Below are 127174 nucleotides of genomic sequence, written 5' to 3' on the forward strand. Positions count from 1 at the left end.
TTTTACCCCTTAAAATTGAAATTGGACAGAAACAAAAAAGTATGTATTGCATTACTTTGGCCTCTCTACATGCCTGCCGAGATTCATCAAGCTCGTTTATTGACGCTTGGGAATGTTCCATTGTTAGTAACACACAGTATGACTTCTGTGTACTTAAATAACATAACAATCACATAGCACTACGAGTTTTTGTGCCCAGCACGTTGTTGATACAGCACAAGACAGCTACTGACTTTCACCACTTCTCGCTGACGTCACAACTTCGAATTCTTGCAGTTGTTCACCCTTTCCATCTAGGTAGTGTTAATTCAAAATGGGAAACAGACACGAAAAAAATAAGATCAAAACTATAATCACCCTTGCAACTCCTCGGTTGCTACATTCACTGTTTCTTTAGTAAGAGTGTAAAATACAAAAGGTTGGTGAATACAGGTACTGCATCTTTCAGAGTGAATGTGTCTGCCATTTAAGCCATGCATGTAATCTTTTACCGTTACAACTTGTAGCAGCAAGTGATATTGATCAGCGTACATAGATGGCAATGATATGCTTCAGTGTGTTTTATCCTTATGTACATTCAACTTTGTTCTGTTGTCCTGGTGCTCGCTCTTGATATGTTTTGGAGCTAGCTCACCCTGTTTGTAATTTGTGCTTTAGTGTAAACATAGTAAGCTATCTTGTAAGTGTGGAGCTTATTCTTTCACACCATCAGTTCTGCTCACTTTAGGTAGATCGCTAAAGTGATGACTCTACCGAAAAACTAGAATCATGATTAACAATACTGAAAGCGTTACAATCAAGTTGGAGCAACAACCTTAACATGTAGCTATACACGACACCACAGTAGAGACAAGCTCCTCAAATGAAGCTACAGTCTCAAGGTAGGAATTTCGGAAATGTTAAAATTACCATCTTCTGGACGAAACGCCCGCATCTATAGTTCAGGCATGTAAGGAGCATATATTCGCGATACGGCGTCCTAGCTCCACTTTATAAGTTTTATTGTGTAGTGGCACATTTCGATGAGGCACACGTTACGTAAGCAAAGCACTTTTTACGTTCACGGAATTAATGAGATTCTAAAAGCCAGTTTAGTCAAACCCCGGAGAGCGGAGTGCATGAACTATTACAGGCGACACCAACTGGTGACATGTCACCGAAAAAAAAGAAATGTTGGAACAACTAAAACTGAAGAATGCTCAGTATTGTAGAACACTCAGTATAATGTCGCTTATATAAAATGAACTACACTTCTCAAACAATCACTATATACACACAAAGAAAACAAATAACATGTAGACGACTATTCATCAAGAGTGTCAGTGAGGTCCGTCGGAGCTGGTTCTAGCTCGGCGAGGAACTGGCTGTACTGCTGCTGCGCTGGCCTTATAAAGCCGATGGAGGTCGGCGGAGTACTTCAACTTTCCCTGTGTCTGTGAGGTGACCTCTGCAGAAAAAGGTTCGCATTAGTATCTAGCAAGTTCTGTTTATTTTGAAGAATTATTTTCCTCTTGGTTGCGCCTGCAAGTGCTTGTGTATGTTATACGGTACACAGGGGTGTCTTGGGTGTAGTCTGCCTGGCAGGGGCCGTCGGTGGCAGACGTAACAAAAACCACTAGCTGACAATGACTTGTTGCCTGAGGCTTCCCTTCGGTTATTGTGGTTTAGGCAGCTACCACCAACAATCAGCCCCATCTCAGAAGCACACAGCGAATTGCCCTTGTCAGTCTTGATCGACAAATCCGAGAAGATGGCTGATTATTCAGAGCATAAAGGCTGCTGTCAAACAAATTGGCATGGTTTCAGGCCCAGAACTAAGCTTTTGGGTAAGGTGGCCTCAACTCAGGTACAATGCCAGCCACACCCCCAAGCAAAGTACAACAACTGACGAAATGTGTGAGGGAATTACAAGTCATGGTGGCGGTTCTGAAATGCGAGAGAATAGCCACTCCAGAAACAAAACTAAACACAGATAAACAAAAACATTAGTCCAAACTCCGTGGTATTGGTTCCGGCGTGCATCAGACCATGCAATTTTTCAAACTAGTTTGACGACCCTGGGAGGGCGCAGGTGGTCGTCGACAAGAAATCGCCCAACTACATCTACATCGATACTCCTCAGGCCACCGTACGGTGCGTCGTGGAGGGTACCCTGTACCACTACTAGTCACTTCTTTTCTTGTTCCACTCGCAAACAGAGCGAGGGAAAAACGACTGTATATGCCTCTGTATGAGCCCTAATTTCTCGTATCTTATCTTTATGGTCCTTACGCACAATGTACGTTGGCGACAGTAGAATCGTTCGGCAGTTAGTTTCAAATGCTGGTTCTCTAAATTTTTTCAATAGTGTTTCTCGAAAAGAACGCCACCTTCCCTCTAAGGATTCCTATTTGAGTTCCTAAAGCATTTCCGTAACACTTACGTGTTGTTTGAACCTACCGGTAACAAATCTAACAGCCCGCCTCTAAATTGCTTCGGTGTCTTCCGATCTGGTACAGATCCCAAGCACTCGAGCAGTACTCAAGAATAGATCGCATCAACGTCCTATATTGCGGTCACCAAGTCGACCATTCGCCCCCCCCCCCTCCGCCCCCCCTCCCCACCCACCATTACCACGCTTCTCACATGCTCGTTCCATTTCATATCGCTTTGCAACGTTACGCCCAGATATTTAGACGACTTTACTGTGTCAAGCAATACACTAGTAATACTTTATCCGAACATTACAGGTTTGGTCTTCCAACTCATCCATATCAACGTACATTTTTCCACATTTAGAGCTAGCTGTCATTCATCACACCAACTGGAATTTTTGTGTAAGTCGTCTTGTATCTTCCTGCTGTCATTCAGCTTCGACACCTTACCGTACATCACGGTATTATCAGCAAACAACCGCAAATTGCTGTCCCCATGTCCGCCAGATCATTTATGTACACTCCTGGAAATTGAAATAAGAACACCGTGAATTCATTGTCCCAGGAAGGGGGAACTTTATTGACACATTCCTGGGGTCAGATACATCACATGATCACACTGACAGAACCACAGGCACATAGACACAGGCAACAGAGCATGCACAATGTCGGCACTAGTACAGTGTATATCCAACTTTCGCAGCAATGCAGGCTGCTATTCTCCCATGGAGACGATCGTAGAGATGCTGGATGTAGTCCTGTGGAACGGCTTGCCATGCCATTTCCTCCTGGCGCCTCAGTTGGACCAGCGTTCGTGCTGGACGTGCAGACCGCGTGAGACGACGCTTCATCCAGTCCCAAACATGCTCAATGGGGGACAGATCCGGAGATCTTGCTGGCCAGGGTAGTTGACTTACACCTTCTAGAGCACGTTGGGTGGCACGGGATACATGCGGACGTGCATTGTCCTGTTGGAACAGCAAGTTCCCTTGCCGGTATAGGAATGGTAGAACGATGGGTTCGATGACGGTTTGGATGTACCGTGCACTATTCAGTGTCCCCTCGACGATCACCAGTGGTGTACGGCCAGTGTAGGAGATCGCTCCCCACACCATGATGCCGGGTGTTGGCCCTGTGTGCCTCGGTCGTATGCAGTCCTGATTGTGGCGCTCACCTGCACGGCGCCAAACACGCATACGACCATCATTGGCACCAAGGCAGAAGCGACTCTCATCGCTGAAGACGACACGTCTCCATTCGTCCCTCCATTCACGCCTGTCGCGACACCACTGGAGGCGGGCTGCACGATGTTGGGGCGTGAGCGGAAGACGGCCTAACGGTGTGCGGGACCGTAGCTCAGCTTCATGGAGACGGTTGCGAATGGTCCTCGCCGATACCGCAGGAGCAACAGTGTCCCTAATTTGCTGGGAAGTGGCGGTGCGGTCCCCTACGGCACTGCGTAGGATCCTACGGTCTTGGCGTGCATCCGTGCGTCGCTGCGGTCCGGTCCCAGGTCGACGGGCACGTGCACCTTCCGCCGACCACTGGCGACAACATCGATGTACTGTGGAGACCTCACGCCCCACGTGTTGAGCAATTCGGCGGTACGTCCACCCGGCCTCCCGCATGCCCACTATACGCCCTCGCTCAAAGTCCGTCAACTGCACATACGGTTCACGTCCACGCTGTCGCGGCATGCTACCAGTGTTAAAGACTGCGATGGAGCTCCGTATGCCACGGCAAACTGGCTGACACTGACGGCGGCGGTGCACAAATGCTGCGCAGCTAGCGCCATTCGACGGCCAACACTGCGGTTCCTGGTGTGTCCGCTGTGCCGTGCGTGTGATCATTGCTTGTACAGCCCTCTCGCAGTGTCCGGAGCAAGTATGGTGGGTCTGACACACCGGTGTCAATGTGTTCTTTTTTCCATTTCCAGGAGTGTATATAGAGAACAACAGAGGTCCTATCACACTTCCCTGGGGCAATCCTGATGATACCCCTGTCTCTGATGAGCACTCACTGTCGAGTACAACATACTAGGTTCTTTTATGTAAGAAGTATCCGAGCCACTCACATATCTACGAACTTATTCCATATTCTTGTACCTTTGTTAACAGCGTGCAGTGGAGCACCGTGTCAAATGCATTCCAGAAATCTAAAAAGATTATTGAAATCGCTAGAAGCAGTTAAAAATTGTTAATTCAGAGGTTCATTGATTAATTCTTTAATTACTGTGAAATATTAACTTCTATTGTCTTAAAGATATTGACATGTTGTTGTGTCATACGATGTGCCTCATTTTCCTGAAATTGCAGGTGTATTCAGATTCGTTTTTATGTGTAACTGCGACTTATTGTCGAAGTTCGGAGAGCTGTAACTCAGCCATCCTTAAGATTGACACTCTGCCATTTCCTGGAGCATTACCTGTTGTACAAAGGCTATACGAGCAACAACCATCCAAATTCCCAGCGTTGGGATTTACCCATTTCCAGTGATGCTGATCGTCTCTCCAGGTAGCTGGCCAGAAACCGTCAACTAGCCATTCTGGCCACAGCGTGCCCTGTGCCCTGGGCCTGCCAGCATTCAGCCATGCAACAATTCATTTCTCCTCAATGCCATACCTAGGTGGATGTATAACTCGCCCACACACTCGTAACTTCACAAACGATACCAAACTGGTAATCATGGTAGACACCAACCAGATGGAAGTTGGTGTGACATTACAAAACGGGATAAATGATGACTGACAACCTTTGTCGTTTTTTCTCGCCTCTTGACAGAAGCATAGCATAAATGGAACGCTACAGACGGTGAATTACTAGCCATTGATAAAGCGGTAAGTTCTTCAAAGAATACCTGTATGGCAAGCACTTCACAATCTATACAGATGATGCACCTCTTACAGTGTTCTTTTCTAAAACAACAGACCTAGCATCGGCCTGTCAATGTCGCATAGCGAACTTCATAGCACAGTACCCCACAGACGTTAAACACATAAGCTGCATGAATAATGTTGCAGCTGATTATTCATCACATAGTTGTGCCAGCGTCAAGGCAGTCTGCTGGGAGAAAATAGCTGTTGATAAAAAGGAAGACTCTGAGTTGGCTCAGTTGTTCGCTAATCAATCTCATTATTGTTAGGCCTTCGATCAGGAAGGAAGACTTAGGTTGTTCACTGGTAGAGGTGATGTCTGGCGAGCAAGTATGCCTACCTGCCGATATAGTGACCGACAAACCTACAATCTTACCGTCTGAGGAACACACGCCCAGTTTTGGTAGACAGTTGAAAGAGAGAATGTCACGGACCAACACAAGTCCTCCACAACATCAAGGCAACAAAGCAGTTTTCATACACAAGAATCTGGTCATATCAATGCACGTCTGGCTATGGGATGACACCATACATCCCCCTCTCTGTCAACCATAAACAGATCCATTCCGACTGCAGCACAAATTGCCAAATGACTTCATGATAGACTGGAACAGAAATCATGAAAGAGAGCAGCTGAACCCTCTCACCTCAACCCACAGAACAACGGGACTGTAAGTGTGGCCACTAAAAAACACCACCATCGGGGATCACACAGACCTCGGGCTACAGACCACACCATACCACATACAGATCCTCGACCTATTGCTCCAGTGATCACATGGGCCGGAAGAACCATTCGCCACCAGTACCTGGACATAGACTGCAGTAATACACTCCTGGAAATTGAAATAAGAACACCGGGAATTCATTGTCCCAGGAAGGGGACTTTATTGACACATTCCTGGGGTCAGATACATCACATGAACACAATGACAGAACCACAGGCACATAGACACAGGCAACAGAGCATGCACAATGTCGGCACTAGTACAGTGTATATCCAACTTTCGCAGCAATGCAGGCTGCTATTCTCCCATGGAGACGATCGTAGAGATGCTGGATGTAGTCCTGTGGAACGGCTTGCCATGCCATTTCCACCTGGCGCCTCAGTTGGACCAGCGTTCGTGCTGGACGTGCAGACCGCGTGAGACGACGCTTCATCCAGTCCCAAACATGCTCAATGGGGGACAGATCCGGAGATCTTGCTGGCCAGGGTAGTTGACTTACACCTTCTAGAGCACGTTGGGTGGCACGGGATACATGCGGACGTGCATTGTCCTGTTGGAACAGCAAGTTCCCTTGCCGGTATAGGAATGGTAGAACGATGGGTTCGATGACGGTTTGGATGTACCGTGCACTATTCAGTGTCCCCTCGACGATCACCAGTGGTGTACGGCCAGTGTAGGAGATCGCTCCCCACACCATGATGCCGGGTGTTGGCCCTGTGTGCCTCGGTCGTATGCAGTCCTGATTGTGGCGCTCACCTACACGGCGCCAAACACGCATACGACCATCATTGGCACCAAGGCAGAAGCGACTCTCATCGCTGAAGACGACACGTCTCCATTCGTCCCTCCATTCACGCCTGTCGCGACACCACTGGAGGCGGGCTGCACGATGTTGGGGCGTGAGCGGAAGACGGCCTAACGGTGTGCGGGACCGTAGCCCAGCTTCATGGAGACGGTTGCGAATGGTCCTCGCCGATACCGCAGGAGCAACAGTGTCCCTAATTTGCTGGGAAGTGGCGGTGCGGTACCCTACGGCACTGCGTAGGATCCTACGGTCTTGGCGTGCATCCGTGCGTCACTGCGGTCCGGTCCCAGGTCGACGGGCACGTGCACCTTCCACCGACCACTGGCGACAACATCGATGTACTGTGGAGACCTCACGCCCCACGTGTTGAGCAATTCGGCGGTACGTCCACCCGGCCTCCCGCATGCCCACTATACGCCCTTGCTCAAAGTCCGTCAACTGCACATACGGTTCACGTCCACGCTGTCGCGGCATGCTACCAGTGTTAAAGACTGCGATGGAGCTCCGTACGCCACGGCAAACTGGCTGACACTGACGGCGGCGGTGCACAAATGCTGCGCAGCTAGCGCCATTCGACGGCCAACACCGCGGTTCCTGGTGTGTCCGCTGTGCCGTGCGTGTGATCATTGCTTGTACAGCCCTCTCGCAGTGTCCGGAGCAAGTATGGTGGGTCTGACACACCGGTGTCAATGTGTTCTTTTTTCCATTTCCAGGAGTGTATGTCTCAGTGTGTTTTATCTTTTGTATATACTTCTTTGTTTTATTGTGCTGGTGCTTGCTCTCAATATGTTTTGGCACTAACCCACCATGTTTGTAATTTGTGCTTTAGTTAAAGACTAATAGACTAGTAGAAAATGCAGATGAATGAACGAGTGCAGAGCTTCCTCTGGCTTCGAAAATTTTGGAGCTCTTCTGTATATCACTCCCTCAAGCTAGGTTCACACACGCAACCAGTGTGATGCTACAGCTTGTGGCTTTCTGTAGTGACATCGTCAGCTACCGTTCACATAGGACGCCACCAATTCTACATAGTTGTACAGCTTTCAACATCGTGTCGACTGAGAACAAGTGAATAGGTATTAATGTTATAGTGCAGATTACAGCATTACAGCTGTGACAAGAGTTAAATACAAGGAAGACGAAACCCAAATGTTATACCCAACAATATATTTCGCACAGTAATAAATCAGGGACCACAAGCACATTTACAAAGAAATAACATTCAAAGAAGTAAGTGCTGTCTGCTATGGCAAACTAACCAACAGCTGGCACGTAAATATCATCTGTCGGCACATAACTCTTCTTAGAATCTCATTGTAATCGTTAATGTAGGTCTCACAGATCACGAAGTTCCTACGACTCTTTTTCTTTCGTAACTTATTAAGTTTATTTGGGTAGGCCTACATCGTCGGTTTACAAAAATTCACACACACACACACACACACACACACACACACACACACAGCTACAGAAAAATAAACATATATTTTGTTAGTTCCAGAAGCTGCGAAAGTGTACCTGCCGACCACTCTTTCAGCTGGTTGGTTGATTTTAGGAAGGGGACCAAACACTGAGGTCACTGGTCCCATCGGTTTAGGGAAGGAAGTCGGCCATGCCCTTTCAAATTAACCATTCCGGCATTTGCCTGAAGCGATTTAGGGATATCACGGTAAGCCTAAATCAGGATGGCTGTATGCGGTTTGAACTGTCGTCTTCCCGAATGCGAGTCCAGTTTGCTAACCACTGCGCTACCTCGCTCGGTGCCACTCTTTTGACTTTTTTCGGTAATAAGACGAAACCACACCGAACTGTGACAGAATGCCCATATTTCGAAATACAGCCACCAGGGAGGCGTGGTGGAAGGAAAGTGGCGTAACAAAGTACAACCAAGTCGAACATTTTGTGTCATGACAAAAGATGCATTTCGTAAGTTGCGCCACTAAAAACTGAAAGATCGCGTATGCAACTGCTGTATGCCAGTAGCTGTGCGACACTTTTGTTGCGTTTGTGAACCCGGCTTTACGTTATTTCTTTAAAGTAATTTATATTATCAACAAAAGATCGATATAAACCCTACAGCTCGAGATTCTGGTCGTTGTTCACGATTGTTTGTTTCTATTGGTTGTTCTGCTATTTCTCTCTGACTCAAAACTCAATATGTCGGTATACATGATGGGAGTAGTCAGGTGTCGGATAGGTGGGTAGTGTACTGGTTGTGGGACTTTCTTATAAGGGTTCAGGTGGTGGTAACTATTTGTTGATAAATAAAGTGTGCACATTACAAAGAATGGCAAACAAACTAAGCGGTGATGTCAAAGGTTAGTGTTCTAACTCTAACAGCTATGTGTTTTGTATATTGGCGGGCTGGCCCCTCAGAAAATACACATTTAATATGTCAAAAACCATAGCACAAGTCCGTGTATAGCCAGTGTACAAAAAACTGTCATCTTGTGCCTGGAATTCGTTAGTTCAGAGTATTTACTTGTACAAATTCTGCTGGTTTACGTGATTAGCATAGAGGTAATGACATTTGTCAGTGACGTTTACGGTATAGTTTGAAGACTTCTGTTTACCAGCGGAACGTGTTTGCTATTTTATATTTATTTACATTTTGTGAAACCACATCAGAGATACAAGATGAGAGTCGGTACATAATTTTACCGAAAATTTACATTACTTAGCTGCATGTATCAGGAAAACGCGTAAATTGATACAAATCTTTTTTTATATCGCAAACGATAATCGTGAATGAGAAACGTCCAAGAGTAAATGTATTGAGATTTTGATGTTAGTGTGCATGGCTGCCTCCCAGGGTGTGCCTATGTTTTGCCTACGTATTATTATCTCCGTAATCAAACGTTAGGTATAAGTTTCAGCAGTATGAAATCGAATAATAAAAAAGTGCATAATACATGTCTGTAAAGACTTCATTTATTTATTCCTTTATCCAGTCGTATAAATTCTCCATTGTATTTATGTGGCCAAAACAAACACTATTTCTTTAATATTTATACGTAATTTCACGAAAACCCATAAAAATACAAATTAAACTCAGTAACTTGTAGAATGTATACACAAAATCAATCCAAAATTTTGCACGCATCCTTATTGAGATCGAAACATGTTTAAATCCACTTTTGCAGTTTCAGTTCTGCAGCTGTGCACAGAACCATACTGATAAGGGTTGGGGGGGGGGGGGTGTTCAAAGTGATAGTCTTCATCATGGGGCATGGGACTGGATTCAGGATATGCTGGCCCCCCCCCCCCCCCCCCCCACTCTCCCCCTCCTCCCCACGCCCGTACTTTAGTAAGAATAATCAAGAGCAGTGTATTAACCACTAGGCATCTGTGACACAGTAAATGTAAATGTGACAGTAAGTTGCATCTGGGGGAAGGGGCAATACAGTAAAATACTGTGAATCATGGAATCCCTGGTTCCATGCCTGTCTGCAGCGTTATGGTGCCTGGAACATATTAGAAAGAGCAACACCAGGACATTCCATTCTTTCTTTCATTGACTAGAAAGTGTACAGTTCTTGTTTTATGGATGCCCAGATATCATAATTTCTCCCGCTGTCTAGTTTGCATGCAGGCATAGTCTTTTAACGTATATATAGAAAGTGAAACTAAGTAACCTCTAAATTTATTTCTTAATGTGGATGCCTTTTCTGTGCAGCCTTTTCCTTGTGGTCTTTAATTAGATAAAACCCACCAAACTATTAAGGGTACTTATTGCTTAATTTAAGCACTGGAAACATGTATATGGTTATTTAACTGAGCAGTACAGTTTGTTTTCAGATGTATGATTTTTCAGTTTTGCAGTTGTGTGTATATGGTGTAAGGCAAATATATTAATTTGTACAGTTTTATTTGTATGTACGGATGTTGTCTTATTTGCATTTACAAACAAGAGACAAGCTATTCTCACTGAAATATTTGTTCAGAGGTTGTTGTTCCAATTATACTTCAGTGTCTCCTTTTTGCTATGAATGAAGCATTATCTACATGCATTACTGAATTGTCATTTATGTTGGCATTCCATTGTAATGATTATTACATTTGCAAGCATAAAAAGCTCAAAACTATCACATTTATTTATTTATAACGTCATGGATCCAACTGTGAGAATTTCACATGGATGTAGTGTGTGTCAATTTTTACTTTGTCAATGACAAGTACTTATACACTGTGTTTACAAGTAAAGATTAGAAAGTTATGTAACTACTACAATGATCCATAACACAATATGATGAAATGAGAAACCTTAGGCCTACAGATTACAAGGTATAAAACATGTTGTTGTTGTTGTTGTTGTGGTCTTCAGTCCTGAGACTGGTTTGCTGCAACTCTCCATGCTACTCTATCCTGTGCAAGCTTCTTCATCTCCCAGTACTTACTGCAACCTACATCCTTCTGAATCTGCTTAGTGTATTCATCTTTTGGTCTCCCTCTAAGATTTTTACCCTCCATGCTGCCCTCCAGTGCTAAATTTGTGATCCCTTGATGCTTCAGAACATGTCCTACCAACCGGTCCTTTCTTCTTGTCAAGTTGTGCCACAAACTCCTCTTCTCCCCAATTCTATTTAATACCTCCTCATTAGTTATGTGATCTACCCATCTAATCTTTAGCATTCTTCTGTAGCACCACATTTCGAAAGCTTCTGTTCTCTTCTTGTCCAAACTATTTATCGTCCATGTTTCACTTCCATACATGGCTACACTCCATACAAATACTTTCAGAATCAACTTGCTGACAGTTAAAGCTTTACTCGATGTTAACAAATTTCTCTTCTTCATAAATGCTTTCCTTGCCATTGTCAGTATACATTTTATATCCTCTCTACTTCCACCATCATCAGTTATTTTGCTCCCCAAATAGCAAAACTCCTTTACTACTTTAAGTGTCTCATTTCCTAATCTAATTCCCTCAGCATCACCCGACATAATTCGACTACATTCCATTATCCTTGTTTTGCTTTTGTTGATGTTCATCTTATATCCTCCTTTCAAGACACTGTCCATTCCATTCAACTGCTCTTCCAGGTCTTTTGCTGTCTCTGACAGAATTACAATGTCATCGGCGAACCTCAAAGTTTTTATTTCTTCTCCATGGATTTTAATACCTACTCCGAATTTTTCCTTTGTTTCCTTTAGTTCTTGCTCTATATACAGATTGAATAACATTGGGCAGAGTCTACAACCCTGTCTCACTCCCTTCCCAACCACTGCTTCCCTTTCATGCCCCATAGTAAATTAAATATGAAAAGGTCATATAACCCAGAGAGTTAAATATAAGCAGTTAACACTATGTGACATGCATGTACAGCTTAATGTTCAGTTTATATGATAATACATCTTATTTTATTTTAAGACAGTTTCTCACTGTGTTTCATAAACTCTTCCAAACTGACATGGCTAAAAGAAATTGCTTCATAAGCTCTTTAAATGTACATTTGTTGGCTATTTCACATTTGGTATCTGGAGGAAGAGCATTAAATATCTTTATACCAGAGTACTGTACACCCATCTGCACAACCTTCAATTTTTTACCTTCAGTTTCCTCCTTGTGTTGTACTGATGGTATTCACTGTTACATTTGTATAAATCAGTGTTTTTACTTATGAAACACATAAGTTAATATATGTGTTGAGAAGTAGTTGTAAGAATTCCCAGATTCCGGAATAGGCTTCTGCAACTGCATCTGCACCACACATCACTCTTACAACACGCTTCTGAGCATTGAATATTTTCTTTGCAAGAGGTTGATTTCCCCAGAAAATAATTCCATATGCTATCAAAGAATGGAAGTAACCATAGTAAGCTGCTTTTTTAATGCTTAAGTTTGCACTGTCAGAGATGATTCGCATTGCAAACATGGAAAAGCTGAGTTTCTTGTAAAGAAATAAATTTAAAATAAAGTGATTGATAGGAATTGCCTGTGTAAGCAGACTGGCTTCTGTTATTGAGTTTTGATGAGAAAAGTGCATAATCTTGTGAAAATAATGTTTCTTTTTTTTCGTGAAGAAAGTAGTGTAACACGTGTTAATTAAAATGCACTTCTAAAACCACATCAGGGTAAGGGAGTTAAGATCTTCAACCTTGATGATAAAATTCTGAGGTACAAGTAAAAAATGGATTTACTATTTATTGCAGAGCAAGTAATTTTAATATTTAACAAAATGTTTAAAAGGTAAATATAGTGTATCGGGTATTGCACAGATTGTAACGGGTGTTAATGAACATCATTGTTATCAATTCCAGACTTGTTCTGTTCTACACTGTAACTCAGAATCTTTTTGACATTAACATTATTAATTCAGTTTTCTAGAAGAAACAAAGTTACATTTTTCAAGGTTCTGAGAGCAGTTTAGTTGTATTAAGCCTATGTTTCTGAAACATCAGTATTTTTGCACGATTCATAAAAAACCTTCTTCCTTTTATTGTAATATTTGGCATAGGTAACAAAGCCATAATATTATTTAATTTTAGATAAGAAACATCATTTTCTTTTGATTTAAATAATGTTTTAATGCTTTTGCAAGATTGTGAAAACATCTTCACGTCACAGTCTTCATCCACAGCACTTTGTCATACACCAACATATTTATATTAGTTTAGATTCCTTAAATTCTCTTTGCAGCTTGCAGCAGCAACTTAAACTAAAACAGTCTGCATTCACTTCCTCCACTTTTACGTTGCCAAACTCTTCTTCACAATCCACAATCAGAGGAGACTTGAGTTGTAGTGAAGCCTTGTACTTGCACTTAGTTCCTCAACTTCCAGGGCACAAATACCAACTTTCTTTACTTCTTACAGAGATACTTTAGATATTGAGATACTCTTCACATGCTTCTTAAGGTAAGCATGGGAATCTTCTGCTGATGAAAAAATAATTCTTCTACATTTCACAGCCATCCAAACACTATGCTTTACATTGCCACCAATCCTATCCACAGCAGTATGTGTCATTGTTTCAGTTTGCTGATGTGTGTTTGGTTGCTTGCACCATGTGAAGCAGTCAACCAGCCATGTACCCACAAACTGCCACAATGACACAGAATTAAAATGCAATAGAATTTCCTATTCTTTATCGTGCTTACCCCTTAGACTTCAGCAATACAACTTGTACTGTGTTAATGTTGCTCATTGTATAAAAATGTAATTTACAATGTGCATTTGCACAGCATAAGTTATTAATGCTCAATTACATAGCTCTCAACCATTGTCTCATCCACACAAACCTATGCCATCATAACCATATTACCTTTAATACTGTAAGATTGTGTAATTTAATTATTGTGTATAATACTGCCCTTTGCCTAAAATTCAGTTACAATGTTAAAAAATGTTTGTTGCCCAACATAAATGAAGAGTGCTCAGTTTAACAGTTTCTCAGCCAATGTCAAGACCTCACTAAATTTAGCATTACAACAATTTAAACTGTAATATCGCGTAGTTTAATTATTTATTGTACTTAACATTGTCCATTGTGCAAAGCGTAATTTCAACATTAAGAGACAAGTTTGGTGCACAAAACACTATGAAAATGGATTGTATCTTTGCTTTACAGTTCAGTTACCTTAGAACTAGTGTCCCATTCAGACACTAGGCATTTGTTTCCCGAAGATGGCTCAGTAAGTCAAAAACTATTTTGAAATAAACGAAAACAATGTACTTGTTATTCAATCTTAAAAATAACTCTTCTGCACATTGGCTCTTTTTCCAGATAAGAGATTTTTGACTAACTTAACATCCTGTCTGCCAGGTGTGTGCCCACTAATTTCATCACTGCAGAACAACTCCTGAATGGCTAATTTGACATTATCCATCAAAGTTGATAATTTGCTGGTTTTCCTAGGGGCTGAAGGCATTGAAGGTCCAACAAAGTCAACTACAGAGTTTTTTTTTTTTTTTTTTTTTTTTTTTTTTTTTTTTTTAAGAAAGCTGGTTACTTACTGGGACTAATTGTAAAACATTTTTAGCTTTATACACTGCTCTTCCAAAAGACTGAGCAGAAGTCCTAATAGATGAGGCAGTAGTATGTGCAGTTCAAACTGCACCTTTTTTCTTTTTCTGCCTATGTAGTCTTTCTCTTTCTTGAATCTACCTATGCAGCCTTACTCTTTCTTGAATCTGTCTTCTATTTTCTTCTTCAAGCTTACCTACATTTTCCTTCGCTTTCAGTCTTCTAGCTTTTTCACATTCCTTTTCTTTTTCTGAATATTACCTCCACTTCACTGGATCAGATTTCGGCTTTCCCTGATACTACACCATTTGGTCAGACTTAACAGCTATTGTTGAAGGCTCCATTTTATTAAAATGTAATGTAGCAGAGCATTAAAATAAAAAAAAATGCACAATGAATTATTCAGTTATTAAAATTTTAATTAAAATTTAAACTAATTAAATTATTATGTAATTCAGCATAATATTTTTAGGTTATGTAATATTTTATCTGGAAACCACACATAAATGCTATGTGATTATCAGTACAAAATTTTCTCCCACAAGCAACTCTTCTCTGACTTCCTGTTGCTGTGAAATAAGCACTGTTACAGCTAGTTTGGGTACAGGGCAGACAACATTGTGGTATGTTTACTGTTTGAAATTATTTTTAAAGTTAGTCGGAAGTCAGTAAGTGTTCTTAGTATCTAACACTATGAGTATAGTCTCGGTAATTTGCACTCAGTTTTAAGGAAAGGCTATTTTTCCGTGCCTCTCAATGTTTATGATGAAATATCTACTAAACTACCTAACAACGAAAACAGCAAATTGTTGACAAAATTATTTAATTGGATAGATAAAAAAATCTACTCACCAAGCGGCGGCAGAATACACAATTAAAAAACGGTTGTAATTACCAAGCTTTCGGAGCCAGTGGCTCCTTCTTCAGGCAGAAGGGTTGAAGGGGAAGGAAGAGGGGTGAAATAAAAGGACTGGAGATGTCTAGGAAAAGGTGTAGATTTTGGGAAAGTCCCCCAGAACTGTGGGTCAGGGGAAAATTACCATTCAAGATGAGAAGGAAGTTTCCTTCCAGATGATGCTGTAATTTATCATGTAGTAAAGTCATGAGAAGATCAAAACAAATTGCAAATAGATTTAGAAAAGGTATCTGTATGGTGCGAAAATTGGCAATTGACCCCAAATAATGAAATGTGAGAGTGCTAAAAGGGATACATTAAACTACGGTTACATGGTAAGTCACCCAGATGTAAAGACCAGAAATTCAACTAAATATCCAAGAATTACAATTACGAACAACATAAATTGGAAAGAACACAGAAGATGATATCGGGAAGGCAAACCAAAGACTGTGTTTTGTTGTCAGAACGCTTAGAAGAGGCAACAGATTTACTAAAGAGACTGCCTACACAACACTTCCCCATTCTCTTTTTGGCCTACTGCTGTGCAGTGTGGGATGCTTACCATACATGTTTAACGGAATACATTGAGAAAGTTGAAATAAGGGCAGTATATTTTGTATTATCGAGAAATAAAGAAGTGTGTGTCACAGACATAATACAGGATTTGGGGTTTACATCATTAAAACAAAGATGTTTCCAATTGCAGTGTGATCTTCTCATAAAATTTCAATCACCAACTTTCTCCTCTGAATGCAAAAATATTTTTTTATGCCGATCTACATAGAGAGAAATAATCATCATAATAAAATAAGGGAATCAGAACTTGCATGGCAGAATATAGGTGTTCAGTTTTTCCCACATGCTGTTCTTGTGTGAATTAATAGAGAATTACTGTGAAGGTGGTTGGATGAACCCTGAGCCTGGCATCTCAGTGTTATTTGCGGAATAGCTATCTAGGTGTTACAGTTACATATTTTGTTGAAATCTGACCAAAAAAGATATATTTTTAGTATTTAAAATACTACATGTTTTTAAAAACAAAGCTTATTTGGAAGAAGTACAGTCTTTAAGCTATTTATGAACAGCATTTGTAATTATGTAAGTCAGTTTAAAAAAACCACTCATGAAGGTTCACTTTGAGGTGGATTGGCTATATGGGTGAAGAGGATAAAGAGAAATGTTCAACAAGTCATCAGCTTTGGCCAGTGATGTAATGTTGATGGCTGGTGTCACATAACCTTTTGGATTATGTATTCAGTTTTGTTTTTAGTTTGTGAGGCCAACAAATGTGATAGTAAAAAACCTGATTGTGGCGTCAGACTGATCTGTTGCTTAACCCACTTGAAAATTCGCCAGCAACATCACATTGTAGCTACCATATTGTTTACAGTATATGTCTTGTGTTTCTTATGTCACTGGTTGAAGCCGACGACTCGTATCAGACATTCCCTCTGTATACACTGAAGGTATATTGTTGACATATAGAAAGAGGGAAAGGTTCATGGAATTGATCGCTGAGGTACACCATACTCCACTAGCTGTAAACAAGAGTGTACATTTACAGTAATGTCATTCATTTTGCATCCACTTGCTCTCAGTCACATAGATGATTTTATGCTGTCAGCTGTTTTGCCCATGATGCCGTAACAGTTTATTTTGTGTATTGTGTATTGCAACATACGCAACAGAATATGATTCAAAGGTTATGGAAAACTTGAGTGACTTCTTCTTCTTTGGCGCTACAGCCCTTTGTGGGCCTTGGCCTCCTCAACAATCATCCTCCATGTCTCTCTGTTCTCAGCTATTTTCCTCTATCCATGGATCCCCATGTTGGCAAGGCCAGCCAGCACATTGTCCATCCATCAAGCTCTTTGTCTGCCCTTCCTTCTGGTGGAATACAGTCTGGCACTCATTTTTGTTTTAAGTTGGTGAAGCCAACAAATGTGATCGCAAAAAACATGATTGTAGCGTCAGACTGATCTGTTGCTTAGCCCACTTGAAAACTTGCCAGTAACATCACATTGTAGCTGCCATATTGTTTACAGTATGTATCTCATGTTTCTTATGTCACTGGTTGAAGCTGACAACTCTTATCAGACATTCCTCTGTATACACTGAAGGCATGTAGTTGACATATAGAAAGAAGGAAAGGTGTCATGGAGTTGATCACTGAGGTACACCACACTTCACTAGCTATAAACGAGAGCGCACAATTAAAGTAATGTCATTCATTTTGCATCCACTTGCTCTTAGTCACATAGATGATTTTATGCTGTCAGCCTCTTTGCCCATGATGCAGTAAAAGTTTATTTTGTTTATTTGATATTGTAACATACACGACAGAATACTATTGAAAGGTTAGGGAAAACTTGAGAGACTCTTCTTACCTTATTTAATGCACCAGTTACCTTAGCTATAAAGTTAGCTGTTGTGGTTATTGTAGATGTATATTTCCTTAGGTCATGCTGTGCCTTATAGAGTAGACCAATGTTATTTCATGTAAAATGCAACGTACTATCATTCAAGACATTTCCCACAATAGACAAGGTAGATGTAATAGTAATTGGCCTGTAAGTTTCCAGATTATTATCATTGGCCGTGTACAATGAGGTGATAAAAATTGTGGTTTACGTCTTATTATAGTGTCGGACTTCCTTCTTCCGGCGCCGTGCAGTGTCTTGACGTGGCCTGGACTCGACAAGTCGTTGAAGTACCCTGCGAAAATATTGAGCTGTGGTGCCTCTATAGCTGTCTGTCATTGTAAATGTGTTGCCGGTGCAGGATTTTGTGCACAAACTGACCTCTCAGTTATGTCCCGTAAATATTTGATGGCATTCATGTTGGGGGATGTGGGTGGCCAAAACATTTTCTGGCCTGTTCTTCATACCAATCGCAAACATTTGTGGCCTGGTGACATGGCACATTGTCATCCATAAAAATTCCATCCTTGTTTTGGAACATGAAATGCTACAAATGGTCTCCAAGTTGCCAAACATAACCATCTCCAGACAGTGATCAGTTCACTTGGACCAGAGGACCCAGTCCATTACACTTAAACATGGTCCACACCATTATGGCGCCACCACCAGCTTCTGCAGAGCCTTGTTGACAATTTGGGTCCATGGCTTCATGGGGTCTCCCCCTAACACTCAAATCCTACAATCAGCTCTTATCAACTGAAGTCAGGATTCACCTAATTAGGCCACAGTTATCTAGGGTCCAACTCGTACAGCCACAAGCCCAGGGGAACCATTGTAGGCAATGTTATGCTGTTAGCAAAGGCCTTGGGTTGGTCGTCCACTACCATAGCCCATCAACACCAAATTTCACTGCACTGTCCTAATGGATACATTTGTCGTGTGTCCCACATTGATTTCTGTGGTTATTTTTAGCAGTGTTACTTGTCTTTTAGCATTCACAACTCTACACAAATGCCACTGCTCTCGGTCATTAAATGAAGGCCACCGACCACGGTGTTGTCCATGGTGAGGGGTAATGCCTGTAATTTGGCATTCTCAGCCCACTCTTGACACTGTGGATCTCAGAATATTGAATTCCCTAACAATTTCTGAAACGGAGTGTGCCATGCATCTAGCACCAGCTACAATTCGATGTTCAAAGTCTGTTTACTTCTTTCGAGTGCCAATAATCGTGTTGGAAGCATTTCCACATGAATCACCTGAGTACAAATGACAGGTCCACCAATGCAATGCCCTTTTAGCCCTTGTGTATGCAATGCTACCGCCATCTGTATTTGTGCATATTGCTATCCCTTGACTTTTTGTCACCTCAGTGTAAATAGGCACAACCTTATTATTTTTCGGTTATTTAAGAAATATCCCATTTTCCATTGTTCAGTTTATTATATCTCGAAATGTGTCTGACCATTGAGCACAACTACATTAGTAGGTTTTCCACAAAAATCCTGAGTGTTTTTGGGCATCTGTGTGTGTTTTATGTTTGATACTGGTGATTCATTTGTTGGCCACAGAAAAATGTATTCTCTGACAACGAAAATGTTCATATTCTTTGATTTGTGGAAGCTACTGGTATCTTTTATGAATTTTTGTTCTACTTCAGCATTGTGTTGATTAAAAATATTCCTGTCATTTGGATTCCTGCCTGCCTGTCTCTGGTATTCAGTTGCTGCCCCCTTTCAAATCAGAACATTTTCTGTACGCATTTATGGGACCCCATACAGTCTTGGAGATGTTACTCGGACCTGAAATTTCATTTTGGTAAAAACTGAATTGGGTTTCTCTTACTAGCCAACAGTAAGCTTTCTTGTTGTTACAAGTGGGCCATTCCAGACTGAATGTCCTTGTGATCGCCGCCTGACCATCTCTTGTCTGAATAAGATTTAGCATTGATGTTTCTTACAGAATAAAACTAGGCTGTGGACAACTTAAGCTCAAGATAAACATAATCCTAGCTTTATGAGGATTTCAGTAGGGGGCTGCAAAATGTGGTATGAGCTCCACAACTACTATGGGCACATTAAACCCAGCTTAAAATTAAAACTTTATGTGTCCATTGCACTGTTAAAATTTCATTGTTGTATTTTACATCATTTTTATGGTACATGGGATCAATTTTTATTTATTTATTCATTTTTTTTGGGGGGGGGGGGGGAGATCAGTTGCAATTTTTCAGCCATTTTATAACTGCAATAACTTTTTTTATAAAAAAGGAATACTAGGTCCCCTTTAGTAGTCTCCAGAGGATTTACCTTGGAAAAGGTTTTATATAGATAAGTTGCACTTCCTGCCATTTCCGCACATCAAACTGTATTACAAATGACGTGTCGTGGAGAGATGTTCAATGCAGTCTATCGCTGAAACTGCATAGTTTTGTAATACACAAGTATAAAAACAAAAAGCTCCAAATATGGCACATTAGTGTCATCACTGAATTCAAGATGGCAGCTGCTAGATTTGCGTTTGTCAACCCATCACAACACAGGAAACATGGTCCCATCAGCCAGTCATAGTCTACATTTATATTATTGCTTGTCATGAAAATTTTGGCATCAGATTATGCATTTTAGTGGTACATGTCATATTGCTAAATATTATCACCTCATTTTTCACTAAATAGCTCCAGTATACAAACACAGCATATATAAGTACATTTTAGGGTAGGTCAGGTGGTCAGCAGTGTCCCGTAGAAGGAATCATAACCCCATACTTCCAAGTAAGAAGGTAGTGTCTTTACAACTACACTGGTTGGTTGGTACATAAAGTAGTGTTTTCTCTTGATTGTGGGCAAATTGCACCATGGTGCCTTCAGGACCATAGAACATCCACATCTCTATGTTCACCCTTGAGTCCATCCAAAAAACAGTGTCAACAAAACACACACACCCTCCCTCCCTCCCTCCCTCCCTCCCTCCCTCCCTCCCTCCCTCCCTCCCTCTCTGAGTGAGTGAGTAAGATGTTGAGCTCAGGAGAATGTCACTACATTACTGTCATGCACTGTTGATCATGGCATATTTGCTTTTTATGTGACAGTGTGTTATATTTGTCCTCTTTCATTATAAAACCCTAATCTGAGACCCATAAGCAATCTTTGATTGTGTAATATGCATTACTTATTAAGCATGTTTAGTTGCCTTTTTGAACATATGTATGTTAATCTTACTCATCTCCCAGGGCAATTTATTAAACAGTTTCACTCCCTTATTTAATGCCGTTTTGAGTATTTTTGTTTGTTTTTCTTGATAAATGCAAGTCTAATATGGCTCTTGTTCTTTGATCATGTATAGAAGTGCTAGTGCATTACTAAGTAATGCTTTCCCTGATATGCAACCAGGACTGATAGATGTACTAATCTGGTGCAGTAAGTATACCAAGTCTTTTGAACAGTGTTTACAATGAGCCCAACTACTGCTTTCGGTTATTATTCTGATGTTGCTTTTCTATGATTTGAAAACTGTGTCCATAGTTTGCACCTTTGATCCACAGAAAATAATCCTTAGCAAAGAACTGAATGCATGGCAGAATGGTACCTCAGGTAAAAATGCACTTAATGGTGTCAGCAGCTTTTCTGTTGTTTGCTGCTGTTGGTAGCAGTTTGTGGGATAACTCGTGGGAAGTTAACATGACAAATCGAGTCAAATGTAGGAAGTGAATCCCACTCATAATTTCCTATGGTTCATAAGTGGTTAGCTGGTATTTTGTTCTATCCAGGTAGTATGAACCACATTGTCAGAATTTTCAGCAAAAGTGGAAATAAGGCCTAAAAGTAGAGTATTGCAATGACAGATGTACATATCAGGCTGTGCTTTTATGGCAAGCATGTTTTCACATTGAGATTCACTGGCTTCATCAGTTCACAGCCATATTGCCCCATCCCATCCTAATTTAGGAATCAGGCCTCGCTACAGGTCAGTCTGTCAGAACATCTACTTCTTTTGTAGTCGCCAAAGAAATACAAAAATATGTAAGCAATCTTAAAATTCATAACCAGACCAGTAAAAGTTATTGTGGCATACACTATATCAAAAGGAAATGTAATCAATTCATGTATTCTGCCAAAAGAAAACACTAGATTCAGTGATTCTCACCAGTTGGCTGTGACCAACCTGAACAATTTGCCAGCATCAGCACACAACACAATTTTCAAAACTGTAAGTGAACTTTAGCCAGATGTCACCACGTGACAGTAGGTCTTACAAACTGCTGCTGGAACACCAAGCTAAATAGTATGCTGATGACAATTTAACTGAAAACTAAAAACTTTTTCTGTGTTATATTATCTAGAGGTATGTCATCTATGCTTGTTCCTACAGTTCTTTTCCTTCTTTGTGCTGTGAAGCTTGCAATTTGTTTCCTTGATGTTCGCTGTTAATTTTTTATATACTGGCCACTTGTAAGCATCCTTGGGCATTTGATTTAAGTTCTCTATTAGGAGCTACAGTGTTTCAGCATTGATTATGGTGTTACTGTCATCAGCGAAAAGAACTTTCTCTCCATATGTTATACTGTCTGGAAAGTCATTGACATACGCTGAAGTGCCAAAGAAATTGGTATATGCATGCATATTCAAATACAGAGAGATGTAAAGAGGCAGAATACAGTGCTGCGGTTGACAACGCCTATGTAAGACAACAATTGTCTGGCGCAGTTGTTAGATCAGTTACTGCTTCTACAATCGCAGGTTATCAAGATTTAAGTTAGTTTGAATGTGGTGTTACAGTCCCTGCATGAGCGCTTTGACACAGCATCTCTGAGGTAGCGATGAAGTGGGGATTTTCCCATATGACCATTTCACAAGTGTACCGTGAACATCAGGAAGCTGGTAAAACATCAAATCTATGACATGGCTGCAGCTGGAAAAAGATTCTACAAGAATGTGACCAACAACAACTGAAGAGAATTGTTCAATGTAACAAAAGTGCAACCCTTCCATAAATTGCAGCAGAGTTCAATGCTTGGCCATCAGCAAGTGTCAGCGTGCAAACCATTCAACAAAACATCATCAACATGGGCTTTTGGAGCTGAAGGCCTACCTGTGTACCCATGATGACTGCACAACACAAAGCGCTACGCCTGGCTGGGCCTGTCCACACTGACATTGGACTGTTGATTACTGGAAACATGTTGCCTGATCTGACGAGTTTCGTTTCAAATTGTATCAAGCAGATGGATGTGTATGGGTATGGAGACAAGCTGATGAATCCATGGACCCTGCATGTCAGCAGGGGACTGTTCAAGCTGATGGGCCGGCCGGAGTGGCAGAGCGGTTAAAGGCGCTACAGTCTGGAACCGCACGACCGCTACGGTCACAGGTTCGAATCCTGCCTCAGGCATGGATGTGTGTGATGTCCTTAGGTTAGTTAGGTTTAAGTAGTTCTAAGTTCTAGGGGACTTATGACCACAGCAGTTGAGTCCCATAGTGCTCAGAGCCATTTGAACCATATTTCAAGCTGATGGAAGCTCTGTAATGGTGTGGGGCATGTGCAGTTGGAATGATATGGGACCCCTGATACATCTATATATGACTCTTGACAAGTGACACGTGTTTATTTATCCTCTCTGATTACCTGCATGCAATGATGTCCATTGTGAATTCCGACACACTTTGACAATTCCAGCAGGACAATGGAACACCCCACATGTCTAGACTTGCTACAGAGTGGCTTCAGGAACACTCATCTGAGATTAAACACTTCTGCTGGCCACCAAACTCCCCAGACATGAACATCATTTAGCATATTTGGGATTCCTTGTAATGTGCTGTTGAGAAGAGATCTTCACCCCCTCGTACTCTTACGGATTTATGGACAGCCTTGCAGGATTCATGGTGTCAGTTCCCTCCAGCACTACTTTAGACATTAGTTGAGTCCATGCCACATCATGTTGTGGCACTCCTGTGTACTCGCGGGGCACCTACATGATATTAGGCAGGTGTACCAGTTTCTTTGGCTCCTCAGTGTATAGTAAGAACAGAATTGGACCCAATAAACTACTTGAACACATGTGTTTGTATGTTTCTTGTCTGACAATTGGCTCACTAAACATTTTATCATTATCAGATGGGTGAACAAGCTCTATATTTTACATCCTGTTTTCCAGGTAAGACTGGAACTACTCATTTGTTATTGCTCTTATACTGAATCCTTCTAGTTTGTTTAATAGTATTTTATTTTCAATAACGTGTGAAGTCTTGGACCAGTCTAAGAATACACCTGTTACAGTTCTGGTTGTCAAGTGCTTAAAGTACCACTTCTGTAAACTCCATAACGGGTGATAATGTACCATGCTTGATTAGAAAGGTGATGTTTATTCATGTAACTAATTATTCAGTATATGACTGATTTTGTTATTTTTGAGAACGCAGGCAGTAGTGAAACTGGCCAGTAGTTGTCAGTATTTCTGCACTAGCATACATTTCTTTAGTAAGGACCCAACTGGTGTGTGCTTTAGTTACCCTGGAAAAATATCTGAGCTGAAGGGGTCATTTATTACCTTAGTTAAGGGAGTGTGTATGCTGCCTAACCACAACTTCAGAATGGAGACAGCAACCTTATCTACATCTGTTGACGTTTTTAAAATAATTTCTGTATTGTCTCTCTTTTCTGAGAAACGTCATTGTGCTTCCAGTTTAATTCATTGTGGGTCCCTCATGCAGTTTAGAAATATTTTGGTGCAGCTTCTCTGCAATACCACAGAAATAGTCATTTACGAAATTTGCTAATTCCATGAGAATTTTGTGTTACACTATTCCATTTTTGATTAGCATGTTTGTTAGAAAAGTTACAAATAATACCAACAATAATGAAACTCTAACATTCCACAACACTTTCTCACTATATATTTTACTTCTTTTTTTCCTTTTCTGGGAAAAGCTACTCCCAAAGCTATGCAGTGTATACTACTAACACCTTATCCTGTTTCTGAGCTTATCCTCTTTCTGAGCTCATTATAGAGGGGTACTGACTCAGTAGAAAATGGAAAGTTACAATGTACAATATTATAGTCTGTTTACTGTTACAAAATAATGTGTGTAGTGTGTACTTTGACTGGGGGGTGAGAAATGAATGAAGAGTGTAGCATTATCCTGTTATCATTATTACATAACTTATTTATAAAACAGTATTGTACACTATGGTAGCACTGTTTTAAACAGTGTGTCCTTGTATTTGGGAGGATGGAGATGCCAATCTTCATCCAGCCATCCTGATATAGGTTAGCCACAATTTCCCTAAACTATTCCAGACAAATGCAGGCATTGTTCCTGTTATAAAGCCACAGATGACTACGTGTCCCATCCTTGTCATTGTAGCTTGTAAATCTATATATGTGAATCACTTTATTGTTGTTTTTAAATTGTAATACCAAGGAATGTTCAATATCCTTGTAAAAGAGAACTACAGATAAATAAAACTACAACTACTACTACTACTACTACTACTACTACTACTTCTACTACTACTACTATTATTACTATTACTACACTTGTCTACATTTACCAGATTCTCATTTTCTGACATACCATACAGCCTTGCTTTTATTTTCCGTGTTGTGTATTATTTTGTAATTTAATGATTTTTTTTTTTTGCATCAAGCAGTACCCTTTTTGTACCTATGATAGTGACTTATGAACTGTGGAGTACTGTAGTGCTTTTGCAAGGAACTGAGAAATTTTGAGTGTGTGGGAGGACTTTTTAATACTCACAGGTATCCATCTATTGTCCTTAATCACTGCTGTCAAAGTGGCTACTTTTAGAAATACTTCCTCAAAAATAAATATAAACAGTGCGCATAATTCAGAGAACTTAACATCTACATTGTTTTCTATATACAGTGCATCTCAGATTTGTTTCCAAGTGCCTAGAAAAGTATGTAACTTGCACTCTGAGAAATCCTTTTGCAGTCTTGCTGTTTTGCAGGTTTTACCAAGCCTTTCTTTAGCCTTATTGTCTGGCAGTAATGATCAGAAATGCCATCATCTTTTATAAATACTATACAATTTTTCCTATCAGTATCTGTAAGTACATGGTCTAAGATTGATGCTGAACTTTTTGATGGCCTAGAAGCAGTGTTTCCATTTGTACCATGCTAAAAGTATTCAGGAAGTTATTACTAATGTCAACCTCAACACCTGTATAGTCATTTCTCAACACAATATTATGTTATTTAATGTTTTCATCAATTGAGAACCCTACATCTTCTACCGGTTTCGGTCATAAACTCTCATCACTGGATGTATGGTAAAACATATCAGTTAAAAACAAATCCCATTTTCCTTTTAAGCTGGAGAAACATAAAGAATGTCACAGGAAACCACCCAAACAACTATTGTAACCTGTTCTTGAAATGAACATTCTACATCTTTATTCTTCAGGTCTACTTATGTATTTCTCAACTTAGTCACCCCAGTGACACACACATTTCTCCCAACAAAAGACCAGTTTGCCAATACCTTTAACTTTATGTGTATGTATTGAGTTAATCAGCTGCTTAGAATTGGTATGAGTTGATGTGAATTTGTTTGTGCTGTGGAGTGCTAGCCAGAGGGCCCAAGGTGTACCACAGCCAATCCAGCAAAGCATCTGGTATCTTCTGGCACAGATACAAAGGCAGTTAACATGGCCGGAAATGTGAAAATTGCCAATGCATTCAATTTGGATGGTCATTGCTTGTTTAGCTGAAGAACAGATGATGCACCAAAAAAGGTGGACTGTCAGACCATCTAAAATATGGCTACTTACAACTCTTAGAAGTACTACAATAAATCACAGTTACATATTAAAGCAACCCAGATAATTACCGTGGTATCTCTCTCTTAGACTGCACATACAAGATTTTCTCCAGAATCTATACAAGAGGATCAAAGAGCAACTAGAGGAAGAATTAGGTGAATACCAAGGAGGCCTCAGACCTTGGAGAAACTGTGCAGAACAGATCATCACTTTAAAATTAGCCATAGCATATTACAAGAAACGAAATAAACCTCTTCTAATAACCTTCGTGGACTTTTAAAAAAGTGTATGACTGCATCCATAGACCTTCAGTGTTAAAAATCTTAAGAAATTTCGGGCTCCAACCAAAATTAATCAGATTGATAGAAATCACCTTAACCAACACTGTATCAAAAGTCAAGTTCACGGGTGAACTCTCTGAACCATTCATCGTAAAAACAGGTTTAAGACAGAGAGATTGCTTGGCATGCCTGCTGTTCAACTGTGCTTTAGAATACATAATGAGGGAATGGTACAAGACTAACCCAAAGAACATCCAAATTGGAAGACCCAAAGACAACATAAGTTTAAATTGTCTGGGATTTGCTGATGACCATCTCTCTTGTCCAACAGTATTCAGGAAACCAAACAAGTTATCTCACTACAAGAAATAGCACAGAAAATTGGTCTTGGCTTATTCTTTGGAAAAACAGTCATCATGTTAACTGACCCACCACTCATAAACAAAATTGCCATAGGAAACCAAGAAATCAAAATTGTAGATAAATTTAAATATCTGGGAGAAATCATAACATATAACCTCAATGAAAAGACAACATGGCGTAACAGAATAAACAAATTGACTAGAGCACAATATATCACCAGGAACACCTTCAACAAAAATTTTATTTGTGAATGGTCTAATTGTGGACAAACGTGTATAACATTTCTTTTATTTTAATATTGTTGTAATGTATAAGTTTAATGCAGAAAGTGGTCATGTTGAGTCAGAATAATGTCTGTAGAACTTTCAAACTATGTATTTTGGTGGGGATGGCCTGCAGCCAATGAGAATTAGGCATTGGCAGAACACAACTGGAGTAAAGTGGAGACAGACACTGTTAGAGTGATTGAGGACACTTTATATCAAGTTCTTAAGGAAGGTAGACCTGCCTGTGGATGTAGTGTGATATTCGGTCATGTGGGTGATAGATTCTGGGCAGTGCACAGCTGCTACAATACTTTTAATTTTTGAAGGGACCCTAACTTTTGTGAGGTCGTGGTGTGCTCCAGTGCAGAACCCTTTAACTTATCAGCTTGCATTATGGAATTGAGAATAGACAGAGTATGAGTTTTTACTTGTTATCTCTTGTGTGTTATTGTGTAAATTGTCATATTGAACTCTGAATTATTTTGAGCTTGCAAATATTTCATTTATTGTGATCATGAAATGGATTTAGTTTTTTGGCTGTCTTCGATGAAAATTTAGCTTGGGAATTTTGCTACCATACTCATAACACTCTCAATACAAATTTTCTCCATCTGGTAAGATTATTTTTTGTTTGTATTATAACTGGTTATTTTAAGACCACTTTCCGTGTATTTGTGGTTCCGTGTATTTGTGATTTACTTTCTTAATAAACATTATTCAACAGAATTCTCTGATGATGTCTACATCAGTTACTGATGTTAGAATAGAACTCTTTTTTTATTAAGTTATTCACTTATCTTTTATTTAATATTCTGTTTATTTTGTTAATTTGCAATTCTAGTCAAAGCATAGACTTATTGACTGCAGGACCACAGCTACAGTTTTTTATTTGTTAGGAGTTAGCTGTTGAGAATGGAAGCAGACGTGTAGCTCGACCCTATCATGTTATTGAACTACTAATTTTAAACAGAGATGTGCATAACCTAGTTACCGTAAGGCTTGAACAGAATCGGGTAAAGTCGCAGTTGGTTTGCCCGTATGGGCTGCTGATTAGGAAAGCTATCCAATGAAGCAGCCACCATGCAACGCCGCATACCACCAGTGTAGAGTGTTTTACTTTGTTGATAGAACCACAAACTGGTGTTCAGAAAGATGGTGGTTCAAACTCGCATCCAGCCATCCTGATTTAGGTTTTCCATGATTTCCCTAAATTGCTTTAGGCAAATGCCGGGATGGTTCCTTTGAAAGGGCATGGCCGAATTCCTTCCCCATACTTCCCTAATCCGACAGGACTGATGTCATCGCTGTTTGGTCCCATCACCCCAAATCAACCAACCAACTAAATTTTCTGTTAGTGCATGACAGGCTGTAACAATAATATCAAAAAGGAAACACATTTTGATATTATGCAACTATTTAAATTTAATCACATACCAGTTTCCTGCTTTTTAATCCAACATGTGAAGTGAAGTGGAAAACTAGTATTTCCTTTAATGTATTAATTAAGATAATGTTTAACAGAGATATAATGAAAGTTATTCCTTGCTTTTTCAGGTACTTCAGATTTACAGAAGGAAATGTGCATGAGTTCACTGAAAAGAGCATTAGATGATGTAGAATATAATTCTTGTGGAGCCGAACCATTGAGAAAGAAGACCCGGTTACCTATTTTAAAAAGGCACATACGGAGCAGCACAAATGGTAAAAAAGCCAAAGTAGGTGCCCGTACTCACTGCAGATTACAGAGTAATAAGAAACATTTTCAAAAAGCTCCTCCAAATCATTCATCAAATGGATTGTCATGTACTGCAACCTCACAAGGTTCTGATAATGAACATAAAACAGATGAATCTAGTAGTGATCTTGCCATGAAAAAGAAGCGAGCAAAGCGTTCAGCAGATTCAGATTCCTTGCCAAATCACACAACAGAGGAATCAGATATAAAAAAGCGTAAGGTTGACCAAACAGCCACAGAAACAGAATCAGAAAATTGTCAGGATTCCGCCAAACCATCTAATGAACAGAATACATCAGAGGCAACATGCAGTACATCACAGCGCACAGAATCTCCAAAATTGGTTGCGCGTTTGTGTGGAATTGCAGATTATATGAGAGTACAGCAGAATTACACTTTTCGGAAGAATGTTGCTTTTGCAAGAAAAATTTTCGTGTATTCAAGTGATGGATCTGAATATGATTATGATAACAATGGTACTGGTGATAATGATGATGATGACGGTGATCTGTATGATGACGATGATGGGGATCTGTATGATGACGACGATGATGATGATGATGTTGACAATGATGATGATGACGATGATGATTATGAAGATGTTGATCCTGATGCAGAAGTTGTTTCAAAACGACTTAATTTACAGATTGCCGATTTCTTCAAACTGCACCGAAACCGTAAGTGCAAATGTTTTCATTGAATTTTTGTTTTCTGCTCTTGTAGTCATGTTCCGTTTTGGATGTTCAAGTGTGTGTGTGTGTGTGTGTGTGTGTGTGTGTGTGTGTAGGGTGGGAGTAAACAAAAAGTTCACCATAGATAAAACTTTCCTCTTACACTGGATTATGAAAATATCCTTCTTAAAAGTACTTCATATGATTTACACCATGTATTGAACTTCCTTGTTAGCTATTTAGACTGCAGTTTTACATCTGTGGAGAGAAATTATTTGCACATCAGTAATGATTGATTGCTGTATTACTATGCATTTTATGGATTCCCGAGGCAAAAAACAGCCAAATTGTATCTGATGTTTCAGACTTCCATCCCTACTTTAGAAGCAGTTACTAATTATGAACTTTTCAGGTTAATTTTATGGTACTTCAGTATGACCGAAAATATGTCTCTTCAAAATGACAGGTCTCTCGAACAGCAGTATTTTTCTCACAAGCACATTGGTATAACTTTACAAATGTCCTTTGGCATACATAGGACCAACATGAAAGAAATGGAACATTTTTATAAAGATGTAAAATGTTTAAACATTGCTAGTGTTAGCTAGGACAGTTGGTAGAAAAGCACAAGGTTGATGGTTCCCTTCCCCATTCTTATCCAAGCCCAGAATATGCTCTATTTCTAACAAACTCATATTCAACAGAGTATTAAGCTCTTATCTTCCTTCTCTCCAATTTCGTTAAAATAGGTGTTAGTGCTACTGCAATATTGTGCTTGCTTGATACTCATTTGCTAGCAATGTAACACATCAAGAAAAGAAGACACTTCAATTGGAGAAAATAGAACATTCATTTGTGAAGTATATTTGATACATATATGTGTAAAAATTGATTTTGAAGTGTGAGTGAAGGATATGGTTGCCATATTCTTCAGGAAAAGGAAATGACCATTGTGTTTAAGAAGTAATATGTGGCAAATTTACTGAAATAAAACTTGTCTCACAGACCATATCTAGTAAAAAAATTTTGAAGACTATCAGAAATATAAATTTAGCTGTAAGTCAGTAATATTTTCTCTTACATTACACACACCTGCTTAATAGTGTGTAACACTCCTTTCAACCAGATTGATGAGGACAGTGATACACGAAACAAAAACAGATGCAAAGCCATCCTGATCCATGATAGGTCAGCCACAGCCAATAACTCAAGAGACTTTCACATTTTGCTTGAAGCTGTCTGTAGGACTGATGTTTTGAATAGACATTACATCCCTGGAGTGTTCCTCAGAACACTTTCATATAATGCAGGAGAGAGGGGCTAGTACAGTGGGTTTCTTAGGGTACAGGTGGAGGGAAAATATGATCAAATAGTAGATTCTTGAATTATCTGCTGCTGAGGGATGATACCAGATGTATCAAAAGACATGTTTCATCCTCTGTAATCACTTCTGTTTGAGTATACCACTACCATCTGTCAAGATAGTGCCATTCCAACAAATCGAGTTCTTTCTGCCAATGTGTGCCTTGGGTGACATACATGGGAAGGTTTCTTCCACACTCCGTAGTAAGGATATGGTGTTGATGGTACGGCTCTTCACCAGTTGTAGGGCATTAAGTTTATAAGTGATCTGCTGAACTGTGACTCAGCTATGTGCTGTTACAGTACATAGTATTTGATGCTGACTCTGGTCGTGAACATATTGCCCACAGCTATTGATGCTATCTGAGGGGTTTTTCTGTGAATATGGGTACTGATTGTGACATATAAGATGATTAGTGGCTGCAAGACATTGGTAGTGCAGTATCCCGTGCATAAGCCATCCATCATACGACACAATCCAATGCGCTGATATTCTGTGTCCTGTCCATCCCATGCTAGACTGTCACCATGACAATCAGTGCTAGGTCCAACAGCATCTCGGTCACGTGACACACACAACTATTCTGTTCACCATGAAGACAAGAGTTAACCCTCTCAGCAGCTATCTCGAACTTGATTATTTGTGAGTGTATAGTGTAGTTTCATGGTACACTGACTGGGAAAATTAGTTCTGTAAGTGAGACACAGATGTATGTCAACAGAAAAAGAAATACCAAATAGTAGAGCAGCCATTTGCCTGGGCAATGGCATATCTGGAAATAACCATCAACCTGGTGTGACAAGAAACATGATTCATCCAGTCAGGCAACGTGTTTCCACTGATTCATGGTCCAATCACAATGATTCCAAGGCCACTGCAATTGAAATTATTGGAGTCCTTGGGTCAACATGGAACACGTAGGGGTCATCTGTTGTGGAGCCCGATGTTCTCCATTTGCAGCCCATATCATCATTAGAATTCCGTTTCATCCGTACTCAACTTACATACTTTCCTTTTTGTGTCATGGGCCCCCAGTGCCATGAGGTGGCGATTAGTCTCTCAGTGGGCAATGGGCATAATGTTTCGGCTCATCAGTGCATACCACAAGCAATAACAAACCCATCTCTATAGTCCTGTAGAGGTGCACCTAAAACATCATCCATACCTGAAGATTTCTTTCTATTGAGAGTGACAAGCTGATTTCTGTTTGAAAACCTACTGTTTAGTCACAAGGCAGTTCCAACATTTCATTGTCTCATTCTTTTTTTCCCACAGAACAACAGTGTATTTAACGTTTTTTTAAGTCAAGGAATGCAATATTTCAAATGGTTCAAATGGATCTGAGCACTATGGGACTTAACATCTGTGGTCATCAGTCCCCTAGCACTTAGAACTTCTTAAACCTAACTAACCTAAGGACATCACACACATCCATGCCCGAAGCAGGATTCGAACCTGTGACCGTAGCGGTCACGCGGTTCCAGACTGAAAATGCAGTATTTACTGGATAGTACTTACTCATATTTCCTTCTTCATCCTTGTCACATCTGAACATGTGATCAATCTCCTCAATAGGATGTAAAACCCTAACCTTTCTCATTCCCTTACTTTTTCATTCCCCTACTCCTAACCCTTCTCCTCCCCCTAACCTCATATAGCTTTTAATTCATTGACTTCTAGTCTTTCTCTTCTTACTCCCATTTTAACTTCATTCAGATTATGTTTTTTAACAAAACTCTATCTTTGTTTAAATATTGGGTAAAACTATCTGCTTTTGTAGTAACTTTCTAATGTGGCTGTTGAAACATGGGTCTTTCCGTCTCTCACAACCTTGCTTGCCACCTGTCTTTTTGTAGCATCCTTCACAATGCTTTATAATGATTGCCATTGGTCTCCCACATTTTCAACTCCAGATATGAATTTTCATGTAGGCTCTGCAGATAATCAGCAGTCAGTTTCTAATAGCACTATAATGTTTTCCTAGATTCCTGAACATCTCTGTCAACAGCCATTGCCATTGGCTCACACTACCTTACAGCCACTATTCCCTTCTCTACAGTAACTGATGTGAAGAGACCAGGTCAGTTTGTTACTTGTAGATATGTTGCCAGCCTGATTCACAAAATATTCAAGGTATTTTTCAGATGAGCCAATACAGGGTTATTACAAATGGTTGAAGCGATTTCACAGCTCTACAATAACTTTATTATTTGAGATATTTTCACAATGCTTTGCACACACATACAAAAACTCAAAAAGTTTTTTTAGGCACTCACAAATGTTCGATATGTGCCCCTTTAGTGATTTGGCAGACATCAAGCCGATAATCAAGTTCTTCTCACACTCGGCGCAGCATGTCCCCATCAGTGAGTTCGAAAGCATTGTTGATGCGAGCTCGTAGTTCTGGCACGTTTCTTGGTAGAAGAGGTTTAAACACTGAATCTTTCACATCACTATGCGTGAAACTTGCCCACACGCGTTCAACCATTTCTTCGCTCACTGCAGGCCGACCCGTTGATTTCCCCTTACAGAGGCATCCAGAAGCTTTAAACTGCGCATACCATCGCCGAATGGAGTTAGCAGTTGGTGGATCTTTGTTGAACTTCATCCTGAAGTGTCATTGCACTGTTATGACTGACTGATGTGAGTGCACTTCAAGCACGACATACGCTTTCTCGGCTCCTGTTGCCATTTTGTCTCACTGTGCTCTCGAGCGCTCTGGCGGCAGAAACCTGAAGTGCAGCTTCAGTCGAACAAAACTTTATGAGTTTTTCTATGTATCTGTAGTGTGTTCTGACCATATGTCAATGAATGGAGCTACAGTGAATTTATGAAATCGATTCAATCATTTGTAATAGCCCTGTATTATGTGATGCTCATCTTTATTTTCCACAGCCCCAAAGATTAAAATAAAAATACTATGAATGGTGTGAATGCTTTTTCTCAGATTCAGGTGAATGACTAGACAGTAACTGAGTTTTGGAGTTAAAGTTAGTTCTTGTTTTTATTCTTTTAATCATGACTTACATATATTAAATAAAAGAGAGCTTCTTATTATGTTGACATGTTGAATAATCAGGTCTTAGGCTTGTTGTAGGCATCAGGTGTTTGTATGGCATGAGCCACTGTCTTCTTCAGGTGCTCCCTGAGACAGGTCCTTGGGTGGATGAAGTCCAGTATTAATGCCTGGATGGTGCTAGGTGCTCAGTTTTTGCTTCTCATCACATCAGGTGCTCCGTCTGTGGTCTGTGCCTGGCAGGGGCAGCTCTAGCACTGTCCGCATCCATCTCAGCTGTCCTCTGGTGCCGTGTCCATGGTCTGACCCTTGCTTGTAAAATATTTTTTATGCTGGTGTCAGTAATTTAGATATCTAAGGATCATTTTACAAATATATGGTATATGTCAGCTTAATACACTCCTGGAAATGGAAAAAAGAACACATTGACACCGGTGTGTCAGACCCACCAACTTGCTCCGGACACTGCGAGAGGGCTGTACAAGCAATGATCACACGCACGGCACAGCGGACACACCAGGAACCGCGGTGTTGGCCGTCGAATGGCGCTAGCTGCGCAGCATTTGTGCAGCGCCGCCGTCAGTGTCAGCCAGTTTGCCGTGGCATACGGAGCTCCATCGCAGTCTTTAACACTGGTAGCATGTCGCGACAGTGTGGACGTGAACCGTATGTGCAGTTGACGGACTTTGAGCGAGGGCGTATAGTGGGCATGCGGGAGGCCGGGTGGATGTACTGCCGAATTGCTCAACACGTGGGGCGTGAGGTCTCCACAGTACATCGATGTTGTCGCCAGTGGTCGGCGGAATGTGCACATGCCCGTCGACCTGGGACCGGACCGCAGCGACGCACGGATGCACGCCAAGACCGTAGGATCCTACGCAGTGCCGTAGGGGACCGCACCGCCACTTCCCAGCAAATTAGGGACACTGTTGCTCCTGGGGTATTGGCGAGGACCATTCACAACCGTCTCCATGAAGCTGGGCTACGGTCCCGCACACCGTTAGGCCGTCTTCCGCTCACGCCCCAACATCGTGCAGCCCGCCTCCAGTGGTGTCGCGACAGGCGTGAATGGAGGGACGAATGGAGACGTGTCGTCTTCAGCGATGAGAGTCGCTTCTGCCTTGGTGCCAATGATGGTCGTACGCGTGTTTGGCGCCGTGCAGGTGAGCACCACAATCAGGACTGCATACGACCGAGGCACACAGGGCCAACACCCGGCATCATGGTGTGGGGAGCGATCTCCTACACTGGCCGTACACCACTGGTGATCGTCGAGGGGACACTGAATAGTGCACGGTACATCCAAACCGTCATCGAACCCATTGTTCTACCATTCCTAGACCGTCAAGGGAACTTGCTGTTCCAACAGGACAATGCACGTCCGCATGTATCCCGTGCCACCCAACGTGCTCTAGAAGGTGTAAGTCAACTACCCTGGCCAGCAAGATCTCCGGATCTGTCCCCCATTGAGCATGTTTGGGACTGGATGAAGCGTCGTCTCACGTGGTCTGCACGTCCAGCACGAACGCTGGTCCAACTGAGGCGCCAGGTGGAAATGGCATGGCAAGCCGTTCCACAGGACTACATCCAGCATCTCTACGATCGTCTCCATGGGAGAATAGCAGCCTGCATTGCTGCGAAAGGTGGATATACACTGTACTAGTGCCGACATTGTGCATGCTCTGTTGCCTGTGTCTATGTGCCTGTGGTTCTGTCAGTGTGATCATGTGATGTATCTGACCCCAGGAATGTGTCAGTAAAGTTTCCCCTTCCTGGGACAATGAATTCACGGTGTTCTTATTTCAATTTCCAGGAGTGTACAAAGAAAACATATGTCATATATACAGTGATGAAAATACACACTTGTTTAATGAGAAGAGGACAAGAAAAATATTTGGCCACAGTTTAGTTGAAAGAATCATAATGGCATTTGTCTGAAGTGGTTTAGGAAAACATAAATCGGTATGGTGACAGCACGAGCCACCATCTTCCTTATTCTGAGATTGTGTCTTAACAAATGAACTACCATATCTCATTGAGTTATATAAAACATACAGTTCTCTTGTATTTGCACGTATTTGAAACAACTTAGTTTAATGTAAAGGATTATACACTGTTAATGTAGTCTCTTCATGGTTTTCACTGCCCACAACCCCACACACATGCAGATGACTTAAGACCATGACCATGCTGCCACGTCTCTGTTACATCTCCATGTCTTCCTTTCTGCCTTTCTGAAAAACCAAGTGAACATCCATTCATGGAAAGCAAGATGTTGAGTGGCGAGACATAGGGGTTATGCACTAGCGATCACCCTTTTTATTACTAATTCATACTCTTGAGGTCTCTTATGTTTAATTATGTTGTATCCAAAATTTAAGAGATAGGATTTGGCTGCATTTAAAAATAAATGTATTTTAGTTATCCCTTTCATCTTTTGGGACATACTATTTTAAAATTTTAATCTGTGATAGAAAATGCTTGAGTTATTATATAGATATTTTTAATACACACGACAGAAACTACCATATATCTTAACTGTTTTAATGCATGTAGTTAAATCTATGTTGTAGCTGCATTTGTTTCAAGAGTGGTTAAAGTATGTTCTGCTTTGTTTGTAGCTGCAGATTTTTATTAAATTACCATATATTTTTGTGTTGTTTCGGTATTGATATGAAATAAACACTGTAAGTAAACTAACATTTCTGAAAAACACTTATTTGGTCAGAAATATATTCAACCCCCCAGAAATGAATTATTTGGCTCTTGGGGGCAGTTTAAGGTGTTCCTGGTATTACATTGTGTGCAAATAAATTCTAGTCTGTTTTGCAGTTTTGCTGGAACTGTAACAATCTAAAACTTGGCATGGAATGAGATTGTCTTATGTCCCAGAGTAATCATTATTTTTAAGATGTCCAGCATAAGTGGTCATGGAATTGGACATCATTAATAATAATAATAATACAAATTCTGTACATTCTTTGATAGGACAGAGCTACTGATCACAGAAAAGCATATTACTGTGACTGTTCCTGTAGCATTTTTATAAAATATTGTTTTTATGTAACAAAGGATTTAGAAACAAATATATATAATGAACTTGAGTATGAAATGTCTTTCAGACAGTATCCATGTCCTGTTAAAATTAGTATTAAGTAATGGAGAAACTAAGACCATTAATAGTATTTGATACAGAAATGGGACAGCTACTTCCAAATCTCTGAAATATAATGCTGTGCTGAATCATTTATAAGAAACTACTTATCTACATGTCTCCGAGTGAATACACTATACATATCAGATCATTCCAAGGAGATAAAATAACAAATTACATAAACACCATACAGGTTTTGCAGTTACAGGAAACAATTGCGAAAATGGCTGAAGGGGCCTTGAATCCTGTCCTTCATTGAGTATCTTTTTAGGAGCCATGATATAAATGAATTTATTGTGCTAGTAGCTCAAAGTCCTCTGTCCCTGTCCCCCCCCCCCTCCCGCCCCCTACACGGAGTCTTGTGGGGTTATTGTAACACATGGTGTATGCCCCATGCCATACATGTGGTATGCAGTGTTCTAGAACATGTAGAAGTAATTCAACTACCTGTTCTCAAAGTTTGTATTTTTATGTCAATGCTGAATGCTACAGTAGACTTGCTCGTAGAACATAATTCACATCATGCTAGCTTGCAAGGGAGGAAGGTAAACCGAACCAAGATCAAATCCGCATGGCACGGTAACGATCAAGGATGTTGCACTGGCCAGCCTGAGTGCGGCTGTTATGCAAGTTGCCACACTCCTCCATTTACCCCTTTGAATCTGCCAGTTGATAGTATTGCTTCAGTGCACTGGACACTTATTGCTTAGGTTCAGCTGCTGAGAGAGATTTTCAGCAATGTCGCATTATTTCACGTCCCTGTGTACCGTTTGTTTTAAAACTACCTCTGTTTCTGGGAAATTTCACTTTTGCGTGTTTTTGATAACAGTAAATAGCAGAGGCATGAACTCTTTCAATTGTTCATAATTGTATGCATGCAGTAATTTGCAAAGCACTCACTTGATATTGGTTTTTCTGATGTCACTGTTTTAACTGCTCCTCTATTTTCTTACGTCTGCCATGTGCAGTTTCTTTATCCCATATGTGACTGGATTTAAATTGGCTGTCCACTTAATATATTGTTACACAACAAAATACATGCTCAATTTGATGCTGTGTTTACTTTCAAACACCCTAACTGGAAGTTTGAAGTCCCCTGGTCAGATACACAATGGATATTTAGCTTTACAAATTGCTAATATGACATTCTTTTTTCACAAAACTTTCTATGTTATCAGTTCATTCTCTGTAATTACAAAATTGGGATGTTGTTATAACCTTACTGCACAAAATTTTAGACACCATTTCAAATGAGCGCACTCGTCACATTGGATTGCTGTGGATCTTGTAGAACTGGTACCAGGTGGTCATATGACCCTCCACTCCTGACTTAAATCATGGGAGTGAATTATTGTGTATGTGCCATTTGGTTGTATGAAATCAGCTCAGAAAGATGGGTCAACACATATGCGTGACAACTGCAGAAGGGAGCTATTATGTTCGGACTTGCCCATGGCAACAACGGGAGTCAAATTGCCAGATTTTTTGGTGTATCTAGGGAGACAGTCCAACTTAGAGCAATCGTGAACCTCTTGTAGCCATGCAATACAGTGTAAGAATAGTGGTCTTAAAAAGGTATGAACTGATGAAGACTGTAGAGATGAATGACACATCAGTTACAAACCCGACAGGAATTGCTACTGTAAGTGAATGCAGGTCCACCTCAACCAGTTTGTGAGTGAATGTTGCAAAGGTAACTGCATGTGATGGACATTTGGAGTCAGATACCTTGCATGAGGCCATTGCATTACCGAAAGTAGGTAGTATCTGGCTGGAGGCATGTGGTGTGGTCTGACAGTTGTGATATTGGCTCTTTTTGTATGATATGAGGTGTCAAGTGCATTGACAGTCCAAGAAGGTGTTTTATCTGCAGTACGTGGAGGGTGTAGTTCAGAGCAGAGTTAGTTCTTTGATATTTTGGGGGTATTTTAAAAGTACTGTGACTTGGGCACACTCAGTCCACACTCCCTCTCTCCCTCTCTCTCCTGGGCTGATGAACACTTGGCCTTTGTTGCACTTCGACTGGCTCCCTACATCACGCGATCATAATCCCATGTAATATAACTGCTGCTGTTTTGAACAACAGGTAAAATGTAGCAAGCGACAGTCTCACAGTTAGGGTGCTGAGGGAGCTGATCATTGATGAATGGTTTCAGCTGGATATTGCCACACCTGAAGAAATTCGCGAACTCTCCTGTTCTCTGAATTGAGGACATTATCAAGACTGGAGGCAGAGTTGCACAGTATTAATGTGTTTCCTTGGGATGATCAATTGTTTGTTTAGTTTGCTTATTAGTGCTATTAACATCACATGCACTGAATGTACTTTTATAGAATTTTCTGGGATTATTCATTGGAACTCTCGGTAATGCTAAGTAGGAGTGTGATTAGTCACAGAAAAATTATGTATGATTATTTGAATTTGATATGGGCTAGTTTGGTACCGCATGTATTTCAGTATGTGAGTGACAGATACAGGATGCTCCTCACCTTTAGGGTGAAAGTTGTGTATATGGTTGAGTATGCTACACTGAGTATTTTGAGACCAGATACCAAAGTTTAGGAATGAATATTTCAGGCAGTATAGCTCTTGGGTGAGCAGTGTGTGTAAGCTGCTTATATTTCATAACAAACAATTGCCTGCCATATTGACATCAGTGATGCTACCATGAAAAATAATACACAGTTGTAAGTGATATGTCTATGATGGAGTGAACCACTGAGAGTATCAATTGTTGCAGGAACTCATAGATATGCTTTCAGTGTTTGGTACAGCACGGTATAGTGCCCAGAATAATGAACAAATGCACAGGTCAATTTTCACAACAGTGTGAAACGGGCACACTCCCAGTTGCAAGAAATTAATTGCTGTTTGTAGACACTTATTAGAAACTGTGTCATTCAACATTAAGACGAGGGCATAAACTTCGTGTCAAATGTAGTAAAACACTGTGGTGTTCCGACCAACCTCTGAACTGATGACTGTTTCACTTAGTTACTAGTTGCCATCGCTGCGAATTACATTGGTTCAGAATTATATATTTGATTTCAGGCTTTGCTGACAACCTATGACAATGTGAGGTTTATGACCAACATTTTGTTTTTCCTTTCAAATAGTGCCTTGTAGGGATGAATCGAACATTCTTCAGTTATTAAGAAATTCTAAAAGTGTGGAGGAATTTTGAGACCAAGAATGTGAGGACAACTGTGAATGCTTGAATTGAGTAGAATAATCCAAAATGACATTTTGGCTGAGCAGTGCAGCCGTGTGCAATATTTGCTTATTTGTCACAGTATTAATACTGATTATGAGTAAAATGCCTTTCCTGCATGCACCCAGTGTTAAAGGAAAAACTTTTCTCATTAAAGTAATACTGTCACATCTAAGCAGCCAATGCAAATTAGCACTCTGTGATCTAATAGGGGATAGTAGCTGTGGTAAAATTATGCATTGATTTGTGATTCCTGAATCAGATAATATAAAGTGCATCAGCAGTGTTACAAAACGAGAGATATCCACAGTTATTTTCGTAAATTGTGTGTGATGAGTGCATTATTGTACAAAGCAAGACAATAGATTACAGAAGTTAACAGACAGTGCTCACATATATTATTTATTGGTTAAACTGATCTCAACCCTTAAGTCATTCTCAATAGCCCATATTACTTCTGAGCTGGTGACTGCATCAGTATGTAGTGGAAGTGTGCATCTCCTCAGGTATCCTTCTAGAGTCCTCTCTGAAACTGGAGTAGATGAACACTATTGATAATTACATAAGTAGTGGAGCTGGTTTAGCTAATGAACAATATATGTGTACATTGACTGTTAATCTCTGCAGTCATTTAGTATGCTCACTGGTGCTCTATGCCACCAACATGGCAAATATGAGAAAGGCAATCATCATACAAAATTTTCTGCCCACAGTGTTATTAGAATGACTTTTTAAGATTCAGTACCTCAGTTGGTAAAAAACACAACTGTTACAGTATCACTTTGTTCTCCGGGCTGTCAGTCTGACTGTTAAGTTCCCTTTTTGTCAGTAATGCATAGAGGTATCAAGTTGAAATTCATGTCAAATAGTCGGGCCTGTGAGCTCTTGGTGATTTTAACAATTTAAGCTTTTAAAGTCATTGCAATAAAAAACACGGCCATATGTGTCACATATTTTGATACTCACAAACTCACTTACCAAAATCTATAGATGAGCTATCTATATACACATCAGGCCTGGTCATCTAGCAGTATTGTGTGTGCCTGGAAACAGAGAAGCCAAAGAATCGAATCTCAGTTGAACTTCGAATTTTTCATTCTTTGTTTTTCTTGTCAACAATGTGAGGATTTACCTGAAACAACATGTGGTTCAGATTCCAAGTGAAACTGACGGTTCCTTTTTCCTGGTTGAGTAACTGAGGTACATTAGTGGCATGCAAGTCACGAAAGGGCATCCAATACAAAGACATGCACCAGGCCATAGAGCCACATGAAAATATTATTATTATTATTATTATCATCATCATCATCATCATCATCATCATCATCATCATCATCATCATCTATATACACAACTAAGTTTTTAGGGAACCCTCAGGGTGTGAGTCCTACTCGCACTTTTCCAGTTTTTTTATAGTAATTTCAGGCTAGCATCACTAAATTCATGAGGAACAAGAATTTGTGAGTGGATTTTGCTATGAAATTTTTGCTAGACTATCATGTATAAGTGGTGGCAAGTAGAATACCATAATAATGGTGGTTTTTGTTGTGTTGCCAATGCCTTGCTTTTATTTTGGCATGTATTCTTCATCTGTTTAAAGATTTTAAAATTTCTGAAATTGGTTTCCCTAGATGGTCAGTCAATCAGGTATTGGTCAGAATTCTAAAAGCAGCAGCCAACAAGTTGCAAAGTGTTTGGATAGAAAATTGTCATTAGGATTGCTCTCAATTAGCTATGCAGTCCATTATTGATGATCATGATCAAGCTGTAGTTGGACTCTTCTCTTTTAAAGTGAGATGAAGTTTATCGGCTCCACAATGTTGCATGATGGCTCATTGCGAGGGATCGGACTTCGAGTATCTGTAATTTTCACCAAACTTCCATGAGATGAGCAAGGAAAAGACATATGTAGAATTTTTAAGCTAAGTGGACAATACTGTTACACTCTGGAAGAGAAAGTGCAATAGCTACACTGTTATAGCCTAGCATTCTTGTCAGCCTGTCAAAAGGAACAGTTTTATGTGTCACATGTTTGGAGTGTGATTATACTTTTTCCTGGCAATTAGTGTGATAGTCAAGTGCAGTGTGATCAAAACATGATGTCAAGTGTGTGGTCACGGACAGATTATAGGTGCCCAGTGCAAAGAACACTTGATCTCCTAGGTCACGCAAGAATTGGGTTTTTCATCTGATACTATGGCAAGGGTGTGAGGAGCTTGAGCAGCAGCAAACCACTGCCATCAGTTGACTGTTGCAAATTTTAATTGGGGATAAACAATCCACAATGGAGCTGATGACTAAGGGTGCATTTATGCTTCTCACTGCTCACTGTTTGGCCCACTGCATCTTACCAGTCCATTTAACATGCACCATTGCTGCTCGCTACGATCCTTGCCAGACGATAATATCGAGCTGGTTTGTGTTTTGCGCTGTCACCATTGCCGAATGCCCTGAAGCTTGAGCTGCCATTGGCTGCTTCAGGATCACTCCAGCAGCACTACATTTGACTCTTCTAGTGCTGTGCTTGATATGTGAACAGCTGCAGGGGGATTACTCCTGGTGGCAGGGAACAGTGTGGTCGCAATGTAAATGTAACAATGATACCAGCTGGCAGTGACATGATGTGCCGGAAGTGTATAGGAAGGTGCCAGCAGCATGGGTGCAGCGTAAATGTACCCTAACAGATTCAGTGGTGGAAGATCACCATCAGTGAGCAATTGTACAATCCAGAACCACAATCCCACTGTGTGGTTTAGAATTCATCACACTCAAAGTGTTTCATTACACTTGCAGGGCACAGTGTTCATTATCAGTACAGAAACACTGCCAGTGGATGATCAAAGCATGAAAAAATGGTGCCTGTACCAGCAGTCAATAGAACTGATGATACATGCTGATGGCTTGGTATTAGTACCAAGCAAGGTGGCGCAGTGATTATCACACTGGACAGGCATTCGGGAGGACAAAGGTTCAAATCTGGATCTACTCATCCTGGTTTAGATTTTCCGTGATGTCCCTAAATCAGTGCAGGCGAATGCCGGGATGGTTTCATCAAAAGAGTATGGCGAGTTTCCTTCTCCATCCTTGAAACCATCTGTGCTTGTGCTCCAGCTCTAATGACCTTGATATCGACAGTGTGTTAAACCATCATCTTCCTTTGTAGATATCAGTACATTGAAAACCATTTGAATTGATGTATATTTCTTGGCAGTAGGATACTGTTAAGGCAGATAGTGGAAGTGTTCTTATGTGAGGGATATGTACATGTGGTGAAGTAGCGAACCAATAAATTCAACAACAGTGTGCATAAGCCCATCACTCCTGAATTGTCATAATGATTTGAGGAACACACAACACCTATGTGGGTGTTTGCATACATCCTCCCCACTCGACCACCCTCTCTCCGTGAAGCACTGTGTGTCAATCCTAGTGACCGTACACGGTACACACAATCAAGAGATATGTATTCACTGTAGAGCCTGCTCCAACCAACTTCCTTGACTCTTGGATAGTAGTTGACTTGTAGATCAGTATGGCTGTCGGTGCTTTCATTGTCTGATGGAGACTGTATATTGCCACTGTCATCAGGTGAAAATAGGTTGCTGCATTATGTGATATTATGTGTTTCATGAGTGTAAATGGTAAATCATAAGTTTTCTCCAAGACAGAGCTTATCTTCAGGAAGTATAGCTTTAAAAAGATATGTAAGAAACATAATATACAATGTTCAAGAGGGGAACTTAGATTAAGGGACATGATTGAAATATTTCATCTGTTCAGAATATATCACCAAATTAAATTAGTTTCTATTTTCAATAAGGGGACTGAAGCACTAACTAAAGGTATCCATTAAAAACACTGGGTTTAATTCTAAAGTGCCTCATAGGACATAACCGATGTTGTATCCACATTTGCAACGAGTCTTGTGTGGTAGGTAAGGGTGAGACTTAGCTGTCCACTATTGATTTATTACTCAGTTAGTCTGGTTCAGACATTGCTAGCAGTTTATACGTTATCATACAACCCAGTCTTTTCACAACATTTTTTAAGCAGGTTGACATAGTCCCAAAAGCCTATACTGTAACACAAGAGAGAGATTCCACATGCCAGTCTTATAGTGCATGCAGAATACCATGGCCGGTAGATGCGCAGATATCAGGTCCTGCATAGGAAGAGTGGTAGTGATGGGAGTTACGGACAGGCGCTGTAGGGGAAATGTCGAGTGCTGGAGAGGAACTGCCATTCTAAACTGAAGCCTATGCTCGCATTAATATTTAAGTGGTGCCCCTCCACACTCACACTTGCATGGTGACCATTCAAAAAGATCTACTGTCACCTCTGCTTTGGTTAATATCTAAAAAGAATTTCGCCAAAAATGTAGTGATTTATTTTTGCTTGGCTTGATAACCATTTGTAACTTTCAGAGAAGCATCATGTGTGGCAAATTTTGAGTAAAACCCACACATTGCTCTGGTTGTCATGTTAAAATTTGCTTCTTTTGCCAAAACACAGTGGAGTTTACACTGTCTCACCTCACTAATATGTTGTGCAGACATAGTTGCGAAAGAATTGTGAAAAAGAGGTTTATTAAGTGAGAAACTGAGGAAAAGTAAGGTCATTAGCTTAGTAAAAAAACACATTCTCGGTACAAAATAAACTTGTCTTCGCTTATGTTGTTCCAAAAACTATAGCATTTCTCGTTTCACCCTTATAAATTGCATTCTTTAATAGAAAAAGTCTGTAGTTACTGGAATAACACGGTAGATAATCAAGTTTCGCACAATAACCATATGTCAAAATACTCTCCTCTTTGTGTGCTATCATAAATCTCATTTCGATATCTCAGACTGTTAAGGAAATATGAGGAATGGTGTGGATATTTCACTCTGGCTTTATCACTGGTGTGGCGTGATCACAATTGAGTGTGCTACATCAGATCAATTTTCTCGAGATTGGTGACAGATAGAGACCTCCACCCAAGTCTAAAGAAAAATTTAGTATGTTAGCTAAATTAATACTGTGCAACATATTATGTAATATGCACCAAATGCGAAATCATAGTGACATTTATTTTTCATCGCAAACTTTTCAAATTTCGCGCAGTCTCTTACTTCCATGTAAATATCAGAATAACTATGACCATTAACAAAATGATGGACATGTCATCATGAACCTGACATATAAAGCTATAAGTAAACAACAAATAATTTTTTACTGAATAGTTGTGTAAAATTGTTTGAGAAAGATTGCAGGGTGTGCGCCTCGGATCTGTCATCACCGGCCTGCCAAAAGGTTTCAGACACTATCGGCCTCCCCTTCCGAACAAATGAATGAGCTAACTCGCCCAGCGCTTTGGACGAAAACTAGGCTCTGCGCATCACCCACCGTATCCTGTGTGGGCCGTACACAGAGATTCTCATCATTAAACAGAAGCCTGGTACGAGGGCTATCCACAAAGTACATTATGTTTTGGAATTAAAAATAAATAAAGTATTGGAAATTTTTTTTATTATATACAGATGAAAGCCACACTTAAATACTACTTTTCTACGTAATTGCCATTTAAATTAAGGCACTTATCGTAGCGATGGACGAGCTTGGAAATTCCTTCGTCGTAAAATTCGGCCGCCTGCGCCTTCAACCACGTAATGACTGTCTTTTGGGACAGAAAAGGTGTGATTTTTGTGGATTTCCTTGAAAGAGGCACTACAGCAAACTCTCAAAGGTATTGCCAAACTCTGCACAACCTCAGAAGAGCAATACAAAACAAGCGCAGGGGAAAGTTGGGCTGAAAGATCTTGCTGGTTCACGACAACGCCCAGGCCCACACGGCAAATGCCACTTGTGAAGTTCTCGAATCTTTTAAGTGGGAGTTGTTTCCTCATCCGCCATACAGTCCGGACCTGGCACCGAGAGACTTCCACTTATTCCCAGCAATGAAGAAGTGGTTGGCTATGCAGCGTTTTGATGACGACGCACAGCTTCAAGAAGAGGTAACCATGTGGTTGAAGGTGCAGGCAGCCGAATTTTACGACGAAGGAATTTCCAAGCTCGTGCATTGCTACGATAAGTGCCTTAATTTAAATGGCAACTATGTAGAAAAGTAGTATTTAAGTGTGGCTTTCATCTGTATATAATAAAAAAAATTTCCAATACTTTATTTATTTTTAATTCCAAAACGTAATGTACTTTGTGGATAGCCCTCGTATATAGTTTTAGGCCTAAAGGTTTCTTAAAACTGAATTTTTCAGAGTTTTTAGGTAGACCAATTGGATATTAGCAAAAAAATCTATTAGCAAAAAAAAATCAACTGAAATTTACAAATGTCTTTGTTTCCACTATGCATTTTGGAGAATGGCCCATCACTAGAATTACTTTGAAGTAAGTTCAACATAGATCTTCATCTTTTTCTGTACTATTTGTGGGTAATCTATGGAACTGTCCGAACAGAAACATTTTAATTTTGTGGATCTGAATCTTTCAGTTATGTCGGTTGTTGCATTTGCGTAAGTTTATAAGTAAATATCAGTATAAACACCTTTCAGTGGTCACCAGCCTTTTTCCAGAAACATACTCACTCTATGCATTTCTCTTTTTTAAAATGACATGTTATAAATTCTGCAGTGAGGTGCAAATATAAGGAATACTGCAGCTAGTAGCAGAAAAGATATGAAAAAAAATTCACTTTTTACTCGTGAGTGTTTGCAAGGGAGGGTTACTGCCCCTATTATGCTTTCCATGTGGCTAACTGATCATGGAAATAAACATGTTGAAATTGACTGAACACTTTTTCTTTCTTTGTGTGTATTATAAAACTGGGGCTAGAAATAACATAATTTGTTTTTTGTGTGCTTCAGTGATTAAGTGCCAGACTATTCATCCAAAGGTTTTGGTAATTTTTGAGAACATTTCTCATGGAGAACAGTTGTTTGGAAAAAACTACTTTTAAAAATGAGCACTCAAAGTCTCAACCACAAAAAAAAAATTATTTTGTGGTAACCAGTTTCGATCAGTTTTTGACCATCTTCAGACCCTCGTACAATAACCGTAGGCAGCGGCAATGAACAGAGTGGGTGATATAGCTCCTCAAAAGTCAGCTGCTCATTTGTATAACTTCACAAACATCAACTGAGCAGTTGATGTTTGTGGAGCTATAAAACCCACTCCATTCACCACTGCTGCCTTCAATCATGATGAAGGTTTGAAGGTGGTCAAAGATTTTGCGTTTCATACCAGTCAGTGTGGGATTTTTGTATTTTTGTCTGTCATTTATCACTTGTTTCTTCATGTTAGAGTTGGGCTCACACTAATAAAGGTAAAGAGGTAACAGAGAACATATATTGCATAACAAATGATTAATCATGGTTTAGTATCAAGCCTGTGTAAGGTATACATTAATTGTTTTCTACAGCTTGTGTCTGTGTGTCTTAGTGTGCCTAATGGTTGGACATGGGGACAATGGTACTGATGTTACCTCGGTGTTTCATTTCTCATGTGTGCGCCTACTGCAGATATTTCAAACTTTTTAATTTTTTGCCATCTGTGTTGCTATATTTTCTTTAAATCTGATAAAGTATTTACCTGTTTGAGGAATATGGGAGTAGTCATAATCAATTTATGTGATTGTTTATGTGCCTGCATTTTGTATTGTGTTGTTGTTTTGCAACTATAGGGTACTTTCTGCTCAAGCTTGTTCTTGATAGTGAAATCTGTTTCGAGGTTTTTGCATTTTAAGACATTGTAAACTTTATATGATGTTTTTATCACGAGGATAGTACCCCAGCTCGAATGGCTAAATCTGGATAAAAATGATTGTAAAATATGGAGATGTGTTTATTCTGCTACTCATCAAGGTAATTTATCTGTAAAATTTTGCGTCTGCATAAAATCAGTCTTGGTATGTTAGCAAATTTTAAATTCGGGGAGGGGGGGAAGCAAGTAACCAAATGTTATGAAAGGAAGCAGGTGGGCGGGCGCGCGCGCCCGCACACACACGCACACACACACACACACACACACACACACACACACACACACACACACAGAGAGAGAGAGAGAGAGAGAGAGAGAGAGAGAGAGAGGAGTGCGGGCACAGCACTATGAACCACAGCACACACACACTCTGCTTGGTTGCCTTGGGTTGGCATTGTATTGCAATACAAAACACCTCAGCAGCTCATAGCTGCTGACAGCTGCTGCTGTCAGCTGAGGAGATTCGGTGACGTTGCACACTGCCAGCGTCCTGTCGACCCCTGTAGTCTCCCCCTCCAGCCAGTTCCTTCAGTTACCTCCGGAATTCTCACCCACTGTGTAATCTGTCACTTCCTCACGTTGTTCGGCTGTGCCATGCCATTGTGCCATCAAACGCAGCACACAGCCACCGTCAGCTCCCAGTGTGAAACAAAATATGCCGTACACACTGTCGGCTCTTGGGGCTAACACGTTATTGTTGCTCGTACCTGCCACCCACTCTAACAAGTGTCACAAGTGCTATGCCTGCCTATTGCTTGACACTATCATCACTGTGCTTTAAAACACAACAGTCTAAATATTTGGCTGCATAAGCTTACATTTGCAATACACTAGTGTAAAAAATACATTACACACTTCCTGTATTGTTTTTAATCATAATTAGTATGTCCATAGAGCTTTGTCTTTCTGAAAGAATTATTTCATTACAACTATGTGTCACTGCTAATTACAGTTTACAGTCACACTTTATTTATAATGCTAATGGTTTTCACTGCTCTTCCCCTCTTTCTCTTTAGAAAGAGACTGTTCCTTGGGAAACTATTTCTTCACATTTTAAATGTGTTCATTATCGTAAAGCCTACTACTCCTGCACTATTTAAGATCCAAAGTACTTGGATGCTTCAAAGAGAAAACCTCATAGGGTCCCTTATATACATGGCAAAACTTTTTTTCTCACTTTATCATCCTTTTTCTATTGAACATGGGTACATATTAACAAAAGTTCCCCAACCCTGTACACTATAGGATGCACAATCTTGTCATATTGACTTTCTTGTGCATCAGCTCTCCTGATAAGCATTTTCAGCCTTTTAAATGTTTTCTTCCCACATCCCAGGCCTCTAGCTGGATATGTATGTTGGTTCTAAACCATATTGTTAAAACACATCGATCCATACCGTACTAGTGGACTGATTCCCATTGTCACTGATTAGGCACTTTGGTATGCACACTATATGAAAGTAGTGCTAATTTTTCTGCCATCTTGCTTCTCGTTGCTTTCATCAAAGAGTACAAACACATGTATCAAGAGAATAAGTTGGTTGCCACTAATACACACATCAAAAAAAGTTTTGCATCACTCCGGTTCTGAGAGTTCCAGAACCTGTACAGAAAACTGGAATAGAGATCAACATAAACATCATTTCCTCCCTTTATATTACTCATGAAAACCACACATTGCATGTTGTACCACCATACAGTGAGACCTTCAGAGGTGGTGGTCCAGGTTGCTGTACACACCAGTGCCTGTAATACCCAGTAGCAGGTTCTCTTGCATTGATACATGCCTGTATTCATTGTGACATACTATCCAGAAGTTTGTCAAGGCACTGTTGGTCCAGATAGTCCCACTTCTCGATGGCGATTCAGCGTACATCCCTCAGAGTGTTTGGTGGGTCACATCGTCCATAAACAGCCCTTTTCAATCTATCCCAGGCATGTTCGATAGGGTTCATGTCTGGAGAACATGCTGGTCAGTCTAGTCAAGCGATGTCGTTGTCCTGAAGGAAGTCATTCACAAGATGTGCACGATGGGGGCACGAATTGTCATCCATGAAGACTATTGCCTCACCAATATGCTGCTGATATGGTTGCACTAACAGTCGGAGGATGGCATTCACGTATCATACAGCCATTACGGTACCTTCCATGACCACCAGCGGCGTACGTCCGCCCCCGTAATGCTACCCCAAAACAGCAGGGAACCTCCACCTTGCTGCACTCACTGGACAGTGTGTCTAAAGTGATCAGCCTGACCGGGTTGTGTCCAAACACGTCTCCGATGATTGTCTGGTTGAAGGCATATGCGGCACTCATTGGTCAAGAGAACGTGATGCCAATCCTGAGCGGTCCATTCGGCATGTTGCTGGACACATCTGGACCGCGCTGCATGGTGTCGTGGTTGCAAAGATGGACCTCGCCATGGTCTTCGGGAGTGAAGTTATGCATCATGCAGCCTATTGCGCACAGTTTGAGTCATAAAACGATGTCCTGTGACTGTGTGAAAAGCATTATTCAACATGGTGGCATTGCTGTCAGGGTTCCTCCAAGCCATCATCCGTAGGTAGTGGTCATCCACTGCAGTTGTAGCCCTTGGGTGGCCTGAGCGAGACATGTCATTGACAGTTCCAATCTCTTTGTATCTCCTCTATGTCTGAACAACATCGCTTTGGTTCACTCAGAGACACTTGGACACTTCCCTTGTTGAGAGCACTTCCTGGCACAAAGTAACAATGCAGACACAATCGAACTGCAGTATTGACCATTTAGGCCTGGTTGAACTACAGACTAAGCCGTGTACCTCCTTCCTGGTGGAATGACTGGAACTGATCAGCTGTCGGACCTCCTCCATCTAATAGTCGCTGCTCATCCATGGTTGTTTAAATCTTTGGCCGGGTTTAGTGACATCTCTGAACAGTGAAAGGGACTGTGTCTGTGATACAGTATTCACAGTCAACGTCTATCTTCAGGAGTTGTGGGGACTGGGGTGAAGCAAAATTTTTTTTGATGTGTGTAGATATATAATTAGACCGCTAGATTTCAGGAGTGGGCCAAGACGATCCCCTGCAGTTGATTCTTTGTGTTCCTTTTCCAGTACTGCATGCAAAGACCCTTTGTGCTGTGCTGTAGTAGTCTTTGTTTTTCTGACATATCTCTCAATTCATCAACAGTTTCCTTATCCATCTTGTCATGTTGTAAAACCAGCAGTCTTACTGTAACTTTTCTGTGCATTTCCTCGGACCAAAATGTCCGCAACTGGGATGGATATACCATATGACGTCATTTATAATTTGTTCCAGAATGGACACCCTCCTTATCTTTTCATCTACATTGCTCCTGTGGTATAATACACCACCACGCAAGAGGTTATGTTCCTTGATCTTGTCTTCCCCAGGGCTATTGTACTTCCTTTTAAGTAGCAATTACTCTTCGTTCTTGTTTTCTCTCTCCTGGTGTCCTTTATTACTCTGCATGCTGTCCCTTTGTGTGTAACCCCTTTTGTGAGACTAATACTGCTTTCCTTTGGCAATGGAGGTGCAGAATGTTCTGATCCTACCAGCATTCGACATAGGGCATCTGGCACTCTCCACGAAATTCCTGCCTGTATTGAACACTGAAATCAAATTCTTGCAGAGCAAGCATCCACCTCATTAATTTGTAGTCTGCATGTTAACATGAAAGACAAAGCCGTGTGATCCATTACTGCAGTAGATTTTCGTCCAGCTAAATAATATCCATATTTGGTGAAACCATACACTACTGCAAATGCTTCCTTCTGCATTATTGAGTACTTCTGTTCTTGTGCATTCAACACCCAACTACCGAAACCAATGACTCTAATTACTTCTTTTTCTTGTTCCTCATCTTTTTTATATAAATGGACCCCTAGTCCATAATCCAACATGTCACATCCTAAGTAAAACATCTTTGACATATTGGATGAGTAAGCATTGGACCATTACAAAGTTTTTATTTTGTTTTTTCAAAATCTGCAGTACACTCTTCTATCCAGGACTATGTTTCTTTCCTTCAACAATCTATGCAGTGTGCCTCACTATTTAATGTTTGCTCACCCATAAATCAGTGGTAGAATCCACAGAGACCAACGAAACTTTTCAACTGCTTCCTGTTTCTTGCTGTCAGCTTGTCTAGGTCAGCTTTTATTCCTTCTGGCCCACTAATGTGCCACAGGATAGGTATTTCCAGTCTTCCAAAGTCTGACCTCTGAAAATTAATCCTGGCGCCTGTATGTTCATATCTTTCTAATATCTCCTCCAGAGTACTTAAGTGTTCTCCCATGTTGCATTGAGTACTAACATGCCGTCTATGTAGATTGTAATTTTCTTCAGTGAATCTTCTCCTAGCACTTGGTCTAGCATTCTAACTTGTGGGCTGTTGTATTGGCATTGAGCTCTCTCTATTACTTCATTTGTTAGAATCTTGTGTAATTCCCTCACTACCGCTTCTTTTCTGGCATGTGGTATTGGATAAGGCAGCTTAAATATGGCTTATGAGGCTTTATTTTTATACAATATGCTGGGCCTTTTATTATTCCTGGTCTATTTCCAAAAACTTTTCAGTATCTTTTGGTTAATTTGGATAGCGTTTCAGCTGCTCTTCTATCAATATTCCTAATTCCATGTATTTTGCTGCTGACTTCTTCCCATGTGAGTTCACTTCTTGCTTCTGTACTGACAGGAACTATACTCCCCTGGCTATGGTTTGCTAAATTTTCCTCTTGCATTACACCTTTACAGGTTGTTACTTAGTACGTGCGGGAAAGACTTCATGCTCTATCTATATACTCTCATTGAAAGTTTTCATTTTGTCTTTTTCTCCATCACGAAATCGCACCTAATTTTCTTTTAATCCATTTCTACTTTGTGCTCCGTCAACCAGTCTGACCCTGTAGTAACTTCCGCTCGCAAATTAGCAGGACTTCTACATCCATTCTATTTAAATACAACTACTGTATCCATCATATTTACATCTCCTCTATTCTGAACTTCCAACATTACTTGACTGTTTATCATTTTCCCACATTCCCCAACTACTCCTTTTATTTTGAATCCACTAACTGGTAAGCTCAGTATGTTGCTACCTGATTACAAGAGCTCAATATGTACATTGTTAGCTATAGCACACTGCTGGCTTCCCGAACAGACTGTAGACTTAATTACATGCCCAGATATTTTAACTTCAGTTATCAGAATAATGACCACCTTATCTTTTACTACTACATCTTCTTCATGTAGATCTTGTTTGTCACTTAGTTGTTCAGCCTTTATTGCATAAATATATATTTCTTCTCCATTCGTGTTTAGAGGCCCCACGATGTATGTTTCAGGTCAGGTCACTCTTCCGTTCTCGGCGGGTTCCATTCCACCTCTTTGCCTCCATCTGTTGTAATTATCTTCGTGCAAGGACAGTCTTTCTTCCCCTCTTCTGCCTGTCCATTTTCTCATCATGAGATCTGAAAGCGTAACTGCCGTGTCCTCAGCCTCTACCATTTCCCTGTTCGATCCGTCACTCCTGTTCATAGTGTCTCCCATCCTCCAGTGCTGCACTACTGAAATTCTCTCTGTTCACTTCTGGTGACCTATCCTCATGCACTGATTGTGCAACCCTGGCCTGCTCCATGGAATCAATAATAGTTCTTATTAAATGACTACGTACTTTGCGTGGCAGCCTTTGTATCGTCCAGCGCACCATATTTGTCTCATCATATGACGCATCAAGATAGTGATTACTCTCGAAGTCTGTTTCTAAGAACTTGCTGTAAGTTTTGCCCATTCTCCTATTATTATGGGTGACTGCATATAGAGATTAATATGTCATCCTGTTTTCTCTTAGGCCAATAATTTTTGAGGAACACATTCTCAGATTCTGCATAGGTTAAATGTTCCTTATCTAACCGTATACCCCAGTTATATGCTTTATCCTTCATTTGATTGATGCAAGCAATTTTAGTCCTTTCATCCCATAATTTTGACAGCAATCCCTGAAAATTTCTTATAATCACAATGGAGTTCAACTTGTTTTTATGGTGGAATTTACTGAACTTACAACTGTTTATGTACTCAACTGGAGGGTTACTTTTGGTCACTACTGCAGTTTGGCCATGTAATGATTTAATTTGCTACTTAGGGTCTCTGATAAAATGTGCTTGATCTGTTGCTCGGTTTTTTGTTGTACTTTCTGTACTTCTGCTACCACCTGCCCTGTGACTTTCACCTTTGTCTGACCTCTTGAACCTGTTTATTAGTTTCTTTTCGTCCTTATACATTCATCTTTGTGAAACTGCTATTGCATTTATCCCTAGCATTATGCTAAAGTGCATCTGGTGTTCACGTTTAACTACTGGTTTCTATTTCCTCAACTGTGATTTTATTTCCTTGTTGACTTTCTCTTGTTCTTCCTTCCCTTTCTTTAATTAATTATCTCTTTTTTCCTCCCATGCTTTAAACTTTGCCTCAGAATTTGTAAATTGTTTTCCCTGATCTTGTTTTTGTTATTTAATGTTTGATTGAAGTTCACTTAGTATTCGTAATTTCATTCCTTTGTTTGACCTTTTAATTTCACCTGTTTGCATAGTTACTTTCTTTTTAGGGATGATTCCATTTCTTTTGCTTGCCTATCTGCTTTTCATCTAACTCCTTGATTGCCTTCAGTAGTAGTTTGAAATCAAAACCAGTTCCTCTGCTTGGCTTTGGTGTTTCTTCAAATATGTCATACCCCCTATCTTTATTTGCCCCAACTGCTTCCTGCCTTTCCATTTTGGTGTGTTCATGGTTTTCGTACCAACTGTTTGGCGTGTGGCATGATTTCCCACACTTTCCCACTCCGCACTATCTTCAAAGAACAATTTTGTTGAGTACCTATCAGATTTTCATCCACATTGGATTCATTTTCTTGTTCCATTTCACCTCCTGACAACCAGTGTTCGTGTTCCTTTACATTCGACTGATAATCATCTTCATCTGAAACACTCTTAGGTTTGATTTCCTCTACACACAATATTGACTCCATTTTACACTATTTGAAATTTACTTCTATTTTTATGAACATTATTCCAAATTTACCAATATTCACAATTCTAAAATTTCACTGTTTCGTCATGAGCAGTTTTACATATTGCTGAAGGCCTATGCAGCCTCTATCATTGACTACTTCCTGCTGCACTTTTAAGCAGTTTCTACTGCATATTTTTTGGTTAATGGCCTATTGCATCTTGTGACGTGTTTTGCCCTTCTGCTGGCTGCTGTACTGCTGGCTGCTGATCATTGCAATGCAGCATCTGTTATCCATTGGGTAGTCTGGCTTCTCAACATGGAAAGCTGACAGGTCCCACCTCCTGCAGTTTTATAGGGCATTTGTTCGATCATGCTTAGACTATGGCAGCGTGGGCTACGGATTGGTCCATCCTTCCTACCTCCGGATGTTAGATGCTATCCATCATGAGGGCATTCGGATATCGACTGGAGCCTTTCGGACCAGCTCAGTTCAGAGTCTGTGCGCAGAGGCTGGTGAAACACCACTGTGGATTCGGCGATGTATCTTTTGGCTCGACGGGTGCTGAAAATCTCGCCACCTCAGTCATTGGCATTTAGTTCAGTGATCCAACCCACCTTTGAATGACTGTTCAGGAATTGGCCCCAAGTGACCCAGCCATTTGGTATACATGCTACAGATTGTCTCAAAGATATGGATCTCTCGGGCACGAAAATACACACCCAGGGATGGAACGCACTGTCACCTTGGTGCCTCCAGAGGCCCAAAGTGATTTTAAGCTTGACACAGTACACGGAAAGTTGTACCCCAGATTTGGTTTATACAACTTTGTTTTTGTCTATTTTAAGTATGTACCATAGTTTTATCGTTATTTATACAGATGGATCCCAGCAGGGGATTGCTCTCGGTTGTTCTGCTGTTTTCCCTGATAGGGTGTTTAAAGTGCGTCTTCCAGAACAATTTAAAATTATGATGCAGAGTTAGATGGCATTCTGATGGCACTGGACAGGGTTCACAGACATCACCGTATGAGTTTTCTTGTCTGTTCTGACTCTCTTAGTGCGCTGCAGGCACTTCAGTATCCGGTAGACCCACTGGTTCAGCTCATCCATGACTCCTTACAGGGGCTCCAACACCGTGGCAAGGTGGTGATCTTGTGCTGGGTACCTGGCCACATTGGGATACAGGGTAACGACATGGCTGACAAAGCTGCCAAGGAAGCATGTTGAGATGGTGCTGTCCATCAGTGTCACATCCCATTGCATGCCATTATCTCATTTTCTGACAGATGCGTCATGCATCAGTGGGAGACTGAACGGTTGCAGGTGACAGACAACAAACTGCGGTTGCTCAAATCGACCAAAAAGGCTTGGTGGACATCATGTCAGCCTCACCGCTGGAAGGAGGTTTTGCTTACCAGACTGCGCATCAGACATAGCCCTTTCACACATGGCTTCCTCGTCCGGTGGGAGGATACACCATTCTGTGAAGTTTGTGGCGTGCTGCTTTCAGTTCAGCATATTGTGGCTATGTGTGTACTGATATTAGGGCAGCCCTCGGTCTCACTGGAGATCTGCCCACCATCCTTGCAGATACTGATTCCATTGTTACAAGAGTTGTGAAATTTTGTGAACAGTCAGGCCTCATCCCTAAACTGGTGGGGAAGGGTGGCAGACTTTAATATGTTATAAACTGCTCCACATGTGGGGACAGCCTTCGTCCCCACGAATGAGATTTGCATACTGACTTTTCATCAGGGCGCTGATGACCATGATGTTGAGCACCGTCTCAACACAAATCATCACCACCACCACCATCACCTTCTTCTTGCTGGCTTGCAGCATCTGTTCCTTCCGAAACATTTAGAAAACTGTTCCTTTTTTTTTGTTCTTCTTACGATTACGTCCAAGTATCTTGCAGTCTGTGCTGTTGCGCTTCACCCACATGTAAGCTGCCACCCTTTTTTTATCAGTTTGCTGGAAAAGTTTCAGTCTGACTATTTGATATTTTTAAAGACATCGGACATCTTGAGTAGCCAGTGTCTTGAAGAGAAACTTACTCCCAAGGTACATGGTTGGTAATTACAGCCTCAACTGTGTAGCCTACGATACATACTCTGTGTACTCTGTTCATAGTTACACAAAACAAGCCCATTCGGAGGCTATGACAGTGATTTATGTTATAAATTAAATAACACACTTGAACACTTGATAGCAAATCACTTGACCATGGTTACTAATTGGACTCACACTTGCATGTACTCGTCATTCATTATATAAAATGAGTTAGCCATTGCCATTCTTTCTCTATACAACTGCCTTTTCAACATTAAATGTTTCATAATTGATAAATTAATATTTTAACTTACCTCAGTTGCTCTCTCATACATAATCACCACCAGGTCATGTGATAGCTTTGGGTATGACTCAAGTGTGACTGACTCACTGCCTCCTGTCACCCAATCTCTAGGTGCCAACTCGTTCCTTCCAGAACTATGGGGGCATTCTAGTCAGTGATGCTCTGCGCCATAGCAAAGAGGCATGCTGTGTTGTAACCAATAAGCGTAAGGGGGCAGATTCAATCTGTCAAATGCTGGATCGACATCTGTATCATTACAAGCCTGAAGGCCCTATATAAAAAAATCAGACTTGCCACCATTAATAAGCTTAGGGCCAAATCAGAATTCTCATATATAGGGTGATTTTGCTAAATGGCGATAAACTGCTGGAAATGATCTCTGAATGGATAAGAAGCAATGAGGGTTATATATGGACATATGACTGGAGGTGGGCTACAAGGGGGTAGGGGTACACCCACTTGAATGTTGAAGGAAACAATCTTTTGACAGTGTAGGTATCAGTGATAGAAAGCACATGAGAACACACCAGGCAAGTGGGATTCTTCTGTTTGTACTTGCGTTTTAGCTTCACACACTGGCAGTGAGCTAGAGTACTATCATGTAGTAGCCACATTGCCGATCATTCCATGGAAGACACACCTTCAAGCAGGGGAGCCCGGGTCATCCATGTGAGGAGGAGATATGCCTCACCTGTGAGGCGTTGCTGAAGGTTGACTGATCCCACGAGGTGCTCGCCGATAATCACTGCCCACATATTGAGGCTGAACCAGTGCTGATGGTTCACTGCCACCATACCATGGAGATTACACTGGTAGTTATTGTGAAGACTGGTCGTGCCTTCCCTCATAAGCAGTGTCTCACATACGAGTAGGAGGGATGATGGAAATCTCAGCATGGTAGTGCACTGTGCAATGAACTAACAACAAAACCATTGCCACAGAGATGATTCCATAGTAATAAAGCTTCTACGTGTTGTGGTATGGACGGTGGCAGTTGTGGAGAATGTTTCATACCTTTGTCTGGCATACCTCATGATTGCGGGCAACTGCTTGGTGCTGATACTGGGGTCACTGTAAAACGTCTTTTATCTCCACTTTCAAGTGGCGAAACATTACTTGGAATACATTTCTGATTATATGCATGTATGACCTTTTTTTGGTCCTTTATCCTGTGGGGAATTGTTTCTTGCAGTTTGTCCCCATTTAGCGAAATGACCCTGTGTAATGTAACAAAGTACATAAATGATAAATGTCCAAATTTTCCAATATGATTTGTTGGTTTGTTTATTGTCACAAACAGCTAAAATAGATAGTTAACAGAGGCGTGTGTTTTTTATGTTTGAAATTACCATATCACTAAATATAAAATTCAAATTTAGTTGTGCAAAGAGGATTGCAGAATACAGTTTTGTTTTCTTCAAATAGCAATAACGTTATTCTGTTGGAGAGTTTTTAAGAAATGAAAAAAGTTAAATTTATGTGAAAATGAGTTCTCCATAATTTATTTCAGCATTTTACCACTGCATAACTTTATCTTTATTCATTTTCCTCTTATTTGTGATTTCTATCTTGAGTATTAGTTGTTGTTGAAGTAGCAAGTTGCCAGTCCTCAGTATGGAAGAAAATGTTATTTTTCCATTTGTCTCTTTCTAGATCATGGTTAGTCAATTGTTAATCCTATCAATAAAATTAGTACATTTCTTACCTTGACACACTTGTTTTGGGGAATTATAGGGAGGCAGCATAGGCTGGATTTTTGTCTAACATGCCATTTAATGTTACATTGCTGTGTTAAATATCATCAGCAGACTTTTCAACTGGCATTTACTTACTTTGTGTTGCAAGCTGTCGGACATAATAAAAAATTGTTGTTTTTGAACCAGATATTATTTTTATTTTAAAATATATTATCCTGTTCTGATTTCTGGTGTGAGCATATTGCTTTTTGTCATGTTTCAGGTGAACCTAGTGCACTGAACGCATCAAAGCCCCAGTCTGGGGAGGTGCGAGCTACTGAGCAACGTCAGACAACTACATTTGGAATAGGCTTGTTCTGTAAGCAGCCTATTATTAATACTTACTTTAATTAGGAGAGAAGCAGCAGTGAAATGTTTGAGCATTGAGAAACTTGTAGAGGCAAGATATTTTCTGCATAAGTACTACACTTTTGTTTTGACTATGCAAGCATATAATCCTTTTATTTTGTTGCAGAGCTTTAATGATACATTGCAAGTAGAAAGCTAATAAGTATTTTAGAGAACTGCCTTATGGCAACTGTACACATAACTTAAATTGTAAGTGTCTCCACCTTTCAGATCTAAAATATGGCACCAAGTGAGATGACACAGAACTTGGAACCTTGAGTTTGGGTTCAGATCCCAAAGTGACCATTCAGATTCAAGTTTTCTGTGGTTTCCCCAAGTTGATTAATGCATATGTGTAGACAGTTCTTTTGAGATGGACACAGCCAACTGGCTGTTCGGTACTCAAGTCTGAGCTTGGACTCCACCTATACTGACAGTCACGTAAAAGGACATCAAATCCTAATCTTCCTTCCCCCTACCAACCCTCAGCCCCTCCTCCCTCCCCCCTCTCTCAACTGTGACAGTGTCAGGTATTGCACAGACTGAGCTATCCCCAATAACCTTGCCAAACCAGAGCTATTTCTGTATGGCTGCCTTCTGTTGGGACCAAAATAAACTTTCAGCCAGGTTGGGTAAGTGATTGTGTATAAGAAATTCTTGTTAAAGAACTGTCAGAAGTATAATCCTCATTGTGAAAACAGGTAACCTTTGTTTGTTCCAAAAATTTTCATAAACCTTGACGGGAAAAAGGATAAAGTTCATAACAAACTTTGAAAGAGAGTGAAAAGTAGCACAAAGACATTGCACGTGATAATACTGTGAGGCAAGAATATTAAGAAGAGGGCTGTTTGTGTGTTGGCATTTAACATATCTCTTCTATCAAATCCTTTTGCAGTATAAGTTGTGTGCCTCACATTAAGTCTTGTAATCTGTGGACATCAACACTATGGCTGTTTAACAGTAGATGTTTGGCTTTTGTATATTAGCAAAAAATCTATCACTACTCATGAATAGGGGAATGCTGCAATTGCTTGCTTAATTTGTTTGGACTATTGAAATAGTTATCTATTTCTGGAAAAGTTTTGTTCTAGAAGTCAAATTTATTTGTATGCCATCCACACAATAATGATATGTTAATTTTCATTACTTTTTTTATGAGTTCCTCTTGCTCCATGTGTGTGTGGTATTTCCTGGCTGGGTTGAATTCCTTCCCCAGAGTGAAATGGTTTTCAGTAAATAGTGCTCAGATAACTGCAATGGTTGTGGCAAGTGGGAGGAAGACCTGAAGCTTTATGAAGTGTTACTTCCTTTGTATTTCATTACAGAGTATTCTGCAACAGAAATCAGGAATTTCAGAGTTGTCTTGCTGCTGTCTAATTGCTTGTAAATTACAGATAAATTTCATACCACCAGTTTAAGCATTAAAAAATACTATTTTATCTCATTGTTTGGTGGTACTTGATACACTTACATTGCTGCCTGCTTGACCCACACCTTATATTAATTGCAACATCCTTTTTGTCCTTCCTTTGTAATACAAGCATTTTTCCCCCTTCTGCACACAATCTCTTTTCTTTCACCTAGTCTGTGTTTCAGAGAGAATATTGTATATCTTTACTTGTCCCCCCCCCCTCCCCCCCCCCCCCACACACACACACACACACACACACACACACACACACACACACACACACACACACACCGCACCGCCATTTCCCAGCAAATTAGGGACACTGTTGCTCCTGGGGTATCGGCGAGGACCATTCGCAACTGTCTCCATGAAGCTGGGCTACGGTCCTGCACACAGTTAGGCCGTCTTCCGCTCACGCCCCAACATCGTGCAGCCCGCCTCCAGTGGTGTCGCGACAGGCGTGAATGGAGGGACGAATGGAGACGTGTCGTCTTCAGCGATGAGAGTCGCTTCTGCCTTGGTGCCAATGATGGTCGTATGCGTGTTTGGCGCCGTGCAGGTGAGCGCCACAATCAGGACTGCATACGACCGAGGCACACAGCGCCAACACCCGGCATCATGGTGTGGGGAGCGATCTCCTACACTGGCCGTACACCACTGGTGATCGTCGAGGGGACACTGAATAGTGCACGGTACATCCAAACCGTCATCGAACCCATCGTTCTACCATTCCTAGACCGGCAAGGGAACTTGCTGTTCCAACAGGACAATGCACGTCCGCATGTATCCCGTGCCACCCAACGTGCTCTAGAAGGTGTAAGTCAACTACCCTGGCCAGCAAGATCTCCAGATCTGTCCCCCATTGAGCATGTTTGGGACTGGATGAAGCGTCGTCTCACGCGGTCTGCACGTCCAGCACGAACACTAGTCCAACTGAGGCGCCAGGTGGAAATGGCATGGCAAGCCGTTCCACAGGACTACATCCAGCATCTCTACGATCGTCTCCATGGGAGAATAGCAGCCTGCATTGCTGCGAAAGGTGGATATACACTGTACTAGTGCCGACATTGTGCATGCTCTGTTGCCTGTGTCTATGTGCCTGTGGTTCTGTCAGTGTGATCATGTGATGTATCTGACCCCAGGAATGTGTCAATAAAGTTTCCCCTTCCTGGGACAATGAATTCACGGTGTTCTTATTTCAATTTCCAGGAGTGTAGTTCAGAGTTCAACATGATGATTTAAAAATTAATAGATGTGAGAGAACATGTAGGAACTCATACTCTGTCTACTCTTGATTCTGCAATGCAATCGGAAAAAGTTAGTGTGTAGTAGTGGCCATTCACCATCCAGAATCAATCACCCACTCGACTGAAAACCACACTATATCACCAGCAGGTCTTCCTTCTTAAAGGACAAATTTAAAAGCGTCTGGAATTGCTTACTTGAGCACACCTCCCAAAAAAATCTCTCTCCACTTGACTCCATTGATGTTCCGCTACTGCCTGCTTCTCCATTGGCTTGAAGGCCATCCCCACCAAAAATGCTTCATTATTAATTTCTCCAGACATGATTTGACTCAACTTGACCACTTTCTGCACTAATGTAATACATTATCAACAATATTTAAATAGAGAAATGTTGTAAACATTCGGTCACACTCTGAATGTTTACAGTAATTACAAATAAAGATTAGTTCATAAATAAATAAGCTAGTATTCTTGCGCAAGTGTGCTCATATTAAATGACAACAAATTGTCATTAAATATTGTTTAAACAATTATTTATGTCTGCTTGATAGAAGCATCTTTCAGTTATCATTTCAATAGTGGTGTCAGCTAACACACGATTGACCACTTCTTAAATTACCATTTTTTTTTTTTTAGTAATTGTAATCAATAGTTAAATAAACATCTGGCAAAAATAGTAACATATGCAAATAAATTCGTAAAGTATGACAATATGTGAGGTACTCGTGCTGCATTCCTTTGCTTTGTTATTGTGGAGGATACAATGTTCTGACAAACATTTGCATAATGAAAAGAGATAAAAATGTAATAAATCAAGAAATAAAATTGATACAGACATGTAGCTTCCAGGTACGATAGCTGTAGTGCAATACTATCATCTGAAATAATGTTTGTTGAAGCCACATTAAGCATTTAAAAGTTTTTAGTTCTGAGGTTTATCATGAAAATATTTTATTACTGTAAAATATTAACTTCTGTATTTTTAAAGGTATTGAAAATATTGTTGTGTCAATGGATGCACCTCATTTTTCTGAAATTACGGGTTTATTCAGATTTGATTTATTATGTAACTGTGCCAATGGCCTTGCCACAGTGGTAACACCAGTTCCCGTCTGATCATCAAAGTTAAGCGCTGTCAGGCTGAGATAGCACTTGGATGGGTGACCATCCTGTCTGCCAAGTGCTGCTGGCAAGCAGGGTGCATTCAGCCCATGCGAGGCAAACTGAGGAGCTACTTCATTGAGAAGTAACAGCTCCAGTCTCGTAAATGGACATATGACTGGGAGAGCTGTGTGCTGACTACATGCCCCTCCATATCCGCATCCAGTGACGCCTGTGGACTGAGGATGATATGGTGGCCGATTGGTACCATTGGGCCTTCATGACCTGTTCAGGCGGAGTTTAGTTTTTTAGTTCTGTAACTGTTATTGATTGTTGAATTCCTAAGAACTGCAAGAAGCCATCTATCAGCTTGTCTGGCTTTCTTAAGTGATTGACTGTCATCCAAATTCCCTGTACCAAAATTTACCCACATGCTGCCCTTTCCTGACATTTTTGCACCTGGGCTCACCTGGAGCAGTCACTGCAGCTGGTCAAGCTGCAGTGCTTTGGCTGAGCCGGTCAAGCCCCAACCTGAACCCCAGGGCACTAGCATTCAGCCATACAGACCAGTTCATCTTATACCGGTTCTAGGTGGCCAAATAATTCGGCTACATACACATAACTTAATGGGTGGATGCAAAAGTCTCTGATATGGAATACTGAAATTCTTAAAAATTCATTTCTTTTGGAAAAAATGAGGGCGCTTAGTTCATAACTTCCTGTGAATTTCATTCTTCAGATGGCAGTAGATGTCTGGTGTGATTGTTTAACATTTTCAAGGCCAGATAATCAATAACAGCAACACTTGCTGCTAGTTAGTTACCCCATACATCATTGGGTGAAGGTTCAGTTCAGACTGTGCATTGAGGCCTCAGCAGCAACTGACTGTTAAGGAGTAGTGTACCTGGTTTTAATGTCATTTAACAACTCTGCACAAAAGTAGCAAAGAGCAAAGACAGACACCAATGGATGTGAAGGGTTGTGTATTTTCCATGGGGCTTATAGTGAACTCAAGAGTTTGTGATGTTGCCAGTTTCTGCAGAGTGATAGAAACTGTGAGAAATGTGTGCCTGATGTAATGACCATTTCCTATATAATCTGGGAAGGTTTAACTTTCACTGTTGTTTGCTGTTAATCATTGACTGATGGCTATTGCTGTAATTCACTTTTAAATGATATATCACTGGGGATTGGAATTATTTCGGTATATTTATGTGATATGTCTGCTTCAGTGTATTATGTTCAAATGCTCTCCTCATGTTTCTGCCTGCCTCTGCTATACTCTATTAACGAAGTCCATCAGAATAATCATATGAAGAAACCTACTTCAGTGAGCTGAGAATCAGTAATAAACTACTCCCTGTACCTCAAAGTCTGTATATTATTAGAATAGAAGAAGCAACAAGGAAAACAGTATTCAGTTTCTTCATTATAAGAATTTAGAGAAAAAAAAAAAGCATACAACTTGCTAAGCACGTTTGCAAGTCATCCATTAAATTTTGGGAATGCAGTCACATAAAATTCTTTCTTTCTTTCTTTCCTCCCCTCCCCCCCCCCTCCTCCTCCTCCTCCTCCTCCTCCTCCTCCTCGTGTCCTCCTCCTCCTCGTGTCCTCCTCCTCCTCCTCCTCCTCCTCCTCCTTTTTCTTCTTCTTCTTCTTCTTCTTCTTCTTCTTCTTCTTCTAATATTTCGGCCGTATATATTCTGGTCGTCTTAAGAGTGAGCCTACTTTAGCTACAGTACTTTACAGTACTTGTTCCATTGTTTTAAACCACATGAAATCAGGGTTATATGGCTGAACTCCCGAAATTTAATGGATAAATTATTACACTACAAAAATATCAAGAACCGCACATAAGCAATTTCTTTGAGCACCAATGCAACCTAACATATTAGTCGACACTCTCTCCAATGGAAATCGTTATGCTTGAATTGCAAAGCACCCTTGTTAAAATAGTAGTAGTGCATGGTGTTTAGATGTAATGCATACAGAAATCTGTGACATTCAGCACAGGGAGCTTGACGAGTCTTTGCTCTGAGAATACTTCAGAAACCGTGGGTCATTTCTGGTCACAAGCAACAGGGATCCTGGCTTAACACCCTGGATTCATAAGGCTGTCAATAACTGGCAACATACAGACTGCTTGCTACACCTCAGTTTCGTTGGCTAATTCAGATATGTGGAGCCCTGTCTGAGCTGACTCAGCTGCTCATGGGACGTTGGTGAATACCACATTTACTTCCTGTAACGCTCACAGTGGTTCCGGTGGCTCATCAGGCAGTATTCTCACCTAAGCAATCAAGAGATTTTGCATGGCTAGTTAACCAAAGAAGTCTCAACAGTAAAGAAAATAAAACATCCAATGGAAAAGAATGTATTTGTTGTGATTACATGATGGGAATGTGCTTTTGAACAGTTGTCACCTTTCTTGCATCATAAAGAATAAACGAGACTTTGTAGGTCAATAAATTGAAGAGGCAATATAACAGTACACTCCTGGCCAAGACAAATAAAAGCTGCCTAAATAAGCAAGCTTAAAAGCAATAAACTTCTATGAGAATATGACATAACTACTGATCTACAAACTGCTTTATTTGCAGTAACAGATTGTTACAGCAAGAACAAGAAAGGAAACTGTTGGTGTAACTTGTGTCAAGAACATTGTGAAGGGAGTAAACAATAACTTCGGAGAGACTGCTGCTTTGTTGTTATATTTAATACACCGAAGTCACCAGAATACATTGCAGTGGATCTAATTTGTTAGAATCTCCCATATACATGCCCAGATTAGTGTGCAAAGGGAAGGTGACATTTGGTACAGGCAGTACAGCCACCAATGAAGCAATCCAGATTGGAGCAGAAATATCATGTCTTCATTAAGAGAAAGGAAATCAAGGTTACTCACAAAATCTAGTATGCTAAGATGAAAAAGAGTAGTTCATTGTTGGCACTCACACTGACAGTTAATAAACGCACTATGACCTGCACCTGCACATGCTACTGTAAATTTTCACTTCTGATTCAACCAACAAATACTCCTAGAATGGACTCAGTAAGAAGGAGACTGCATTGGTAATGAGAATAATGCATCCTCCAAACAGGTAGACTAATAGAATTTTTCTAGTAACACCACCTCACCAATGTCTTCAAATTCAAAGCAGGGGATCAGGGATAATGAGCCTGCTTCAAAGCAGTCAGGCCATGCTACCTTGCTCCTGTCTTATGGAAAGACAGGAAAGAAAGAGAGTTCTCACAAGTGCACCACAAGGTTGGCTCCCATACTGCAGTGAGGCATGAAGTAGTTCAGGAAACATGTGGATGAATTGAAATGTCAAGCACAGGGAAGACTGTTGTGTGTGTGTTTCCAGGAGACAAATTTTAAAGTTTGTGAAGTCATATTCTGTAACTAAACACTCCATGAAAAGGAATGCCACAGCAGGAGAGAGCTAAAGGAGGAATGACGAATTGTGAAATTGAGGAATACCTCATCTCGTCTTATGCCTCACCATCAACTTACAGACAGCTGCTGCATCAGTGCATGCGGATCATAGCATGCCCATATGTTCTTTTACCTTACCTGAGCTTACGTTACTTTACTTGATCAAGATCAAGAAGCTCAAATTGAATCTAATCATACAGCCACCCAACCATTCCTCCCATATTGTATGGGATTCAGCAACCACTTGCCCTGGGGTTAAGCGCAGGGAGCTTGTTTATCACCAGAGACATGTTTATTGGACATAGGCAGATAGGCAGAGCAAACACGTCAGCCATGCCATGGGATCATTCTGTATCATTGTTCTCTCCACACACACACACACACACACACACACACACACACACACACACACACTCTCTCTCTCTCTCTTTCTCTCACACACTTTTCATAGATGCTTTGCAACCACCACCTTACCTGAAGACGTCAGCCAAACATAGTAGGTGCAGGATAAAGTAGCCAAAATGGGTGCTCAGGTAGACAAAATCGGATGCTGCGCAGTCAACTTGCTGTCATTGAACATCACAACAATGTGTAGGCTGGGTGGGTCATATTAACAACATAAGTGACTACACTGCTCCAGTATCCATTCCACAGTTTTGCTGGACATCTATGAAGGCACCATGCAGCTGGACAATTAAAAAAAATGCAGGAAGGTGGCTCTGCGTAAATTTGAGAGCCACCTACAAAGGAGCTTAAGCCTTTTGGATAATGAGGGAAAATATTGTTGAATTATTAACAAGAAAGACAACAGGTTGCAACTTAACTGGTGTGTGTGCGCTTTTACTTTGCATTATTGTAGATTATCTAGACTAGAAAACAAATTACAACACACAAGAGTGGTGATACACTTCACACACACACAGTTGAGCAATGCACAGCTCAATTTGAAGTACGGGTTTGATATTTATTTATTTGTCTGTTCTTAGACAGCGTATGTTGAAGTAACAATTTTAATGTAACAATGTTTTAAGTAACAGTGTTTTACATCACATTTAATATTTTACCATGTTATTGCTAGAAATTTCCACAGCACTGTCAGATTGATGTGGTGTGCTTGGGACTGATAAGAAACACTAGACACACTGTTATACAAATCTGATTTTTTTTTTCATACACTTTAACCATTTGAGGAACACAAAATATTGAATTTCTATTACCATCTTAGCTTAATAATTCAAGTAATTGATGGGTTTGAACAACATATGGGGATGATGAGATTTACTGTGAGCATTCAGATTCCTTAACACTGTAAACCCACTTATCAGCTACAACTTATGAAGATGCTTCTCGAAAGTATCCTTAGGTAAATGTTGGTAGCTTGTTAAACAGCTTGAGTCTTATGTGTATAAAACTGCTTTGCATCTTTCACAGTCTTAAAAATTCTACGTCTAGCTTATTTCTGTTTCTAGTTTTATGGGAAAGAATAGCTGTTCTGCAAGGTAAAGTATTTATTTATTTGTGGAAAAAGATATGTTTTAAAATAAAGTGAAGGTACAGTCAAGATATGTAGGTCTTTAAAATGCTTTTGACATGATTTTTGGCTTGTAATTCCTGTGACTGCTATTATAGCTTTCTTCTGCCACGGAAACACTGTTTGAGGAGCAGAAGAGTTGCCTCATAGTTTTATTGCATATTGCAGATGAGACAGAAATAAGACATAGTAATAAGATAGTAGTCATTGTTTACTGACTAATGTTTTTAATTTGCTTAACAAAAGGCTACTCTAGATAACTTGGTGCATAACTGTTCAGTGTAGCTTTTCCAGGTCAGTTTTTGATTCAGGTGGATTCCGAGAAGTATTATAGAGTCACACTCATGTACTTTTTCATTTAGCTTGTGCAGGAAGAAGCGCATAGTTTGTCTTGCTATTGCGTAGGATAAGCTGCTTATTGTTGAGCCCTATGGTAAACTTTTCAAGTATTGCTCATTTTTTTCACACACCTCCTCCTAGTCATTACCCACCATAATCAGGGTAGTTTCATTGGCTTATATTGTGGACTTGTGAGGCAAGAAAGTAGGAAATTCATTCATGTATACCAGAAAAAAGAAGGGTTCAAGCACCGAACCTTGTGGCACACCTGTAACAACTGGTAGGGCATTGAGCTGACAGTTATATACCGTAACCACCTGCATTCTGTTAGTCAAGTATGAGCTAATTTGTAAAAGTGTGTTATTGTTGATACCATAGCACTCTAGCTTACGTACGAGTATTTCATGTGACATAGTGTCAAATACTTTACTCGGGTGTAGTAGTAAGGCACAACTCAAGGAATTTTTCTGAAAACCTTCAAGAATATCAGTAACAAGAGTTTATACTGCATTTATTGTAGACAAACCTGGCCTAAATCCAAGTAGCAAAGTGGAAAGTAGATTGTAATCCTCAAAATAGCGGGAAAGTTGTAATTTAATACAACATTCTATTACCTTGGATATTATAGGTATGAGCAATATTGCGCTGTAACTTTCAGGTCTGTTTTTATCTCTTTTTCTTACAAATTGTGATAACAATAGTGGCCTTCAGCACCTGAGAAAATTTTCCAGTCTTAAAAGTATTATTGATCAGAGAGGTAACAGGGGCGACCATAATGTTGTAAAGATGGCATATTAAGTTGCAGACAGGCTCAATTAAAAGACAGTTACACATTGTCTTTTGGCCACAGCCTTCATCAGAAAAAGAAATGCACGCCTTTCACTCACTCACTCACTCAAGCAAGCACACATCATGCAGACATGACCACCAACTCTGGCAGGTCGGACCAGCTCTGGTCTGAGCTGTCAGAGTTGGCAGTCGTGCGTGCAAAGTGTATATACCCCAGGACAACTGGGAAATCACAGAAAAACCTGGGAATTTTTTCGTCTGGGAAAAACACAGGCATTTATTAGAAGTCTATTAAATTTTTGTAAATTTTGAATCGTAAGAACTGATACTATAACAAGGAATTCTGCTTTAGCCCATAACTGCAGAATAATATTGCAACAATAAAACATAAATGAGACAATAACACTAAAATAAAAATTTTGTTGCGGAGAAAACACAGTGCACACACAAGCGTCTGCTAACAGAAAAAATGTGTCAAAGGCTTTAGGACAGAGACTGTGCAATATGTTGTAACAAAAAACTGCTTTTGATGAACATGACATCACAAATGTTTACATGAAGACCTAAGTGTCTTTCTCATGAGCCTTTGTGTTTACACAGCTAAAGGTCGCAGGGAAATATTGTGAATGGTGGTTTGAGGATCTTGCATTACATGTGAGAATGTGTGAAGAATTTCTTAACTCACAGAATGTTTGATTCTCACTCAAAATTTAATACTGTGAGGACAAGTGACTTAGTAAAATTTCTGGGTTTGAAATTTTTCTGACACATTTGTGTTTGACAAACTTCAAGGTTAGTTTTGCATGTTTGTTTTAGATCTTTCATAGATTACAAATTATGCAATGATGACAACAAAAAGTATGATTATCCTTAAAAAAAAAGTTGTGAGGTAAGTTCTTGAGCATTCTCACACACATTGGCTTTTCTATGGAAAAGTAGAAGTGCTCGGAAGCTACCATGCTGTATTTGGTTAAATTCATATTTATACTTTTGTAATACAAAAATATGCAGTGTACATGTTGCTGTACATCAAAGATCCTTCCAAAACAAGTTTTTTTGCAAAGTTTTGTTTTGTAACATGCTGCAAAGGTCTACACCGGTCTACAAAATTTTTACTGTTCAAAGGATTAATAAGATTTACAGCTCTGAGGGAAAGTATGTAGTCACTTACTGTGGAAGAACTGTACTTTCACCTGGGGTGAAAGACACCCACAAAAAAAGTATTTTTAACCAGGAAATCCGTGAAAAGCCCAGTGATTTGTTTTACTCATTTGCGCATACATCCTGGTGCGTGAGCCAATCTGAGCTGCCAGAGTTGACAGTCAGGGGTGGGTGTGTGTGTGTGTGTGTGTGTGTGTGTGTGTGTGTGTGTGTGTGTGTGTGTGTGTGGAGTGCTTGCTTATGTGGATGAATGGCATGTGTTTCTATTTCTTTTTCTCGTGAAAGCTGTAGCCAAAAGCTAATGTGTAAGTGTCTTTTAATTGTGCCTGTCTGCAACCTAACGTGTCATCTTTATGGTAAGTAGCAATCTAACTTTTCCTTACATTGTCGATATTCCAACCTGGAGTTTCCATTATTTAAAAATGTTGTTGTGATTAAGATGCCATAGAGATCTTCACTGTAAGAGCTATGTAGGTTTGTGTATAGTTTGGTAGGTAATTCACTGTAAGAGCAATGTAGGTTTGTGTATAGTTTGGTAGGTAACCTATTTCCGTTTGAAAGATAAGTTATTTGAGTCAGATATGTTATGGGAAGTACTTCTAGGAGTTGCATCATTTGTGTGGAGGTAGTAGGAGCTTCACACTTAGTGCTGTTTACAAAGAATTCATTTAGTATTTTTGGCAATATTGGAGTTGTGTGTCTGTTTTTATGGGTCCCAGCTATTGTGTTTCTTGCCTTCCAGGCAGCTTTACATTTGTTTCTGGAATTTTCAATGAAATTGTCATTAGCTCTCTTTTTTGCTGTCTGTATTTTGGTCCTGTATTTCTTCCTGGCTTCTTTGAACCTCTGTTTCAATTCTAAGTTACCAGTTTTATCCATTTTATGTAGGGCAACAGCAATGTTTCTCTGGTTATGCAGGTCATGTGTGAACCAGTTGTTCTGCTTTTTCTGTTTGGTGCACCATCTATTTTCACCTTTTTAGTTACTTGTGGGCAACAGATTTGAATTAAGTTTGTTAGTATGTTATTAAATAAGCTAAAAGCATTATCATTGTTGTCACAATTATATAGGCCTACTCCATCCCACTTGAGTCCTGTCATTCCCACAGTACAAGATGTTTTATCTTAACAGGTTTTGAAAAATGGTGACAGTGAGTTTTTATGTGTAATGTCAGTATTAATATCACTGACATATGTTATCTTGTGGTGCCAATATTTTGCCAGCAGATATATATTTAGAATCTTGATTTGGTCAATAAACTGACTCATATCAGAGACTGTGGTGTGATAAATAGAAATAAGCACCAACTTCGGTTTTGGACATATTTTTGCAACAATTTTAAAAAGTTGTTTCTTGCAAAATTGATCAAATTTTTGTGTTATGTATTCAGTGTAAAAGTTTTTGCTTATTAAAATATCAACTCCTTCATTTCTGCTTTTGCTTTTACAATGTGAAATTGCTAATTCATATCCTTCTGGGAAATGCAGACTAGTTTCTGAAGGTGTAAGCCAGTGTTCATTTGCACAAAAAACATGGTATAGAGGGATGAGTGGAAACACCTCTGTGTGAAGACAGGATAGCTGTTGGGAGTCTGTGAAGCATCAATGACACTAGTAAAACATTATAAGAGTTCAGTTATTTATTCACAGTGGTTACAAGTCATCGTACCTTCACACCAACCTCGGCTGTTGCTCATTCAGCTGCACATTGGATTCTAGCTGACGTTTGTCATGTCAACTTAGTGTTTGTATGTCCAGGAGATTGTCAGTATCCCTGGCACCATAGTGGACTGCTGGTGAGCAGGCAAAGCCGCTGCCCAGTGTGAAATGGTTCTCGTGCTGGCTGCTGGGGTGTACTAAATCTCACTCTGAATTCTGTGACGGCCCTTGATGATCCAATGGTGATGATCTTGTGGCCGGTTGATCTCCTCCTTACCTTTTGTAGATGTCAGCATCTGAAGGTGCCTGAGTGTTGAAGAGGAACATAGAAGCCACCCTTTTGCTGGCTTCCAGAGTGATATCTGGTATTGGCAGCCCCCTGGGATGTAGTGTTGTCAGAAGACAGACAGTTTCACAATCAGTAGATGGTAGACGGTGAGCAGCATGAAGTTCATCACGTGAAGCCCATCATCTTCAGCACATCTTTAGTTAGTTTGTAGAGGGTGCTGGAGCATCTGGGACATAGATTCACTACAGTTTCGTAATCATGGAATTGAGTACTATTATTGTGAATAATATAGATCCCAATGATTAACTCATGATTAGGCTCATAGTATTCAAAGTAGGCTAGGATGAGACTATGACGCAAGGCTTGGTTCATAATGACTGAATGTGTCCTTATTCTGCTATATTCACTTAACTGCTGTGTTGGTCCATTGCTATGTGCTGCTCTGAAAGAGATACAGTTTCTTGCTATGTGTCTTATGAGCTAACAAATATGGATGTCTTGCTTTGCTCGGTTTTCTGTCGCAGTCTCATTTCTGCTGAATGAGTACCCATATTCGGCAGACATTGTTGTCAATCTGACCACCTTGCAACATACTGGCTTTCTTCCTGCTTCTGCCTCTGTTTCTGGCATGCCTTGAGTTTGCCTGTGACGATATGAGTGAGTTTTAATAATTTTTTTATTCTAAATTCTGCCCCTTATTATTCTGTGCTGCAACATGTCCCACCTCTTTGGAAAAAAATTGTTAGGGATTTTCCTTTTATTTCACTTATTACTAATTAGTCTATGCCTGCCTTGTATTTTTTATTTTTTTAAAGTTACTCTATAACTGTGTTCTGGGTTGCTTCTCAACCTAAGTCCTGAATCTTAGTTAGCTTAATTAATCTACTTTGTCATTCTGTCTTGGTTGCATACACTATTTACACTTTCCACTTACATTACTTATTACTAGTTTGTATCCATTCCACAGGTATCTGATGGATGGTGGCCTCATTTGAATGAGATATCTTACGCTTTACACAAAAGTAAGTTGCACAAATGAACACTTGAACCAAGATTATGCTTGTCGTTGAGACACTGAAAATAATTGTATTTTGTCTATGTTTCTCACAATATTGTATCACGTGTTGCATTATTTGACTGACTGAAATGTGTCCTTTTCTGAAGTTAATAATTCATCTAGGTATTGTAGCAAAGTGGAAACTAAGATATTGCTAATAAAAGTTAGGTTCTGTTTAGGTAATATGTTTGGTGGTTCCTCTGGACAATACAACATTGGTCAGAACACTTTAATCATTGTTGTGTCCATGATGGTAGATGGAAGGTGAAAATGTGTTTCTCCTATTTCATATCTAGTTCCATTAATTAACACTCTATTGCCCTGCAATTCTAGTTTCATTATCCTGGTTGGTTTACAATTTTTATAGCGAGTGATAACTACTGTTTATAGAAGAAATCCATTTATCTCTGATTTTCTGGAATTTTGGCAGTGGATCTAAAACTTATTTCCTCGCACTCTACTGCTTCCATTATCCCTAAGAACAACTGCATTTCACTTGATGGATTGTTTGTTTGTATAACCCTTGTTGGACAAATAAAAACATTTTGTCTAATACAATCTTTTAAATCTACTGCAGACATAATGACATTAGCATCTCTTTGTCTAGAAAGTAATAATATTTTTTGAGTTTGTATCTGTATCCATTTTGCAGCTGCGATCCATTTAATGGGATAGAGATTAACCTTGTAACACTGGCATTGTGCGTTACATCTACTACTGTGAATTGTATTTTATTATGTAACCTGGCTTGATCAGTATGCACTCTTACATTACATACATGAATAAATAAAACTATATTCTTACTGGTTATAGGCATGACATGTTGTAGTACCTCTGGAAAGTCTTTTTGTGCTTTCTGTAATATCATCTAAATTTAATGTGGATTTAATAACATTGCACTCAGTTGTCCATGAGCAGCATGATGGACTGCTTCAAGCAAAGTTTCGACCTCATCCTTATGTTGCTAAGGTTTGTAACGATGTAGCTGTTACCACTTTCTCATCTGGTGTGCTTAACCAGGTTTTTATTTTCTCTAGATCACTGTTTAAGACAGTCCCAGAGTTCTGCGCATATTGTTCTAATTTTGTTGGTAAGTTCTGTACTGTTTCAGTAACATTGAGTATTCCCTTCTTCATGTTTCGTATGCATGTTGTGTGCCAATCTGTTTTTGCTTTTGTATCCTCTGCTGACTCACTAACTCTTGTACATTGCCAACTGTGCCGTTTAAATTTTTCATCATCCTCTGTTCCAAACATTGTTTTCAACAGTTTCCCTCCTGCATCTAACCAACCTTGTTTTTTAGTAATTGCCATTCATTGTACCATTTCTGCTAACTGTTGCAACTGAGTCTTCAATTTCTCATATGAGAGTTTGTAATTTTTTTCCCTATCTACGTAATTCTGTAGCTTTCAATTCGTTCGAGCAATCAATCATTCATGATAGGAAACACAGTCATAGCTCAGTCACTCCAAAATGATTCTGAAATTTTACTTGTTAGAATGAAATCAGGTGATGGTTCTTCTTCTCTGCAGGCTCGTGCTTTGCGGCAGTCTGCTAATCTGTACAAATAAAATGCCTCGTAATTTTGGGAGCGTTGTATAATCAGTCGGGAAACCTCAGATCAAGCGGATATTTGGCTTTGATGAAGTTTAACCTTCCGAAGAAGCAATGGAGCTCTTGGATTATTAAATGCAGGTTCATATCCAGTCTTTTGGAAGTCCCTTCTGATTAACAACTACGCAATATATCGATAAATATCATTAATTCCCAAATGTCACACACACACCTTTTTTTGAAGGAGCAATATATATATATTTCCTTTTTAATCGTACAGTTCGTATCAGTTATCTTCTGTGATAAATCTCAATAATCAAATTACAGTTCTTCCAAACCAAGCTCATGCTAATCGGCACGAAGACAATCTCAGAAGCTCCCTCTCTTTTTTTTTCTAACCACCACCAGAGAGAGTACTACAAAGAATACTTATGCGCTCATGGCATAGCTATTGTATGAACTACTTTTCGCATGGATTCTGCGAGTATGAAGATAGAAAATTAGTAAACGTCATTCAAGGGTAGAATTGTATCAGAATAATTCATCGAATGTAAAGAGATATTACAAGTTTTAATCCCAGATACTCATTCTGCATATCTTCCCATAATCCTTCTGTGTCTACTTCTTTTTGTAACACTGTAAACATATCCTGTAGTCTTTGTACATCATTCCATATTTTCCAAATATTGAATGTAAACACTATTGTCCATCTGTGACTCATTAGTAGAACATCCTTTGTACAGAGGCTGATTCCATATCACACCACCTCTGCAATAGTATGGGAGTACTAGACTCAGAAAAAGTTTTGCGGATAACATCTTCGTAAGCCATCAGAGAGAAAAGGAAGTACTGTCAACCATTCCCTCCCTTATACAAATACAGAAATACAGAACATGACCAGTAAAGAAAATTAAGACTAACCTAAGTAACTAACAAATACCATATGTACATTTGCATGAAATTTACGCTATTTCCTAGACCTAAAGGGGTAAGGAACATTGCCTAATGTTCCTTTTTCTTTGGCGGTTCTTCTTTTTCTGCAACAGTTGAAGGAATGTGTGACAGTGCATCAGTCTCACCTCTAATCAGTGTGACTCTGCTCACATGGACTACAGAAATTCCAGTTGACTGTAATTTTATGTTGACTGATGAGGTTATTTCGATAACTTGGTAAGGTCCGTGATATTTCGTTAAAAACTTTCTCATTTTGCCCTTTGGGATATATGGATTAGCTAGTAACACCCACTGTCCTGTTCCGTATTGTGGCAGTTTACTCGTTCATTGCCTAATATGATCTTGGCTTCTCTAAAGCTTTCGTATTGGCATGCTTTACCCTTTGCCAAATTTCTCTCACCTTCTTCTCAAAATTTTTCACTGATTCACCCTGTGGACCCAGTTTGGTTGAATTACATCAAAATGTGACGGCATTTTTCAGCCAGATACTACCTCGTACAGCGAGAGGCCAGTTCCAGTATGAACTTTCGAATTGCATGCACTGAGTAACTTCTTAACTGTTTCATTAGGTCCAATACAGAGTTAGTGCCCTGGTCTGTGATAATGGTTTCTGGCATGCCAAATTTCAGTAACCAGTTGTTTACCATGGGCTGCGCTACTCGTTTCTGATCTGGGATGGCTACCATAACCAAATATCATGAGAAATGATCTTACACCGTAAGCACACATTCATTACCTGCCTGTGTTCTATTGAAATGTCCGAAAACAAATTCTAGCATAGAAAATGGTTTGTCAGCTTGTGGTTGTGTCTGTAACTGAACTTTCTGATGATTTGAATCTGCTCTTTGCACATGTGGGATGCTGTTTCTTGCATATTCTTCTACATCACTGCAATGCGTTCTCCACCAAAATCTTTCAGCTACATGTCTGTCAGCTGTTTTTTCCCTCAGTGTGACCTGATAAGACATGGTTGTGTGCTTGATGCATTACTTCCATTGTCAGTAATGCAAGAGCTACAGTGCAAGAACCACACTTAGTAAATCTGCATAGTAAGCCTTCTTGTGTTACAAACTGAGGTTACGTTTGAAATAGTTGATACTCACTGTCAGGTGATTGTGCATTTATTCAATCTGTGTGGCTTCCACCTACCACTTGTAAAACTGCTATCTTCCTACTTAGGGTCTCTGCAGTCATGTGTTTCACTCCTGGCTTACTTCACAGTTGAACTCACATAATTTTAATGCCTATTTTGTTAATGACTTTATGGACCTTTCAACCCTAACAACCATTTTAAAAGACGCATGGTGTGTAACCATTTTGAATTTCTGACATACTAACAGCGACAAAAATAAGAGAGTCTGTAAATAACTGCTAACATTGTTTTTTTCAACTGTGAAATAAATAGTTTGTCTTATTCAATTGTTTGGAGGCATCTGCTGTGAGATCATCTTTTTCATCAACGTTCTGCCTTAAAATACAGCCCAAAGCATTGTTGGAGGCATCTTATGGAAGTATGAATTCTTGTGCAAAGTCAGGGAATGTTAATGTAGGATCTGATATTAATATTTTCTTGTGCTTGGCACCTGATTCTTGACACTGTTGTTTACTGAAAACAAACACCTTTTTTAGCAAATTATCTAACAGCTGGGTAATTTCAGGGAATCCCTTCACAAACTTATGATAATAACTGCATAATCCAATAAACAACTGTAATGAAACTTCCTGTCAGATTAAAACTGTGTGCCAGACCGAGACTCGAACTCGGGACTGTCGGTAGAGCCCTTGCCCGTGAAAGGCAAAGATCCCAAGTTCGAGTCTCGGTCCGGCACACAGTTTTAATCTGCCAGTAAGTTTCATGTCAGCGCACACTCCACTGTAGAGTGAAAATTTCATTCTAGAAACATCCCCCAGGCTGTGGCTAAGCCATGTCTCCGAAATATCCTTTCTTTCAGGAGTGCTAGTTCTGCAAGGTTCGCAGAAGAGCTTCTGTAAAGTTTGGAAGATAGGAGATGAGGAACTGGCGGAATTAAAGCTGTGAGGATGGGGCGTGAGTCATGCTTGGGTAGCTCTGTCGGTAGAACATTTGCCCGCGAAAGGCAAAGGTCCCGAGTTCAAGTCTCGGTCTGGCACACAGTTTTAATGTGCCAGGAAGTTTCATATCAGCGCACACGCCGCTGTAGAGTGAAAATTTCACTCTAGAAGCATTCTTTGATATTGGTAACGACCTGGAAATGCTGTGAAAGCTGTTTTGGTTCTATCTGCAGGAAACACTTTCAGTTGGTGATAACCATCTCCAACATAAATTGCTGAAAAACATTTATACCTTCCTAGGTTGTCTAATGTATCCATGATGTTCAGGATCAGATACGCATCTGTTGTTTTTTGTGTGTTCAGGTGATGGTAATCACAACAAAATTGATATTTTCGAGTACCATCAACTGACCTATTTGGTACAATAACAATATAACAATGCACAGTTCAGTTGGTGACACATTAGGAGTCAGTGTACCATGCAACACCTAAACATTTACAGCCATTGGACTCATTGGAAAGAAGTTCAGTTGTGCACTGTGAAAGATTAATTTTTGCATGATGCCTACCCAGGAAGTAAAGTCCATGAATCACGGAATGCAGTTGCCCCACAGTTGGCAACACTTCCATATGATCATGAAACTCTACAGTTCCAGTCCTAAAAACAAGCTGCATTGTTCCCAATTGTCCCCAATAATAACAAATCATTATTTTCCACTCCATGTAAGCTATACCTGGGGGTCCCTAGTGTTCCCCTACCCATGAGGTCTAGACTGATCAGATACATTTGTACCAATATCGGCTAAAAATGTACGTTGTTTACCATTTACAAAGCTCATCAAACAACAATCCATCTGCACATTAGTGTCTGCAGTATTCCTTGCTGGGAATGTTTTCTGACAGGCAAAACACCCCTGTTTATGTTTAACATTTTCCGTTGCTTCGTTCCATTACATAGCTTCCTATTTCCACACTAATTTTCTGATGGACGAAAGGCCCACATCTGTAACAGTATGGTTCATTGCACTGTGCCTTCAAATGCCCTTTCTTCCCACAATGATAGCAATTCTTTCCAGAAACAAAAATTTGCTTATCATTGTGTACTTTGGTAGCAATATCTATTTCCTGTAAATGTGTGCTGTAGCCGAATCCTCTGGGTGTTCTGTTAATACTCTTTGCAAAAACTGTGCAGGAATTCCTAGAAGAAACACATTGAAGGCTCTGTTTTCTGCCTCCTTGAGTATGATGCGATCTGCTTGGACTCCGTGTCAGCTCATATATGTGCACATTTACTTTATGGATTCTATCTGAAAAAGTGTCCACAGTCTCATTTGCCTTTTGTGTCACACCACTCAACTTTTCTCTAAAAGACCTAGCACTATTCTGATTACAGTGTCTTTGATGTGAACTTTCCACTAAGTGTTGAAATGTATTTGCCCAGCATTTTGTAGTACATCACGTATGTCTTGGCTTCACCCATAAGATGTAAATTGGCCATCTACAGAGAAGTGTCATGTGACCAATTACTCATCCTGGCCACACCCAATACATCATTAATGAACACTGTTATGTCATCTGTTGTTTTGGTGGGGAAGGGTGTGATTAGGTTAGCTGCTCAAAGATATACTGAAAACTGGGGCTTTGCTACTGGAGACTTAAATTCATATGAACCGACTGCGACTCTCGCTCAGACCAAAAAGATTCTAATTGAACCATCAATTCGTCATGGCGTAACTTTTGTTGAGCATTTTACAGTAACAACTGCAGCACTTGCTCTGTCGGAGTGATTATGCTATCGCTAATAATAGTTCACCTAGTACCTAGCATTTTTGTGTAATTTACCACTAACTTATATTTATTTTGAAAATATGCTTCCAACAGAGCAACATATACCAAATGAGAAAAATACAACTTACAATGTATGAACCTAGACTCAACTACTTCTTTTGCCTATCAGCATCCAAGAGACTCACAACACTTGTATGCTGCATGACTATTTCTACAAGTAGAACAAGTTACTGATATGAACTTACTGCTTGGTTCACTGTGACCTGCTAAATTGCAAATAGTACATCTCACTGGTACTAAATATGTCTTTTTACAATTTCATATCACTAAAGGTGCTTTTTTGACATAGTGTCCCCATCAGCATGCCTAAAATTTGCCATATCATAACCAAAAAAGGTAAAAAAAAATATCTCTTTTGTACTTAATGCATTGCGGTTACTGCTGCGAAGTGACATATGCAGACCAATTCCTCTCAATTCCAGATGTTGGATTCGAACACTTCTGCCAAATCCACTAATGACAGCTACGGAGACCATGCTTCTGACACCAATTTACAGAGGACCAAGCAGAGACATCTCTGCATGGAGTCAGGATAGCTGTTTCGGACCTAGGAAGCATCAACAACATTAGTAAAACATTATTGGAGTTCAGTTATTTGTTCGCACTGTTTACGAGTCATTGTCCATTTGCATAAGCCTCAGCTGTTGCTCATCCAGCTGCACGTTGGATTCTAGTTGACTTCTGTAGAGTCACCTCAGTGTCTGCATGCCAGGAGAAGACATCAGCAACCCTGGTCACTACATGCAAGCAGACACAGCCAGTGCCCAGTCTGAAGTGGTTCTCTTGCTGGCTGCTGGAGTGTACTCGGTCCCACTCAACGCTTGATGACCCACCCAGAATGTTCCTGGTGCAGGTAGTTGGGTGGTCAGTGGTATCCTCCCTACCCCTGGTAGCTGTCAGCACCTGAAGGAGTGTTGAACAGGCTTGTGGACCCAAAGAGCCCCTGCTGCGGGCTTCCACAGTGAAGTCTGGTATTGGTAGCACTTTGTGGTGTTGTCACAAGACAGTTTTTCCATCAGTAGACGGTAGATGGCAACCGGCATGAAGTTCATCAGGTGAAGACCATCATCTTGAGTACATTAATGGCTAGTGCATAGAATGTGCTGGACATCTATGTCATAGATTCACTACAGTATTGTAAAAATGAAATCTAGTGCTACTACTGTGAATGCCTTCAATCTCAATGATCAACTCATGATGAGAGCTGGAGTATTTAAAGGGAGCTATCGTGAGCCTATGATGCAAGGCTTGGTTCATAATGACCGAATGTCTCTCTTTATTCTGCTATATTTACTTAACAGGCTGTTAACTACTGTGCCGATCCCTTGCTATGTGCTGTTATGAAATAGACACAGTTAATGCTAATGAAAATGCTTGTCTCGCATTGCTTGGTTTTTCTGTGTACCCTTACTCGACAGACAGTGTTGTCGATCTGTCCTACTTGTGACATACTGGCTTGCTTCCTTCTTCAGACTCTGTATCTGGCATGACTTGAATTTGCCTGTGGCAGTTTGAGTGAGTTTTAATAAAATTGTTCTGTTTTCTACCCCGTACTACACTGTGTGCAACAATAATAGCATGGGTTTGAGTTCAGGAATTAATCTATTTAATCTATTTTGTTTCCTACTGATTGCCCATTTAGATGCACAAGTAAAATTCTGTCATCAGTAATGGTAGGTAAGCAACTTAATGCATCTGTATTTACTGTTTTGTTGACGTTGGCTGGGGCGTGATGGTCCATAAAAAATCTTCATTGCTGCTCCTCACATCCCTGCTTCTGATAGAGTAATAAGAGGTAGCACTATCCTTCCTTTTGGCTACTGATGTGACTGTATCTGCAATTCTGGCTGGTCTACTGCTGTTGCATTCTGTTGAGGTGGTTCCTCTGTTGGTTCAGTAGTGGGTTCTGTATGTGGTTCATACCACCCCAGTTCTATCACTGTCTTTTGGGACTTAGTTTTAATTGCTTCACTTATCAACTTTCCTAACATGCAATATCCTTTACTGTTTTGGTGAAGTCCAAGTCTGGAGAAACATGCTGTATCAAGTTTGCTGACTTCTATTAATTTGACATTACTGAACATCTTACATGGGCTTTTGTTTTTTATTTATGCTGTGAATTTCTTTGTTTACAGGTGAGCATCCTAGCAGGTGATATCAGTGGCCAAAGTTTACGAATATGATATTTGTATTTGTTAAGTGATAGAAGTCTTAAGAGCTGTTTAAACAAGTTCATTGCTCTGTTTTTGTAAATGTCATTTGCTGCAGCAAAAATCTCTACATTGTCCTCTTCAGATGGTCATTTTTCACAACACTTCTCATCACTTCTTTGGAATTGTCACCTGGCCTTATCATACGTGTTACTGCCAGTGAATTACTAATGCTTTTAAGTTCTTGAGAAAGTCCCTTTGTGTGGTTGTCTCAGTATACACCAGTTTTTGTTTCTTTCTTCTTCCCAGTGTGTGTTTCATTTTTATGTACATTTTTTGTCTGTCTGTCTGGGTCATTCTTCATATAGATATTTGTAGTACCAATAATGGTATTGTTCATTTGTCATGTTTTCATTCTGTTGTTCAATTCTAGAGGAGGAAAAACAGTTTTATCATTGTTCATTTCGCTCCATTTTTCTTTGAGCTCAAGAACAGCGAACATATCTGTGACACGTAATATGTTCACACTTCTTTGTTTTGTTTCACACACCCTTTAGTGAGACACCATTTGTAGGTCAGTGCCATGTATCACTATATACATCTGAATTGCTCGAATGACAGTGGTCTTTGAGGTAGTTGCTGCTCTAAATTTGCATCTTTTTACTTAGACAACTGTATTTCTTTTTTAAGATGTTGATTTCATTTTTAAGTCCTTTTGTTAACTCATCTTTGTCCCTTAAAACCTTTTAAATTTCTCATTTGCATGTTTCTGTAATGCAGTCTGACATGACCACACAAAATCATTTGTTATAAATCTTATGGACACTTTTGAGCGTGCGCGCGCCCACACACACACACACACACACACACACACACACACACACACACACACACACACACACACACACACTCACACTCACACTCACTCACTCACTCTTTTTAGACTTATTACCAGTATTCATTTCATTTTTTCAGTATTGTTTTCACTTTAAACTTGAACCTGTGCTTTTTTTTTTGTAAAAAGTCTGCATAGTCTGCCAGACCAGAAGCTAAACCTGCTGCAAAAATTATGTGAATTCAGATAAATTACAAGTTGAAATAAAATAATATATTAATAAAAATGACAATTAAAATGGCAGTCCTACAAATGTGCATTTAACCACAAAATAATAATAATAACAAAAATAATAAATGAAATACACCAAAGATTGCATGATTGCGTATTTAAAGATGGTAGCAGATTCCCCAGATACTAATTAAACATTACCAAATCATACTATAAACAAAAAATATCTAATATGGACCTCCATTTAAAATCTATACTGTTCACAAATACAGTATATGTCAAAAAAAGCTTATTTCCCTTCCGGTCTCTCTCGGACCATATGCAATGTCATATGTCTAATAGTTCATGCACAATAAAGTGAAACATTAAATTTGCACACATTTGCACAATATGAATCACAAATAAATTTTTATTAATACATGATAAACAATAAAGATGACCTACTCAATAGATGTGTCTCTTTGTGCTGCATTTAATGGTGGTTTTAGGTTTTATGTGCATGTTATTACTTTCAAATGAGTGTCTTTACTATAGGTCAAATTAACATTTCATTACTTAAATAATAAATCACATAATAAACTATTCATTGTTACATAGGGAAAGGTGCAAGGGATTTCATGTTTCATTCATTTTCTGTGTAAGTGTGGAACTTGTGATGCTCTGACACGTTTACCTGTTCTTCAGTACTGGTTTGTCAAGGTCACTTGAAATGCTCAAAAGTTATTAATTTTTAATGATTTGTTCATTATCATTCAGCTATGGCGACGATGTGACTCCTCTGGTTTTATAATATATATTATATTCAAGAGTCATTACATGCACCTTAGGACCATGATTAAGCTGATGTGGTTGGTTTTGGGATATGACGAATGTGTGAATTACTATTTAATTTCAAAATATTTAAGAATATCCATTGTCTGCCATGCTGCTGAAGCCACCGTTCTTAGTGTCTTTACATTCCTCCACTTGCTAGTTCTTGAACCAACTACTTCACCGAACTCCACCAGACTGTGGTAAAACTTAGCTTCTGAGTGTCCCAACTTGCTCGCCATGGCTGGCGCCCACCTGGCCCTGGTCACTATGACTGGCTCAGCCTCCACTGGCTCACTACAGCCCCACCTTGGCCCCCTCAACCAAGCCAAACTTAGAAATCCACAGTTTCAGTAATTTTACACAGCTGATAGCTTGCCAGCATACGTTTTATGTTACAAGACAACAGTTCCTGAACATGTTTGCATGTAGAAAGACTAGGAATAAAACCCCATCTAGCCATGAAAATTTGTGGTTTTCATTTTTTCCTAAGTCACGTAAGGTAAATCACAGGCTGGTTCCTTTCGTAAAGGATATGGCTGCTCTTCCTTGCTATCAACATGCAATCTGACCTTGTTCTCCATCTCTAAGGACCTTGCCATCAGTGGTATGTTAAACATTAATCTTCCTTCATTTTTAACTGTAGAGCAGTTCCTTAGCTGATTCAGTGTGATTTCAGGAAATTTTTATCCATCATTTATAACCTGGAAACTTTTATTTTTCCCTCATATTGATGTGAGAAATTATTATGTCAGGCAGTAAAAAAAAGAAAATTGTTTACATTTTGACAGTCCTAGATTTCCTCTCAACCACAAAAATGCTTACGTGCATTGAGTGTAGCACAGTTTTTGGCCACAAACAAAATGGCAGTAGATCCATCCATCTTACTCCCTGCATCTGGTTCTGTTGGATTTCTATCACTTTTGTAGAGTGAAAAGAAGTCTGAAAAGGAAGTATTCAGAGGTATTAAGTGAAGTCAGATCAAAATTACCATTTGCAACAGACAAACTTTCAGACAAGCTTATATACGGTTTCTGGCAACAGGGTAAATACTAAGGCAATTATACTTTTATTGTAAGTTCTCCCTTCTAAATGCTACATTCATTCTTTAGTTCAGTCTTGGGTACTTGTGCTGTTATGGAAGTACTTCATTCTTCTGGGAAATGTGCCAATGTGTAATGTCTTTTCTACATAATTTAACCCCACGTTTTGTTGGTACTGGTTGTAGTCACAATCTACCTCAGCTGAAACTTCTTAATTTTAAGTGGTTTCCTAAAATACTGATACCTCATATGTCATTGCGTATGCAGAGTTCCACAAACTGCTTCTATCTATGGAGTCATAGAAGTTTAGAATATGATACCTGCATGTATTTCACGTTTCACATGTGGTGGCAACAAAGTACGTAGAATTAACAAAGTTAAGAGTGGCGATCACTGGTATACTCACTACAAAATTGTTGGAAGTGCTCCAGAAGTTAAGTTAGCTCTCAGATAAATAGCAAACTGAAAGCACTTGGGATCATTTAGAAGTTAAGTTAGCTCTCAGATAAATAGCAAACTGAAAGCACTTGGGATCATTTAGAAGCTTTAAGGCAGCAGATATCATTAATTTTCTCAACAAATTTTATACCCAGTTAGAATTTATACATTGCAGAACAAACAGTTTTCTACCATTTACATTTCTATAGAAAAATAATAATCAAATTTGACATATTTCAAAAATTATTTTTGCAGAAGTGTTGCATAAATTAATCATCTGGTCCTAAAATCAGCAATATCAGGTTAAGCAGGTATCTGTACATTTCATTTCATATTTACAAATTCTCCATTGCATCATTCATGGAATGATTACGAGTCCTAATATACTCTGTAATGTGATTGTCCGACATGGTTTTTGCCATGTAAACACAAACACCTCACTTGTTTGCTTGCTTGTAGTAACACCAACTGCAAAAGTGCGATAAGAAATAATGTCCCTCTCATTATAGGCTTCCAATCCAGCAAGTGGAGAGTCAGTACCTCTCAAAACAGCAATAGTTAACCATGCATTGCCACTGACTACTTCTGTTGTAGTACAAGAAAATTGAATCTTGCAACCAACAAAAGTAATAGGTCCTTGTAGCAACTCCTGTTGACCAGTCTCATTTGGTGTTATGGAAAATGTATCCACTGTCTTATAAACTGGCATTCTGCTCCTCTTTGCATATCTTCTACGACGGTACGGCATGGCTGTGTGCTCCGTGCGGCTGCTTCGAGTCGACTGAGCATGCTGCTCCCTCAGAACAGGATGTAGACTTCCTGCCCCCACTCCTGTTCTACGTCACTTCATTCAAGCGCCCAACGCCAGCGCGCTTATCAATGGATTACGCAACCGAAAGCAACTTGATTTTAGCCCGCTCGGGGCCTAGTAATACTAGGGCCCCGAGCTCCAGGCTCCTCTTTGCATATCTTCTACGACGGTACGGCATGGCTGTGTGCTCCGTGCGGCTGCTTCGAGTCGACTGAGCATGCTGCTGCCTCACAACAGGATGTAGACTTCCTGCCCCCACTCCTGTTCTACGTCAATTCATTCAAGCGCCCAACGCCAGCGCGCTTATCAATGGATTACGCAACCGAAAGCAACTTGATTTTAGCCCGCTCGGGGCCTAGTAATACTAGGGCCCCGAGCTCCAGGCTGCCTCGGTGAGCGGCTAAGTCCGCTTCAAGGTCACACGCCTATAAGGCGAATCACACAGCCATGCAACTCCTGTTGACCAGTCTCATTTGGTGTTATGGAAAATGTATCCACTGTCTTATAAACTGGCATTCTGCTCCTCTTTGCATATCTTCTACGACGGTACGGCATGGCTGTGTGCTCCGTGCGGCTGCTTCGAGTCGACTGAGCATGCTGCTGCCTCAGAACAGGATGTAGACTTCCTGCCCCCACTCCTGTTCTACGTCACTTCATTCAAGCGCCCAACGCCAGCGCGCTTATCAATGGATTACGCAACCGAAAGCAACTTGATTTTAGCCCGCTCGGGGCCTAGTAATACTAGGGCCCCGAGCTCCAGGCTGCCTCGGTGAGCGGCTAAGTCCGCTTCAAGGTCACACGCCTATAAGGCGAATCACACATCCTGTTCTGAGGCAGCAGCATGCTCAGTCGACTCGAAGCAGCCGCACGGAGCACACAGCCATGCCGTACCGTCGTAGAAGATATGCAAAGAGGAGCATGGCTGTGTGATTCGCCTTATAGGCGTGTGACCTTGAAGTGGACTTAGCCGCTCACCGAGGCAGCCTGGAGCTCGGGGCCCTAGTATTACTAGGCCCCGAGCGGGCTAAAATCAAGTTGCTTTCGATTGCGTAATCCATTGATAAGCGCGCTGGCGTTGGGCGCTTGAATGAAGTGACGTAGAACAGGAGTGGGGGCAGGAAGTCTACATCCTGTTGTGAGGCAGCAGCATGCTCAGTCGACTCGAAGCAGCCGCACGGAGCACACAGCCATGCCGTACCGTCGTAGAAGATATGCAAAGAGGAGCATGGCTGTGTGATTCGCCTTATAGGCGTGTGACCTTGAAGCGGACTTAGCCGCTCACCGAGGCAGCCTGGAGCTCGGGGCCCTAGTATTACTAGGCCCCGAGCGGGCTAAAATCAAGTTGCTTTTGGTTGCGTAATCCATTGATAAGCGCGCTGGCGTTGGGCGCTTGAATGAAGTGACGTAGAACAGGAGTGGGGGCAGGAAGTCTACATCCTGTTCTGAGGCAGCAGCATGCTCAGTCGACTCGAAGCAGAAACTGGCTACTTTGCCTGTACCAATGCCCGTGTGACTGATAGCCTGGCCCACAAAATTTAGCATATGTATACTTACTTGCTGCTTTTGTTTGCCATTTTCCTTGACATTAGCAGAACAATAACAAATTTTACTATCCTTGGTGATGAATGCTTTTATATACCAAAAACTGTTTCTAATGAGTCAACATAATAGTTGTTGAAGATTATTTGTGTACATCAGCATAATAGCCAGGTGATTAACCCATGTCACTACTGAATCAAATTGTTGTGCATTATGTAGACTAGTGTGAAGGAGATAAAATGCAGAAAATATTGCCACATGTGGCTTAGTGGTTAAATGGTAGTCCAATTGTCAGACACTGGTCCTTATCTCTTTTCCTTCTCTTGTGGATGGCAGTAATTTTCATTCCTTTTCTAAATACATCTGAAGGACAGAATAAACTCCAAAAGGAGGTCATTGAAACTGATGTTGTGAGAAATGGCTTGTGTGCACTGCAATGCGATAACTAATTTTCAACCAAAGGGCTGTCCATTGTTATCTAGCTCACACAATTAGACTGGTTCACTACACTATTGATGCATCTATTCTAAAATCTTCAGGCTGTGTTAGAAGACACCCTTTTCCAAGTTGGGCCAACGGCCTTGCTGCAGTGGTAACACAGATTCCCGTCAGATCACCGAAGTTAAGCACTGTCAGGCTGGGCTAGCACTTGGATGCGTGACCATTCGGTCTGCCAAGCGCTGTTGGTGAGTGGGGTGCACTCAGCCCATGTGAGGCAAACTGAGGAGCTACTTGATCGAGAAGTAGTGGCTCTGGTCTCGGAAACTGACATACGGCCAGGAGAGCAGTGTGCTGACCACATGCTCCTCCATATCCGCATACAGTGACGCCTGTGGGCTGAGGATGACATGGTGGCTGGTCGGTACCGTTGGGCCTTCATGGCCTGTTCGCGAGGAGTTTAGTTTAGTTTTTCTTTTCCGCGTTGGAGTGAGGATGGCGGCTGAGCAGACAAGGGTAGGCTGGCAACACGAGTGATGCACAACACTGTGTAGAAAACCTCATATTTGTTTGTGTTGTAGGGATCAAAAGCAAGAAGTATGGCTGAACAAAGCAAGAAGAGGTTTTAGCCAGAGTTCCTTAAAGAGGTAAATAATTTTCAGATATCCAATCTGTAAAGGTAACCCAGTAGGGATTTTATGCGTGGACATAGTTAATGGAAGCATATATGATTTCGTTTCAACCAGATGTGAAGTAGCCTTTTCCCCATTTGAAAACTGGTTTCTTTGTGGTTTCAGGCAGGTATTCAATCGTATACATTAAAAGAATGTGAGTGTGATAATTTGAAGTGCAGTTGAGGTAGAAAATTCTGTCAGGGTTCTAAATGAACTAACACCAACAACTCTACTAACTCATGAAAAGAGGCAACTCAGATCTGTCTTCCTGGTCCAAGGCCATGATATCTCTTTGATGATGGTAGACTTCACCACCTAGGTTTTGAAGCAATAATCCAACATTTAATACTCTGTTTCAACCTCGAGGTAATGATACTGAATGGTAACATCTCCATTTACGGAAATCCTGGAGACATAATCTCAGATTTATATGACTATGTTTCTACAAAGCTGTCCCTGATACCAAGTTGGAGACTTTGCCTATTTTGAGCACTCTAGTGCATATTTCAAAAAATTATTTCACTTCTAACTATTCGTACTGCTCGGGTTTTATTAGGGTTAAATTTTCCTTCAAATCTGAGGTTCCTTGAGACTGACTGTCTCAGTTGGACAGGGGAATTGGCAGGAAACTGAGGAGACTTCATTGAAGTCCATAGTTTGGACATTTGTGAGGAGTGATATAGAGAAACAATTGCAAAATGTAAATTAGTTTGGCTGGATTGAGATTTCTGTACAACTTCAAACAATAATATTTCACAATCATAAACAATGCATCACATCAAATGATGTTGCAGTGTCCATGATTCCTGTCTCTATGGCTAAGAGCATTGTATTCATGGAGAAATTTTCAAGTTCTGGAAGTGATTGCTTTGATTGAACCAGGCTGCTGTGCCCTGCAAATGCATGGGTAGTGTCCCTAAAGGGTCTGGATGTGCATTCCGGCACTAAGGGCACAAATAAGGTGTTTGGTGCATTTGAGACACCAGCTTAGCAGAAATTTTTGTGTTCCATAGATGACATCCCAGTAATGCTGAATGTATCAACTAATTTTAAAGATTACTTGATTTTGCATTCAAAATGTAACTACATGTTAACCATTTACCTAAGAAATTTTAAATGATATTCACACAATACTTCACCTGTATCTAAAACAAATTAATCCTCTCCCTCTCCCTCTCCCTCTCAGAAATGTGATCAAATATTTTTCCTTGTTATAAAACTGGGTTAGAAATAAAATGACTTGTTTTTTGTATGACACAGTGGTAAGTCTAAGACTACTGATTCAAAGTTTTAGGTTTGATACCTGGTCAGTCTTGTGATTTTGATCTGTCATTTATCATTTTTCCACCGCAAGCAATGTTGTAAAAAAAATGTTATGTCACTGTAGTTCAGAATGCACATTAAACTGCAGGTCAAGGATGCCCTTACCCAGGGGCAAGCGCCCCCCCCCCTATCTCTTAGGGAAAGGAAAAAGTATATGGTATAGTCAGGTGTTTTTCTTTCAAGAAAATTATTTAAAAGTCTGCAGTGTGCAGATTTTTAACAGGGTCGGAACTGGAACATTTTTATGGTTACTTACGAGTCACTATTCATCTTCCAAAATATTAAAAATACTCCATAGCCCCAGGTGTATACCCCATACCCCTACAGACTATCGCGTGGGCACCCTTGCTGTAGGTCACTGTATAATGGGGTGAGTCAGTCAGTCCAAAGACTGAAGGAAGACAAGTTCATACCAATTTCAGTAGGACTATGCGTAATAAAACACTGTGGTGCTGAGGACGGCTTTGCTTACCCCTATATTTTGTACAAAAAATTTGCAAATTAAATGAATGTTCTGTTGCTATGGAGAGTCATAAAACACTGGCATATTACATCACAAAAGACATCACTACTTTCATATAAAATTTTTAAACTTTCGCTTTACCATTATGCCACTATGTTTTGAGTAAAAATTAACACGACATTGTTGCTTATGTTTAGAAAGACATAATGATGGTGCATTTTAATTATAAGATAGTTTATCTAGCCTTGTCTTATGAACTCAGGTGGGCTTAAGTTCATATTTCACAGTAATAATCAGTGAAAGGATTTTAAGGTGCAAATTATGGACAGAAAAGGTTCTGAAAATACGTACAGATAGGTGTAAAAAAGGGTGGTGATGAAATTATTCTATTCAAGTTTAAACCAGCTGCATGAACTTCCCCTTTAAAGGTTTCTGTTGTACTGGATTACATATATTATTTCAATATTTTTGACACTAAGTCACTGGCACTTCGAGCTCAGTAGCTCATTATATGTGGAGAAACTCTACTCATCATCTTCAGAAACCAATGGAGCATATCTTGTCAGCACGTGCAAAGGAAGTTCTCAAAGGTGCGAAGGTTTCCACATCTATATTGTTCTTCAAATGTAATTTTAATTTGTCTTTAGAAAATCCGTGAAGGATGTCCCGTACATTCATCAACTTCTACCACTGCTCCTCCTCCTCCTCCTCCTCCTCCTCCTCCTCCATACTTTCTTAAAAACTCTGAATTACATCAGGCAAATATTTGTAACCACACACTGCAAAAAGTTCCAAATCTAGGTCTTTGTTGTTTACTACTTGTTGGGCCTGCATGATGGCTGCTGCACTCACGGAGTGTAGGGCACGTATGAAGTGTTTCATTTTATCAAAGTTTTCACACAAGAGAACTGTGCACCTTGCACCAGTACCCCGTCTTAGTGATGACAGGAAACTATGGAAGGTTTGTTGATGCAAAGTTTGACAACTGGGAGCCCTTACCAAAATGATTGTCACAGCAACGATGAAGCCATTTACCATGCAGTAATTTTCCCTAATACTTTCTCAAACACGGTGTAGACTGTGTGCAGTAAATGTCACAAGGTTGAGTTTGTGATACATACCTTTCAGTTGTTGGAAATCCAGAAGCAGTGGTCAGTCACCACAAGCCTGACTTTTTCGTAATGTATGCCCCTAGGCACAGGTTCATGCACGAGTCATTGAACGATTACTTTATCATGCAGGCATTTGTCTTCTCAAGTTGGTACATTTTAAAAAGCATAAGGTTTACCCATTCAGCAGATAATGGAAAAACCAACATATTCAAAATATATGTTTGCAGCTCATCATTAGTTTCACCTAAAACGAATCCCAATTCATGTTTGCCAACCACTGCTTTCATTTTCTCTAAAATGTTGTCATAATTTAGGTGTTTGTAACTTTGTCAGAGTGCTCTCATCTGATATTGACCTTTTGTGTGTACTTGCCATGAAATGGTTTGAATGCAGTATTGTTTACCTTATGGATTGGAATTCTGACTGGATTAATACCATGGCAAGATCTGCACTTAACCCATTCAGCGACTGCTGCTTTTCAGATCATGAAGTGAAGGAGTGTACCAGAGTAGTTTGTTTGAATTCCAGCTTGCGAAGTTCAATGTTTTTTTAAATGTTTGTTGCTCTGGATGTGGTGGTTTATTTTCTTTCTTTGATGCCTATCATCAATTGCAATATTTACTTCACAGGTGGCACATTGCAGAATGATGCCATCAGCTTGAATTCTTCTGAAAGTGCACACAACTTCTGTTTCTTAACCTTCGACACGATTTTTTGCCTTCAGGGCCTTGGCATTCATTTGCTGGGTGACCACTTGGCGACCTGGGGACTCCTGAGCTGGGGACTGGTAAGTGCTGCCAGTGTCCCCTGTCACCGTAAGCTCTATGAATGGTGCAGTGTGACAGTGGAACGTTGTCTCTCTCAGGGAACAGGGATCTTGGCTTGATCGCCTGGATCATGAGGACAGAATAAACCTGTATTAAAAGCCCCTCAATCTCAAGGTTTGCTGTGCGGTGATCTATTAAAAATGTGCTTAAATGTGCTTAAGTGTGCAATAGAAAGGGGAAAAGTGCAAAATGTGATAATCTCACAAAAGGTGCAACAAACTGTGTTTATTTAGTTTGATTTCATGTTCCCAGATGCATATGTTGACCTATCTGTGAGATAATAGCTATATTTTTGGAAAGGTGTTGCACATTAAAATCCGCCCTTTAATAGTGATAATACTTCCCCACTGTATAACAGATTCCAGATAGCGTTGACGTATTCCATCTACCCAGATAGCTTCTTTCCATACCTAAAATGTCCTGGTGGAATGTCTTCCCATGTACATCAGTTACTGTGCGATGGCTTCCAGGAAACATACCAAGCAGGAATGAGTAAAATATGTGTTCAGATGCACATTATAGCTTAATTGTTGATATTGTATTAGAATATCTTGGTTATTTTAACAACAGTTTTACACTGCTTTCTTATTGCACTGAAGCAGTAACTGAAAGTGTTGTGAATTGTTACTTCACAGATTTTCAGATCAACAAACACTCCTTCCTTATATAGAAAAGAAGTGAATATTTTAAATAGTATGCTTCAGAATCTAGAGAAATTGGAGGTGTTTCATTTTCATTGTGCAGGAAAACTGCTTTTAAATGGATGTTTCTGCAAAAAGTTAACAGATTTTTATTTGTGTTAAATGCCTAAAGAATCCAACAAATGGTTAAAACCAGTTATGGTGATCAGGTTGTATTCCATTTTAAAATCATTTCTTGTCTATGTCTTAGTGTATTGTATTACATACCATTACATGCCCAAACATTATGACCATCTGTTTAATACTTTTGGAAAACAATACAGCTGAAAATTTTGCATAGCATGGATTTGACAAGTCCTCAGTGGTTTTCTGAAGGTGTATGGCACCGGATTTCTGTGCCATTTCGCACAGTTCCTGTAGATTATGGGCCGACGGTTTGCGTGAATGGAGTTGTCGCCTGATAGTATCCCATATATGTTGCATCAGATTAATTTCAGTGAATTTAGTGACCAAGACATCAATGTAAGTTCACTGTCGAGCTGCTCAAACCACTGTAGCACTATTCTGTCCTTGTGACACAGACTCTTATCCTACTGGAAGATGCTATCACATTTGGGGGGACATCAAGCACGAAGGGATGCAGATAGATGTCAATTTTTCATAGCCCACAGCTGTCGTGGATTTCATTGACAGTCAATTTTTTTTTATGTTTGTTATCTGTTGGTTCTCCAAATTGCATGGGAGTGAAAAAAAAAGCAAAAAAGCATTAGTCATAAGCTGCTACTCTGCCAATATTGAATTTTATGTCCAATGTGAGGGGTGATTGTATATTGTCTTGGACTCCTAATTTAAATTTGATTATAATATAAGTACACACTAAAGGAATAATTACACCAGGTTGAGATTAAAATGACACTTAAGCACACACAGCAGATGTTTTCTAGATGTTGTTACAAATATTGCTCACTACTGTGAAACATGAAGTGAAAGAGTTCATAAGTTATTGGTTAGTGACAAAAATAAACCTTTAATTTACTGATAAATAAGCTACAGAAGTGCACATATACAAAATACAACCAAATACACTGGAGTCAAAAATTAAAGCAAAAAACCGCTATTGCCTGGTCCATTGTGTAATTCATTATATAGTCATACAAACTGTCTACAGATGTCCGTACAGTTGTGTCCTGCAAGGAACATGGCATTCCGGTCAGCGGTCAACTACACCAACAATGAAGTCATGACACCTATCAGACGATGTAGTGTTTACCAGGTAGACCCACATCCAGTCACTGTGCACATACCATAGACGGTGCAATATGCACAGTGAAGATGTCTACCAGATTCTCTGTGGTGGAGGGCCATAGGAAGAATGGAAGCAGAACAGTCGCAAAATCATGTGGACCGGTGACTTAATGTGAATCATTCTGTTGTTTCGTGAATGTGGTGACAGTTTGTAGAGATCGAAACTGTATCCCGAAGACGAGGGCAGGGCCAACCATTTGTGACATCAGAAACAGAAGACCATTATTTGGCTGTAAGGGCAGAATAGTACCGCCGTTGCACTGTGTGGCAAATTGGCATCTGACTTTGCAGCATCCAGTGGACATGAATCGAGGCAAACAGCATACAGAAGGCTTCGGCAGAGTGGTCTTTACTGTTGAAAACCTGCTGTGTGTGTGTAGCTCTGATGTATCTTCACAGAAGGGAACATCTAGAGTGGAGTCATCAGCACGCCACGTGGATGTTCAAACAGTGAGCCAATATTCTTCTCACAGATGAGTCCCGATTTAGGTTGGACACTGTTGCTTAGCGGATTTGGATCTGGAGGGAATGTGGAACACTATTTTGGAACACAAACATTGTGGAAAGAGACTTATTCGAGGAGGAAACACCTCTTCATGAAATTGCACAGGGGGATCGGCAAAGTTAAACTGGTGTCAGGTATCGTGTGACTCAACATGAAACTGATGTCATCATTCACAGCATGCTCCATCCTTATCAGGCCTGTATTGCTGTCAGAGGTGGCCACACTCCATACTGAGCACATTAACCAGTTGTCAGAATGTGTGTACATATCCTGTAAGTTGGAAAAAACTAAGAACATTTTTGTTTACTGTTAAGTATGTTGCAGTTCCTTACATTCTGCATTCGTTACATTGTGTCTACTTCACTAACATCTTTTTATATTGTTTTGAGGCAAAATAAATGCAACTGTGCAAAATTTCTGTTTGTTGGTTCAATTTTGGGCACCAGTCTCGTAGCTTTAGTTGGAGGGGTAAAACGGAGAAATAATTGGAGCTATGGGTAAAGTAACCTCCCCCCTCCCCCCATTTCTTACTTCAACTGTATCAGAAAAACAATAAACTAAAACATTCTAATTATTGTGCTACTTTTTGTCACATGACAATACATAAAACTTAGTTAATCGAAACAGCAAAGATTTTGTTCCTTCCAAGGTTTTTGAGTGTACTATCATATCCAGTTGTTGAAAGTCAATGATGGAATCATCATCACCTGATGATGGCTGAACAGTTCCTCACTGAAATATTATATATCTTTGACGATTAGATTTAACAGTACACCAGGGAACCTTGGAAGCAGTATATACATTGGGACAGCCTTAGATCACAAAGATTTTGTTTTTTATTTCATAGTGCTTGTTTTTGGGTATGTCTTACCCATGATCAAGCTTAATGCTGTTTGATGGATGGGTCACCACAAACCTTACCTCATACACTCACTAAAGAATATGATAAAAAAAATTTATACACAAAGATTCAAACTTCCTATACCTGGTTTAAATGTCTCCTCACTAGCAGTCATGGCCACCTGGGGGGAGGAGGTTTGAGGATTTCTTTCCAAAAAGACTATGCATGTCAGGCCCCACGTAGCTTTCACTACAGTCCAGAAAGTGCTTAACTTTGTGTTCATTGTGCACACTTGTTGCTTTAGTTCTCCATCAAATCTGATCTTTGGAAAATAATTCTGCCATCAGAAATTACATTGGTGCCAACAATGAAATGTCACTTGCAGTATTGTTGTTTCTATCATGACATATATTGTAGGGTGTACTCCATTGCAGACTCTGTCAAGTGCCTGCTTTGACACGCTGCTGTGTGTGAATTTTGTATCTCTGTTCAAATTGTTGACACACATTCCAATTTCTGCTACTTCTGTGGTGACGGGGTCCCCCATTTGTTTGAAGTGTAAGCTATAATCCATATTTGAACAAACAATATTTTGTGCTTATTCCTAATGCTCCATTCAGCAACAGCATATCCCTGTACTTGATGGGGTGCCACCACTGCTCTTTACAACTCTGGGAAATGTTTTGACTAGATTGTCCTACTTCGCTACCGCCACTTTCGCATGAAATATTGTAATCACCTGAGATCTTGAACTATCATTCACAGGGAGTAACATCTCTTCAGTTTCTTTAAGTGAATGAAAGACTATTTTAATCCTATGTCTGTTTAAGACTTGTCCAATTTGGTGTTGCTCTTCAGAACAGAAGAAATATCATGTGCTGATTGCCTAAACTCGGATTTACATTTTCTGGAGAGAGTTGGCTTGCTTTAATGTTTTTGATACCAGTTTTATCTGAGCACAGTGGTTAGGTGTTTTATTTTGGCAGTGTGATGGTTCTCATCAGATGTGTTTCCGACTCTTTCAGTGTGTTCAACACAGCATGTGAGAAGGATGAAAAGTGTGTCAGTCCTTCTCCATTTCCACAGAAAACTTTTATAAGATATAAGCTGTTCATGTGGTCAAAGAATTACTGCAGTGTTTCCTTTCCATGAGGCCAAATCAAAAATGTATGACCAGCATAATCATAAAAACAAAATAGGACAAGTGTAGGAGAGCATTGTTTAATATATATTCTTCAAAATTCTCCATGAAGAAATTGACCACAGCTAGTGACAAAGGTGAGCACATGGCCATTCCATGAGCCATATCATATTATTTGTCACTATACAAAAATTAAGTGGTGGTCAACATGTGTCGGAATAATTTGACAGTACCTCGAGGAAAGCAGTTGGTGTGCAAAATCATTCATTATACCAGACAGACCTGTAAGAAAATTGCTGTGTTGGAGGCTGCCATCTTCTTGCATCTAGTAATGTCATTGTTTAGATGGACATAGTGGAATACATATAAAAGATAATGGCTGGAAGAGAGAGAGAATAAACTCTTCATTTGTTAACCTGACCACTGGCATCCTTCATCCCACAGATGCAACAAGGTTCACCTCAGTGTTCGACACTTTTTCAGAACCCTCGGCTCCCTCCTTCAGCAAGACCCACCACGTGTGTGCTATACATATGATGCCACAATAGCATTGCATAATATCTTAATGGGAGGTGGTGTGTGTGCGCCTAGCAGGTGGCATCAAGTGGTTTGATAGGAGACTGACTGTGTAATTTGAGCAGTGACTCTGTCAGTATTAAACACTTCAATTTTTGTGAGTGAACAAATTTTATACCTAGCATCTTAGAAAGGGCAACTGAGTTACTTTTGACCACTTAAATGGTAGGGCTTAAATATTGTAAGTTATTTTCACCCATTCGATATTCTAATTTAATGTTGAAGAAAATACATTTTTATTGTTTAACAGCAAAGGTGCTGTTTATTTACTGGTTGACTGGTTTCAGACTTTGCCCATTTTCACAAGTCACCTATTACAGAGAACAAAAATTATTATGAGTTGTTGCTTAAAGTGTGGATAATAAAGGCATCAGTGATGTGAGTTTACATTTTAAGTGTTCACGGATTTTTTGATAGCATCTGCTATAGAACAGTTTTGATTATGAACAAATCTATGCAACTGCATCAATAATAATAATAATAATAATAATATACATAACTTTTCTGATGAAAGAAAGATAGGTTTTATGAAATTTTGTTGTTTTGTACGTAATTAAATACAGTTTAGGGTTTTGCTGCTCTCCCTTTCGCATTTTTGTGAGAGTGGGCATTTTCATGCCTTTTTATTTTTTTGCACATGTTTACAAAATCTGTGACATCAGTGTTGGACAAGTTAACTTCTGGGCTGAAAATTGGACATTCTTACTACTTACACTTAGTAAATGTTTGCTTGTAGTCACATTTATGTGATTTTGTCACTTTTCCCACCAACGGACCTGGTCTGGAAGGCCTTAGTTTCTCTGCGCCTAACTTTTCCTGGTAATTTACTTTTCCTGGTAATTTACTTTCCTGTTAGCACTTAAAATACATTCAAGAGAGTTCATGTCGACACTGCACACACAAGCTGATTCCCACACAGTAAACTGCCATTTGTGAAAATGATTAAGTTCATGTAGTAATTCTGCCAACATGATCACTTGACTACAGGTGTACCCTCCTATAGGAATCCAAATGGGTTACTGTATGATTAAATCCAAAACTTAAGATGCTCTTATTCATCTATAAACCCATAAAATATGTTTTTCTATCAGTATAACTATAAAATATACTGATGTCTGATCTAATTTTACAAGATAGTGAGTGAATTGGCGTATCTGAGGAGTGTGCTACCAGTGCGATTTATGCAACGCGAATGGGGATAACAGTCTGCTGCAGTGTGCCACCACCTACTGGCATTGATGTAAACTTCTGATTGAGTAGTGAGAGCTACCTGTGCACGCCATGAACTGTGCACATCCTTTATCGTATCCATATGTATTTGATCCATTATGTAGTTACATCATTCCAGTTATGCATGTGCAAAAGCTCAATAAAACAAGCACAATTTAAGGTGTGCTCATGACTCTGATGCCAGGTTTCATGGAGTCTTGAGGAATATCAGTGTAGTGCAGTGCAGCAGATTTAAGTGCTGTGTATTTCAGATCACCACATCTGTGTTATGCTTTACAGCATTCAAAGAGATATAACAAATAAACCTGTAAGGTATCAAAAGTTAGGGTGTTTACGTGCTCTTGTGCTCTTACCCTGCAGCTGCTACTAGTATTCAGAAAGTGTTTGGTGTGGCTAGTTGTATTTATGTCATTACACTTAACTATATCTTACATCTGCATTGAAAGAAGACATTGTGGTAGTTACCCCTTACAGTATTATGTTAATATATGTGCATAATATATATTTGTCCTTAATTATGGTACCTGCATTATCCAGCATGATGTGATCCACGTGACAATGATACTTCATTTACAATGGAGAATTTGTTCCTACTGGATTACGTTGTGAGTCATGCTGGCTTATATTTATCATAAGTATTATCATAAGTTTGACAGAGGTTGATGCAAAGAATTTTAATTCAGTGTGAACACAGTGTTCCATCATATTACAGGTGTACAATAAATTTTCATTTCCTTTTCAGCTAAAAATCATAGCATATGAAAGGCACTCCATCCTGTGCAATAATCACCAAATATGCGACCACAAATGATTCATAAATACCTTCAATAGCACCTCAATCATTATTTGAATTGCACTCCATCCTGCCTTAATCACTTATCAAACATGAGGCTACAAAATACGAGGGTTGACTGAAAAGTAATGCCTCCATCTTTGTAGCTCTTAAACAGTTGACAGCATTGGTACATGGCAGATATTGGCTTCTTCTCTAGCCTCTTCCCTACAGCTCTACTTGGTGGGAAGCCTTAGCATTGAATGGTTGTGTTGTTACAGTGTGAAGTATGGAACCTTGTGCAGACGGTTGGTCAATGCGATTTGAGCAATGTGCACTCATTGAATTCTTGACAGCAGAAGGTGTCACCCCAAAGGAGATTCATCAGAGAATGAAAGCAGTTTATGCAGATTGTGTTGATGTGAGTACTGTGTGTCGTTAGGCGAGTAAACTTAAAGACATTGAGGCAGGAACATCTGACCTGCATGATGGACAAAGAGTTGGACGCCCTGTGACACCAACCACCGAGTTTCACAAGCAAAATGTTGACAGATTGATTCAGGACAATCCTCGTATCACTCAGAGAGAAATTGCAAGCACAAACGGCATTTCACAAGAACGTCTGGATTGCATTATTGCTTTGCTTGGCTATCGGAAGATCTGTGCATGATGGGTACCCTGGATGTTGACTCCTGAAATGAAAATGCGCAGACTTGAAATTTGCCAGGAACTCCTCTCATGTTACAAGAATGAAGGTGACACCTTTCTCCATTCAGTTGTGACAGGAGACGAAACATGGGTACACCATTATGACCCGGAGACGAAACGTCTGTCTATGGAATATTGACACAAAGACTCATCCCAGAAAAAGAAATTTAAGATGCAGACCTCAGCTGGAAAAATCATGGCCACAGTGTTCTGGGGCACAGATGGTGTTACCCATGTTGATTTTGCTTGATTGTGGAACAACAATAAATTCAGAGTGTTACATGACTATGCTGCGAACTCTGAAACAGCTAACAAGGGTCCGAATGGAATATATACCGCAAGGATAGGATAAACGCCAATGGTGGAGGAGTATTTATAGCAGTAAAGAATTCAGTAATATCCAGTGAAGTTATTAGCGAATGCGAATGTGAAATAATCTGGGTTAAGCTAAGTATCAAAGGTGGGTCAGATATGATAGTCGGATGCTTCTATAGACCACCTGCATCAGCAACCGTAGTAGTTGAGCACCTCAGAGAGAACCTGCAGAACGTCGTGAAGAAGTTTCGTGATCATACTATTGTAATAGGGGGAGACTTCAATCTACCAGGTATAGAATGGGACAGTCACACAATCAGAACTGGAGCCAGGGACAGAGACTCTTGTGACATTATCCTGACTGCCTTGTCCGAGAATTACTTCGAGCAGATAGTTAGAGAACCAACTCGTGAAGCTAACGTTTTAGACCTCATAGCAACAAATAGACCGGAACTTTTCGACTCCGTGAATGTAGAAGAGGGTATCAGTGATCATAAGTCAGTGGTTGCATCAATGACTACAAGTGTAATAAGAAATGCCAAGAAAGGAAGGAAAATATATTTGCTTAACAAGAGTGATAGGGCACAAATCGCAGAATATCTGAGTGACCACCATCAAACGTTCATTTCTGAGGAAGAGGATGTGGAACAAAAATGGAAAAAATTCAGAAACATCGTCCAGTACGCCTTAGATAAGTTTGTACCGACTAAGGTCCAAAGCGAGGGGAAAGATCCACCATGGTATAACAATCATGTACGAAAGGCACTACGGAAACAAAGAAAGCTTCATCATAGGTTTAAGAGTAGTCGAATCATAGCTGATAAGGAAAAGCTGAACGAAGTGAAAAAGAGCGTAAAGAGAGCAATGAGAGAAGCATTCAACGAATTCGAACATAAAACATTGGCAAACAATCTAAACAAGAACCCTAAAAAGTTTTGGTCATATGTAAAATCGGTAAGCAGATCTAAATCCCCTATTCAGTCACTCGTTGACCACGATGGCACCGAAACAGAGGACGACTGAAGAAAGGCAGAAATACTGAATTCAGTGTTCCGAAACTGTTTCACTGCGGAAAATCGTAACACGGTCCCTGACTTCAGCCGTCGCACGGACGCCAAAATGGAAAATATTGAAATAAACGATATCGGAATTGAAAAACAACTGCTATCACTTAGTAGCGGAAAAGCATCCGGACCAGACGAGATACCCTTAAGATTCTACAGTGATTATGCTAAAGAACTTGCCCCCTTTCTATCAGCAATTTATCGTAGATCGCTGGAAGAACGTAAAGTACCTAGCGACTGGAAGAAAGCGCAGGTCGTTCCCATTTTCAAGAAGGGTCATAAATCAGATGCGAATAATTATAGGCCTATTTCGCTTACGTCAATCTGTTGTAGAATAATGGAACATGTTTTGTGTTCTCGTATTATGACGTTCTTAGATAATACAAATCTCCTTCATCATAACCAACATGGATTCCGCAAACAGAGATCATGTGAAACTCAGCTCGCCCTATTTGCCCAAGAAATTCACAGTGCCGTAGACACTGGCGAGCAGATTGATGCCGTATTCCTGGACTTCAGGAAGGCATTTGATACGGTTCCGCACTTACGTTTAGTGAAAAAAATACGAGCTTACGGAATATCGGACCAGGTTTGTGATTGGATTCAGGATTTCCTAGAAGAAAGAACACAACATGTCATTCTTAACGGTTCAAAATCTGCAGATGTAGAGGTAATTTCGGGAGTACCGCAAGGAAGCGTGATAGGACCTTTATTGTTTACAATATACATAAATGACTTAGTTGACAACATCGGTAGCTCCGTGAGGCTATTTGCAGATGACACGGTTGTCTACAAGAAAGTAGCAACATCAGAAGACTCGTACGTACTCCAGGAAGACCTGCAGAGGATTAATGCATGGTGCGACAGCTGGCAGCTTTCCCTAAACGTAGATAAATGTAATATAATGCGCATACATAGGGGCAGAAATCCATTCCAGTACGATTATGCCATAGGTGGTAAATCATTGGAAGCGGTAACGACCGTAAAATACTTAGGAGTTACTATCCGGAGCAATCTGAAGTGGAATGATCACATAAAACAAATAGTGGGAAAAGCAGGCGCCAGGTTGAGATTCATAGGAAGAATTCTAAGAAAATGTGACTCATCGACGAAAGAAGTAGCTTACAAAACGCTTGTTCGTCCGATTCTTGAGTATTGCTCATCAGTATGGGACCCTTACCAGGTTGGATTAATAGAAGAGATAGACATGATCCAGCGAAAAGCAGCGCGATTGGTCATGGGGACATTTAGTCAGCGCGAGAGCGTTACGGAGATGCTGAACAAGCTCCAGTGGCGGACACTTCAAGAAAGGCGTTACGCAATACGGAGAGGTTTATTATCGAAATTACGAGAGAGCACATTCCGGGAAGAGATGGGCAACATATTACTACCGCCCACATATATTTCGCGTAATGATCACAACGAAAAGATCCGAGAAATTAGAGCAAATACGGAGACTTACAAGCAGTCGTTCTTCCCACGCACAATTCGTGAATGGAACAGGGAAGGGGGGATCAGATAGTGGTACAATAAGTACCCTCCGCCACACACCGTAAGGTGGCTCGCGGAGTATAGATGTAGATGTAGATGTAAAAGGGAAATGTTTTCCTGCAGTGTGACAGTGCCAAACCACACACTTCACATGCCACTAGAGACTGAATCTCACCACCGTACGGCATCCTCCATACAGTCCAGATTTAGCACTGTCTGACTTCCTTCTGTTCCCGATAATGAAAGACGATCTGCTGGGACATCATTATGCTTTTGATGAAGACATTGAAAGAACTGTGAGACTGTGGTTGCAGAAGCAGTGTGTCGACTTCTTCCGTGACGGCTTCAGAAAACATGTTCATTGTTGGCAGAAATGTATCCAACTGGCTGGTGATTATGTGGAAAAGTGAATATTGGTAATTAAAGATGCCATTCTAAGGATTATTTCTGCATTTGATTTATTAAAATATTCCCATCCAAACCCAATTAACGAAGGTGGAGGCATTACTTTTCAATCAACCCTCGTATATAAAATGGTTGAGGCCATTTACAAAAAATATTTTGAATCATACAGTAAAACCATTAACAAATAACAATATATATTTCAGTGCCTGATTGCAGCTGCCACCGTTCTTTCCTTCAGTATACACTGAAAATTATGACTGTGTATAACAGACTAGTGTAAGTAGACTCTGTTGGCTTATGAAGGAAAAGACACGTTTCCTCTTAAATAGTGCTAAAAATGAAATGAAGATTTATTGTACAGCTGTGATGTGATGGAAAACTGTGTCGCACTGAATATAGTCGGTGATATTAATACAATCGCAAAGTAAATTGGATGTATCATGTATTATATAAAAGTAGTCAGCGAATAATTGACAGCATCTTTGATGTTAAACATTTAAAAATATCTTTTCTTTTGTATTTGAAATCTGCATCACGTGACATACTGAGAACATTTATATTCTAATTTAATGTATTTTTTATGTTGATTATGTTTGACTGAAGTATAACTAAAATTTTATTCTGCTACCAGTTCTCCCTTATTTTCATTTTTAACTCAAAATTTTTAAATATTATGGGCAATATGGGCATTTTCCTCAATAGACTTTTGCATTTTCTTACCATCTGCCAATCTTTATGCATTGGAGGGTGAACTAAATGCTGTAAAACCAATTGTCAGAAATGAACACTTAGTCACTACCTTGAATGCTGTGTCACATGTCACAAAATATTTCCATTCATTCAGGCCATTTACAAAGGGCATTTTGAATTGCACAGTAAAAACACTCACAAGGATACTAATATTATTGATTTCAACTTCTTATAGAATTATTACACATTTTGTGCCCACCTATAGTGACTTTTGAGGATCAAACAACTATTGCTTAGTAGTTACCAAGAATCTCCTAAGCTGTGACTGTGTGAACTCTGTGCGAAGGAAAATTTTGTTGTAGGGACGACTTGGGGGAACAGACCAAAGATAGAGGGATCTATGGCTGTAACTAATAATACTATTGAAGAAGGTGTGGAACAGGGTTTTCACAGTAAAAAATGGAAAAGGAGAGATGACTGCAGGAAGGATATCTTCGATTCCAAGTTTGTAGAATTTATCAGACCACTTTAGCTATTTATGTCCTATGTTTCAGATGACCCAACATTGCCTGGGGGTTCTGGTGCTGCTGCTGCTGCTGCTGCTGCAGCTGCAGCAGTAGCAGCAGGATTCGAACATGATGAGAATGGCAATGATGCTGAAGAATTTGATAGAGCAAGTGCTGCATCAAACAATTTGAAGCATGGGGTTCCTTGGTGAATATTTTTTTTCAAGGAATGATCAAACATGACACTTAAATTATGAGTATTATGTAAAATGTGCATGTTCCTAAGTAATCAATCAGTTTGATGTTTATACAAATTTAAATTGTGGAAAGAAAAAGAATATATGTGTTATATCGCAATTTATTTTTATTGAATTTTAATTTTAATTTTTATATTTTATTATTCCCTGGCTTATAAATACTCTGCAACAGATATCGCACCGACACTGTCTTTTTGTTGCGTGGTGCTCAGTGGAGGTGCTACTTTTGTACTTTCATTAAAGTGTAAAAGATTATGGTTAAGTTATAAAACTTGCCGTCCATGCATAATTTTCTGTATGCTGACTGATTGTTTTATATTTTACTTTTTTTTCTTTCCCTGACTGAACATTTAGTTGATAATTTGTATTCCGTTTCCAGATGTTCACAGTTTGAACATTAAGTTTCCTATTATACTATGGTTCCCAATGTTCTACTGTTTATAATTTAATAATGTTAGTTATGTGAATTTCTTGATTGTATTTTTTTTTGTATTGTTGTAAATGTAATCAAAAGTATTAATAAAACCAATTTATTATTTGGATTTTACTTATATCTCAATTTAGTTGTCACTAATTTGTAAATATGTATTTTGTGCCTCTGAGTTACATGTTTTTTTAGCAAGGAAAACACACACACACACACACACACACACACACACAGAGAGAGAGAGAGAGAGAGAGAGAGAGAGAGAGGGGGGGGGGGTTGAATGAAAACCACACCAAAGTGGGAGGAGAGTGCAATGCATGCAGGCTATTGCCATATATCCTTTCAGTATGTACATTAATTGAAGGTGGTTATGAGATGCTTCCTTTTTTTCATCAGCTTCCTCTTCAAGAAATTATGAACAACAGCTAAAAGGCACGTGCGCACATGCACGCCTTCTCTCTCTCTCTCTCTCTCTCTCTCTCTCTCTCTCTCCCCCTCCCTCTCTCCCTCCCCCCCCCTCCTCCTCTGTCCCTCTCTCCCTCCCCCCCCCCTCCTCCTCTGTCCCTCCCTCCCTCCCTCCCCACTCTGGCACTCTGGTACAGAGATTACAGACAAGAAACTTTCCTCTTCCACTTTGGTTACTTATGTGGTGCAAAACATGGAAGTGAATGTGGCAATGACAATGTTGCTTAACACTTTCACCAGTGATTTTGTAAATTTGTTACAAGCTTTGTTTATGGTAGTCAACAGAGGTGCTATGTGTGTCATAGTTCTGAGGTCTCTGCATGGAATGTGATACAGGATACCTCCTACCTATACAATAATTCTGTGTTGCTCAACAGGTCGCTGCAAGTCTTTTGACTGAATCCCATTTCAGTGATGTGCTTAGTCCTAACATATCCCAGTAATCTTACTGGGGAAAGAGGAACTACAGTTTAACGTGGAATCCGAACTACATGTAACTCCTGGCAAATGTTCAAATTATTGAGAGGGGAAGTCAGAATGAAAAATCCATGGCACGGCCAGGATTTGACACTTGAGACTAATTTCCAATTTTATTTGCATTGAATTACATACCTAGGTCCATTTCCAACATTGATATTGTGAAGTGTAAATGTCGGAAATACTAAACTCGGTCATCTCTCTGATAGACATGAAAGACAGAATAATAAAACCCGACCCATTCTTGAGCGTATGGTACAAACCAAGTATTAGACATAGTTACTATTACATTGTAATTCCCCATATCAGGTTCAGAGGTGAATAACAGAACAGTCTGTCAATAAGTAATAGCACTCAATTTTATGGTCATACAGTTACTCACAAGGGAACCTCCCTATCGCACCCCTCTCAGATTTAGTTATAAGTTGGCACAGTGGATAGGCCTTGAAAAACTGAACACAGATCAATGGAGAAAACAGGAAGAAGTTGTGTGGAACTATGAAAAAAATAAGCAAAATATACGAACTGAGTAGTCCATGCGCAAGATAGGCAACATCAAGGATAGAGTAAGCTCAGGAGCGCCGTGGTCGCATGGTTAGCGTGAGCAGCTGTGGAACGAGAGGTCCTTGGTTCAAGTCTTCCCTCGAGTGAAAAGTTTACTTTCTTTATTTTCGCAAAGTTATGATCTGTCTGTTCGTTCATTGATGCCTCTGTTCACTGTAATAAGTTTAGTGTCTGTGTTTTGCGACCGCACCGCAAGACCATGCAATTAGTAGACAAAAGGACGTGCCTCTCCAATGGGAACCAAAAACATTTGATCGCAAGGTCATAGGTCAACCGATTCCTCCACAGGAAAACACGTCTGATATATTCTATATGACACTGGTGACGGCATGTGCGTCACATGACAGGAATATGTTGTCGACCCACCTAACTTGTACACTTGGCGAATGGGTAAAAAGATTCTTCTACCTTGCCCGGTTTAGGTTTTCATGTGGATGTGATTATCACTCCCAAGAAAAGTGATGAAAACATAAGAGTTTGTCACATAAACTGCAACAAATGAATGCAACAGTTTCACAGTCGCACAGTTTTAACGTTTTCAAATTGTTCCGTGTGTAGACTGTCAAATCCTGCGTATGTCCAAGCAAATCTGAGCATGTCCTGGAGTTTTGGAGAGCGAAGTTCATTATGTGTGAGTGCCTGAACTTTGATAATTGACACACGATCATGTAAACAATACTGCTCTGTGTACCTGTGCAGCTTCGTAAAATAATTGTCTGAAAATAAAAACTTAAACTTTTCACTCGAGGGAAGACTGGAACCAAGGACCTCTCGTTCCGCAGCTGCTCACGCTAACCACAGGACCATGGCGCTCCTGAGCTCACACTATCCTAGATGTTGCCTATCTTACCCATGGACTATTCAGTTTGTATATTTTGCGTATTTTTTACATAGTTCCACACAACTTCTTCCTGTTTTCTCGAGTGATCTGTGTTCAGTTTTTCAAGGCCTATCCACTGTGCCAACTTTTGAGGGGGGTGCGATGGGGAGGTTCCCTTGTCAGAATCTAGCGATCGAAAGCAGGCATGTACATTGTAATCTAGAGTGGTTGAAAAACTAAGAGTCATTTGACTGAGGGCAATAAATATGTGCTAGATGTGGAAATCAGATAGGTGTGGGTGAACGGGGCACTAGTGAATGGTATTCATCTGAGTGAGTATGTTAATGAAAGACTGAAATTTGGTAGTGGTGATGGTATAATTTGGTTTCATCTGGGTTGTTTCTTTGGATTTCGACTTGGCATTTATTGTGACCAGTGACAAAATGTATAGAAGTATTTGTGATGATATTTTAGACAATGGTATGCTTCCCTTGCTGTATCATTGGTTTGTAATCACTGCTTTTCAGTATCAGCATAGTAATGAATGGTCCACTTGCTCAAATCCGCCACCTGAATTTCATCAAACATTTTTGTGCTGAGCTTGTGCCAGATGAATTGGCCCAAAAACTTGGCAACAAATAATCACTATGTTTTGGCAAGAAAGGAGGGAAAATGCTATCTACAGCATGTTAGACCTTAATGCTGATTTTTCTCCCAGGATTAAGCACTGTAGCAGTAACGAGAAGTCTAACATGCTCTTAGTTAAATGGCTGGTGTCTGAAATGAACTAATGAGAGATTTTTTCAACATAATGTAGCAGGAACAGGGCCATGAGAAAACTGCAAACAAAATTATAAAGGAGAAAATAATATTGTAAAAGGAAGCAGATTGAATAGTTAATAAAATTTTCTTGTATGTGTTGCAAACCCAAACTGGAGAGAGAATAGGAAATGTTTGAGGACCATAGAGTCAAACAGTGACAGGCACAGGTCTAGTAGGGATTGGTTCCAGTGGGTGGATGGGATATGGGATCACATTTTGTTACTACACCCCCCTCCCCCCTCCCCTCATCTCTGGAAATTTACTTTGGGTCACCCACATGTGTCACAGGTGCATGTGATTTTAATAACAGTAAAATGTTTCAAAATAGTAATAATAATTAATTTACCTGTGATTCATTTCCCTTTCTGGATTTCTTTAATCAACTTTCTGTGGTTAAACAGTTCTACCTGTGGGCTTCTCAACTGTGTTGGATTAGTTATTGTAGTAGTTGTTGGCAGGTACAGTCAGCCTAGGAATGGGTGCCTTTCCGTAACTAGAATGTTACTGGTCAGGTCTTAAGCCCATCAATGTGGGCAGGCTCTCACACAAGCAATTGAAAAGCACCAAGTATGAAATTTTTCTTGTAATTTGCCATTTTTGGACACACTGTTTCCATGTTGCTTTATTCTCTAACAGTTAGCTGTGGAATTTGGCAATTGATTTATGTAAAAAATATAGATGTTTCCACTGAAATGTGATTTGGCGTGTGTAATGACCACTCCCTTCCACATTGGGTCCCAACCTGGATAGTGAATTAACTAAAACAATTTTGTGCATCAAGAAATAAAGCAGACTCAGGTGTCTATGTTTGAGGCATTTCCAGTAGTACTGTGGCACAGTTGAGCTCACTGAATACAATTTTTGTTACCTTTTATGCCGTCTGTATAGTGTCTTGACTTCAGTGCAATTTAGTACACTGTTGTGTAGATTTAGGAATTATTTAGAAAGGGCTGTTAGAAAATTCATGAAAACTGGATGTGTGCTTGTAGGATAATAAGACCTGAATGTGTATCGCTGTTACCAGAACACAAAAAGTACCTATTGTTGCTTTTATAGAGACAAAGGAGCAGAAGAAGCACTCTGGGAAAAAAATTAGTTGTCCCCAGGAGACATTACTCTTATACTGTGTATCATCTCCACCACTGTCCTTGATAAAGTGCCCAGTTTGCCAAGGAATCCAGCTGAAGCCACTCACTGATTAGATTCTGTGAACCTACGGAAGTGCAGGAATGTTGATTGCTACAGTTCACCAATTGTTCTGAATAGTCCCATATATTTTAAAATTACATGATTTAGCAGGCCAGTTCAGAAGCTGTATGGTGTCTGAGTGTTTGTGAAACCAGTAATGTAAGAATGCAACCCTGTAAATATGGCTGTTGTCATACTGGAAAACGGGAGTGTGCTCAACATGCTCATCGTAAAGATGTAAAAGAGAGAGCAACACTTGGTCCCCGCGAATGCTGAAATAAACATCCTGGTGTATGTTCAATCACCTGAATGAGAATGTGAGAGACATGTTGCAAAAAAGATCCTGAAAACATCACAGAAATACCTTCAGCCTTAAGTACACATTTGTGCATGGCAGGTCAAATGTCTTGTTGGGCCGTTGGTGGCCTTGACGCTGTGCATCATTAGAAAAAAGGCAAAACTGTGACTCATCGGAACACATTACAGGCCTCCAGACATCTGCTGTCCAACTTGTATTTAGCTTGGTGCATTGAAGACTGCTGTTTTATGTATGGCTGTGGGCATTAGCATTCCCCTAAGTACACAACTCTGAAGTTCATTTAATGGAATTTCCCTGTCAGTGTTCACTTGGAAACATTGAGATGGACCTGCATTCACTGACAACAATAATTCCTGTTGGGTTTGAAATCAGTGAAAATGCGCTGTAGCTTTCAGAAAATTAAGCAATAATTTTTTTGAGTGCAGGCTTTTTTTCTTTTTTTTCAGTGAAACAGGAGGGATAGGAATGTCATTTATAAATGAGATTAACAAACATGATATAAACAAAGGGAAAAATAGGTGGTGCAGAAGGTAAAAATGGTAACGGATTTGTTGACTTTGGATAGGATGGAGTACTGAAGCAGCAATAATAGATTGAGTGTGATTTGAGAAGGGACATTTTCCATTGTAATAAGCAATTAGGAAACTGACAGTATGTTTGGAATAAGCTGAAAGTTGAAAATATGATATCATTCTCAAAAAATACAATGATTGCCATGATCAGAACAGGAAGTAAACTCTAGACAGATGAATTTTGAGGAGATGAAACAATCTCTTAGACAAATTTCCACAAGAGAATGATATCTGTCAAGGATTTGCTTCAACTTTCATGTTGTTTGCATTTACAATAACCCATATACGCTCCAAACTCGGAAGTTCTACGCAATATTCGCTGTATGTAGAAGACTTTTCAATTTTCTGTTCACCCTCTACCCTTAGAACAACTCATTTACTGCTGTTGAAACTTAAGGTGCTGGAGAAATTGATGAAGGCAGTTTTAGTAACTGAAAAACAGTATGTGTTTGTTTTTGCGAATACACAATTCCGACCAAAGTAAAACATATCCAATTTTAGAGAACTAGTAAGGTTCCAACATATCCAATTTTAGAGAACTAGTAAGGTTCCAGGACTTCATATTTAATAAGAAACTGATGTGACTGGAACACATGAAGGATCTGAAAGTAACATGATCAGAGCACTGAGTATTTTCAAGTGTCTGAATGGAAAGGGGGAGAGGGGCCTGGCAAAGAGATCACATTTAATGCAAACTGCCAGGATGCAGTGCATATCAAGGGCATCAGATAATCCAGTGAGGACATGCAAGGCAGTTGCCACACTATCCTCCTACATTTTATGATATCCTGTTGAGGAGATACATTGTATCTGACTGAATAAAACAGTAGATACATTGTATCTGACTGAATAAAACAGTGGATGTAAAGTCCACAAGAAGCCCATTTGATACTTCTCTAAAGCCAAACAGATGTGCAAAACTATGAACAGGGCTCTGCTTGTAGACATCTACATCTACAGGGTGAGGCAGTGAAACGGCACGATTTTGTAAAACCACCAAAGATTTATTTACAAGTAAAATCATAATAGTTGAACATGGATCTCAAGTACAAGAGTGGAAATTAAAGATTTAACTTAAAAACAATCATTTTTTAAATATGGTGTCAGTGAGGTGTCGTCCTTGGTTTTACACACATTGTCTAAGCCTGAGATGAAATTGTCCCATGACGTTTCGTAGCATCTGTACTGAAATGTTGTTAATTTCCTGTCGAATTCGCTCCTTCAGGTCTTCCTTTGTTCTTGGTGGATTTTCCTGGAAGACTTTGCACTTGAGGTAGCCCCAAAGAAAAAAGTCTGGTGCCGTCAAATCTGGTGAACGGGCAGGCCAGGGGAAATCGCCATTCCTGCTGATTAGACGTCGTGGAAATGCAAGTCTGAGCAATTCCATTGAGACATTAGCAGTATGGCTTGTTGCACCATCTTGCTGGAAGAGTGTTTCAGCATCTGGATCATGTCGATCAATTCCAGGCAGACCAAAAATGGTCAACATGTCAGCATAACATCCAGAGTTTACCGTCACTGTGTTGCCATCTTCATCTTCAAAAAAATAGGGCCCCACGATTCCACGAGATGACATTGCGCACCAGACTGTTACTTTTTCAGAATGGAGAGGTTTTTCATGAAGTTCGTGCGGGTTATCTGAGGATCAATATCTGAAGTTTTGCTTATTTACGTACCCACTAAGATGAAAGTGGGCTTCATCACTCATCCATAAGTTATGCACTCTTTCTTCATTTTGTTCAATAACGTTAAGCATTGACTGGCAAAAGCGTATACGGTTATTGTAGTCATTACGTTTAAGGGCTTGCACTACCTGAATTTTGTATGGATGATAGTGAAGGTCACTCTTCAAAATCCGTCTTACTGATCGATTGCTGAGACCAAGTTCTGCGCTGTGCCGTCTCGCGGATTTTCGCGGACTTCGTCCCAACACTTCGCGCACACGATTAATGTTCTCGGGTGTCCGGATTGTTTTTGTGCTGCCGCCTCTTTTCTTTGTTGTGCTAGCAGTAGCTTCAAAGGTTTTAACCCAAAGGAGAATGGCTTTCCTTGATGGCACGGGAGCCCGTGGCGGCAGGTTGAATTCACGACGAAAGGCGCGTTGAGCACCAACCACACTATCTGCGTTTTTGTAATATGCCTTTACGGCATATGCACGTTGCGCACTCGACCAACGCTCCATGGCTACTGAAACTTCCACCACTCTAGACGCCCAAGGTCACTTCCCCCACTCTCGCAACCCCCCTCCGCGCCCGACAACCACTATCGAAATCGTGCCGTTTCACTGCCTCACCCTGTACAAACAGCATTTTCTTCCAGTGAGGGAATGACTGTCATACAGTGCATGTGGCAGGCATTAAACTGGTTCACAGCAAACAATAAATTGTAGTTTAGATCCCATTAAGGACACACATTATGCAGTTTAAAAAAATTGAAATTATCTTGTGGCAACAGAAACAGAAATTAGCACTCATGTGTGGAATGAAACACAATGGCAAAATTTTTGGAATCCCTCATAGATAACAATCTGAAATGAAATTAACACACAAACAATTTTAATTGAGATTTTTGTACTTTGTGGTTTTTCTCATAAAAGTGATAGCTTATTTTGCATACTTTCACTCCCTGATATCTTTAGCGTTAATACAGCTGAAGTAAAGAAAGCATTTATTCTAGAAAACTGAAGTGTCAAAATATTCTGCAAAGTAGATAACTTTATATCCTGTAGCAGCCTCTTACAAGATCTTGGCATTCTTACATACACTTCCTAGTACGTATACTCCAAAGTTTTGTGTGTTGCTAGTACTAAAACTAAGTTTGAGTTATTTAGGGAATTCAAAAAGTGAGTTACTGAGTTACACATGTCTTCCCACACTAAAGACCATTGTTCAACAAGAGTGGTGCATTACCAGAAGAGAGTACATGTTTCAGGTTTCCTGCAGAGACAGTTTTGCTGCAATGTGGATATCAGGTGCATCACAATGTGGGAGTCTAACTGTGCAGCAAATGGAAATGTGCTCCAAAGTTGAAGCATGCAGGACAGTATTATTCTTGTGTGCAAAATTTTTAAATTTCACATAGATTCATGGTGAAATTCTGGCAATATATGACCGAATGCAGTGTTGTGTTCAGCCATAAAGAAATGGTTCCAACAATTTGACCAAGGCTTCACAGACATGGTTGATGCAGTATTCAATAAAAGTTTCTTGACCTGCCACAGTAATGTGTAACTTACTTTTGAAGTCCCCCTCATAAAGTGAGATTTGAGAAACCACAATAGAAGACACAATATATTTTCCACTTATACTGTCTTCTTTCTAGAGTTCAGAATGGGGTTCTGTATTCTGATGAAAAAGTCTGCAGAAGTTTCCTTTGATATAGAGCAATTGCAATTAATTGGGAGCCTATGAAAATTCACAAGATAATTAAAAACACATTATAACCGTTTATTTTACTAATTATTTAAGGCTGAATACTAAATATTGCTGTTGGATACATGGCAAACAGTAATGTTCATTGTCAGCTAACTTTTATTCTTACAGTAGGTAAGCTTGTAGTTGTTGAAAGACATCTTGTTAATGCCTTGAGCTGCATATAGAATATGTAATTTCCACAGTGATATTTGAGCACAGAGCCCTTTGTGAATGGCATATGTTACATAGCTCTATATCAGATGACATGCATGTCAGTTATAAATTCTCTTTGATGTCAAAATTTATGTCGAGTTCACAGTACACAGTTCGTCATGCATGCTAGTTACAGCAATCGCATGTTAAACAGTGACATTTCCTGGTCTTTGACAAACATCAGTTTAGTCATGTAAACATTAATTTACCAGTAATAGATAATGAACCAGTATCTAATAACTTGAAAAGGTAAAGCTATTTTTCCAATAGTAACTTCTTTTCTGCTAAATTTTCCTTATTAAAATCATCCTGTGTAAGTACATTGGCTAAGATCTGTGCTCCTGGTGCACGACCAGCACCCCCGCTCCTCCACCAGTGTGCTGTTCAGAGAAGGTGTATGTGGAATGCCTACATGCTGAAGGTTGCAGAACATGGGAAACAGAAAACATGTTTGTATTGCAGCTTGACAGTTTCTAGGAAGCTGGTACTGGACTTCACTCTTACAACCAGGATTTTATCAAAATACTTTATTTTCAACTTTTCATCCTTCTTCTGTTTATCTCATAATTGGAGGAGTATGTTAGATAACAATAATATCATAGTGGAACTACACATCTTATTGTTTAGACAAAAAGCTTTGCGTCCAAGCATTTAACACTGAGCTATATGTGTCCAAAAGTCTATATGTAACTGAATTTTACACTGTGTGATATATCCAAAACACAGGCTCCTGATACAGCCAAATATATGAAATTTTGTAGTTAAAACTCTGTTCCTCCTAAACATTTGTTGGGACTATATGCATTTAAAAAATAAGTTAGTTTGCATATGTAAGATGGGCCAAACTTAAGCAGCTTGACTGTCCAGTTGAGGATATTATTATTCTTGTGATAATATTTTATAAAACTTGCAAATTCCAAGGTGTAACAAATAGATCCTAGAGCAGAGTATTATGCTGTAGGTCTACCTGCTGAAGATATAATAGTTAGGTACAGAAGCAGCTAAAAGCAAAAACTGTCTGACAAGTCAAACGCTGTTATGATTGAAGATGATGCAGACTTTCCGTATGTTAAGTATTTTGTGGCCATTATCTGTAGCTCCTCTCTTCTCAAGGAAAGTTGCAATCTTCTGAGAGGACAAGTGCACCATGTTGTCTTTGTGGCAGGTGTTGTAATAGAGTTGTGATGGATTTTTTTGACAGCTCACAGTAGTGTGGTGGCATATTAAGCACTTACAAGAAGGCACGAGTAAAATAACTCCCTTTCTGCAATGAATGATGTGGCTTCTGAACTCTTCGGACAGGGGCATAGATGATATCGTATTCCTAATGCAGAAAGTAAATCATATGTAACACCACTCATGTTATGATCGTACTGGTTGAAACATTACAAGACAAGGACGTCTATTTTGCCAATTGACACAACAGTTGTATTGCTTTAGTCATATCCTGCTTCAACCTTCCTTTTCTTCTCACCTGTCTCCTCTATTCCTCTACATGTTCAACATACTGGGAAGTAGTGTGGTGGAGTGTTTGCACCTATGAATAACAGTTTGGCTAGATGTGACTATAGCATCAGTCATCAATGTTAATGTAATTTTTTCTCCATGTTCTTGAAAATTCTCCATTATATTTATGGAATATTTTGTATCAGTGCTAATAACTTAGCTGTCAGGAAACTTGAACCTACACCCAGTCATCCTGTCCAAAACAGTTAGTCATATAGAAGGAAACATATGAAAAATTTGAATGACTTTCAGTTAAAATGAGCAAAGACAGTCGATGAAATTATTGCTTTTAAGTAAAATCAGTTTATGAAGGTCTGGAGTTTATAGAAACTGTTTATGAAAAGGAGAAATAAATGATCAAGAAATAAATCATTGTGGTCTGAAAAATTACACAGAGCAGGAATATGACCCTAAGGTAACATAGAGGTTCTTTTTATTACTCTTGCTCTGCAACTTTTCTAGTCTCATTTAGGGCCACTAATTATTATTTTCTAATCATGGAATCTGGTAAGGATTCCATGGTTTTTCTCACTTTCTAACACATGTCATCATCATCTCTTCCTGTTTTGGCAAGCAAAATGGTGTACCCTGCCTGTCTCGACAAGTTTATTTTTGTACGCATTTATTTCACCTGGCACAATTTGGTCATTCAGACCTTTTCTTACATCTGACAAGACATCCTTAATGATTTAACATTATAATATGCATACTACATGAACAGTACAAAATATTCTTCTTCTTCTTTCCTTCTTTCTTCGTTTGGGTCATCTAAGGACCATGCACCAATTTCAATGCTTTCTTCATTGTTGGTCTTTCTTTTTCCTCCAGTATTCTTTCATCTTTTCACTATGTATCCTTTTTCTCTCCTCAGACCATTTTGCCCCTGTCTTCTTTTCCCTCTTGGCTTGAAATCCTTCCATTTTTAACACTTTCCTCTTGAAAATCTCTCTTCCTTTTTCATCTTTTTCACCTATGTCGTTTCTTTCCATATCTTTCCTAACTCCTTGAATCCAGACTATTGTTGACTTCTTAGCCCCAAGATATTTTTTTTTCTGTTTGGTTAACCTGTTGCTGTTCATTCTGTATAAGTGTGAAAAAAATAGCAGTCGCCTCTTTCGTAGTGTTTCATTTATGTTTCCTATGTTGCGGTAAACTTCTTCATTGCTTCTTAATTTCCATACCTCTGTATTTTTTGGTGGCCCATGTACTTTTTGAACGGTTTTTCTTTCTAAGACTTCAAGGTTGTGTAATTTTGTAGTTCAGTACTAAACATTCACTTGCATAAAGACATTCTGGTTTTACTACTGTGTTGTAATGCTGTATCTTCAAACTTTTAGACAGACACCTTTTGTTGTAGACATTCCTAGTTATTCCATAAGCTCTCTCCATTTTATTTACTCTTTCTTCTACAGCAAATTTTTCTAAGCCATTTTCTTGTATAATTTCTCCCAAATATTTGTATTTATTTACCCTCTTTATCTGGCCAGTATCTGTTGCTAGGGATTCTGGAGCAATTTTTATATTTTGTCACAAATTTTCTTTTTTCTAATGATATTCTTAAACCTGCTTTGTTGGCTATTTTTTCTACGAGATTGGTTTGTATTCCAGCATTTGTTAGGTTTTCAGAAAGAATGGCAAAATCATCTGAAAATGCTAAACAGTGAATTTCGATACCTTTGTTTTTAGTTCCCAGTCTGACTGGTGATAGCTTCTGTTCTTTTAGTTTTTGATTACATTCTCTTACCATTTCCTCTAGTACGCAGTTAGAGAAGAGTGGAGACAGGCCATCACCTTGCCATACACCTGTTTTTATGTTGAATGACTTCGATATTTCACCCCGAAACTTTACTTTTGATTTGGTGTCTGTGAGCGTTTCACGAATAAGGTTTGCTAATTTAGATTTGATGTCAAATTCTCTGATCATTTTATCAAGTGTTTCCATATCAACCAAATCAAATGCCTTTTTAAAATCTATGAATGTTACAACTATATCGTTGGAGTTTGTAAGTCTGTGACGAATTATGGACTTTAGGTTGAAAAACTGTTCTGAGCAAGATCTGCCCTTTCTAAATCCACTCTGATATTCTCCCAAATGGCTATCAAGTGTTGCTTCTACCTTGTTTAGTAGTATTGTTGAAAATATTTTATAACCCACTGGCAACAAAGATATATCTCTGCAGATATTTACATTTTGCTTATCACCTTTCTTGTGCAAGGGGCGGATGAGAGCCACTTTCCAGTCTTCTGGTATCTTTTCAGTTTTCCATATTTCTTCAAACATGAGCTGAAGGTTAGTTATAATTTTTGGTTGAGACCATTTAATAAGTTCAGCTGTAATAGAGTCTTCTCCACTGGCTTTGTTGCTTTTACAGATACTTACTGCTTTTTTTAAAATTTCTTCAGCTGTAAGTGGTGGATCTGCTTCTATATTTTCATGGAGATCTGGAAATTCTAGCTTACATTTGGTTCTTCATAGTTCAATAATTTTTCAAAGTGCTTTCTTAGTATTTTGCAATTCTGGCTGTTGCTTAGGCTTACTGGGCTGTTTCGTTCAGTAAGCCTATGTTCTGGACAATAGTCTTTCTGTGCCTCCCCCTCCTTTAGAGGAGGCCATTTCCCTTTCTGGATTTCTTTAATCAACTTTCTGTGGTTAAACAGTTCTACCTGTGGGCTTCTCAACTGTGTTGGATTAGTTATTGTAGTAGTTGTTGGCAGGTACAGTCAGCCTAGGGTGGGTATTAGGGGAAACGAACTGGCGGATGTGGCTGCCAAAGATGCATGTTCCCTCTCTCACGTTGTTGAATGTGCCGTCCCCCTCCATGCTGTTATCTCACTCCTGCGTTTTTGTGTTATGAGTCAATGGGAAGAGGAGTGGCTGGCAGTCAGTGAAAATAAGCTGCGTCTGGTCAAGGCTACCACACGGCCATGGTGTACGTCCTACCAGTCATGCAGGCGGGATGAGGTTCTCCTCACTCGCCTCCGCATCGGGCACAGTCCCTTAACGCATGGTTTTTTACTCCGGCGGGAGGACCCCCCAATCTGCAGTTCTTGTGGCGTCCAGATTACTGTCCGCCACATTTTACTTGACTGTCTTTTATTCTCTGACCAGAGGGCGGTGGTTTCTTTGCCACCGGATTTGCCCTCTATTTTACAAGATGACGCAACGACTGTAGTTAAGGCCTTACGGTTTTGTGTCCTGTCCAATCTGTTGCCTCGGATTTTAGGGAGAGGGTTTTAATGTGCTGCTGGGTGACTGGCTCACCCAGGTTTTAGGTAAGAGGTCAGCCAGTCACAATTACCTCCTTGTTTCCCTTCGGTTTCTGTTCTCTTTTCCTTGTGTTTCCTTTCCTTTTTAGTGTGTCCCTTCTCCTCTTGTTTTGCCTCTGTGTGTGAGGATTTGGACCTGCGTCAGGTCTGTGTCTTTTAGCCGTTCTCCTTGTTCGCTGTTTGTCTTAGTCCCTTCACTGCATGTGTTCCTGTTTTTATGCGTTTGGGCGCTGATGACCACGCTGTTTAGCGCCCGTAAACTTCAAACACACAACACATGCACACAGTCAGCCTAGGAATGGGTGCCTTTCCGTAACTAGAATGTTACTGGTCAGGTCTTAAGCCCATCAATGTGGGCAGGCTCTCACACAAGCAATTGAAAAGCACCAAGTATGAAATTTTTCTTGTAATTTGCCATTTTTGAACACACTGTTTCCATGCTGCTTCTTCACAGATTTCATTCCACCAGACTTTCTTCTTCATTTTTGCTGTTCCAAATACATTTTTCGCTGCAATAATCATTTCAGACTAACAGTCCAATCTTACCTTGGAATACAATGTACAATTTCAATTGCAGAATGGAAAGTCTGCTAGAAGAAAGCACTACCTCAGGTGGCAACTTGAAAGAGGAATCCACCATTGCTTTATGCAGTGCATCAGGACCTAGGGTTCTGGGGAGTCTCAACATCTGCATTAAGGATGAGTCGGAGCATCCTTGGTATCCTTCCAAACTCAAGCTCAAAAGGAAATTCTTTGCAGGCTTCTTGAACGTAAACTCATTACTAAAAATTGGTACACAAAAAGAACTTGAAATTCTCTTAGATAAGCAGGAAACACAAATTTTAGCAGTTCAAGAAACAAGATTTATGGATGAAAATATTACATAAATCAAAAACCACAGAATTTTTAAGGGTAAACCAGCAATGCAATTTTCATGGTATTCTCCATTAGTTTCTTCCATTCTCTCTGCCATTGGGAGTTAGGATTTCTCTTCTGCCTTTGAGACCTGTAACCCTAGGCAGGAGCCCTCACAGGGTGCTACCATCCAGAGCCAGATGGACCCAGGTTTTTTTTTTTTTTCCATGAGGCGTTACTCCTTCCCCCTTCCTTCCTCATCACTTGCAAGATGAGGCCCCGGGATTATTACTATTATTTTTATTAGTATTATAGATGTAATGATGAGGATATAGTACTTTAGTAGTGTCAGTCTTATTAACATTCTATTAGGGAATCTACTCATTATGTCCTTGTCAAATATGAGTACTGCATCTAACAAAAATTTAGCAGTTCTGCAGGAATTAAATGTGGGTAACAAGTTGACCGGTCAGTAGAAGAGTGATAAATACTAAGGCAAGGTTAACAAATAAGATGGAAGAAAGAAAACAGAGTTAAATAGTGATAAGGATAGCATGAATTGTTCAGCTAGTGTGACAGATATACTGTTTCACTGCTGGACAGAAGGAAAATAGTGGGGATTTACCAAAAGGAAAGCTATGCCAATGCAGATAAAGCTTTAATCTTCTCTTGAATGCAGAGTGGTTTAGGTTGAGGTAGAGATTATTGTGTACATTCTTCCTGAGTCAGTCATTTCTGAAATGGTGCAAGATTTAGTGTTATGCATAAATACAACCAAGATCCTTTTGCAAATCCAATTTTGTATTCTGGTTGTAGAATGATGATAAGTACTTACCGGTAATATAGCAAGTGAGTTACTGAGGATTCCCATGACTAAGCATGCAAAAATAACGTCACCTGTCTAGTGATATCGACTAACTAGGCATAGGTAGAACTGATATGATCAAACAAGTGAATGTTACATACATATTTTACATATGCATTCATCGCTAGCTCAAGTAATCTAGAATTGTCACTGTTTGTGCCATATTAAACTACGTCACACCATTAGAAATTTGTTAGAACTAAATACTGGACAAATTTTTGTTTTACTTTTTTGGTGGAAATATTTTTGTAAATTTTTGAATTACATGCAAGCAAGACAAAGATTTCTTGCATGCTTGTGGCAGTTTGTTTAGATGCTCATCAAAGGTTATACTGAGATTTTTTACTGTTTTTTGACATGGTAATTATATATACTCATGGAGTGTTTGTTTCTCGAAAATGTTCACCCATCAACTTTTGATGTGATATGAGGATGACATGTCACATTCACAAGAATGGTGTTACCATAAAGCCTTTCTTCATGATTTGGTGATCAATAGAGAAGCTACTTAAGGTTTTGATGCAGTATAGTACTAAGTCAACTGCCTATCTGGCTCCATGTAAGATGGATTTGTGGTCAGAGAACTGATACAGAACCTGCAATTTTACAAAATAATAAAATATTATGCTTGTCAATATGCATAAATAACAGAGGAATAATGCCCACACACTGCTGCAGAGTCTCAGACTTTTGCTTTTTCTGACCCCTCGTATTCTTTTGAGACTTTCAGGTTACTGGGAAAAATCACCTAGGAAATTTTGTCTGTTGCTCCACCACATCGTCCCATGGTGGAAGAGTGGAAGTAAACAGTGCAAGCTGTGATTATCTGCCTGCCATGGTTTGTCAGTACACCAGAGGCCTTTGAAACAGTTGAACAGAAGTGCTTTCAGGGTGTGGTGAAACTATATTGATGCACAAATTAGAACTGATGAATAGTTGTCCTCTTTGTTCAGCCTGCCTGGCATCACAAGACATGAGAGGATTTTCAACACAGAGAAAATCTTGATTTTTAAGGTGTCGGTCACACCGACACTACAGGAAAGGCCTCAGTGCTTCTAGTGCCAGAAGTTTGGGCACATACCCAAGGACTGTGTTGACAGTCAACATTTTGTGAAGTGTGCTGGTGTACATGATACACACAACTGCAGCCGTAATTGCAAGAAACTGCCTAAATGCTGCAACTGTAATGGTCCTCTAGAGGCTGCAAGGAATTCCAGAAATGGTTCCATGAGTAGCTTAAAATGTGGCCAAAGAAGAAGGATGTGATAGGAGGGTGAGTAGTCTCACCCAGAAAAGATGTATCTCATAGGGAATGAGCTGTTGCACAGTTCCAAGTCAAGCCACTAGAAAGTAACAGTTGCAGATCCTTGCTCTTTGTCACCACCAGCCTGCCACCTGGCAGAGATGGCAGAGGGAGGGGGGGGGGGGGGGGATAGGGTGCAGACCATGTTGCACCACTGGCCAAGAAGCTTCCATCTCATGAGTCAGCCTGCAGCTACAAGCCAACAGCATAGGGCTCATAGCGACATTGTCGCCTGTGATCATCACTCCACTGCCAATCATCAGTGCCCTCCAGCACTCTTGATATTGCAGATGGACTTGCAGCCTGTATCCTGCAAAGAATGAATGCTGTAGAGGTGGGAGGGATCTTCTTCCTGACATAAAAAACCAGCAGTACCAGCACAGCAAGGCCATTTTGGTTAGTGTTTAGTTTCCAATATTTTGAAGTGTCTGATTCAGAAGTAGAAAGAAATTCATGAAAAGGTAACAGTAACAGTGATACCCACAATGTGTAGTGTTGCGCCAGATAATTTTCAGTTGTTAATGAAACAACTTGATGCATTACTGAACTTCTCAGCTTCTAAACAGAATGAAATAAGATAAAATGGAGATTCAAATTTGTAGAGCATAGCGATTCTAGAGCTTCAGGTTTATTTCCATTGGGAACAGTGTGCCCCATAACAGTATTAATGAGAGCCAAGATAGGAAGAAGGGCAGCAGCGGGTGTAAATTTTTTAAATCTGTTTATTGCAGATTGATTTCAGCTACCTTGTACCTATCTTCTATGCATCATATCCATGTCATGATGACTCATCAAAAATATAATAGCACATGGCATGGTACCATTTGACATTATGGATAAAAAAGTGATGTTTGTTACCTCCAATAGCAAGTGGTACCATGTGCCATTATATTTATCATGAGTCATCATGACTTAGATATAATGCTACCCAGTAGCTGAAATTTATCTGCAAGAAACATTTAAAAAATTATGAGCAATACTGCTCTTCCTCCTATCTTGTACTTGAGAGCTGCTCTAGAGTTCTCTGCCATTTCATTTAATCAAACTACCCTCATTCAGTTTGCAACTGTAGTAATGGGAACTAGCAGCAACAGCTTATGGAGACGTTGATAATGTTTTATGGAGACAATGAACCTGCAAACTCTTACAGTTAATAATCTCTGAGGTCATGATGTTAATCTGGTGATCCATGATATAAATAGTATTGCCATGAGACTGCTATCAGAGGTAATTCCAAGTTGTGACATAACCCACAGGATGACAACTTGTCTACCATCCACAGACAAATAGCCTCACAGAAAACTTTAATAAGACATTTGCAGATACATTCTGAATGTGTGCTGATGTGAAACAGGGAGATTGGGATACATAACTGCCTGCTATGACATTCGCATACAACACAGCAAAGGAAGACATTGCAGACTTCACACCATACTTTCTGCTCCATGGTCATGAGACCAAAATGACAATGGATACATTGTTCCTTTTTTGGCTGGACAGTACTCAGATTGACTATGTGAAACACTTCATTAGCAGGACCAAAAAAGCAAGGTAGCTGGCTTGATCATGAAGCCTGGACATTCAGGAAAAGGCAGAGAGCACTATAACACCAAACACCAGCCAGTACGATAAGCCTGAGTGACTTGGCATTGTGGAGAGTACGACTATCAGAAAACTTATGCAAGTGCTACTTTCAGCTGTACCGTATCCTTTATCTCTTGTTGGACATAACATATAAAGTCAAGGATTTTGACCCTTCATCAAGGAGGCAAAATTGCAGAGCTGTCATCTATGTTCATCTGAATTGTTACTACAGTCCAGAGGCACAGGTCAGTGGTGGGTGGTTCAAAGATGATCACTGCTCATAATAGTGAAGAGGGTGTAACAACATGACCAGAATGTTAGGCTATACCAGTATCACTACACAGAGGACCACTGAAAAGATCCAGATCCAGGGTGCTGCAGTTGGCTCCAATTATAACTTCTGAAACAGCGGGTGACTGTTTCTGCAGGAGAGGGAGCAATGCTACAAGCATTGGTGCATAGAGTGTGGCTTAGTTGTTGGTTGGTGTGCTGTGGATCATCAGTTACAATGCGATCACCAGCAGTTATTTGTTATTTAGTATTTATCATTTATGCAAGGTTCTTGAAATATCTTACATTTGTAATTTTTGTATTTTCTGAAATATCTATGTTTGTTATAAGTACTAACATTCTAGAATATTATATGTTTGTATAAGTAACAGCAGTCTGGAATATACAGTGTTTGTATAAATACCAGCATTCTGGAATATTTGATGTTTGTATAAATACCAGCATCCTGGAATATTCTATGTTTGTATAAATAGCTGGACTCTGTGTCCAGGAGTTCAATTCTGTTCTGGCTGTACCTTGGTATCAATAACAACCATACTATCAGTGTTAAGGGTTGTATTTGATTGATGACCCTGTCTTTGAATTTGGGCCTGATTATGGATTTACCATGACAATATATGAAAACTCACATTGGCAATAAATAAGAGAGAAATTGAAGAATTCTAGCAGTATGTGTGAAATACAGACTAGAAAAATGTACACAGTAGTATTGGTTCATATACCTGAAGAATATAGTGCATTCTTTTCAACACAGTCATATGCTACTTTAAGAACTGAGGTTCTAATAAGTTAACCTGTATGCCTAGGTCAAATGCTCCTGAAACCCAAGTTCCAAATGACATCATAATGTCACACAAAACTAGTAAATAGCTTTGTATGAGGTCAAGGCACACTGATGATGAGAGGGTTTAAATCATATTAAACCATCGGAACACCAAAATATTTTCAGTTTCAATTAGCTCCTTTATCAACACGTTAAGAACTGTTTGGAACATAGCAAAAAATGAGACAGGAAAATCTAACCATGGAAATGAGGATATTTCTTTAAAAGAACCTGTGCAGAGACTATAGTGATTTAATGTTATAACAGAAAGGAATCTTACTCAAGGGTAAACATGTATTCAACAACTTATCACACAGGCTCAAGTTTAGGATTCGATCCTGCAGTGGGTCACAGTATATTTGTAATATAGCATCTCTTTGTGGAGAGGGGAGTGGGTGGGGAGAGGAAGGATAACATCCACATCCCCTGCAGATTTTGCTGTTGTGGGTTTGCTAAGTCTACCTGTGTACTCTCAAACAATGTTGAATTTGCTATTGGAAGCAGATACAGTCAGTCTGTGAACTGTTATCTTGTCCTGGAAAGAATGTTTCCTGCTGCTAATCAGGCCACAAGCCCATCAACTTGGATTAGCTCTCAGGCAAGTAACTAAACACTATTCTGTCTTAAAAATTGTTTGTAATTTCCTTCCGTTTTTGAGACCATTATTTATCATGCTACATTATTTTTCAAAAGTTAGCTGAAAAATATATGCAAAAATTAAATTCTTACAGTGTAGGATGGGTCATGATCCCACTTGATCTCCCCCCTTGAATTCACAAATGCTATCAGTGTTATCTTTCAGTAAATATGTGGAATACACCTCTTTTCATTGCTCTTAAAGAAAGTGCACTTATTCTACTTCTTACAATATTTCAAAGATTCTTTTCCTCAGCAACTATTGAATATGAGCCAGAAAAGTAAAAATAAATGAAAATTAACTTACCAATAACTGCATAAGATGTAATATGAACAGCAAAAAGTAAACCATGGCAAAATACATCTTCTAACAATAAAACAATGAACATTTTAACTAATCTTAAGTAATATTTTGGCATTCCATTATATCAATCATTAACTGTAGGTTGGTGGTAAGTGGTAAACACATACATTTTTTTATTGTTCAAAGTGAAATGAACAATTACACTCATAAAACAACTTAACTACACATCAGGCCTTGAAGACAATATCAACATGCTGCCGTGTTGTGCTCAAGCTATGTGGCATCACTCAGACGTGGTATGGAAGGGCATGCCGCTCTCCCAACTGTTGCTGATTTTCAGACCATGGAGCCATTACCTCTCAGTCAGGTAGCTCCTTGATTGGCATTAGGAGCCTGAGTACTTCCTGTTCCAGTTCTCCCACCAAGGAAAAATCCATAGTTGTACCGAGAATTGAACGTGGCTTCTCTGAATGAGAGTCGGACACACTGACCACTCTGCTACGGAAGCAGACAAAATGAACCAGAGACTAAGGGTTTCTTTATTTTTTGTTTTCATATTACACAAATAAATACTTGGATGATTTTTGAAGTCTTTCATAGGTTAGTGTGTTGATATTCCAACACACAAGTCATGTTCCTTTATACATATATAAATATGGTAATAAGGAAAGGTGAATTGTGTGTGGAAATAAATTCTTGTTCCCACGCAATTCGAGCAACACTCATGTCTTCACTGCACAACACCATCTGAAAAT

The 127174-nt window shown here is 39.8% G+C and overlaps 1 protein-coding gene across 5 annotated transcripts; it reads left to right on the forward strand.

Annotated features, from left to right (window-relative positions):
• Window positions 1–8876: 8876 nt before the first annotated feature.
• Window positions 8877–106173, forward strand: LOC126183889 (myb-like protein O). 5 transcript variants are annotated; one of them, XR_007536822.1, is made up of 5 exons: window positions 8877–9016; window positions 29354–30211; window positions 60031–60207; window positions 74088–74142; window positions 105497–105630. XR_007536822.1 is itself a non-coding variant. In XM_049926205.1 (5 exons), exons 1-4 carry the CDS (start codon window positions 8977–8979, stop codon window positions 74093–74095), a joined length of 1002 nt encoding a protein of 333 aa, XP_049782162.1. In that variant the 5' UTR covers window positions 8877–8976; the 3' UTR covers window positions 74096–74142; window positions 105497–105630. The 5 variants fall into 5 exon arrangements, 4 of the variants coding, with proteins under 4 accessions (XP_049782162.1, XP_049782159.1, XP_049782161.1 ...); XM_049926205.1 differs by having other exon boundaries at window positions 60031–60126; XM_049926202.1 differs by lacking the exon at window positions 74088–74142 and having other exon boundaries at window positions 60031–60126; window positions 105497–106173.
• The last annotated feature ends 21001 nt before the right edge of the window (window positions 106174–127174 follow it).

Source organism: Schistocerca cancellata, chromosome 4, assembly GCF_023864275.1.
Source record: "Schistocerca cancellata isolate TAMUIC-IGC-003103 chromosome 4, iqSchCanc2.1, whole genome shotgun sequence".
In the NCBI taxonomy this organism is placed as follows: Eukaryota; Metazoa; Arthropoda; class Insecta; order Orthoptera; family Acrididae; genus Schistocerca; species Schistocerca cancellata.

Bases quoted from the DNA above. Each gene is read 5' to 3' on its own strand.
- LOC126183889 (XM_049926202.1), top strand. From the start codon at position 8,977: ATGTCGGTATACATGATGGGAGTAGTCAGGTGTCGGATAG. The intron at 9,017-29,353 runs GTGGGTAGTGTA...TTGCTTTTTCAG, and splicing joins AGTAGTCAGGTGTCGGATAG to GTACTTCAGATTTACAGAAG. The intron at 60,127-105,496 runs GTAAGCAGCCTA...CCTATGTTTCAG, and splicing joins ATTTGGAATAGGCTTGTTCT to ATGACCCAACATTGCCTGGG.